The sequence below is a fragment of the Homarus americanus genome, unplaced genomic scaffold (genome assembly GCF_018991925.1).
Source record: "Homarus americanus isolate GMGI-L3 unplaced genomic scaffold, GMGI_Hamer_2.0 scaffold11022, whole genome shotgun sequence".
NCBI lineage: Eukaryota > Metazoa > Arthropoda > Malacostraca > Decapoda > Nephropidae > Homarus > Homarus americanus.
This window is the reverse complement of record NW_024737068.1, coordinates 13,560,492-13,704,670: the sequence shown is the minus strand read 5'-3', so window position 1 is coordinate 13,704,670 and position 144,179 is coordinate 13,560,492. Positions and strand designations below refer to the sequence as shown.

The following is a 144,179-nucleotide window of genomic DNA, read 5'->3' as shown; positions in this document are numbered from 1 at the left end:
AACCTAGCCAAACTCAACCACACGAAACAAGACCCAGCCTAACCAAACGTAACCAACTCCCTCTACTTGTGTGCGTGTTGTCACCTTAGCTGTTCACTGGGAGACAACACTTCTGCTAAGGACGTCACATCCTCACTTAATCGGGAACGTCGGCACCGTGGACAGACAGACAGACAGACAAACGTAAAGATACAGACAGGAGGATAGATAGATAGATAGATAGATAGATAGATAGATAGATAGATAGATAGACAAGTGGATGGACAGTTGATACAGGCAGATATAAACGATTAGACGAAGACAGACAAAATCACAGAAGTCTTATTGTCACAGTGGAAATATTGACATGCATAACTGGCCCAAATTCAATTGGAAATTCTGTGTAAAAATAATTTTTTTAAAGAATGCTTTATTTTTTTTCCCAGAACCGCCAAGGTCCACAAGGCCGCCGTTCTAATGACTTTATAGAAAAAACGCCATACATACATACATACGCCATACATACATACTCGAGGGTTATATGTCGTACTCGAGGTTAAATCATCGTACTTCAGGGTTAAATCATTCTTCTCATGGTTAAATCTTCATGCTCGAGGGTTAAATCTTCGTACTTCGGGTTAATCATTCTTCTCATGGGGTTAAATCATCGTACTTCGAGGTTAAATCATTCTTCTCATAGGGTTAAATCATCGTACTCGAGGTTAAATCTGGCATCGTACTCGAGTTGGCGTAAATGGGACGCCGAAGATGTGTCCTCGCTTATATGGTGAAGGAGGGAAATTGGGAAAGGGTGGGGGCGTGGGAAGGGAGTGAGAAGGGGTGGGGAAGGATTTGGGGTAGAAGTGGGAAGGGGTAGGGAGGGGGAGGAGAAATACTCGTCATCAGCACGGGGCCAGCTCGTTAAACCAAAAAAAAACAAAAACAAGAGCTTGTTATAGTAGAGACGAGTGGACAGCCATAACAAATCAAGATGAAAATGAAGGGAAGAAGACGTGACTGGCTATAGAATACATGAGGGGGAGAGGCAGGAGGAGGAGACAGATCAACAACAAGAGATTAAGTCGAGAGAATGTCCCTCACGTCGCCCTTGCTCGAGACACATCCGGGTTTGGGATAATCTTTCTTCTCCAGAATGGTAGTAAAAGTTGGAGGGTTTTAGTGGTCCTCGAGAGATATGAGCAACTTTCGGGAGGCAGCCGACGAGAAAGCGACGACAGCTGATGCCGAGGAAGAGCTAATTTTATGGTTTTGTCGGAGATCGTCACGGATGGCTTGTCAGTGTTGGTTGAGGCCAAGAGGAGGAGGTCGGGGAAGGCGAGACGCCAACATGAGCACACGAGAAACATGCAATTTCCGGAATTACGTGAAGATTAGCCTACCAGCTTATTTGACCTTATGATGAAACACCTTTAACTCCTAAGGCTATCTGGCAGGTTAGGTTAGGTAAGGTTAGGTTCGGGTGGTTAATCATAAGATAAAATAAGCTGGGGGTTAATCTGACGAAAACAGAGGCTATATTGAGTATTGATCATCAATAATGTTCTATAAATACGAAGAAAATGGCAAATACTTCAAAAGAGAGAAAATAAGTGGAGGCTGATTATAACGTTGGGGCTGTCATGTGCCCCCTAGTGCGCCAGTCTCTAGACCAGCGGTTCCCAACCTCAGGTCTCGACCCAAATCAGGTTCGTGGTGTCCTCAGTAGGGTCGCGAGGGCCCTCAGACAATTTTAAAAATATAATACTGTACTTATCATAAAGTCATAAACATTCAAGCTATATCATATATTATATGCCTGAGGGTCAGGACACCCTATTGTTGGGAAATTTAGGGTTGCAACCAAAAAAAGTTGGGAACCACTGTCTAGACTCAAGACCCTACCTTGTTATGTTAACCTGCAGCGTGTGTGTGTGTGTGTGTGTGTGTGTGTGTGTGTGTGTGTGTGTGTTTCCTCTTCATATCCAGACAACCTGGTGACCTGGCCCCTTCAGGTTAATTATCACAGCAGTAAGTGTTCAGGGTTGCGTGTGAGGCAGGGCCGGGGTGGGGCCACACACCCCTGGGAAGATTCTCTCTCACACACACACTCGGGTATACAGCTTACGTAATTTGTAATCAGCTGAACCTGTAATTACGCTTCAGTGTCACCGACTTTCTCGAAATAACTTTAAATCCGACGGTCAGGTTTAGGTGTATTTCTTAGCTAGTTTACATACTGTTTGTCAATTCATCATGTAAACATTATTTCGCTATGATTGGTTTATTAAGTTGTTAGATAAAAAATTAGTGCGACTTTTATTGTCATTATTATTATTATGGTCATCATTCACAGCTGCGCCAAGCCAAATGAAAGGTTTATATAATTAATTTTCTTTCCTTTTTGCTGAAAAATATTTAATGTAAGAAGTTGTGTTGTTTCCATATAACCTTTGACAGAAGACCTAGAAATTGCAGTATTATCAATTATTCCGAGAAATTTGGTTGTGTAAATGAAAAATAGATAAAATAAAATCCTCATAAATCATAGGTTCCCAGTCCCTACATTACCCACCAACCATGTCACTTCTGCCGTCTTATATAAAATCAACATAACTCTCTGACCTCCAGTGTTCAGCTAAGGCGTATTGAGTTGTACCGTCACCACTCACCAACCATACTTGATCAACTCTTCAGTGGTCTTCACATTATTTACCAGTATTATTTTCATCATATTACTCACTTGTCTCCCGCCAGCAGCATGTACTGTAGCTTGGCTCTCAGCAGGTTAAATCATGACCCGGAGGAAAACAGGACACACACACACACACACACACACACACACACACACACACACACACACACACACACACCGTACTATATAAAGGGGCATTTAACCCTGAGGCAAATATCAGCTGTTCATCGTCGACTACATTAAAAACTGTACACCAACCTTATCGGGAAAATCCGTAACAGGAAATCAAATCTAAAACCACTGATTCATAGGTCATCTCTCTCTCTCTCTCTCTCTCTCTCTCTCTCTCTCTCTCTCTCTCTCCAGGTGAGGGCGCGGCACCGTGACCCAATGAGCAGGTACAGTGTGGGCGGAGGCGACGGCCATGTTTGCCTCGCCACACTCACACTGAGGAACTGGCTAATTGGTTTGTTTGCGAGGCGTCACGGGTCAACGAGGACAACACCCCTTTAACATTACCAACAACAATTATATATATAACACCCCCTCCTCCTGAGGTATTCTCCTACCATATTTCACAAACCCAGAATGGTAAGAATAAGCACTACTTGTACTTTCTTAATTGTTTTTATCAAATCTTTTAGAAGAATACAGTATTCGGTGTAAATTTTGAGATTCGTTGGCAGCGTTTCCGAAAAAAATAAATAATGTTGAAAACGCTGAACTCCTGGAAACGGGTTGAAACGTTTCTCGATATCTAAAATTTCCCTTTTAAGGATTTGATGAAAAATAACACCTATGACCTCACAAGGTACCTCATTTTTACCCCCGAAATGATGGGTTTGATTCTTCTAAACTCCGAAAGAGAAACGTTATCTCAAGCTCCTGCCGTATGAGAAGTGCCAGGTAGGCAGAGGAACGCTCATCTGGTGAAGTTTACAGATAGCTGCCATTATCTGGTAGTGGAGGACGCCAGGCGTTATAAAGTGCTCGCCCTGGCGTTGCTGCTCCTGGTTTACGTCACTACGGTTGAGAGCCAAATAGGGGGTGTATGACCGTCGTGGATTTAAAATAAACACACCCGTCCTTCTCATCACATGTACGGTAATTGCTTCATCACGTACACTCGTTCCAAAAAGTATCTTAAATGATTGTGTGTAAGGCAATATGACATAACGAACGAATAGGAGTCGATGTTCATTTTGAAATTCATTGGACCTCTCCTGGAAGATACATCGTGGAGTGAGGGATTACTATAATAACTTTACGAAGACTTTAAAATACAGATTTACTGAAAGAAGACCAAAAAACATCACAGTTATGAAGACAACTCTCAGTGTTCCCTCCGCAGGTTGTCGGCTACAGCCCTCAGTGTTCCCTCCGCAGGTTGTCGGCTACAGCCCTCAGTGTTCCCTCCGCAGGTTGTCGGCTACAGCCCTCAGTGTTCCCTCCGCAAGTTGTCGGCTACAGCCCTCAGTGTTCCCTCCGCAGGTTGTCGGCTATAGCCCTCAGTGTTCCCTCCGCAGGTTGTCGGCTACAGCCCTCAGTGTTCCCTCCGCAAGTTGTCGGCTACAGCCCTCAGTGTTCCCTCCGCAAGTTGTCGGCTACAGCCCTCAGTGTTCCCTCCGCAGGTTGTCGGCTACAGCCCTCAGTGTTCCCTCCGCAAGTTGTCGGCTACAGCCCTCAGTGTTCCCTCCGCAGGTTGTCGGCTATAGCCCTCAGTGTTCCCTCCGCAGGTTGTCGACTACAGCCCAGGTTCACAAAGGTTCCCCAGTGAAATTCTTATTCTTAACTATACAGGTGAAAACACGTCTGACTCACAAACTATAAGAACAATATCGTTAAAAAAAATTGCATTCTCTCGTCCCACTCACGACTTAGATCACACTTACGACCCGTTGAGAATCCGATCCAAAGAGGGGTGGGTACAACCATGACAACGGCGCCTCTAACAAGGTAAACAGAGGGTGTTATGCATGGTAATTACATTTCTTGGTGCCGGAGAGAGAGAGAAAAAGAGAAGGGGAGAGACACGAATCGCACCCCGAGCTGACGTAAAGGCCGGAGAAGGGCTGCCTGGCTTCGGGGGGATAGCGTGTAGGGGGTAACATTCTTGCCTTATCTCTAGTTCATCACAGATTTGGGGGATTTTTACTCCCGTTTTCTTACAGTAAATCACGGTTGAATTCAATGTATGTCTTTGTTGCCCCAATAACCGCATTATGGCAGAGATATGTTATCTATTTACCAGTAATGATGGAATATTTGTTGTCAGAAGATGAGAGTGGTCGGGCACGAGTGTTCCTCCAGGATCTAAACGTGATACGTCCTCTGGGAACTAAATGGAGGAAGTAGGTGACCAGGAAGTAATATGAGTTTCTAGAAAACATTATGAATGGCTAGGGTGAAGCTAAGTGGCCAGGAAGCAGGTTGAGTGGCCGGGAGGATACCGGTGGGTGGCCAAGAATAAGGTTGAGTGGCTGGGATGTAAGCTGACTTCCCAGGAAAGAGGTTGAGTTGTGGGAGGGGGCGAAACACCAGTGAGTAGCTGGGACGGTGGACGGGTGAGTGACCGTAACAAAACACTCCCACGCTGACACCACCGACAGCAGAGAGCTGGTCTGTCTTCCTCCCCAGCCAGCAAGGACACAAATGCCCGTATCTTAAATATCAGCACCAACACCGCTAACACACTTATTGAAACTAAGCCTGACGAACGTTCGCCTAGCTTCTGCCCACAGTGACGAGGTTTATGACACGACATTACCACAAACGTTGACACCACCAGCAGTAACATCCAGGAGCGTGGGCCGTTACCTGCCTCCTCTGGACCTTCTTCGTACTGTAGGTAGGTTAATGATATTCAGGACAACAAGATGTAAACACGACGAGGGAGCTCTCTCTCTCTCTCTCTCTCTCTCTCTCTCTCTCTCTCTCTCTCTCTCTCTCTCGTGTGGACAGTGTACGTTTACGACCAGAGGGGTGTATGTGTGTGGGGGGGTGAGGGAGCTGCTATGAGATGGGTGCTTGAGGGAGGAGCGAGTCAGGGCGCGGTGGGTGTGATGAGAGAGGGATGGGAGAGGCAGCGTGCAGGGTGGGTGAGGGAGAGTGGGCGGTGGATGGGGAGGAAGACCCAACGGACCCACGAATTAAGGTCACGGAGTCCGTTACTCTTGTCGACAGTCCATCAGATTTAACTGGAGAAGGAAGGAATACTGTAATACTGTGTGTGTGTGTGTATTTGTGTGTGTGTGTGTGTGTATGTGTGTGTATTTGTGTGTATGTAAATAGTTGTTTAAGGATATTTGTGTCTGTGAGTTTTGATTTGTTGATGGTAACAGATACACTTTATCGGAACAAGAAGAATCCAGGAGCCTTATTTTAGCTCGGCCATAACCCGCACCAGCCGCCACGCCACGCTAGTAAACACCTCCGACCTCACCTGTGTTTACACCCTCCTCCACCATACCACCTCTCTCACACCTCCTGTTTAACCCTTTGATGGTGATAGTTCAACCCTTTAATGATGTTGGTTTAACTCTTTGGTGTAAATGGGTTAACCCTCTGAGGACATCGTATTCAAGAGTCAATATATGAGTTACACACAATAGCTCTTACGTTTAGAGTCCTTACCACAGTCTCAAATACGTGTACAATACAAGATTATCTCTTACTAGACTAACAGCAATTTTTTAACCTTGCATTTACTTTTTACTTATAAAGTGACATAGCTGACATCCTCCACCATACTACACGCTCTTCCTAGACTTAAATATCACAACACACGCTATGCAAACTTAACCTTCACTGAAATTTAAACACGGCCACTAAACCCCGAAGATTTTAGAAGGGAATTAAAGACGCCGATTTCACCTCACACGAGACGACATATGTGAGTAACACCTCACCACCACAACTGACAACCTTATCTCGGGCATTTTTCTGTCAGTCACTCGAGAAAAAAAAATGTAAAAATCAGTTTGGAAATATCAGCATGAAAAAGATTCAATCTAGGAATATCGGCAGGAGAAAAAAATCATCTAACCACGCCTCCATTTTACCTATCCATCCACGCCCCCTCCCACCCATCTAACGCCTCTTTCCCGCCCATCCACGCCACCCTCCCACCCCTCCACTTCAGGCGCTCAGAGGGAAACTACATCTGAAAGTTAAGATAATCTCATAACAGTGTTGCTGAGTTGTGACGTGTTTATGGCGGACTGGCGAGAAAGGTCAGGGTGGCGAGAAAGGTCAGGGTGGTCGAGAGAGGTCAGGGTGGCGAGGGACGGTCAGGTTGGTGAGTGAAGTTAGGGTGATGACTAAGGTAAAGTCAGAAAGTAGAACAAGGTCACAGGTACAGGCGGAGCTCTAGGGAAGGGTCAGACGGTCACAGAGTTCACGGGTTGTATCATGAGGTAAGGGCTGTTAGGAGAAAGGTAAAGCGTCGATTGGAAGGTTATAGTTCCTCAGTCAAAGATCGAGAAATGTAATTGATAAATATTGTTTTCTGTGTCAACGTGACGATGACCTGCGCTGGTTACTGGAGGTCATATAGTAACAGTGACCTCTCATAGCAACCGTACCCAGAGCCTTACAAAGAATACATTCCTAAAGAGTTTTATGAAAATTGTGTGTAAAACAGAAGACCCCGGTGCCCTGCTTACATTCTTTGTCTTCAGCCAAACTCACTACACATCCTGACGGGGCCGAACGCCTTCTCGTCGTCTACAGCCTCACAGTTTGACGGCGAGACAACAAAAGGTAAACAATTAGTATCAAGATAACAAATATAACAATCCTCACCATCACCATCTGTACATCCCCCTACCCGAGATACAGTTACACCATCACAACAATAGTGACAAACAACAACAGGATGCCGGCGAAACAAACAAACAAACAGTTTCAACCTCGGTGAGTTTCTACGGTATTTCAGGCACAAATTACCGTTGTTGTCATCTGCCGTTTATGGGGGTACTGAACTACTGCGGGATACATGGAGGTGGCAGCTATCGTTGTTTCAGTATTCGCTACAACATATTATGTAACCACTGCCGTTACTATTGTTCCAAGGAAGTGGTGCAGCAGTTCATCTGCAGAGGCGGCTGCTGCTGCCGGAACTTGAGGTGCTACAACTTGTGGGCCCACTTCCACATCCCTCAGCAGAGGTACACAGAGTCTTCCTGGTCCCTCCTTCACAACTTCCCTCATAACGACCAGCAGACCCGTGCCTCCATGACGGGCCGGAACCATCACTCACCTGCAGGAGTCTCCCAGCTGCTCCAAAATTCCACTTACACGACTCTTCATAAAACGGGTCCCAAGGAGGGAGGGAGGAGGAGGGAGGAGGAGGAGGAGGAGGAGGGAGAGGAGAAGGAGGAGGAGGAGTTGAAGAAAGAGCAGTGTTCCCGAAATGTCTGGATGTCCATTAGTCCTGTCTGGTCCATGATGCTGATGTTAAAATGTTATACAACGCTTCTACAACTAAGGCCAGGACAGGTCAGGTCATGTTAGGTCAGATTACACCAGGTTGTATTAAGTTAGGTAAACTTATTCTAGTCATTACGAATTAAAAACTAAGCGATTATCCTCCCGATACTTGACGAGTCTCCCACAGTACTGGACCACTTCACCAAGACAGTGTATATCTAATATTTCACGCAGTTTAAGCATAACTCGTCTATGTCTCCAGAGAAGTAATTCGTGATATTGAAGATAATTTAAAGACAAATATCTTAAGATCTACAAATTAATATACAATTAATAAAGGCAACAAAGCAACAACAATTACAACAACACACTTACAAAACAACAACAATTACCACAACACACTTACAAAACAACAACAATTACAACAACACACTTACAAAACCACAACAATTACCACAACACACTTACAAAACAACAACAATTACCACAACACACACTTACAAAACAACAACAATTACCACAACACACACTTACAAAACAACAACAATTACCAACACACTTACAAAACAACAACAAATTACAACAACACACTTACAAGCAACAACAATTACAACAACACACTTACAAAACAACAACAATTACAACAACACACTTACAAAAAACAACCCACTTACAAAACAACAACAATTACAACAACACACTTACAAAGCAACAACAATTACAACAACACACTTACAAAACAACAACAATTACATTACAAAACAACAATAACAATACAACACTTACAAAACAACAACAATTAACAACACAACAAAACAACAAATTAACAACACACAACAAAACAACAATAACAATTAATACAACACACTTACAAAACAACAACAATTACACAACACACTTACAAAACAACAACAATTACCCACACACACAACAACACTTTACCACAACAACACAAAACAACAACAATTACCACAACACACTTACAAAACAACAACAATTACCCACAACACACTTACCAAAACAACAACAATTACAACAACACACTTACAAAACAACAACAATTACAACAACACCTTACAAAACAACAACAATTACCACAACACACTTACAAAACAACAACAATTACAACAACACACTTACAAAGCAACAACAATTACAACAACACACTTACAAAACAACAACAATTACAACACAACAAAACAACAACACAATTACCACAACACAACTTACAAAACAACAACAATTACCACAACACACTTACCAAAAATTACAACACAACAACAATTTACAAAACAACAACAATTACACAACACACTTACAAAACAACAACAATTACAACAACACACTTACAAAACAACAACAATTACAACAACACACTTACAAAACAACAACAATTACCACAACACACTTACAAAACAACAACAATTACACAACAACCTTACAAAACAACAACAATTACCACAACACACTTACAAAACAACAACAATTACCACAACACACTTACAAAACAACAACAACAACAACAAAAACAACAACAATTACACACACTTACAACAAATTACAACAACAACAATTAGCAACAACAATTACAACACAAAAACAACAACAATTACCACAACACACTTACAAAACAACAAGAATTACCACAACACACTTACAAAACAACAACAATTACAACAACACACTTACAAAACACAACAATTACAACAACACACTTACAAAACAACAACAATTACAACAACACACTTACAAAACAACAATAACAATTAATACAACACACTTACAAAACAACAACAATTACCACAACACACTTACAAAACAACAACAATTACCACAACACACTTACAAAACAACAATAACAATTACCACAACACACTTACAAAACAACAACAATTACCACAACACTTACAAAACAACAACAATTACACACAACACTTACAAAACAACAACAATTACCACAACACACTTACAAAACACAACAGTAACAATACAAACACAACAAAGCAACTTGCAACAACAAAACTTACAAAACAACAACAATTACTTACACAACAACAACACTTACAAAACAACAATAACAATTAATACAACACCACATTTAAAAACAAACAAAAACAATTATTACTACACTAAACTGAAGGAACAAAATACAATTACAACACAACACAAAAAAAAAACATTAAAATAAAATAAAATATAAAAAAATAAATTAAAATAAAACTTAAGTCAAAAAACAGATATTTTTTTTTTTACCCCAAAGAAAAAAAAATCCTTGAGCCGAGGAAGTGAGTTACAGACCTGTGTGTGTGTTTTTTTTCTGTCAGCATCCTATACACTTAAAAAGAAAAAAAAAATCCTTCTCATCCTGGAAAATCCTTTGTCTAACGTCAGGATTTCCAGCTGTAAACTTGTGGTGGAGAGAAAAAAGTTAACGTCTTGGAAATCTTCGCGAGAGAGTGGGGAAATGATGAGAATGAGGAGAAATAGGCATTAAAATGAAGGTAGAGAGGAGAAATAATGGATACATAAGGGCAGAGAAATGAGACGTTGGCGAGAAGCGTGAATGTAATCTTAAATTAAAAAAAAAGAATTACTGAAATGAAAAAGTTTAAAGAGGTCATTTGGGTGTGTGTGTGTGTGGAGATAACGCGTAAAACCCAACACAACACGTACAGCATCTAATGGTGGACGAGTTAGCTGCAGCAACACACACACACACACACACACACACGTATTGTTAAGTTACATGCGCGGTAACCCAGACAGAAATAGCAACAACAACAACAACAACAACAACAACAACAACAACAATAATAATAATAATAATAATAATAATAATAATAATAATAACAACAGTGGAATAACAACAATAATAGTAACAATAACACAAAAACACACGTGGAAAATATCAACAAATAACTGATATTATCAATCACACCATAACACAATACAACATAAGTCACAATACAACACCACATAATTACAACACACACAACACAACAAAACCGAAGTACAACGTGTGTGGGAGGCTACTGTAAGTACTGTACCTAGCTGACAAAAAAAAACATTACTCACATAATTGTTTTCAAGTATGACGTCAATCGCCCTATGAAACAATGTATACTTTAATAACATATAATTTAATCCCCCTATGAGATACTCTTTATAACTATATTGAATTAATCCCCCTATGAGATACTGTAGCAACAATGCAAATTTAGAATAACGTAGTAATTATCACACTAACGAGCAACAATTATATCTAATACTACATGTGAGTAAATTCAGTAAAAGCTTTAATGGCAGGAGCAGTTGGGGGAGCCTGGTCACTCGCCCGATAATGACGTAATAACATAAACATTACCAGAGTTACCAACACACCCGACGACTCAAGGCAACAAGCTGTCATAATAACCTTTTTCTTCAGTGTTAAAATTAATCCATCGTGTTTAAAAAAATATCGACCTGAAGAACCAAATACACCCACAGACTGACAGACACGATGACTGCTACACCACCCCCTCTCTATCATGGAAATAAACTGTATCAACGAAATCCTAATATAATATAATTTGGTAATAATAATAGCAATTCGTTATTACATGAACTAGGAAACTGTAATTTTATCCCGATTGTATCCCGAGGGGCGAAGGGCGGCCGGAGACGACTGTACTGTACCGGTAGGGGTCGTGTTCACCTCATAAGTACAAAAAGAGAGAGGTGGGTAGCCGGTAATGGCCCCGGACATCGTTCACAATTTATGGTTGAGTCGAGTAAAGATTCTCAATACGCAGGTTTTGTCAGACTTCCACCCCCCTCTCTCCCCCCCACCATTCCCAACCAGCCCATTCCCACCACCCTCACCACTCCCACAACAGCCCCTCCCCCACCCCCCCCCTCACCAGACCCTCCTTTTTGTGTGAGTGTGGGAGGGAACGGTGACTGGCAGTGCTGCTGATGGTGGAAGATTTACTGTGTGTGTGTTTGTGTGGGGAGTTCCGCCGCCAACAGAGATGTTCTGTCAAAAGCTCTTGAGATGAATGAAAAGTCGTGGGTGGTGTTTGCAGCTCACTAAGTATTTTCACTCCCGGAAATGTGTACCAGTATAGCCACCACATGTGTAGTTGTCTATGACTTGAAGGGATACGGGGAATAAGCCTGCCAGAAGTCTTTATACTGGTCGGTGTGTAGTTGTATAAACACGCCAGCTTCACACAATACTCGGCATGTTATCAAGCAGAGGCAGACGTCTGTATTGCTGGCGTTGTAAGGATTTATGTGAACACAAATTTGGGAGGTAGTCAAGAAGCCATTTGATGTTAGGAGAGAGACGCATGGTGGACAATACAAGATCAACATGAAGCAGCGGTGGTACTGGCTGTGTTGTTTACCCCAGTGGCCAATGCGTACAGTATGTCTCACCTGATGGCAGTACAGAGTTAGTAGAGTTAATTAATCTCCATCGGGCAGTCAGTCACACTAAATGGATAGCCACTCTTGTCCTCAGCTACGGCACACACAACACTATACATAACACGGTGTAGTATATCACAATAACATAACATCGTCGCAAGTAACCATAAATAACACAAATAACAGTGTAACACAACATCGTCATTAATAACACAGTACAACAGAACATCCCTATAACATAACAGTGCCTATGTTTCGTATGCGGGCTGGGCGAACAATTTACTAATGGGTTTCAACACAGTTATGCACAAGGCTTTCCCCCAAGCGAGTCTAACTACCTAACTCATCCTGGGTGCCAAAGTACACCCCGAGCCACTTTCCCGGGTTAAATTAACAGTGTGGAGTTAAATTGACAGTGTGGGGTTAAACTGATAGTGGGGGGTTAAACTGACAGTGCTGGGTTAAACTGTATCCTTCGGTTTAAAATTTTCCTGTACAAATAAGATGTTGCCGGCGTGAAGGGCATACTGTATGTTGCTTGAGGAAAATTAACTGAGGATAGTTTGGCGTTGCCTGGAGAGTGTTACTGTAATGTTGTACATGCAAGGATGGCACGTGCTGGAACGGCACGTGCAGGGACGGTACATACAGTCGGGGTCAGAATTCCACTCCCTCCCAAACTGAAGCAGTATCGATCCCAAATGAGATAAAACAAAACACCCGCACCAGAAGAACCAGAGGTAGTAGAGTCAGTGCTGACCCAAGTTAATACCTTCAATGTATTACCTATATAAAACTTCTATATGTTAATCCATAATTTTCAGGCACGAACCATGGATCAGTTCATCACCCCCCCCCCCACCCCTCTCTCTCGCCTCGTGATGCTCAGTTATTTATCAACATGACCCACCGTATCATGGCTGCGTGCAGTCTGTTGTCGGTCATGAGGTGCAGCCATTGACCCTCTCCAACGTCCTGATGGAAGAGGTCACGGCTGCACAGTTCACAAGAGCTAGACACTGAGGCATTACTGATATCCTTCCACAATCTTGCATTTCCACGAATTAATTACACGGATGACCCACTTAAGCTGTTTAAAAGTGCTGAAATCTACAAACTCTGTAGTCAAAAAATTTCATCCCCTGAATATACATCATTTAATATTCCATATTCTTCAGCGTTTCACCAAAAGTTCCACGCTTTGTAAACTATAATTTTCTCCCTGTGGGCGGCGTGGTCGTGCATATTCAGCAACATCGTCCTAAAACCAACATTATCTGCACTTCCTACGTTTCGCCACGACCGATAGGGGGTAGTGAAGGAGGGGAGGGGAAGAGGAGAGAGGGGGTGGAAGTAGAGAGAGAGGGTGGAAGAAGAGAGAGGGGGTGGATGAGGAGAGAGGGGGTGGAAGAGGAGAGAAGTGAAGGAGGAAGAATAAAGAGGGAGATGGAGGGGAAAAGGAGAGAGGGGTAGGGGAAGGAATGACAACTCGACAACAACAACAAAATCACATCGAATTTGTCACACCTCCGCTATTACACTCAACCGATTCCACATTTAGTATTTTATCCCCAGGACGTGAAGAACCACCCACTACAATCATTATCTGGGCCACTGGGATTAAAACAACAACGTACACAAACAAATCCCGATACTGTGCACCCTTCATCAACTCATGACTCCACGCTGCCTGTCGATAGGTTCACGGAGGTCGGATATTTGCTCTCTAAACAACATCTTTCTGAATCTGATTTTGTGTTTGGTTTTCGAACGAGTCTCGGGAATTATGCCTTCAGCTGTTTGTGGGACCAATACCTCTCTCGTTAGTTAATGTTCAATACCTCTCTCGTTAGTTAATACTCAATACCTCCCTCGTTAGTTAATACCCAATACCTCTCTCGTTAGTTAATACCCAATACCTCTCTCGTTAGTTAATACTCAATACCTCCCTCGTTAGTTAATGTTCAATACCTCTCTCGTTAGTTAATACTCAATACCTCTCTCGTTAGTTAATACTCAATACCTCTCTCGTTAGTTAATACTCAATACCTCTCTCGTTAGTTAATGTTCAATACCTCTCTCGTTAGTTAATGTTCAATACCTCTCTCGTTAGTTAATACTCAATACCTCTCTCGTTAGTTAATGTTCAATACCTCTCTCGTTAGTTAATACTCAATACCTCTCTCGTTAGTTAATGTTCAATACCTATCTCGTTAGTTAATACTCAATACCTCTCTCGTTAGTTAATACCCAATACCTCTCTCGTTAGTTAATGTTCATCGTCCATTAATTCAAGTTATCGTTACTGTAATGGAAATTTTCAGGAAAGAATCTTTCTCTTCTTCTTTCTCTCCTGTTTCACTTTTCCTTCTCTCTTTCTCTTTTCACCTTACCTCAATTTCTCTTTCGTTATCCTTTCCCATTCTTCCTTCTTTCGCTTTCTTTTCACCTCTCTTTTTTTTCTACATTCGTTTTATCTTTCTAACTCCTCCATATCCGACTTTCCTTACGTTCCTCGTTATCTTTCTCTCCTAATTTCTTACCGTCCCTTCGTTTTCCTTCCCTCCACCATTATCTCTAATTTCGTTTCTCTTTCTCTTTCCTTCACATTTTCCGGTCTCTTTTCCTTTCTCTTTATCCCCTCCTTCCCTTTCTACGCCTCAATCAATCTTATTCAGATTTTGAGGACACACACACACACACACACACACACACACACACACACACACACACACACACACAGTATACACCCCGCGGTATACTGTATTGATTTATGGTAATATGACTCCACGTCGATCACTTTGACGAGAGGCGAACATATCAAATAGTTGACTGACTGACTGACTGACTGACTGACGAACTAACTGACTGACTGACTGATTGATTGACATATGGCTGATTAACTTTAACAAATATAAATTCTGCTAACCTAACCTAACCTAAAGTAACTTGCGTAACGTAACCTAAACTAGCCGAGGTAATTTAACCTTATTCTATTCCACAATGATTAACCTAACCCCTCTAGGTTAGGTTAGATTAAAAATGGATGATCTGGCGGCCATTGGCGGTATAGTTGGGTTGGTTTGAGTTGGGTTGGTTAGGGTTGGGTTGGGTTGGGTTGGGTTGGGCTAAAAATGGGTGAACTGGCTACCACTGTTCACTGGTGTCGGGGTATTTGTGTTGATGCCAAATGCTTCACTTGTTCAAAATGTCTCCAGCAGTCTACGAGGTTGACAGAGAATGATGAGAAAACAAAACCTAACCTAACCTAATCTAACCTAACCTAACCTAAAAACAGATGATAGATTAAATATACAGATAAAATATACATCTGAACCGTATATATATATAGTTTGGTGGTGTAAATTTTCCCCTGTACAGTAGCTAATAAAATTCGCTTGGTTTCGCACCGCCAGTCCATCCACCTGTGAACGGGGACCTAATTAAACAGTTGGGGAAGTGAAACTGGTCGAGTAATATTGCCGGCCACACTGCCTCCTTGTGTACCGAAAAGAGCCGTAGTGTAGTGTATCTTAAATGACCTCATAAGACCGCCAGGCCTACTGGACCCACTGTTAGGTTTAGCGTTGGAAGGACTCGTGGACTTATGTTCGAAATGTCACTCACCTAACATGCTCCTAACAACACCTCACACTAACACACTTACATACCCACACACTCACATACCCACACACTCACACACTCACATACCCACACACTCACATACCCACACACTCACATACCCACACACTCACATACCCACACACTCACTAAGACTCCTTCAGCCACTCACTCAGCATATGTAGGAGTGTGTCTACGAGAACAAATATCCATGTGTGGTGAGGGTGGGGAGTGTAGTGGTGAGGGTGGGGAGTGTAGTGGTGAGGGTGGGGAGTGTTGTGGTGAGGGTGGGGAGTGTAGTGGTGAGGGTGGGGAGTGTTGTGGTGAGGGTGGGGAGTGTTGTGGTGAGGGTGGGGAGTGTTGTGGTGAGGTGAGATGGGAGTGTTGTGGTGGTGGGGGTGTGAGTGGGGAGGTGTTGTGGTGAGGGTGTAGTGGTGGTGAAGTGTGATGGTGGGAGTGGGGGTGTGAGGTGGTGGGTGGGGTGGTGAGGTGGGTGGTGGTGGGTGGGTGGGTGGGTGGTGAGGTCAATGAGGCGGAGGTAAAGGTGGAGCTGGGCTGGGGAGCTTGGCCAATGAGAGTGAAATGAAGGTGGCTAACGAGGTGGAACAGAGAGGTGGTGGAGGTACTGAGAGGTGGTGGAGGTACTGAGAGGCGGTGGAGGTACTGAGAGGTGGTGGAGGTAACTGAGAGACGGTGGAGGTACTGAGAGGTGGCGGAGGTACTGAGAGGTGGCGGAGGTACTGGTGGAGGTACTGAGAGGTGGTGGAGGTACTGAGAGACAACAGAGATACTGAGAAACACACATCCTCAACCTTTCCCAGTACGTTTTGCCTTCCTAATAAGCTAATAATAATAATAATAACAATAAATAATAATAATAATAATAATAATAATAATAATAATAATAATAATAATAATAATAATAACAATAACAATAAATAGTAATAATAGTAATAATAATAATGTCCTCTCATCAACAATCACAAAAATAAACGTTTAATCTGGTAACGTTTTCTTCACCAGGTTAAATTATCAAGATTGGTGTTTAATAATCTTCTCCCTCCTCATTTACCTCACCTCTTGTCTCTAACTACACCTTCCTCCTCCTCTTCTTCGTCTTTCTCCTACACCTCCTCCTTCTAGTATTCTTTCTAAACCTCCTCCTCCTACACCCTCCTCCAGTCCGGTCATCAAGCCACCCCCTCAAACTACCAATAACCTCGCTAATGATCCAATTAAGTTCTTCCTCTCACACTTACTGCATCGTCCAATCAGCAAGCTCTCCTCTGAAATATTCACTACCGTTTCTAATTACTAAAATATACCGTCAACTGTTAGTTCACATCCACAGTCTCTCACCATCACTAACCTCCCCCCCTCCCCACCATCAAGTTCGCTCCCCAGGTGCACTCCCTAACGTCTACTCCCCAGGTTCACTCCCTAGAGCCTACTCCCCCTCGTCTACTCCCTAACTCCATGTCATTTCGCGCCCTCAGGGACCGCCTTACCTAACATCCTCATCAGCCATCCGTCCTCTCCAATCATCAATCTCTTATGCCTAAATTCCGGTCCCGCAAATCCAGTTCCCGGACGAAGGCTACGACTGAGTCATCAGGAATTTCCCGGGTGAAGATGATGCTACACCACGCCCCCGTAATCAGAGAATCTTCGACTCTATTGTCTTTACCCTTAGCTTATATTTTCCCCCTCGCCATTACACGAGTGGCTAATTCCCCCATCCCTTGACGTGAACGTCCAAAACGCTCGAGTCCTCTACCAAGGTCATCCGGGGTTGACTTGGGTCTAACTTCTTACGTAATACATTAACGACCTGAGACAGAAGTTGTGGGGAGGATCATCATATGTAAAGTAATGTATAACTGGGGAATCTGACACCTTCCACCTTCTGCTGTGCTGTTTCGACCTTGTGGTAAATATAAAACAATATATATATATATATATATATATATATATATATATATATATATATATATATATATATATATATATATATATATATATATATATATATATATATATATATATATATATATATATGTGTGTGTGTGTGTGTGTAATATTCAGAAATTTTCATGTGATATTTAGAGACGTTAGAACAAAAATGACCGACCTGCCGAACAGGAAAACATAAGTAGGCCAGCCTGAAACACTCACGCCTCGTGGCGAGTTAAAACAAAGCCTCCAAGCAATGCCCTTAGTCAGGGGGTGGAAGTATTTTGAACTAGGCCTATAGAAATTTAAATGTACTTTACCGAATTAATGTAGACACGGTTCATGAAGTTAAAGGACAATCATAAGATTTAAAGCTACTGTGGCTAGTTTCCCAGTTCAAAATATGTTACGTGTGTCCCAAGAAAACTAATAGAAATACGCGAATCGATGACGTCATGGGGCAGGCGAGCGCCCTGAGGTATGCAGGCGTTGGCCATTGACCGGGCCTCAGAAGTTCACGGTCATTGACCAAGATGGACGTCTAACTACAACGTGGAAAACGACAACGTGGTCTCGTCCCTTTCCGTGCGTTCATCCGTGTTGCAAATAAGTCCGTATTCGATCACAGACAGTGTTTAGATAGGACGGAGAATAATTTAACAGTAGTGAACAAAGTACTCCTTTTGCAGGGTCACGAGACCCCACTTGGTTGGTGGTGATGGTGGTTTGGAGGACATAGCTGGGAACTCACGGGGTGGATACCCACCCGGCTGGCGAGCAGACAGGTGTCCCTACCTGCCAAACTACCGTGACTGACCGCAGAGTTTGGTTGTGGTCGATCTGGTTCATCGAATCTCCCCACCTAGGTTCGTACAACACCACAAGAACCACCCACACATCTCCTCAGTCAGTGAAAAATCTTACTAACGGGAAAGTAGAACCCCCCCCCCTCAGCTGGGCAGGGTTCACCTGGTTGTACTGGGACCTGTCCATGAAGTACTGGGAGTAAGTCACTGAGTGCAGACTGAGTGAATGAAGGGTCACACGCTAGGACCGGGAGTTCTAGTGGTTACATAGACATATTCATCTCCCCAGTATTGGGTGTATGTGATTAGAATAGCCAAGTCCAGGTGTGTAATCAAAGCTCTTCATGGTTGATTGCACACGTGGGACGTAGAAGTTCCTCTTAAAAAATTGGTGAAAGGCTTTAGCACCTTAAAGTACGGGTGCATTCTGAACTTGCGTGTGAAGCATGTTACGGGTGTTGGTGGAGAAACACTCATGATTCCTGAACCTAGAAAGAGTAATGAAAAAACAGCGGATTACCCGTCTGCCTGACGGGTTTCTTGTAAATGCCTGCCACTTGGCAGATTAGTAGTTACAACCTTCGGGTTCTGTGTAGTTAGGACAGTTAGGATAATAGTATTTTGTGGGTCATTCCAGACAGGCTATGAGTGATCCATGTTCTTGTGTAGTATGACTAAATTAGGATTTCTATTCCTCAGGGATTGCTATATAATTTTGTCGGATGCACTTAAGGCATTTTCACCGGTGCAAGTATTTGTTTAATGTTTTACATGCCACTAAGTGATGTAGGGTATATGAAGGAATTGTTTCAGAGAAGTTCCTCGTTCTGGTGTCTGTATTACTGCTGCATTATTAGTCCTTTTCAGATGCAATTAATATTTTTTAATAATTTTGTTGATGCCATGTACAACTTTTGTTTGCCATTGTAGTGTTGTAAGCTACGCTAAGAAGTACTCCAGTGATTGTGTACAATTATTGATTCCATCTGTAATGTTGGAAGGAATAGAAGTGTTATCTTTTACCAGTGAATCTCATTAACCCCAATCACAGGTCAATTCCACGGTTACGGAAAATACTTTTATTAATTGTGTTTGTGCTGGTTCGGTATTCTCTGAGGGGAGCTTCCACTGCATTACCATCCACTGTAACTCAATAACCCCAATAGGTAGAATTCCAACCGATTACACACACACACATATATATATATATATATATATATATATATATATATATATATATATATATATATATATATATATATATATATATATATATATATATATATATATATATATATAAAAATATATATATATATATATATATATATATATATATATATATATAAAATATATATATATATATATATATATATATATATATATAAAATATATATATATATATATATATATATATATATATATATATATATATATATATATATATATATATATATATATATATATATATATATATATATATATATATATATATATATATATAACACCCAAGAGTTTCCATCGTCGGGTTGATAGAATATTATGATTCTCAATTTTAGTTCACATTGTCAGGCGAAAACTGTAATGACGGAATTAATTAGAAAAATCACAAAGACATAAAGGTATCCCAGGTTTCTATCATGGTGTAATATGTTTCAGCAAATATTTATACCAGCTCCTTCCTCCAGTGACGTGACGGGACGAGGCGGGGCGTGGGGAAGGCTCTCGTGTGCGTGCCAATGAACGTACAATGAGGTGCCTTACCGAAAACATTATTTACATGCCAGCCTCGAGGGTGGTGTGTACAGGCACGCGAAAGGGCACGTTAACTGGCCGCCTATCCCCATAAACACCGTCCAATTACCAGCGTGAATTCATGGTAGCATTTTACTTAATCCTGGGACCTCGAATGCCCCTCTAGCTGACCCACTGACCTTACAAGAGAGCTGATGGTTAGTCTTATATACCTCCAGGTCCACCTAATTGATCACGTTACCCCCTAAAAGGATTTCTCGAAGGCCAATGACGCCACATGTCAAGTTTTAATGTTCTATGACGTCATAGATGAAACCTTTATATCTTATGACGTCAATAGGCGAAACATTTATATTTTGTGAGGTCAGAGATGAAGCCTTTATATCTTATGACGTCAATAGGCGAAACATTTATATTTTGTGACGTCAGAGATGAAGCCTTTATATCTTATGACGTCAATAGGCGAAACATTTATATTTTGTGACGGGACGTTATATTGAAGCGTGTTTGTCGGTATCGTCTGACCCATGACCACCACCCCTCCCATCACTGACCCATCACCACCACCTCTCCCATCACCACCACCCTCCCATTACTGATCCATCACCACCCCTGCCATCACTGACCCACCTCCACCACCCCTGCCATCACTGACCCATCACCACCCCTGCCATCACTGACTCTCCCCCCTCGCCAACCACTGAGCTGTCTCCATCCCTTCCACCACTGACGCGCCTCCACCCCTTCCACCACTGAAAAATCTCCACCCCTCCCACCACTGACCTACCTTCACCACACACACAGAATATATATATATAACCTGACCCTAAACTGAGGACAGGAAAGAATATGTTTTGTCTCCAGGACCAAAATGGCTCGAGCAGCACCTCCCTCTCCCTACCTCTTATATTTTTCCCTCCTACACAGGCACCAGAGTGAACTGTACCAAGGACGATTCTCTATGGCTCTTCAGTGGCACAAATATTTCTGTAAAAATCTAAACACGAAAAAGAAAATATAGTTATGATACCTTAAATAACAGTAAATCATTAACTAATATATGTTCAGTAAATGTGACCTCCAACCACCTCAGAAGTCAGTCGTCTGGGTCATACTAAGTGGCTAAATATATCTGTGATCATCATATACAGACCTGACCTTGAGAGAGATATTCACGCATGAACTCTTCAACGCACGGTAAGACACAGACAGATAATATAGACACAAAGACTAATCTACAGTTCCATGCGGACGACCATCAAACTCCAGGATCAGATAAATACTTAACACATCCTCGACTCCGAAAGCGACAATAACCAAACCAGCCGCCGACGTAATAACAGAGAGCAGAGTGTTTCTTGTCAACAGCCGCCTCACTGCTCTGGCAACTTGCACCAAAAGAGAAAAACAAAAGAGATTCGACCAATTTTTTGTTTTTATGTTTTTTTTTGGCAAGTTGACTTTACACGGACGGAAGGAGGGACTCGGGGGAGCTAATCCCTCACTCCCCTCAGGTGTTGTCACTGGCTACCCACTATATAAAGACCTTAAAACTCCACATCCATTTACCCACGGACTGGTGAGGTCGCCCCAGAGCTTATCTACGAGGTGACGCGTGCACAGCCCACCGGGATTCACACACACACACACACACACACACACAGTCCTATCATCATACGAGCTAAATTCCTGACAAAATACAGGAACTGATAAAAGAGGAAACAGGTATTGAGTCCAGGTTATTAGCATGGAGATGAGCTACTACCTGTCCTGCACTACTGGGAGGGTCAACACGGCCACCAGAGGCTTTATAATGAAGGCCTCTTGGTTTAACTTCCAATACGACTCTTTTATGAATTACTGAGACGATGATGATTATAGTATCAATAATACCTGCAATAATGCCAACAACAATTAAAACAAGTACCAATAATGTTAACAACAACAATAATAATATTAATGAAGTAATACATTTAACAACAAAACCAATAATAATAATAATAATAAAGAAATAATGAAATAGTAACAACTTAATAATAAAAATGAAAAGAAGAAAAGAAAATAACAATATTGGTGTAAAACATTACAGAAAATTTACCTCACCCAACAGTAGCTACCACAACTTAACCACACCCAACACAACAGCCGCACCCAACATAACAGCCGCACCCAACATAACAGCCGCACCCAACATAACAGCCGCACATAACATAACATAACCGCACACACCAGAACATAACAGAACCCAACATAACTCAACCACACCCAACATAACTCCACCACAGCTAACATAACAACTCCACATCCAACATAGCACAAACGCATACAACATAACACCACAGCCAACATAACATAACCACAGCCAACATAACATAACCGCACACAACAGAACATAACCGCACACAACAGAACGCAACAGCACCTAACATAACAACCGCACTCAACCTAACTAAACCGCACCCAACATAACTCAACCAGTTAACATATCATAACCACAGCTAACATAATATAACCGTACCCAACATAACATAACCGCACCCAGCATAACTCAACCACAGCTAACACAACCGCACCCAACATAACACAACTGTACATAACATAATAGAACCGCACACAACATAACACAACCGCATACAACCTTACCTAACATAACAACCACAGCCAACATAACACAACCAACACCCAACATAACACAACCAATCATTTCCTATGTTATGTGGGCGCCAAAATATATAACCCAAAATAAACAAACCCCAGTGATTGCCGTAATAATAGCGCTGGGGAAATATAATCACAACATGCACACAGTTTTATAAAGGCAGACTTAATCAACTGTTACGTGCAGTTTGTAATGACGATGGGTATAGTTATTTAATGAAAGCTCTGTGTGTGTGTGTGTGTGCGTGTGTGTGTGTGTGTGTGTGTGTGTGTGTGTGTGTGTGTGTGTGTGTGTGTGTGTGTTTATTGTGGCCAGGGTCTGTCATGTGTGTATTTGTGTGTTTGTATATGACAGTGTCCAGGATCTGTGTGTGTGTGTGTGTGTGTGTGTGTGTGTGTCGTTACCTATATTTTAGACTGCCTGAGAGACTTGTACAGGTCATCGTTACCCCTGACCTTGTTACCAATGCTTCCTTGGTCACCATCCCAAACTAACATAACCTAAACGAAATTACCAACCCTAACCTAACCTAATTTAACCTTACCTAAACTAATTTAAATTAATCTAACCTAAATTATCCTACCCTAACTCAAAGTAAGCTACCGTAACCCAACGTAACCTACCGTAACCCAACGTAACCTACCGTAACCCAACGTAACCTACCGTAACCCAACGTAACCTCCCCCATTTCAAGAAAATGGGTCAGGTAACTTTTTCACCTGTAATATAAAAACACAGGTGAGCAGCATCGACCTGTGACCCACCTTTCCGAGATAAAATTATGTTGTGCTCAGTTAACAAGTAAAACTTCTCCCGAAAATTTGTATTGAAAAGTCGGCAGAAACCTCCTTTCATGAAAGTCCTTTTAAACACACACACACACACACACACACACACACACACACACACACACACACACACACAGTCTTCGTTAAATATATCATTCTTTTCCCATTAACATAAACAAACGCAATAAATTCTCCACGATATAACGAAAAACGAAAGAAAAAAAAATTATCTCATGGTAATTAAAATACCTAAAAAAAAATAATAATTAACTTCGTCACTCCTCTCAAAAAAGTTAATTAATTCGAGACTCAATCACCTGTCAGGTAAATATGGCCTCTGCATAATTTATAATTTAGTGTTTACATATTGGTGAAGTTCCTTATTTTTGAACACGGCGCCAGAAGTTGAACATATTGAACACCTGACAACCACGACACATGTTGGTGATGGTAGACTAGTAAGTGGTATTTCTTTTTACTCTCTCTCTCTCTCTCTCTCTCTCTCTCTCTCTCATATAATGCGCTAGTCTTACATGTGCTGTAATTCTCACTTTCCCCAAAAATGAGAACTACGTAAAGTTTATGTCTCAATAATTCACGAGGAAAAACAACGTAAATAATAATAAAAATAATAATAATAATAATAATAAAGAGAACGAAGTCGTAATTAGTAAAGGAATAGACCCAAAAAATATTCAACTGACAATAACAGGAGCGTATCCCACCCAACATAGCGACCCCCCCACACACACACACAAAGGTTCTGACGTCATTCCCCTCCCCTTCTGGTGCCATAGAGAGCATCACCTGGCGCCACCTACACCTGTTTCCCCATCCTCAGGTCGTTCACCCAGACCTAATTGACGCTAGTGGGTGCTCTCACCAGGATAGTGTCTCTGATGCGGTCTGTCTTGCCACGTTTAATAACACTGAGGGTGACTTGTGGTGGTGATTTTACTGGTTTGGTTCCAGATGTTGTGTTATTGATTGAAGGAGGGGGATCAGAAGCAGGAAGAAGTGCAAGGAGGAGGGAGAGGAGGAGAACGATCAGAAGCAGGAAGAAGTGCAAGGAGGAGGGAGAGGAGGAGAACGATCAGAAGCAGGAAGAAGTGGAAGGAGGAGGGAGAGGAGGAGAACGATCAGAAGCAGGAAGAAGTGCAAGGAGGAGGGAGAGGAGGAGAACGATCAGAAGCAGGAAGAAGTGCAAGGAGGAGGGAGAGGAGAACGATCAGAAGCAGGAAGAAGTGCAAGGAGTAAAAGGAAAATGAACAGCAGCAGCAACAGGAGGAGGTAAGAGGGAACGTAGAAGACGGAAGAGATAAACAAAAAAATACAGTTCCAACATCACAATAGACGCCAACGAAGAATTTTTTTCCTGGAGAACAATTAAGTAAATTGCAAATTGTTCTTGCACACGCTAACGTTGACAAGGGCACACACACGTTCAGTTGCCAAAGCGCATGTATGTATGTGTGTGTGTGTGTGTGTGTGTGTGTGGACACCAATGTTATTCATACGCCTGCTACTGTAGCTACTTTTTAAACACCAAGTCACCGCTTTATTACTCACGCCCTTTACCATAGATGACCAAGCTGTTCCTACTGCTCCTGCTTCTGCTGTATACGCTGTTGCTGCTGCTCTGACGCTGGACACGACCCCCACACCCTCGCTGTGCCCCGGATGACGTAACCATGATAAATAACAGTTATCTAACCCGTTTTAATATCTATGATACGTCCTACAAATTATATTATGAAGAGAGACGCTTCAGGTGGTGCAGGTTTAAAACTGAAATATATCTTTATACGTTGTCGTATAAGATTCAGGATTGACCGAATGTCTATAGATTTTAGAGTCCATAGACATTGTTTTACATCTCCTGTAAACACATAATAATAAATTGTTATAGACACTTGTATGTACAGGCTTTGCCAATTCTACGTACAAACACACGCTTGTGAACCTCGGAAATAACATATCATACTAATTACGGTATCTCTCACTTCACACTGTTGTCTACACTCAACTTTTGATACCTGTTTTAATCACCTTTCCCTCACGGTATATTAATGACGTAATAATTAAATACCTATAAATCACTGACTAAACAAATTACTGGGGCATAAGTACTGTATAATTTACACTCGTATGTATCAGTCATAAATGAAAACAGGGCAGAATTTGGATATAATTATGGCTTTAAGGTATACCTCCACAAATGAATATTGTGTTAAATATTTGAGCAAGAGTTTTTTATAAGATGTTTATGTCGTTGACAGCCCAGTAGAAGCAGCCCTTTAAACCGAAACTATTAGAGAACGCAGTGAAGTTTTGCTGACCCTCCCAGGGCGTGTAGCATGGACCGGTGTTGCCACCCCTCCTTCATCCTTGAATTTCCTGATCCAACGTTGTACAGGTCTCTAACTCCCCAACAATTTTCGCAATATCCATCACTGACTAGCCTGCCTTTAACAGACCAACCATAAAAGCAATCTGTTCCTTAGATAAGTGACTATTCCTTACCATAGTCGTATAAGATGCCAAGGGGAGTGGGCACCAGGAGGCAAAATTAGGGACAAGTGCACACACAAAAGCAATCACCGTCTCACGACAGCCAGACAAACACTGGCCACAAGGCAGTGGGCACGCCAACACTCCTGCACCCCTGCCAGACGTACGACGACTGCTGTGACTCTTACTCAAAGGTTATGGTCAGTTTCTGCCAGAGCAGTAGTCGCTCGACCCCCTCCTGCCTACTTCTTTGTCGAGTACTCTATCTCTCAGACGACCACTGGTACAATCAGTACTGGCTAGCATTTCAACATAAACCAAAACTGCCAGCTCTACATCCACCATTATGGGCATCCCCGAGCAGGTGTTGTAGGCGCCTTGAACATGGGTTGTTCAGCAGTCAGCACTCGTCCTGAGTGTGTGGTCGCCAGCAAACATTGTTGGGTTTGCTCATATTGTTTCATTGACACATGGCCTGGAATATTGGTAAAATTAGACATTGTTCGACACTATTTCTCTTATCTTGCACTTGTATTGGTGTGGATGAAGTTACTTACATGCAAGATAGCCCCTTAGCCTTGAAAGAGGATGTAGAAATAGTATTATCTAGGTTCGCCCCGCGGGCGTTCTTGTGCACCTAGTCCTCGACTGTTGTGGTGGGAGTCTTCCCACTACATTCGGCTCTGAAATGGGCCGCTCTCCTCTCCCCTTACTCTAACTACCCTAGTTTAATTGATTTAATTCTCTCTTGTTTGTGTTTCTTTCTGGTGATTAGCTATTTAATCATGTTCTTTAAAATTTCTTCATACTTAATGAAAGGCAACCCCTCACACGATTATTAGCTAGTTGCGTTACACACGAACATACACAATGGTTGACTTCAAAACTTGCTTATCATTCTTTTAATAACTTAATCTGTAGGAGTTAGGCAGCTTTTGCTATCAAAAATTACGATCGTATAAGTTTCACAATTACCTAAGTGTATCTAGGATGTCATACATACTGTAAAGGGGCCTCTGACGTCACAAGAGCAGGCAGTGGTTTACATAAACAACAATGTGCCCGACGCTCGATGACTCAGGGATTTTTACCGGTTTGTTTATGAAACTTACGTCTCTAACACCTCGAACTATGTGTTAAGACTGAGATACACTACACAGTTTTTTTATAAATAAACTAAACTAAAACACGCTGGTGCGCAAAGTTCAACGATATAAAACACGTCACCCCTTGACTAACGTCACACTCCTCCAGTAAGATGATCTAACCCTTTGAGTGCGACGAATTCAACCTTTTGAGAATAATAACTTGATGACTTAAGAGGTAATGTTATAGCAGTTAATAAGTTAAGAAGACTTTGAAATGATAATATTCAAATCTAATACATCATCTCTCCACAACATTGTGTTACACTGTGGTGGTAGGAAGGAGAGCCAGAAGCCTGAGGATTTTAACTACTAAAAAAAAAGGATAAAGTCCAGAGAAACAGAACAGAACATTTCTTTTTCCTGGTGATGGATGTTACCAGCTGATCATTCATGACCCAGCACCGAGTATGACATGGTATCACCTCACGCCAGCAGCCAATAAACCCGAGAAAAAAGAGACGGTGATAATGGTGTTGGGGGGAACGCGCTCTGGCGGTACATCCAGAAAATACACTTTATTGATTTATTCGACACCAAACACAGCTTATATCTCCATGTTGTTATATATTGTCTCTGAACTACAGCAAAATAAATATGAAATTTTAATATACCTGAAATTGAACTTTATATTGCAATAATGTTCGGCAGAGTTCATAAAATTTTACATTCACTTTTACTGAAGTACCACAGACGAGAGTGTAACTAATAAGTGAACCTGAATTACGAAGGGGAAAAAACACACAAATTAAAAAAAAATGTAACAAACACATTATTTTCGTGACAATAAAAGTCGAAACCCTATAAGGTTCTTGTGTTATAAAACCGCAAGTGGTTGATAATTATGGTACACGATGTATAAAATAAGGCTTTATAGCTTAATAACACAAGGGCGTAAATAAGAGTCTCACACAAGGACACTTAACAGAGCTTTACACAAGAGCCATGACCGATAATTCTTAATCGCTCTCTCTTTTTATCTATCTATTCATATATCTATCTATTTACTTATCTACTTATTTATATCCTTATCTATCTATCTATTCTATCTATCTATCTATCTATCTATCTGCAGTTTCCTCTATTATTATGTTCTTATGTTCTATCTATCTATCAATCTCAAGGGGAATTAAACGCACCTTAGATAATAATCCCGAATCGTCACTTTGATCCTGCTGCAGATGGATGACTGTCGGGAGGGCGACCTTACACATTAACTACTTTAATGAACTTCAGAAATAAAACTTATAATGTCTTCCAAATTTCAACACGGTAGATGATACAGAACTGAAAAAAAAAAAAAAACGTATTTAAGTTTATTTTTATTGATTATAATCATTTTGATCTTGATTTGACCCTTAGAAATGAACTTGGGAATATTTACACAGGTTAACCGTTGTATTTTGTTTCACGTTACGTTTTCTTTAAATATCCCTTATTTTCATTTTCAAACTCTTCTATCAATTACCGAGAGATATGACTAAGTTTAAGACACCATGTGTAAAATATTGTACTTTCCCCCAGTGATTTATATGTCGATCTTTGAAGACGTTACTGGAATACTTTAGGGGTTGTGTTGACAGGGGTTGGGTTGATAGGGGTTGGGTTGACCGGTTGATTTGACAGTAGATGGGTTGACAGGGTTTGGGAGGACAGAGGTTGGGTTGGGTTGATAGGAGTTGGGCTGACAGGGGTTGGCTTGACAGAGTTGGGTTGACAGGGATTGGGTTTACAGGGATTGGGTTGACAGAGGGTTGAATTGACAAAGGGTTGACTTGACAGAGGGTTGACTTGACAGGGGTTGAGTTGACAGTAGCTTGCTGCCCTAGGGTTGACTTAACGGACCACTATATATATATCTGTAGCTATTCCGGAACTGCTTGAAATAAATTAGGAACTCCCACGCTACGGAAACAGAGTAGCCCGGACATCTCTCACTCCTAAATCAAGTTTTTTCTCTTCTCCACACTGGCGCACCATTTATTTATTTTGTTTTTAATATATTCAAATCAAAAATGTGCCCAATCCTTTGCGCTCTGAGGTTAAGAAAGAGACTTGCAGTTCTTCCAGTCCTCAGCAGCCAGGACGGGACAACGGGTGGTCATCGAACTGGTCTGGTGAAGGTTGGGAGGTCAGAGTAGAGTTGCTCTAATTTTGTATTGGCAAACCTAAGTGTCTTGCTCGAGTTATCTTCAAGACACCCACCACCCACCCATCCCACCCCACCCAACACCCCCCCCCCACCCCCACCCCCACACACTAAATTATAAATACATATCAACCATATTCTCTTCACATTTTGTTCACTATCCATACAACTAACAAATATTTTAATCATGCTACAAACACACGGATGATAGAATTAACCTGTAAACATTCTCGCAAATGTTTAAATACAATATAGATTAAAGACAAACAAAGGATATGTTTACATTCAACGTAAAACAGCTAAAATGTTATCATATAGAAGTTACAGATAACACTATTGTTATGTTTCGTTTGACAGTAGTTTTGCTAAAAGTTTAAATGAAAATATACTGCAGACACATTAATGATATGTTTAATATATTCAAATATGAGTTAAATAAAAGTTAAAAAAAAAAAAAACTAGGACAAGCAGATAATATTGCGATATAATTTACCATCACACTGACACAACACAAACATTACCATGAAACAAACATAACCATGATACAAACATTACCATGAAACAAACATTACCATGAAACCAACAATACCAGATACAAACAGTACAATGACACAAACATTACCATGATACAAACATTACCATGAAACAAACATAACCATGATACAAACATTACCATGAAACAAACATAACCATGATACAAACATTACCATGAAACAAACATAACCATGAAACAAACAATACCATGAAACAAACACTACCATGACACACTACCATGACACAAACATTACTATGATACAAACAATACTATGATAAAAACAATACCATGATACAAACATTACCATGAAACAAACACTACCATGACACACTACCATGACACACTACCATGACACATACTCAGGAGGAGACACACAACACACACGTAAACACCATCATAAATAAACCTCCTTCTGGTGACCTTCTTCCCATTTTCTTTGTGAATTTTATTTATTATCTCCATTTTCTGTGGGAGTTTTAATTTACGTAACACACATAAATATACACACAGTCACACGCCCAGAGAGAGAGAGAGAGAGAGAGAGAGAGAGAGAGAGAGAGAGCAGACGAAATTGATCTTTTGTCCCACTGAATTAAGACCCAAACTATTCCAAGGCTAAATTAAAGGACATTTGCTAAGTGATTCTGTAACAACTTTCTATTCATTATCAAATCTCTTTTCATCATTCAATCATAAACAATTCTAGTCCACTATTGCACTTCCACACCCTAAAGTTCATCCAATAATACGTCCATCACATTACAGTTAGTAATCGAAAAGTCTCTGTCCACCAACAATAATTACCAGTATAGTTATTTACCTTATCCCGCTTATAGTAAATATAGGTATAACAATATAATTTTAACCACTGCAGGTGCACAGTGATTTTTCGATCACTGTATCACTACCGAGTTAAGTGAATATAATACTTGTAAAAAGGTGAAGCAAGAATGTGTTAGACGAGAGTGAAAGTGAACGCCAGACGCTTCTCATCTCCCTCACTTGCATGACCACACCATCTCATGACGCGGGGCAACAGCTGGTAATATCACACACCCACACCAGCCTTCTGCTTCGCCTCTCTCTGTGTGCCACCGGATGATTGTGTCTCTTTTTGGCTTCAGTTCAAGGATGGGCTGGGCTGGGCTGGGTTGGGCTGGGCTGGGCTGGGCTTAGGTTGTATAATAAAATCTCACATTGAACCTAAATACTATAGAAGATGAGAACAGAACCCTGTATTTAAACCTAAAGATCCTCTATGTTAGCACAACAAAGTAAATTAGAATAAAACCCTTTACCTAATCCCCCCCCCCCCTAAAACCACCAAAATATAGGGGGAGGAAGAGGGGATGAGAGAAGAGCCATCAATTATAAGAGGCAGCAGATGAAAGGAGATGGAAGATTTTAAGGCCTATGCTGCAGAGTGAAATGTGGGCCAAGGTTGGAGGAAGAAATCCAAACTCATGGGTTCCGAGCACATCCGGGAGCCAACGTCGACGGAGGTTGGGTGGTGGGTGGTGGAGATGACAGGAGGAGGCTGGGGGTATTGATCGTGGTCCAGCTCTGACCACTAACAATATTCACATGTCCTGGGCCCTCCTTACCCCCTGTGTTTCCTCTTATCATTGCTGACTCTCCCTGCCTTTAATTTGCGTCTTCCATTTTTGCGTCCTCTTCCTCCTTCTTCTCCTGTTATTAATATTTCATTTCTTTATGGTACAGGGTAGTCATATAAATTAATTCAGGAATGTCTAATGCCACCACAGTTGAAATATATAAATGATTTTGCTGTTTCGTCTTTGTAACGACACGAATGAATGTTCCTTCATATTGTAGTCGATCGTTTTAAAAGTTATTACAGAATAACAGGTTTGAAATACATTCTTGTGTAGCTAACTGATAAAAAAAAAATACCGCCTTGTACGTGACAAACAAACCTTAGCGTGACAAACAGCTGAAGTGTATGTGTAATTCAAGACAACCCAAAACTCAAGTTACTTTTTCTCTTACTCCCCGAAGAACCAAAGAACCCGGACCCTCTGCCGCCGTCTAATCCTCTCTACGAGCACCTCAGGTCCTCTACACACAAGGCCATCATAGCCAGCCACTACACGGGGACCTCCCAGAAACCTAGACGCGATTATTTTTATTTATTTTTTCCTGAAACGAGCGTAGATTATAAAAAAAAAGGGAGGGAAGGGGTGAGATCTATACTTCATAAAAACTGATTACTTATTGATAAAAAAAGTAGATTAGTTCCCATAGAAAAATAATAATAAAAAGTATTTTATTTTCAAATCAGCTGAAAAAAAAATTACATTATTTCTCTCCCATCACCAACTTTTTCGCTACAAGTCTCTCTCTCTGTCGTGGCTACCGCCTCACAACCGCCTCTCCACCGCCGTTGCCACCACCGCCACTGGCTTTTAACAAGAATGTCTACTCCCACCTATCCATCACTCCCATCCCACCCACCCATTACTTCCTCCCTCCCACTCATCCATCACTCCCTCCCACCCACCCATCATTCCCTCCCACCCATCCATTACTCCCTCCCGCCCATCCATCACTCCCTCCCACCCAACCATCACTCCCTCCCACCCATCCATCCTCCCTCCCACCCATCCATCACATCCACCATCCCACCCATCCATCCCACCCATCCACATCCACACCCCCACCCATCCATCACCCTCCCCACCCATCCACTCCTCCCCACCCCATCCATCACCTCCCACCAATCCATCACCCTCCCCTCCCCATCCCACCTCACTCCTCCCACCCATCCATCACCTCCTCCATCACACACACACACACACAACCGTCTTTATTATGCCCCTGAGCCGCCCTGTCGTTCCAATTTCCCTTTATTAAATATTCAGCCAAGCTTTTAGAGATGACAGATATTCTCAGAGATATCAGCGCAGATTATTTTGTCACATGCTAGTGATTACCTCAGTGCTCTATTGAGGGATGGTGGGGGGAAGGTTGGGGAGGGTGGGGAAGGTTGGAGAGGGGTGGGGAGGGTGGGATGGTGGGAAGGTTTGGGGGTGGTGGGAGGTGGGATGGTGTGGAAGGTGTGTGGGGGTGGGGGTGGGGAGGTGGGATGATGGGGGAGGTGGGGGGGAAGGCGGGTGGTGGGGAAGGGGTGGGAGGTGATGGTGGGGGTGGGGGTGAAGGGTGGTGGGGAAGGTGTGGGGTGGTGGGGGAAGGTGGTGGTGGGAAGCAGGTGGGTGGTGGGGAAGGGTGGGGAAGGTGGGGTGGTGAGGGAAGGTGTCGGGTAGTGGGGGGAAGGTGTGGGGTAGTGGGGGGGAAGGTGTGGGAAGGTGTGGGGTGGTGGGGAGTGTGTGGGAAGATTAGAGAGGGTGGCATTGTTGTTTTATCATCATCGTCTAGTATTCGTCTTCTAATATCGTCCACAGCTTTAGGGGAATGTTGGATATTCAGGTGATTTTGAGGTCATACTCGATGTTCGGCCTCCAGTCGTTAGGTGAAGGTGTGTGGCGAATATCTAAGGTACATCTATAAAATAAACTTCCCAAATTCACTCTGCTACGCTGTATACTGATTAAACCTGCTTACAACCTCGGGCGACGCGGAAATACTTGAGGACGGACGGACGAGAGAACGAAGGACCAACAGACAGGAAGATGACGGATGATCAGACAGGTGTATAATCAATAATCCCCTCGTGATCTGTCTATAAGTGCGGATGTTTCGTCGATAACCAATGACCCTAACCTTGGCAAATATTACTATGCCATAACACCTGACCATATAAATGACTACATGCCAAATCTGTAATCTGATGGAAACTATTTTTCATCTACCATGAAACTAGTCTACCATGCATTCACAACCATCACCTACCTTCCCGGTGCGCGGACAATGACAGAAACCTGGCTGGTGTGGACACATACCTGCGGGAGAAACCAACATTAACTCAGAGGATACATACTGGTGACACACACACACACACACACACACACACGCATGAACGCACGCAAGCCCGCACGCACACTAACTATACCTGCCCTCTGATCAACACCTGCTGCTTAGTTATTATTATGTTGTTCTTTTCCTATCGTGCTTTTGGTTCTGGTTGTTGTGGTTGGTGCTGTTTTATTGGTGTGGTTAGTAGTGGCAGTGGTGTGGTGGCGGTGGTTGTTGGTAGTTGTGGTTACTGGCATCATTAATTGTTTCAATGTTTTGATAATGTTGGTTGTCTTGCTGTCATTAATTTTCTTACCTTATTTTTTTTATAATGTTGGTGAGGAAAATGATGGTATTTTTTGTTATTATTAAAGGTGTTGTTGTTAGTATTCAAGGGGTTAAACCACAATTTTATAAACCCACTAAGTAACAAATCAATGCACACACTAAATGGGCCGAACATAACCGCATCAAAAAATCTCCTCGTGTGCTGTTACGAAGCCGAAATAGTTTACGGCGAGGGTTTACTCCGTGGCACCTTAATGTCGACTCATCCAATGGCTGAACACCGTAAAGTCACGAGACAATATTACCTAAGGCTGGCAGTTCAGGGTATTGGAGGGGAGGGGAGGGGAGGGGAGGGGAGGTGCAGCAAGATGTGTGGTGGGGGTTGCGCCGCTGCCGCCACCCGACACGAGAAGCCAATGCCTCCATATTTTCTCTTAACGCCTCACTAAACGACACTTCACCGAAATGGCTGCCAGTTAGGGACGATGGCCACAGTGTGGGATGGCACGCGTGAACAGCGACTCCCAAAACAAACACACATATAGTAACTACACATACATACAAACATACATACATACATACATACAGTACATACATACATGCATACATACTCCTACTTTGCTGTCACTCGGAATCGAGTATGACGATCATTCCAGCTATGATACAATGATATGAGTTATTAGGGATGTAACCTAGGTTGGTGAATTGAGGTGACTAAAGAGGCCGATGCTGGACCGGCAGATTCGATCACAGTTGTTGCACATGTGGGGGGCTACATCTACTGCGGGAGGGGCGACAGCAGCGTCTTTCCGGCGTTGGCGCTTGTCTGCCTCGTTAGGCAGTCAGGCTAACTCGAAAGTATTGACACCTTGTATATACATACATACTTACATACATACATACATACATTGCGGATCGTATTCCGGGGTAATGGTTAGCCAGTGCAGTTGGCGAGCTGTCCAGTCTACTCGGACTGTTCCGTGACACTGGGTCATGCAGCTCGTTAACTTAGGGTGTGGTTTTTGTGTTGGCGACAGATTCTACACCTTAACAAATTCACGCCGAGGAGGCCCTTGGGTCGGCCATCCTCGATTTCGAGGGGCTTCCATTATTATACATACATACATACATACATACATACATATATACAGTGACTATAGACATCCTGCCCAGTATGTGTTGATAGTTTTTACCCATGTTTTTCTCACAGCCAGGTAGATCAACACTAAACAAGTACACCTTGAAATTCAGAAGACAGGTGAGTGGAGCTGGAGTCCGTGCACTATGGACTCTCCTGTTTCCTGGACAGTTGTGTACACGGTGGACTCTCCTGCCGTCGTCTCCAGACTCTCCCTGGACAACTAAAGTCCACGTTGTCTCTTCTTTTGTCTCTGGACATCAGTGTGCATGGAAGACCAAATCCCTCAATTTCGGTGGAGGCGATATCGTGTGTTTTGTGTGGGTGGTGGAGCCATGTGTTGTGGTGGGCGGGTGCCAAGGGAAGCCACTCTTTGATATCCAGGAAGCCTCTCTTAAGACCAAGTATCTTTAAGTCAACCATACGCCTTCTCTCTCGGCGCCTTATGTAGCAGACTTTATGAGAAGCGTCCAACTTCGTTAAAGATGTTTTCTGTTATTATCCCCCGGTGTCTCCAGTTATGACTCTAACACACCACGTCCCTAACACTTCTCTATGATAAGATGCATCACTACAGTCTCTTAACAGTAAATATCCAACACAAAACCGAAACTTGTTACTAAAACCGATGTCACTGAATTCTTTCAAATAATATTCCATTACTCGTCCTCCTCTTCTTCCCCCTATAGAAGAATCGTCGGGCGTGCTATTGTACTCAGGCCTGCAGCGCCCCTCTAACAAGACAAGACAAACAAAGGAGCCACGGATCACAGCCCCTCTGAATACAAACTGATCCGCTCCATCGGCGTCAGCTCTGCTGCCCAGCGTGACCGAGGCATAATCCTCCCAGAAAAGATTTAGGAAACCTAAGATTAAGGAGGGGGAAATTAATTAGCGCGGGTAAAAGGGGCCTTAAGGCTCGCCCCGAGACGTGTGTCACTCGTGTATGTGTCATCAGCTAGACTCGGAAGTTGCTGTGATACGTTGTTTCCAAATACAAAATATATCATGTATCAGAGGAGAGGATGTGTGACAACAAGTCTTTTAACAGCATATACGTCATACACATACAGAGGATCATATACGATATAGTCTACAACAACAATACGGCACGGTTACATAATACGGCGCATCATTACAAGCTATTACAGTATGATAAACACCTGAGAACATAAAGGACACAGCTCACATCCAGCTTCCATGATCACCACCAACACTGTCTAATAAACCATACCTGCATAGCACGTTTTATTACTCGTGGTGATGCTCCGACACACACACTACACACCACAGGAAGTTCTCGAGTCAACAACACAGCGGGTGAGATGGTCAGGGATACAACACAGTGCGGGTTATTGTGTGTCAGTAATCGTCGGAGCAAGCAAGCAACGCCGAGGTATTCCGTATATCAATACCCCGCACGCAGTTGTTGACATAAGCTGATATAATCTCTCTCTCTCTCTCTCTCTCTCTCTCTCTCTCTCTCTCTCTCTCTCTCTCTCTCTATTTTTACAATAACTTAATGATCTGTGTACATCAATAAAGATCATCATAATCTATTGGTGTTTTGACTCGGGTAAATTTTTCATCCACGTCAATGAAACGTCTTAAGGTGTTATTTGTGATGGCAAGATTAAACTCACCACCCCCTCTACCTAACCTAACCCACCACCTCCCACTACCTAACCACCAACCCACCACCTCCCTCCACCTAACCACCAACCCACCACCTCCCTCTACCAACCCACCAACCCACCTTTCATCACTATCTTACCACCCATCAAACACTTAACTCTTATCAACTGTCACCAATCTCCTCCCAATAGATTTTACCTCTTATAGTCTCTCGCACCTCCTCCTCCCTCCCACACTGTCAGTCGTGACGTGTAAGAGGTGCTTGAGTCGACACCTGTTAACGCCCATGAGTTACAAGGGGGGAAGCGGCCGGCAGTCTTTTTAACAGGTCTCCCTCTCTTTACCTTATCTGTTAGTGGGAACTCTCTCTCTCCGCCTCTCTTTCACTCTCTCTCTCTCCAGGAACACACACATGAGATACTCACAATATCTCAGCCCAGGAAGTCCAACCTTCAAGACATCACCCTGCACCCAAAACGTCACCGCAGCTAAAACGTCACCGCAGCTAAAACGTCACCGCAACCAAGACGTCATCGCAGCCAAGACGTCACCGAAGTCAAGACGTCACCGCAACCAAGACGTCATCGCAGCCAAGACGTCACCGAAGTCAAGACGTCACTGCAACCAAGACCTCATCGCAGCCAAGACCTCACCGCAGTCAAGACGTCACCGCAACCTCAACGTAAGAGTTACAGCCTTCATGAAACCTACTGGACGAGGATGCAATTTTCCTCACGGTGTCGAATTGTTGAGTGGTCCTGAGAGGCCATCGGTGGTCCTTAGAGTTCCTTGGAGTGCCCCTGAGTGCCCCCCAACCCCCTCGGCCTCCCTTCACTCAATTTTTTTCTAAGTTTTGGGGGACCTTGAGGGGCCATACAACGAATGACTGAGGAACTTGTGTGGGTCCTGCCAATACACTACCACTACTACCATATAAATGACAATGGTGGCAGCTTTGGAGAGGTACACAGGACACGGTAGTTGAAAATAGTTGTTGGTGGGCTGCTGGACTGGCTCTTATACCACCACTGTCATCACCACCATCCTCATCACCACTATCATCATCTTCATCATCACTAGCATCAACATCATCACCAGGCTCATCACCACCACCACTAGATCACCCCCACCACCAGACACTGTAGTGAGGAATAATAGCCTGCAGAGGACAGGATAATCTTCAGCTCAGTTCAGGTCAATGGGTTCCTCCCTCGCCGCGCAGGTCCTTAGTGGATCTTGGTAGGACCCATGTACGTAAATTAAGCCAATTGGTGAACGTTAGTCTAGAATCTTGATTGTATTCGCTCAGACCAGTTTAGTTTAATTTGGTTTAGGTTAAGACAGGTTAGGCTAATCTATGTTAGGCTAGGTTCGGTTAGGATAATTTATGTTAAGTTAGGTTAGGTTAGAAGGGTTAGATTATCTTAGTTTATGCTAGATTAGTATAAGCTTGGTTAGGTTAGTTAAGGTTGGTTAGGTTATATTAGTCGAAGTCAACTTAGGTTAGGTTAGGTTTGGTTGGGCTAGGTTAGGTTGGGTTAGGTTAGTATAGGCTTGGTCAGGTTATTTAAGGCTTGGTTAGAATAGTTAAGGCTAGGTTAGGTTAGATTGGTTGAGGTTAGGTTAGGTTATATACAGTATATCCAAAAACGTTACTGTGGCGATAACGTTAAAATACCAATAACGGAATAATGTCTCTAGCTCCCAAGAGGTAACGTTATTCTCTGCCTATATCAAACGTTATCCTCTGCCTATATCAAACGTTATCCTCCGCTAATACCAAACGTTATCCTCCTCTATACCAAACGTTATCCTCCTCTATGCCAAACGTTATCCTCCTCTATATCCAACGTTATCCTCTGCCTATACCAAACGTTATCCTCCTCTATATCCAACGTTATCCTCCTCTATATCCAACATTATCCTCTGCCTACTCCACCAAACATTTATCCTCCTCTATATCCAACGTTATCCTCCTCTATATCCAACGTTATCCTCTCCTCCCTGTGTGCACATGACGTATTATTACCGCCACTGTGGAGCCGCTGCCTTTTCCTCCTCCAAATTAGTTAAAAAAGCGCCACTGAATATCTCATATATTTTTATACTGGACTAATTGGTAGTTTGAGCTACGCACGTCGGCCAGCCTGACAGGAAAGGGCAGGCAGGGCAGGGAGGGAGCGGGTAGGGCATGGAAGGCGAGGGGCAGGGAGGGGCGGAGAGGAGTGGGGCGGGATAGGATGGGAAGGGATGGGATGGGATGGGATGGGATGGGATGGGATGGGACGAGGCGAGGCGAGGCGAGGCAGGATAGGACGGGGTGGGACCTTCGATGATGGTCTCCCCTGGTGACAATAATATGTCTAATATACAGTATGTGTGATGGTCCGTCCACTGCCTCCGTCTGTACAGAAGGCTCGAGTCTTCCTTACGCTCCCGTTTGATATTTTCTCCAACTAACCTAACCTAACCTAACCTCTACCAGATTCCCTGTGCTTTTTTTTTCTTATTTTTGTTTTAATTTCCGCCCGAGTTGAGTGCCTCATCGGGCGTCCTGTCCCTCACCAGTCGATTTCATTTCCCTCCCTCCCTCCTTTCTCCTCCTCAGTTCCTCTCTTTTCCTAGTTCCTTTTCCTTCCCGTCTGCTCTTGCCTGCGTATCTATGAAGGATGGGAAGTAGAGAGGAGGGATGGGTAGGAGGAGGGAGAGAGGGAGAGAGGGAGGGGGGAAGGGGAGGGAGAGAGAGAGGGAGAGGGAGGAAAGAAGAGTCAGGTCTCTCTAGTTTATAGCGTCTGAAGATAGTCCCCAATGTCTTAATCCTTCATATTCATTTTAGACTTGTAAAACTTCGTACCACCTCTGAACCTTTACCTGCCCCCTAATCCCCTTAAAAACACGGGTCACGTCAGGGTACGAATGACCAACTATCCCAAAGTATAAGGTCAAGTCCATTAATCACCTTCATTATTGATCTCCTTCCTTCCTTCCTTCCTTCCTTCTATCCCTTCCTTCCTTCCTTCCTTCCCTACATAAATTCCTCCTTCGTTCTCATCTTTCCTCTTATTTATTTCCTCTTGAAATAATTTCTTCCCTCTGTTGTTTTTATTTACGTATATCCCAGGTGTTTTCTTCTGTTTTCCTCCATTATTTGTCATCTCTTCTCGCATCTGTTATCTTATTCTCCCTTTCTAATATATATTTTACCGTTTTCATGGTAAGCTTATCTCTTCTAGGTTGAGGTAAAGATAGCCCCCTCCTCCACTTGTAGTAGTCTCAACGTAATTCTGACGCCAGTTTTACCAAGTTTAAGTGAGTCACACAGACAACGCTCACACGCTTCATCTGCAGGGTTAGGTGAGGTGAGGTGAGGTGAGGTGGGTCGTGGCGTGCTGAGGTGGGTTAAGAAACTTTCTGGGACTCTAGTGGTCGACAACACGCCCTCTCCTCCTCGTCCTACTCCTTACGCTGGGATTCACTGTTTTTCTTTCAATTACTTCCTCACAACTGCTTCCTCTATCTTTTTTTTTTAACTTTCTTGGCGAATATTTAACTTAATTAAATCTCAACCATCTTCAGCGTATTACGTGTTTTTGTATCTCCTTTATTTCTCCTTAGGGTCTTGTAATACTCAGCAAATCTTTCCTCACATTATTTCTATTTATCCTTCATTCTCTGTTCACCCTCTTTTTCATTTTCTATCTCAGTTCTGGTATTATTCTTCCTATATTCGTGTTCCTCCTCCTCCTCCTCCTCATATATTCACAAAGGTGGAGCATTAACGTGGGTTCTGTCGTCTTTATGATGGAGGGAACACACACACACACACACACACACACACACACACACGTTCCTATACCCAAACTATTCAGTGGACTAAAACAATATAAACTGACCCACCAAATACTCAATTAAAGCTACTGTAACGAAAACCACTCCATACAGTCGTTAGGTGACCTTGAGATTAACCTAATTCGTTTAGTTTGAGTTATAAATAGGCTACGGGGAGTGTTCGAGGTACCCCTCCCAACACTGTCTCTCATGCTCCCTGGGTGATGTTCGAGGTATTTCCCCCAACACTGTCTGGCGTACTCCTGGGGTGGTGTTCGAGGTACTTCCCCAACACTGTCTGGCATACTCCTTGGGTGGTGTTCGAGGTACTTCCCCAACACTGTCTGGCATACTCCTTGGGTGGTGTTCGAGGTACTTCCCCAACACTGTCTGGCATACTCCTTGGGTGTTCTGAGGTACTCCCCCCCCAACACTGTCTGGCATACTCCCTGGGTGGTGTTCGAGGTACTTCCCAACACTGTCTGGCATACTCCTTGGGTGGTGTTCGAGGTACTTCCCCAACACTGTCTGGCATACTCCTTGGGTGGTGTTCGAGGTACTTCCCCAACACTGTCTGGCATACTCCTCGGGTGGTGTTCGAGGTACTTCCCCAACACTGTCTGTCTCGTCCCCTGCTGTGTGGCGGCTGGTGATAAATCATCTCAATGTTCCTCTTAAATTAAAGTTTCACCGACATTTACATAACTACCATAATTTATATATTTTTTTTTTCATTTTATCTCACATGAATAATTTAGGCTGACAGCTGACGTATGAAAAACTCAAGACTGGCAGAGAGAATTATAGACAGTTGATGAAATTAAAACAATTTATGGAAGGTGATGTTAAACTGACTAACAAATAACATTATCATCCCTATAATCCAACAGGAGCCTAAATACCACTTATATAAATATGTACAAGATGATCGAAAAGTCCCTGTGCACCTGGTTATTCATAGTTATACCTACATTTTTATATAGTTTCTCCTACTTACAGAAAATATTGTTAGTTACATTCACTTCCAACATTTACTGTAGGTTAAAGAAGGTAAATGACTATACTGTTAATTATTACAGGTGCACATGGACTTTTTGATCACCAACACACACACACACACACACACACGCACAGCTCCACCACAAAACACTTGAGTATGAATAACTAACAACTATGATTAAATACGTTAACGCTACCTGTCGAGTCTGGCTTGGTCGGGAAGGGTCAGGGTCGGATCGGGTTGTGTTAATGGGTTAGTTTTTAGTTGTTAGGTTAGATTAGGTTAGTTAGCGTTAGGGTTTTCGATCATTATGAACTAAATTTGGGTGCCTTAATCTTCACGTAATCCAACCAGTAACACACACACACACACACACACACACACACACACACACACACACGCACACACACACACACACACACACACACACACACACACACACACATAGAGATGCATCACAACGCTCTATATAATATGTTTATTCCTCAAGGCAGTCATGTTTACAACACACTATTTCTCAACGTTATTCCACGCTGCCTCCCTCCTCAATAACCCACATGAGAATGGCTCCCTACTAGCTATTTATTACAACACAACCGCATCATAACATTTATCATAACATTAAATCAGACATCGCTTCAAAATAATAACTAACAGCGATGTGGCAGGAACAGATTAGTGTAAATTTTTAAAGGGAAAAGATTATACAAAAAAATTAATCAGAAAGTTTTAACGCAAAATAAAACCAAACAAAACAACACCCACACCCACACCCACACCCACACCCACACCAACACCCACACCCACACCCACACCCACACTTCCCAGGCACCCGGACCTAATAAATAAAATAGACGAAAATGAAATTATAAAAAAAAAATCCTGCACCACCACCACCATAATCTCCTCCAAAACTACAACAACGTCTCATTAAACACTGAGAAACAACACAGGGGAAGGGGGAGATGGGAGGGGGGGAAGGGGGGAAGGGGGAGATGGGAGGGGGAAGGGGAGGAGGGGGAGCTGGTAAGGGGGAAGGAGTGGGGAGGAAACAACAGCTGGTACACAACACCCTCAAGTGGATTCAAAACGAGTCAAAAAATTTTCCCTCCTGCAACGGGTTCAAATTATTCACAAGACCAACTCAGCAGCGAGTAATAGCTTTCTCAGAATTACAGAATGACCAAACAAAAGGTTAATCTCACCGTCATTAAAAATACAAGTCAGCCAGGCCAATTTTAGATATTATTTTTTTTACGACCGAAAAAAAAAACAGAAAAATTACTAAACATCTTTCTTAAACTATACAGACAGCTTAGAGAGAAAATATAACCCAAACTTAAACATCAGGTATTCTAATTACTGTGTTTGAGAGGTGATATAGACACTGTGAAGGAGGTGAGGAGTTCCGTTAACCAGAAGCACCCCAGCACACCCCTACCACACAACCCCTCTCCCCAACCTCCCAAGACGTTCATGAATATTTCCTGGTTACATTGTGTTGCCGTATTATTATTAAGAGAGGCGAGGCGCGAGATGTAACTCCTCCCGGTGTAAATAAAAGAATTACAACTACACTCGCCCAGGTAATGTAAATAGTACCAGTCTCGCTCACTTCATATAAACAGTGTTACTTCTTGTCGTATAAAGAGTGTTACGTCTTGTCATATAACGAGTGTTACGTCTTGTCATATAAAGAGTGTTACGTCTTGTCATATAAAGTGTTACTTCATGTGATATAAACAGTGTTACTTATTGCCATATAAAGCGTTACTTCTTGTCATATAAACAATGTTACTTCTTGTCAGATAGTGCTACTTCTTGTCATATAAAGTGTTACGTCTTGTCATATAAAGTTTTGCTTAATGTGATATAAACAGTGTTACTTATTGTTGTATAAAGCGTTACTTCTTGTCATATAAACAGTGTTACTTCTTGTCAAATAGTATTACTCCTCGTCATATAAACAGTGTTACTCCTCGTCATATAAACAGTGTTACTCCTCGTCATATAAACAGTGTTACTCCTTGTCATATAAACAGTGTTACTCCTCGTCATATAAACAGTGTTACTCCTCGTCATATAAACAGTGTTACTCCTTGTCATATAAACAGTGTTACTCCTCGTCATATAAACAGTGTTACTCCTTGTCATATAAACAGTGTTATTCCTCGTCATATAAACAGTGTTACTCCTCGTCATATAAACAGTGTTACTCCTCGTCATATAAACAGTGTTACTCCTCGTATATAAACAGTGTTACTCCTTGTCATATAAACAGTGTTACTCCTCGTCATATAAACAGTGTTACTTCTTGTCAAATAGTGTTACTCCTCGTCATATAAACAGTGTTACTCCTCGTCATATAAACAGTGTTACTCCTCGTCATATAAACAGTGTTACGCCTCGTCATATAAATAGTGTTACTCCAGATCAAAAATATATATATTTCACGTCATATAAAACTCACCACTCAATACTGTACATGACTCCGATACTTCAAGTGAATGTTTGAGAGTACGCGAGGGAGGGAGGGAGGGAGGGAGGAGGGAGGGAGGGAGGAGGGAGGGAGGAGGGAGGGGGAGGGAGGAGGGAGGAGGGGGGAGGGAGGGAGGAGGGTGGGAGGACCCAAGTTGTGTGAGGTGATCCTCGTGGGAGTCAACGCCTGCTGCTTCACCACCCCGCTCCTTCACCCTGCTGGAACTTGCTCCTTCGCCCTGCTGGCTCGTATTCCTTCACCCTGCTGGCTCGTGTTCCTTCACCCTGCTAAAGCCTCTAGAAACTCATTTTAAACTGACTTGGTTAACATGACTTATGACTGTCTTTCTCCAGCGTTAAGAAGCTACAGGGTCACAAACAACAGCTGACATACGGCGCCACAGGTGTACAAGCCAGAAACTATATCATAAACTTATGCCAATAATTCTTAAAAGTTGTTATCTAGTATTAGGGACCTACTCAGTACACGGGCTTAAGGACCTCAGCAGCTAGAGCACAGAAATACACATACCTAAGCGGCGCCTCGATATTGGGAGGCAATGGTTTATGGCGTCGTCAATCGATTTCCACACACACACGCACACACACACACACACACACACACACACACACACATTAGAAGTGTGAGGGCCATAACTCATGTGGTGGGATGGTGTTGGCGGACCTCAACCTCATGTCACCAGCTGCCGCACATAACTCCTTCTCACGATCAGTACTGGCTGTTGTATTAATGAGTTGCTGATGGATATTGCAGTTGGAGGATATGTAAAGTTGTGCCAATAAACGAAACGTGTTTTTAACTCCCTGAGAACGATACCAACCCCTTAGTACATGACTTAAGTAATTCACATATCTTAACCCCATAAAATTACGATAACTTAACCCCCTACGTACTATGATTTAATCCCTTTACTTCTGAGCACGGTGACTTAACCCTTTGGATATAATGACAAACTCCCTAAGGGGGCGGCCACACTAGCGTACATTTTTGCCCCTAACATGTGATTGACAAGAAGAAACGAAGCTCAGGGTTCTGACTGTGTTAGTGGGACAGCAGCACGGCGACACCATGGTTACCGTCGTACTCCAGAGGTTCACCGCTGTACTTTAGTGTGCTAATAGATGTGTTTAAAAGGTGTATCTCAGGAAATAGGTCGCGAACACTCCCTAACCAGGTACAGTCCCCTTCACTTGTACGTTTACAGGGGCTCGTCATATAAACATTCCACAAATCATTACATAGAGATATTTGTTTTAATATTGATTTACTTTGATTCCATAATATGTTGACTATTGCGAGTTTCCTTCTGTCGAATGTAAACAAACACAAGGCTGCCACACTGCACATAACCTGACGAGCCCCTGTAAACGCACTAGTGAAGGGGAATGTACAACTAACCATTTAATACCTGTAGAAAATTTCTGTATACTTACCTCGGGTTGCTTGTTTCCCACTAACAGTCAACCTACCCCCTCCCACTCTTCACCCCTCCACTCCTCACCAATCTTTTCTCCCTTGTGTCTCTTGTCTCCTCGACCACACTCCAACACATCATTTCCCCTCCCCTCCCCTCTACCCCCACATTAAAGCACAGGGAGACACTACAAGAGCCAAAACCTCAAAGAAAATTAGAGCCATTACAGAGGCGTCTCAAGATACATTATCGTTAAGAGCTCCTCTCCCCACCAGCTGTGGCCTGAGCCACCTGCCTGCTTGTTCTCTCTCTCACCATCTTACCAGCTGACTCTCACAGCCTCCTCCCCCTCTCTCATCCCTCACTAGTGCCCTCCATTATCCCTTCTAGGTCATCCTCACCCCCGTTATCCAAAAGAAAGATAAAGTGTGTGTGTGTGTGTGTGTGTGTGTGTGTGTGTGTGTGTGTGTGTGTGTAGGGAGGGTAATAATGTGCCTATGGTTCTGAAAACTAATGTAATGATAACTCTTAATCCTTGATCTTTTATTTAAGTTTAGGGGTTCTAAGTTTTGTCTAATCACTGTTTACATTCTACGTAGCGGTGACCTTTAACCGATATATTTCTAAATTCAATTATGTTCACACCAGCAGACAATACTCTCAAGTGCACAAAACCCACAAACAAGCAAACAGGCAAGTAAAGCCAGCAGGCGAGTAAGAAGGCAGGCGAGCAAGCAAGCATCCCTCGTTCTTCAGGAGCTCCGAAGATACGACTGGGGTAACACAAGAGGCGTAACACCACAAGATATTCCCAACCTTATACGAATGACCTAATTATATTTACATAAACCGGAACTCATCACACCGAGAGCAGTCACAGTGACACCAATTCATTCTGTACCAACGTCTGAGCACTGCGTCTCTCAGCCTAACTTCTGACTCATACAGCATTATTAATTCAGTCCTAAATTTAGTGAGAGAATAGTTTTAGCATCGATATATAATATACTGTGTGTGTGTGTGTGTGTGTGTGTGTGTGTGTGTGTGTGTGTGTGTGCACGCTCGCCACTAACGGTCCACAAACACAAGTCACCTAGGACCTGTGACACCCACTTTGTGAGGCCGAAATATGTTGATTCTGAACCCCAAGAGCTGGGCCGTTATAAGTGCTTGGCAAGGCTTGATCTTTAACCTTACGATCCAGAATTCCATCAACAGGGCGACTCCTGGAAATGTGGAAGAGACAATACTGGATGCTGGGAGCTGGCTTGCGCGCACACACACACACAGCCAGACGCCAGAAACAAAGGCAAAATAAAGAAAACTGAAGAATTTCTCACCCAACAGCAGACAAAACAATATATAAAGCTTCTCACAATCTGACAAGATACACAAAATTTTTGGGCCTTATATTATATCCGACTTTTAACCTTATACCATATCCTAATAAATCTACCCCCCCTCCCCCCTCCGTAGCGTAAATGTGTTTAATGATCGGGTGAAATTATCTGGGGTGCCTAATGTTCACGTGATCTATACAGCTTCAAAGAATTGTCTTCCTTACTGTGTCGATTACTTTGAGCAACAGTAAAAAAAAAATGTTACTCACGATGTAACACAAAAACCACGTCTACCCACGCACATGGGGGAGCTTATTATGTGACGTCGTTGGCGTGTAGTGGCTCCTGAGTGAGACCATCTACCCTTATTTCCTCATCCCCTAGCACACTATCTTTCAGTTAGCCACTTCAACTTCTCATGTAATCATTATTTTTATGATATTCCAATTCTTATTATTAAAATTTTATTATTATTATTATGATTACAAACAATCCTCTTCTTCTTTTTCTCTTTATTATTTCTTATACGCTTATGATTTTGCTGTCAGTATTACTGTAAAAGCAATTAAGCAATCATAGGCATATTGGCTAGCTATTTACAGGGGGAAAGGAATACAATAATTAACTACAATAGTTAAAGAAAACAATAAAACAAATTAATGATTATTATTATCATTATTCTATCTCCCCAAGTTATTACAGTAAATCAGTTAATACAAGTATATACTGTAAGTGTAGAGGTCTTCAGTTTATCATTATGGTCACTAGATATATTACAGGTGACTTGGCTACACAACAGTTCCAAGCAACAAATAGGTACTTGTCTCTCCACATCCTGTTTCCTGACCGTAAGTTAGACTTTAAGGGATTTAAATTTAAACCTACCAACAGCTCTCAAGTATTGTTCTTCCTCCTGTTGCACCTTATATATTTGCTGCAAGCACAATAAAATCCACGTTTTTCTCCGTTTTTCATCCTTTGGAAATGGATGAAATCTCAAACTTTTATCTTGTAATCTGTACTTTGATACACATCCAAATAAGGAGCATTTATCAGGCATTGTCACAAACCTTTGCACCACGACGGCCAGATGACATCATGCGAGTTGAAGGACGAATTTTTGACTGGAAGTGGGTTGATTTGGTATAAGTAGACTTTAGTAACACACCCAACGCCATCTAGTGCTGTAGGTCACCAAACGCTAATCACCTTTAAGGAGCCACAAAGAGAGTCTTCAGTACAGTTTGCAAGATGACGATCGGAAACCACTATGTACCATGAACGGACAGTCGAACGAAGAACCCGATAACAAAATGCCTCCGCTGGCGTTTAATTGACGGATGTGATAATATGAGCAAGTGTGTCGTGTGCGTGGAGAGGAGGAAAACTAACCTTGAACACTGAACTAGGAGTGTGAACAAGGTGGTAAGCTCCAGGGTTCACTGTTCAAAACTTATTAACTTCAATTCTATCACCAGCGAGTCTAAAACAACAAAGCAAGTCACATTAAAAGAGACAGACAGACAGACAGACAGACAACAGTGAACGTTTTTACATTTAAATTCAATTACCGCATTTTTTTCTGTCATTCTCTGCACGTAAAAATATTCAGAAAGATGTAAAGAAAACTAATTACTGTATCTGTATCATACAAAAAAAGGGAAATCAATTATCTTTATCGCACTCAAAAAAATTATTAATTATGAGAATTTTATACACTTTACAATTATCTCATTCCAGCGTTACTTTAACTCTCGACTCTGACTCTAAAACAATACTCGTCACTGCTCCATCAAGTATTAATTTCCCTTTATTTAAACAGTATCTTATTTTCTAAGTTCGAGGGACACTTGAAGATAAGACACTCGAGCTTATGTTACCCTGCTGACTGAACACCCTAATGATACAAGGGGGTTAGGTTAGGTTAGGGTGTTTAATCATCAGGTGTCTAAGCTTCAGGTGAGCCGTAAATTCTTATCTCATCACCTGTGTACATTGGGTCACACCTGTCCTAACACAGCAGTTCCATCCATCAAGTTTCTCTAATTATCTTCTTTAACAGACGTCCGCCTCTGCCAATACCATAAAAAAAAAAACAGGTAATCACCGATAATGAGGTTCGCCTTTTTACCGTGCTGGTGCGGCCCTAAAATTCAACCGAGGTGTTGACGAGCGAGACAATGTTTAGTCATTTAGGGACAAATTTTTTTTTAGGTTAGGGTTTACATTAAGTTTTAGGTTAAGTTAGATTAGGTTTTAGATTAGATTAGATTAGGTTAAGTTAGGTTAGGTTAGGTTAGGTTAGGTTAGGTTAGGTTAGGTTAGGTTAGGTTAGGTTAGGTTAGGTTAGGTTAGGTTCCGTGTTTGCCTTGTCCCGAAATGATCTGTGACGGTAGAGGCAATTTATAACTGTAGTGACCTGGTTATTGATGTCCTTCCACCAGTGTAAGAAGACCATAACAACCTTATTCTCATCTGTTAGTGCAGCCTCCCTATACGGTTAAGTATTATCATAGTGAGTTTGTGTACTGGGGGGGGGGTGTTTATCATCCAGCTTACCTAGTACAAAACATCTACTTAGATTTTTATTTAAACGTACAAATCGAAAACCCAATACCATTAGCCTCTGTTATGATGATCCATGTTGGGCCACACGTCACACTACACCATTACCATCACTGTACAAACACCTGTAAAATAATCTGATACCTACTGACAGATGATCACACAAACTATACTAGTATTGTCCCTTGGAATATAACACCTTAAAACTGAATGGGTATTATATAACGTGACACACAAGACCTACAAGATGATTTCAGAATCTAAATGTTATCCTAAACTGTACTGTACATCCACCTCGGGGCTACGACGCACCCCGAACATCAAAGTTTTAGTGAAGGACCCAAGAATCTCTGAAAGTATTCTCCCAGAAAGTAAACAAATAAGAAGAATATCGATAAACGATACAAATCCCATCGGTCGCTCCAGTCTCCAGGAAAAGAGCGAGAGAAGCAGTCGTAACCTCAACACTCTGCACACGGAATGACGCACATACGGGGGTAACCATAAAAGGCAAAGTCATCGTAATACAGGTTGAAAATGACCCTTAACTACATCTATAAACCATAACACGAAAAAAAGGATATCGTAAAAAATTATTATAACACTATATTCTCTCCCTCTACTTCGTCAGCAAAAATAAATTAAACAATGTGTGGATATGATATACAGAATACCTCAGGTGAACACTGTACTGTAAAGCGGAGCTCAAACTATACAATATACATACACTTTTTTGATTGGTGCTCCGGGCAGACCTGAGATGGGGAGGGGGGTCGTTGGTTGGTTCTTGGGACACTGTGTTTGTGAAGAGATCGTATTGAAAATCTTAAGTGGTATTATTAACTTGTAGTATCGTATACTGATTAATCACCTGAAGACGATGATTTAATCTCTTGTATACGATGGAATAAACCCTCAAGTACAATTATTTAACATCATGAGTAAGATGATATTAACCCTTGAATACAATGACCTTACAGTACGTTTTCAGTACAATGACCTAACCTTTAAAATACCCCTTCAGTACGATGACTTGACCACTAAGTACAATGACCCGTGTGTGTGTGTGTGTGTGTGGTGGGGGGGGGGTGAAAACAATTTCCTGGCCAACACGTTATACAGTCCATCAAACATTGACATATTTTGTAAACGTCCAAAAAAGTTATAAAAATCAAAACCCAAATGACAAAACTCAATTGTATGGGAATTTACAAAACAAATAACAAGAGGTAAATATGTTCAATTTACAAACAGGTGAGTGAAATACATATTACATTAACACGTGTTTGTATTATTATATTCCTAAACAATACTCGTGGCGTTGTATTATTTTCATGATACTTCACAAGGAAATAATAACAATAGGTAATAGAATTTATATACTGTTCAGCTTTACATTATAACATATATACAATAATCAATGTTCATAATTGTCCCTTGATACAATTTCACCTGTAATCACCTGTTAATTACTCGATTCCCGTAAAATTTAGATGACATTCTTATATACTGTCTTAGCAAGAATAAAGATGATGAACCAATAGACTATGTTAATTTCTATTCTACAAAAAGTGATTTCTGTTCCCCAAACAGCCTCACCGACAACTAGTTTTTTTTATTTCAAGAGTTACTCTTCAACATGCTGACCAAGAGCCTGCGTTAAAACATTTTAAAATGTGAATAATGTTTCAACACGACTTATATATAGTATATGAAAAGTTGTTTTTAATATTATACGATATACAGTACTATATATTCAATAGGATTAACACTGTCGTTTGATCAACAAGCCTTTGTCATGTGCACTATCAATTTCATATACTGTATATTGCCTTCTACTGTATACATGGTCATGATACACCAAGTGTGTATACCAGTGATACACAACACATCATTTTACGCGTCTCACCTTAACAAAAACATACGTAAGACACTAGTGACACATCTATATAACACAAACTCATTCCATAAACTTCCAGCTTCATTTTATAATTTCCACCACATAAATCTCTCTCCCATAAAGGTGTGTTACGCATTTTTGGAACATGACCAGTGCAACACTTTTGTTAATGAACAGACAACTAACAGTATTGTATCTCTTCTACAGGTTGAGGGTTGGACTGCCCTCCACCCCCCCTCGTCCCTACAAACACACTCTGCCACTTCTCCCTCACCATGGTAAGTTGAATGACCTCTGAACTATATAAACAAGAGGCTCTAAAGCTTCATTGTTTTCTTATTTTACTCTGACCAACGACCTAAGACAATAAACCAAACTTGAGAAACATTTGCAACATTGTTCATTAATTACGGGAGATTTGTCACCCAAGATTGTCTTCCTATAATTAAGGTGAATAATCTATTATCAAAATCTTTCCTTCCTTGATTTTATTTTCAAACTGGTGTAACTGGTGCCAAGTGAACGTGTCTAATTAACTGTAGAGTCTAAGGGTGATTATAATGTTATAATTGGACGCGAGTTGTGTGTTTTGGTCTAAGTCGTACAGGTGTGATCGTGTTGTTTCAGTTATATAAACAGTACAGTACAAAGGTGATACTCATGGGTGGAGACTTTGTGAATCCAGCCTCAGTCTTGTGACCAATTGTTTATCATCTCGTTTGTTTTGTGGAAATGGTGGTGGTGATAGTGATGATGAGGTTGGTGGTGATGATGAGGGTAATGGTGGTGGTGGTGACAGCGGTAGAGGTCTTGGTAGTGGTTGAATGTGTCGATCAATGCTTCAGCCAGCCTCATCATCTATCACCATAACAATTACAATAAAATTACTATTAGAGGACACACACACACACACACACACACACACACACACACACACACACACACACACACACCGCCCCCTCATTAATCTCACCACATTTTTCCCGTCAGCAACTCTATTCAAAAAGTTTAAAATAAATGACCTCACCACAGAGACTCCCCGAGAAGAAGGTTAAAAAGCCTCGATACCTTGAGCTGTTATCAAACCTTAGTCAGGACCAACTAACACTGCTCACGAAAAAATACAAAAGCTCGACGTCCTCTTGGCCTCTGAACTCTATTACTGGTCCGGGTCATCACGCCGTTATAGAGGGAAATGTGTCCCTTAAACGCCAGCACAGAGGGAGGGAAGGAGACACGACACCATGAATCGTTGTGTTGGTGTTGTTTTTTCAGTGGGGGCTGACTGGCTGACAACACATGCTAATGAAAATTACCTCCTGCCCGAGAATGGTGGGAGGGTAATGACCTGCACGTGGCCGACTACACCACGATCCAAAAGGGAAAAAAAAAAGTTATAATGTTGATAAAATCTACATGTTTGAAATTACATCACATTACCTCTCAACAAAATAAAGGCAATCAGGTATACCAAAGATCATTACAAAATTTATTCGGTGTACAAGGAGTAAATAAATAAATCATTGCGAGTTTTTTAGTAGAGTGTAACGATAAAATCCTGTTATATGTTGTCTTCAAGCCGAGTTTTTATAACCATCGTCCACGCCTTTGAGTTAAATAAAGAAAAACAAAATATTATGGACAACATATCTTAAAAAAACAGGATCCCCTATTTTCGTATAATTGTTGTCCTGTGTGTGTGTGTGTGTGTGTGTGTGTGTGTGTGTGTGTGTGTGTGTGTGTGTGTGTGTGTGTGTGTGTGTGTGTGTGTGTGTGTGTGCCATTTAATGTTTTCATTCAATAGACAGTGTTCTTTTATCCTCCCTCCTTTACTACCTCGTTTGCCATTTAGGGATATTTTTGCCAAGTCTTTACTCTCATTTCACGTGGGCTGGTCGTGCTCTCCCCTCCTCATCTGCAATACAATAATTTCAATGTCCATGATGTCCCATACAATCTAATGCCACTTTGATGTTATTTTCAACTGTTATTTGTTATCTGATTTAAATTCCCCTTCATCCATACGAACATCTCCCCTTCTGTGAGCACGTCTTTCCCCTCTCATTCCTCTCCCCTCACAGTACAGATCGATATATGTATATATATATATATCTTTCCCATCGACACACCAGTTAATTGACTATCAGAATAAAAAATTATCATCATCATCATCATCCTTTCCATCTACAAACCCGTGTCTCTCAACCCTTAAATCTTATCACAAACGCCTCCCCTTCCCCCTACAAATCTCTCCTTTTCCATCAAGTTACATAAAAAACAAAAACAATCTACCTTTCCCTCTGTAACTCGATTCTCTCAACCCTCATATATTCCCTCACACGGCTTTCTTTTCCACTTACAAATCTCTCCTTTAACCTTTACACGTCTCTTCGTCCCTGTTACATCCCCCTCTTCCACTACTTACAAGTCTGTCCACTCCTGAACACGACTTGCCCATCAACTGATTACCAACTCTTACCCTTCTTAAACACACTCACTACCTCCACCCCTTCCTTCCCTTCCACCGTCTTCCCTCCCACCCCCCTCCCCCCCGTCTATCCTTCCAGCCTTCTCTATCCCCATACCTCCATTCAGACCCCCTCCCCCTCCCCCAGCCCTTGTCAACCCCGGGGACACCACCTTTATGAGGCTATGACACCGGCCTCTGATGCATCCTGGGTAGTCATGACACACAGACGCTCAACACAACACTTGAAGATGAGACACTTTAGCTTATTTCACTCAATGATTCCATACCCAAACGTTACCGGGTGCAGGTAAGGTCAAGGTACATTGGTTAAGTTAGGGTAAGTTAGGTTAATTGGATTAGAGTAATTTAAGTTGGATTAGGTTAAGTTAGGTTAATTGGATTAGAGTAATTTAAGTTGGATTAGGTTAAGTTAGGTTAATTGGATTAGAGTAATTTAAGTTGGATTAGGTTAAGTTAGGTTAGATAAGGGACTTAGGTTAGCGTTAAGGAGGGTTAATCTTTAGGTGAATTAATCTGGGGTATCTAAATCTTCAGGTAATCCGAATTTTCCCCTCATGTGATAACTTACCTGATACACTGGGAGGGATGGAGCCGAGGGTGAGAACAACATGGTGATGGACTGACTGTATTAAGGTCAAACTTATGGATGGTTGTTAATGAAAAAAATATCAAGAGTACAATGATGGATTTACTGAGGTTAAAGTTGATGAAAAGCTTAAAAAAATCTGACTTAAGGTACAGGGATACATTGTGCTAAGAGGTCAAGCTTAATATACAGGTGTAAAAAATACATGAAAAAATGCAGGTCAAGTTTTATAAATAACCTTTCAAAAATAAATAAACAAATAAATGAATAAATATATAAATAAATAAATAAATATACTATACTTGGAGCTTAACGAAAAAGTTATCAATATACGCCAAAAATAAATGACCAAGACGCAAACTTTACATAATAAGGTATGGGCGACTTTATCACCACCAACAGCTGACACCCGCACTCTTACCTTGTAGATCTTGTTTCTATCCTGTTGTTTACGGTCCCTCACACTTGTTTACTGTCCCTCACACTTGTTTACGGTCTCTCACACTTGTTTACTGTCCCTCACACTTGTTTACGGTCCCTCACACCTGTTTACTGTCCCTCACACTTGTTTACGGTCCCTCACACTTGTTTACGGTCCCTCACACCTGTTTACTGTCCCTCACACTTGTTTACTGTCCCTCACACCTGTTTACTGTCTCCCACACTTGTTTACTGTCTCCCACACTTGTTTACTGTCTCCCACACCTGTTTACTGTCCCTCACACCTGTTTACTGTCCCTCACACTTGTTTACTGTCCCTCACACTTGTTTACTGTCTCCCACACTTGTTTACTGTCCCTCACACCTGTTGACTGTCCCTCACACCTGTTTACTGTCCCTCACACTTGTTTACTGTCCCTCACACCTGTTGACTGTCCCTCACACCTGTTTACTGTCCCTCACACTTGTTTACTGTCTCCCACACCTGTTTACTGTCCCTCACATCTGTTGACTGTCCCTCACATCTGTTGACTGTCCCTCACACTTATTTACGGTCCCTCACACCTGTTTACGGTCTCTCACATCTGTTGACTGTCCCTCACACCAGTTGACGGTCCCTAAACGTCAAAGGTCAAATAAAGCAAGAGACGAATTACGTAACGCGATACTCAACTGAATTATACCCAGGGAGGGAAACTCTGACGGACGTAACGACGGACGCACTGACAGACGGAACCCACTTTATCCTACAGACAGAAGAAACACACTTCTATATCCTCTTCAAACGCAAGTGTGCAGGGGATAAAAAAAAAGGTATAGAACACAGGCATTAAAGAACAAACAGGTATAACAGTGAATATGCAAACACACACACACACACACACACCGCACAAACAAACACACAAACAGGCATATAAAAAAAAACGTATTAACAAAAACTACACGACAAGCAATGAACGTTTTTTTAGTTATTTGACGTTCATGTTTGAAAGATCAATTAGAGTTGCAAATTAATGTTTCTTCTTGTTCCGGGAAAACTGTTGTGTGTCGGTAAAATATGTGGAAATTGGTGGAGAGTCATTAGGAGGCACACACACACACACACACACACACACACACACACACACACACACACACACACACACACACACACACACACACACACACACACACACACAAATAGTTTCTGGAGGAAAAACTAAAATATACAAATTCTACACAACCCAACAAAAACTTTCAAAGACTTTCTCCATGATGATAAATTACCAAGATCAAAACTCGGCGGAACAACCAACAACAAAATAACAAAATGGGCACAAGTTATTACAAGTCCGTTAACTGTGTCGAGTTTCAGTGTTGTGTGGAAGATATATGTTCACTATCTTCCATCACCTCCTGTATGTTTAAACCCTTTTATTACAATGGTTTAATCCCTTACGTATGATATTTTAAACCCTTAATTACAAAGGTTTAAACCCTTTTATTACAATGGTTTAATCCCTTACGTATGATATTTTAAACCCTTAATTACAAAGGTTTAACCCCTTTTATTACAATGGTTTAATCCCTTAAGTATGATTTAACCCATTGAGTATGATGATTAAAACCCTTACGTATGATATTTTAAACCCTTAATTACGAAGGTTTAACCCCTTGGAAATTATGTTTTAACTCATTCAATATGATGATTTATCCCCTTGAGTATAGATGTTTTAACCCCTTGAGCATAATGATTTAACCTTTTGAGCGTTATAATTTAATCCCTTAACTACGATATTTTAAACCCCTTGAGAAGGATGTTTAACCCATTTTGAGTACGACAATTAAACCCCTTTTGAGTACGATGTTTTAACCCCTTGAGTACGATGACCAATTCCCCTGAGTCCGATGACACGGTACTCAAGGGGTTAGTCATCATAAAACGGGTGGTGTAAATAGCTAAGAGAAAACATACTGAGTAACATTATCAAGTGGATAAAATTTATTATTATTATTATTATTATTATTATTATTATTATTATTATTATTATTATTATTATTATTATTATTATTGCTGTAACCACTATCATCATTATCAATAATATCGTCATTATTATTGTCAGCGTTATCATTATCAATAATATCGTCATTATATACTATCGACACCTCAAGACTGACACATTATTGACTTTAAGAATACCTTGACACTACTCTCATCTTGACACTACCCCTCACCTCAACACTACTCTCATCTTGACATTACCCCCACCTCAACACTACCCTCACCTTGACACTACCCTCACCTTGACAATACCCTCACCTTGACAATAACCTCTCCTTGACACTACCCCCACCTCAACACTACCCCCACCTCAACACTACCCTCACCTTGACACTACTCTCACCTTGACAATACCCTCACCTCACCTTGACACTACCCACACCTCGACACTACCCTCTCCTTGACACTACCCCCACCTTGACCCCTCACCGTGCCACCACCAGAGTGAGGTGCTCATGACCACAGCACCAACTGCCTGGGTGGACATCGATTCCCCCACCACCACAATAACACTAATCACCGGGTCCTGCCGCCACCCCTCGGTACCACCGCCCTCCACTGCGCTATTAATGGTACCAATTACGCAGTGGCCAGTGTAAATATGTAAGGGCACAACAATTGCCGGCTGCTACACATAACGCTGCTGCCCCTCGCCCGCTCCTAAACCTGTCCCGGCCAAAGTCGCTGTGAGGGGAAACGGAGAAAAGGACGACAGGAACGAGGGGAGATATAAGTGAGGGGTACGTGGTGATATGGGTAGTAGGGAGGCGCCGAGGAATGCAGAGAATGGTAAAGGGAAGAGAAGAAGCTCAGACACGTAAGACAGGACCAATTTAGAAACGTATTACATAAAATAGAATAAATAGTAAATACAGATAAACTTGAAGCAACTATTGAGACACGTGACTGAGTGAAGTGGTTGATGACACAGTGAATCATCCGTGACTCTGCATCAATACCTGGGTCTGTGTGGGTATATTTTAGTAATGTTTATAAATCAATAACTTAAGTGTCATTACTCACCAGGTGTTCTACTATTAAATAAATCACGTGAAAATTTGACACCACTAGCTTATTTCACCCGATATGATGAAACACAGTAATGCTAACCTAACCTAAAGCTAACCTAACCTAACCTAACCTACCGCTAACCCAATACTCACTAACGATAACCTAACCTAACCCCCAAATAGCGTTACGGTGTTTAATCAAGTGAAATAAGCTTGGGTGTTTAAACTTCACGTGATCTGACACTTAAATCAAATAGAATGTGTTCCATTAAAGACTTAAGAATAAAAACTTAAACGTGTATTGAACACAACACGCACAAAACAGGGTGAATCAACGTTGTTATCCGTTTAATGATTACCTGGCTCTTGTTATCCAGTACACACCTCCACCTGTACTCCCTACTCACCTGCCACAACGTTATCATCCATCATGGCGACTATTATACATCACGAAAGACAAACTTCAATTTACACGCGACCGTTCTTTATTACCCTCATTAAAACTCGGGATAAATTTATTTCTCTGACCTGACCTAACCTAACCAAACTAAACCAAACCAAATTAAACCAAAGTTAACCTAACCAAATATAACAAAACCAAACTAAACTAAGAGACACCATATGATCACAGTGCTGGTAACGTTTTCCTTGACACACATTATCACACCTCACTAACGATAGGTGTAAGAAACTAAGTGTAGTGTTGATGGCAGCTTCCAGAACAGAAAAACAAAATATATGTAAAATTAACTCAAACTAGTTGGGAAGTTTCAAATATAGTTAGAGAGAGAGAGAGAGAGAGAGAGAGAGAGAGAGAGAGAGAGAGAGAGAGAGAGAGAGAGAGAGAGAGATTAGTAATAAATGTTGGGAATAAACAGGGTCACTCTCATGTTCTTATATATGTATTAAGGTGCCATGAGACGTCCTGGACCAGAAGAACCAAAACAAACAATGAACCAAAATACTTCTACTGGCAGGTGACGGTGGTAGTGTTGGCCAAGGCAATGATTTATGGGATTGGGGTTGGTAGTAGTAGTAGTGACACATTGTACTGTTGAGCGAGTGTTAGTAGTGGTCACTTACTCGCGTCCCCCGGCTCACTCCTCTCCTTCAATCCTATCCGCTCAAAGCAGAAAAGGCACAAAAATGAGGTCACCGCTGCTTGACTCTGACTGCAGTATTCTACGCGGCTCAAGACTACACGGTCACAGCAATAATGTTGAATTAAAAATAATGTCAGTCCAATTATATCAACTCGTTATGGATGTAAACAGGTATACTGACTGTAAACATCATACACAGTGTAGCACAGTGCATGCACACACAAAGGCTACTAATAATGGTGGACTGAATAAAAGAAGGGGTGTGTGTGTGTGTGTGTGTGTGTGTGTGTGTGTGTGTGTGTGTGTGTGTGTGTGTGTGTGTTGAATGAATCCGAGGGAGGTAAACGCACGCAGTTGTACTGAGATAGGTTCAAACGGGAGAGGACAGAGGCTGGAGATGGGAGTAAAAAGGAAGTAGTTGTTCATGTAGTCTCGTGGTATTAAAAGATTAATTGTCCTATATCAATAAAATTTAAAATACAACGAAGTAACTTACTACATCTTACTTTGAAATCCACGTAAGATATTATTCACCAATATATCTGACCCTGACAAAATGAGTTAACGTTATCGACACACACACACACACACACACACACACACACACACACATTTACAGACTGCTAGTAGTAACGCTAACAGTGACAATATTGAGTGATTATACCGAGATAATGTGGTAAGGAAGGAGCCAAGAGTATCATAAACAAGACTAATAACACCGGTAATGACCATAACCTTCCTGAAGTACCACCACCAACACACTACATAATGACAACACTATCACCAGTAACTACACACACTGGTCGTGGTTATATAGAGGCTCTGTCTACAATATAAACCAAGAAGAAACTTGGGATGTGACAAGCTTAAATACTGTTAATACTGACTCTAACAACAACAACGTCACAACTGAATACCCTCGGAGTTGGTAACACTGGAGAGGATGACGACATTGCACATGAAGTGGTAACAATAGTTATTGCAAGATTTATTGGTTGCAAAGTTGGCCTTTAACTACGCCGGCTGTGGCAATGTACAGGCGCTGGCTGGGCCCAAACTGAGAGCGCAACAGTAATGGCGTCGCATATCATTGACGCCAACATCACTGAGGCACAGGTGTTTGTTATTATTAGTTGTTAAGGTGTTTGTATGCCTGTGTTTTTTTTTCCGGAATAAAACTATATAACTATCAAACGTGAGAGAGAGAGAGAGAGAGAGAGAGAGAGAGAGAGAGAGAGAGAGAGAGAGAGAACGCTCCTCCTCCAGCCAGGCCTTTCTAGGTCATTGCAACGTTCCTCCTCGGCTTTTCTTCTCACTCCCCCAGTCTTTCCTCCTCACCTCTCCCCTTCTTTTCCTCTCACTTCTGCTCTTTTGTATCTCTTCATCCTCTCTCCTTTCCCACTTCATATTTCAATTCTGTCTCTTTCTCTCCCCATTTCCTCCTCTTTCCCTTCCTCTCTTTCACCTTTGCTCTTGTTTCTGTCTTTCCTCCTTCTCGTCCCCGGCCTCACATGCCGAGCAGGGTGGCAGAGTGGTTTTTTGTTTTTTGTTTTTTTTTAGGTTAAGGTGGGGAAAGGATGGAAGGCATGCTGGGGCTCAAGGCACAGCCAGACATGAGGGATGGAGAAGTCACAACATATAGTCGTGAGGGGAAAGGTTGGAAAAGAAGTTTAACGAGTTAAACAGAGGGGGACGACACCCTTTGTTTTACATATTACAGAGTTTGTTGGCTAACTAAGCTAACCTAGGATTTAGAATGAGGTTGCACAATGGTTATTTTAGTAGACAATGACTAGATTGATTTTACAATTACAAGTTTATTAACATCTTATACTGTATTACGTTATGGACTCACTTGATTGTGACTTGTTAAATGTGAATTTATATCATCTAAGTTTTAATCTAAGGTGGATCACTGTGGCGGACATAGATGGGTCGCGGGTTGGGTTGTTGTAGTGCGGGCAGACTCCGGGGCCACCAGGCGTGGGGTCTCCCTCCGTTGATGTCTTCCCCGCGTAGGTGGTCTGGGCTGTGAGAGTCGTCCAGGAGCTTGTCCCAAACCTTCTTCCCTAGGCGATGGAACCTGAAGTTGAGGGCCTCTGTTTTATTTCTTAGGTGGATGGTTTCCACTGTCTCCTGGTAGGGTGGCGCTTGGCCACTGGCTGACCTCAAACACTTGTTTTGGAAGCTCTGTAGTTGTTGTAGTCTAGTCTTCCCGAGTGTGACGAGTGGTATAGATGGGTACTCCAACACAGGCCTCACCAGCGCCTTGTACAGGTGAACTTGTATCTTCTCAGGCATCAATTTAAAACATTTTAATTTGGCTGCGGCGACTTTGGCTTTATTTAGTCTGTCCTTCACGTGGGGAATGATGCCCGTCCGAGAAATAATGAGGCCGAGCAACCTGCCTTGTTTAGAGTACTCAATCTCTTCGTCGTCGATCATCAATGGCGCCGGCTTGAATTTGGCTATGGGTATGACCTCAAATTTCGTTTTGTTTGTTTTTATTTTCCATTTATGTTCATACTCCGAGATACCCTCTATTGCCCGAGAAGTGAGTCGCGTCATCCTTGCTGTGGACCTTCCTGGGCAGGTGACGATCTGTGTTACATCGTCGGCATACATGGCGTACTCGCTGCCGACGATTGGGGGTGGCAGGTCAGCCGTGTAGTGTGTGTAAAGGGTTGGTGAGAGACAAGAGCCCTGAGGCACGCCGCTCGATAGTGAGAATTCTTCTCCAAAATGTTCTTGCATCTTGATTTTGGCTCTGCGGTCCATAATGAAGTTGCACAGCAGGCGCGTCAGATTTTCGGGTAGCCTCAGTTGTATGATCTTATACTGCAGCCCTGCGCGCCAAACTTTGTCAAACGCCTTGCTGACGTCCCTCAGTATTATATTGCACTGCAGGCGGCCAGTCATGGCATTGGCGATCTGCTCGTAGGCCTGAGCTATGGCGGTGGATGTGCCTCGGTACTGGCGGGGATTATGCACGTCTTCGTCCTCCAGATACATCCGCAATCGCTTGTTTACTATTTTTTCGAAGATTTTAGCAGGTACCTCTAGCAGCGATATTGGTCGAAAGTTTTCAACTTTGTTTGGAGGCTTCCCTGCTTTTGGTATGAGGCGAATAACGGCGATTTTGAACATCTTAGGGAAGTATCCAGAGGCGAGGCAGGCGTCGCATATATGAGCAAGCCTCTCTATCATGTTGTCGGGGAGTTGAGCCAGGATCTTCTTGTATAAAGTAACGATAAAAACCCGCCATACCAATGAAAGAGCGTACATCACCTGCGGACTGTGATATAGGATATTTACGGATGGCCTTAACTTTGCTCGCATCAACACTAACTCCGTCTTGGTCAATCATATGCCCCCAAATATTGTATTCTAGGTTGTAGAGACTTTCATTTTGACATTTTTAACTTTAACACAAGCCAAAGGAGAGAGAGAGAGAGAGAGAGAGAGAACAGCTGCACTACCGTACACTTACAACAACCAACAAACATCATCACTACAGCCATTATCACTAACAACCATGAGCACCACAACAATTATCATCACCATAACAAGCCATCACCACCACAACCATCCTTCATCACCACTGTAACAACCACCACCATCAAAACCATCTTTCATCATCACTGCAACAACCATCAACACAACAACCATCATCACCACCAAAACTATCATCACCACATAACCATCATTCACCACCACAATCACCATCACCACCACAACCACCATCACCACCACAACCATCACAACCATCATTCACCACCACAACGACCATCACCACCACAACCATCACAACCATCATTCACCACCACAACCACCATCACCACAACAATCTTCATCACCACCACAACCATCACCACCACATCAACCATCATCATCCCAAAACCATCATCACCACAACCATCACCACCAAAACCATCGTAACCACAACCATCATCACCACAACAAACACCATCCCAACCATCCACTGCCACAACCATCCATCGTTATCACTACAACAACCATCATCACTACAACAAAACCCATCTTCACCACAACAACCACCAAGACCGCAACCATCCATCATCATCACCACAACAACCATCACCACCACAAGAACAACCATCACCACCACAACCATCACCACCACTACCATCACTAACAACCATCATCACCACAACCATCATCAACAACACAACAACCATCACCACCACAACAAACCATCATCACAAAAGCCATCAGCACCACAACCATCACCACCACATCCATCACCACCACCACAATCCATCATCACCACAAAGTTCATCATCACAAATAAACGACCATCACCACCACATCCATCATCACCACAACGACAACCATAACCACCACAGCCATCACCACCAATGTTCATCGTCACCACCACAACCATCATCACCATTACAACCATCACCACCACAACCTTCATCACCACAAACCATCATCACCACCACAACCATCATCACCACAGCAACCATCATCACCACCACAACCATCATTCACCACCACAACCACCATCACCACAACAATCTTCACCACCACCACAAAACCATCACCACCACAACCATCACCACCACATCAACCATCATCATCCCAAAACCATCATCACCACAACCATCACCACCAAAACCATCGTAACCACAACCATCATCACCAAAACAACCACCATCACCACAACAACCATCATCACTACAACAACAACCATCATCACCACAACATCCATCATCACCACAACCATCATCACCACGACAACCATCATCATCATCACCACAACAACCATCATCACCACAACAACCATCATCACCACAACAATAACCATCACGACCACAACCATCACCACCACAACAACAACCATCATCACCATTACAACCATCACCACCACAACCATCATCACCACAACCATCATCACTGCAACAACCATCATCACCACTACAACAAACATCACTACCACAACCATCATCACCACAGCCATCACCACAACAACAACCATCACCACCACAACCATCATCACCACAACCATCACCACCACAACTAGCGTCATCACTACAACCATCATCACCATTACAGCCACCACCACCACAACCATCATCACCACAACCATCATCACCACAACAACCATCATCATTACAACAACAACCATCATCACCAAAACAACCACCATCATCACAACAACCATCATCACAACAACAACCATCATCACCACAACTATCATCACCACAACAACCATCATCACCACAACCATTACCACCACAACCATTCATCACCATCACCACCACACCCATCACCACAATAGGCGGGGTGGCAGCATGATGAGGACGGCGGTGAGTGGCAGGGGTAGCAGCGTGGTGAGGATGGCGGTAGTGGGAGGGGTGGTGAGGACGGCGGTGAGTGCGGGGTGGCGGCGTGGTGAGGATGGCGGTTAGTGGCAGGGGTGGCAGCGTGGTGAGGATGGCGGTGAGTGGCAGGGGTAGCGGCGTGGTGAGACGGTGAGTGGCAGGGGTGGCAGCGTGGTGAGATGGCGGTGAGTGGCAGGGTGGCAGCGTGGGGGGACGGCGATGTATGAATAATGAAAATTCTTACGGCAAGTTGGATGGGCCGTCACTAGTTTCACGCCCGCGGATAACTGTCGACGATGAGATGGATAACGGGAAGATATTGCGGGTATTGAGCCGTAGTCATGAGGAGGATAAATTTTCCCTCCTTCTTGGGTGCGAAAAAAGGGGGACTTTTAGCCTGCTGGAGTGTTACATAATTCTTAATATTATCAAATACAAAGGCTCTACCTGGAAGGGGGGGGGTAGAATGGACGAAGTTAGGTTTGGTTTGGTTTTTGGTTGGGTTGGCTACGTTAGGTTAGCGTTAAGATGGTTAATCTTAAGGTAAAATAAAAGACATTACAAACTTCCACAACTTCCGTGATCAGGTCGTCTAAATATTCCTACAGACAATAGATATTTTCTGATTAGGTAGGATGGTCCTGTGAGATGACTGGTGCCACAGCCTCATGCTAATTGGTCATAATAACAAGTTAATTAACAGGTTTGATCCCAGTCGACAGAAGCACCCACTTACCTCCCGCTAAGCTCCATCAGTGATACACGCCAGCTTCTCGGCCACCGTTTATATACACTAACCGCCAAGACGCCGTTAATACCAACCTAAGAACACATAGGGCCTGAGGGGTCAAGAGGAGACAGTATAGGTGGAAACCACGATGGTGAACCTGTAGACGAACACACACACACACACACACACACACACACACACACACACACACACACACACACACACGTGTACCACCTCTGAAATCTACACGAAAATGACCCTTTAACGGTCCCTCACACCTGTCTAAAGTACCTCACACCTGTCTAAGTCCTCACACCCTCTACGGTCCCTCACCTGTCTTCGGTCCTTCACACATGTCTACGGTCCCTGTCTACGGTCCTTCACACATGTCTGGTCCCTCACACCTGTCTACGGTCCTTCACATGTCTCTAGGTCCCTCACACCTGTCTACGGTCCTTCACACATGTCTACGGTCCCTCACACCTGCTGATGGCCCTTTAACTAATCTCTATAGACAATACTAGTCGTCCATTATCACCTAACCTAACCTAACCAACCATAACAACTATCACATTCAGAGTAATCAAATGAACCACAATATATAAACACTGACCAGAATAACTCCTCTAATCACACGTAAGTTATCTATTTCTGTCCGTAGCATTACAAGTCCATTAATTAACAGTACTAATTACCTGCACCTTATTAACTTTACGAGTCTATTAATTATGCCGCAGCGCACAATAAAAGGAGACACGAGAGTATTATTACCACGAACTTAATATCAAGGAGGGGAAATAATTAGTACTTGGAATATAAATAGAACAGAATCCTAGTAACTACCTTTCTCATCAGCGTCAACTAAATGTAATTAAGGTTAGGTTAGGTTAGGTTATGTCAGAATTGGTTTGTTTAGGTTAGGAGTTAGGTTAGGTTAGGTTAGGTTCTGTTATGTCAGAATTGGTTTGGTTAGGTTAGGTTAGGTTATGTCAGAATTGGTTTGTTTAGGTTAGGTTAGGTTATGCTAGGTTAAGTTATGTTAACAACACAAACAATAACAATAACTATAGAAACAATATTGATTATAAAATATGAAAACTAATTATAATAACAATAACAAAAACAAGGAAGGTGGAGGTGAAGAGGTGGATGAAGATTAGGAGAAAGAGGAAGTGGGGAGGAGAGAGAGAAGGAGGATGAAGGCAGAGGAAGATCAGCAGGAGTAGGAAGTGAAGGAAGAGGAAAGAGAGTAGAAGGGTGAAGGAAGATCAGGAGGGAGGAGGGAGGAGGAGGAGGAGAGAGGGGGTGAAAGCAGAGGAAAATCAGCAGAAGGAGGAGGTGAAGGGAAGAGGAGAGAGCGAAGGAGGGTGAAGGCAGAGTCAGATCAGCAGGAGAATGAAGTGAAGGAAGAAGAGGAGAGAGAGGAGGAGGGTGAAAGCACAGTAAGAAGAACAAGGAATATCTGAGGGGAGGAAGAGTAGTGTCCGTGAGAGTTAGTAATAAACGTAATTTTCTCGCCTCTCTCTCTCTCTCTCTCCCCATTCTTCTTGATTTTGTCCAAACCATCAACTATTATCATGACTTATTTATGACACACACACACACACACACACACACACACACACACACACACACACACACACACACACACACACACACACACACACACACACACACAAAGGCGGTATACTTCGAAGGCACCTCTACCACCACGACATCATCCAACACAGAACACTCACAGAACACCCACAGTACACTCACAGAACACCCACAGAACACCCACAGTACACTCACAGAACACTCGAACACCCACATCATCACAGAACACCCACAGAACACCCACAGTACACACCGAACACTCACAGAACACCCACAGCCCAGAACACCCACAGAACACTCACAGAACACCACAAACACCCACACACCACAGACACCCACACCACAGCCTCGAACACCCACAGCCCGAACACCCGAACACCACAGAACACCCAAGAACACCCACAGAACACCCACAGCAACACTCACACACAACACTCACAGAACACCCACAGTAACTCACACACCAGAACACCCACAGCAACAGACACCACAGAACACCCACAGCAACACTCCAGAACACCCACAGCATACAGAACACCACAGTACCTCCAGAACACCCACAGAACACCACAGAACACCCACAGCAACACTCACAGAACACCCACAACAACACTCCAGAACACCCACAGAACCACAGCAACACTCACAGAACACCCACAGCAACACTCACAGAACACCCACAGTACCTCACAGAACACCCACAGACACCCCAGAACACCCACAGCCACTCACAGAACACCCACAGAACACCCACAAACACCCACAGAACACCAATCACGTGCACTGTGCCGACCTTGTAGCAACGTCGGGTATTGACCTAAGCTAACGGGGCGCTAGAGAAGGAGGAAGATCGGAGGAGGGAGGAAGATGCTGGAGGGGGAGAAGACTGCCGTTGAGGAGGGAGGGAAGATGCGGGAGGGAGGAAAAATAACTAGGGCTCGGAAAGGAAGGGGGAGAAGAGGATAGGGGTGAAAAGGGACAGGAAGGGCTAGGAGGGCAGGGGCAGGGCAGGGCTGAAGAGGCAGAAGGGCTTGATGTTATTATCGTTAAGTTTGATGTCCTCGTCGTTAAAGTTGAAGCTTTCGTCGTTAATCTTGATTCTATGGTCGTTAAGCTTGATCCTATAGCCGTTAAGCTTGATGTCATCGTCGTTAAGCAGGCATCGTCGTTAAATTTGATCCTATAGCTAAACTTAATCCTATAGTCGTCAATCTTGTTCCTATGGTCGTTAAGCTTGTTACTATGGTAGTTAAACTTGATTATTTCGCCGTTATCTTGATCCTATCATCGTTAAACTTGATCCTTTAGTCGTTAAGCTTAATGTCCTCTTCTTTCAACTCTATAGACACCATCGTCGTCAAACTAGGCACCATCGTCGATAAACTAGACACCATCATCGTCAAACTAGACACCATCGTTAAACAAACATCGATAAACTAACCATCGTCGTTAAACTAAAACATCGTCGTTAAACTACACCATCGTCTAACAGACACCATCGTCGTTAAACTAACCATCGTCGTTAACAGACACCATCGTGTAAACTAGACACCATCGTCGTTAAACTAGACACCATCGTCGTCAAACTAGACACCATCGTCGTTAAACTAGACACCATCGTCGTTAAACTAGACACCATCGTCGTTAAACTAGACACCATCGTCGTTAAACTAGACACCATCGTCGTTAAACTAGACACCATCGTCGTTAAACTAGACACCATCGTCGTTAAACTAGACACCATCGTCGTTAAACCAATGGATTCTGTGTGGATGATAAGGACGTGCGGACAAGGTGTAGGTGGGAGGCTGTGGAGGAGGTGTGGATGGCGTGTGGAAGCGGAAGAGGAATAGGAGATGCAACACAAGGAGGAGGAGGAGCATCATCAATCATCATCATCATCATCATCATCATCATCATCATCATCATCATCATCATCATCAGGACGTGAAAGAAGAACATGAGAGTCAAGATGAGAAACAGGAGACACGGAGAGAGAAGAAACAGGAAGAGGAGAACAAAGAGGAGATGCAGGAAGAGAGGAATTAACAAGGTCAGGAAGAAGGAGAGATGAAAAAAAAGGACAGTACCCTATACAAGAGCATAGGAGGTAGTAATGATGTGTAATCGGATCTCTTTATTATCGGCACGGAACCAAATAACCAGTGCTACCCTCCCCCCACGGCTACTACCCTCCTTCCCTGTCCCTCCTCCACATCCCCTGCCCACCCCTCCCACATGACGCCCACTACCCTCCCTCCTCCTCACCCCTGACCCCAACTGCTTCTCTCTCCTCTCCTTCCCTGGTGTTCATTACTTTTCTCCCCTCCCTCTTATCCTTACCCTTACTGACTTCCCTCCCAACACCCCTGCACCCTTTTACCTGAGGGAGTTCAGTACTGTACCTAAAAAACACACACATAAAAAAAAGCAAATACAAAACGCCTAAAAAACAACAAACAAAAACAGGTAACCATATCAAGCTTACCTGAGCATCATGAGAGAGAGAGAGAGAGAAGAGAGAGAGAGAGAGAGAGAGAGAGAGAGATCCCGTATACAACTAACCCTAGGTTGTGATAGTGTGATTTAGGGTTGTTAGTGTGGTTAATCATCAGGTGAAATAAGCTGGGGTGCTTTATCTTCAGGTGATCCGATTACATTTTGGAACCTTAGGATATTGTTATTATAATTATAGATCATAAAGCTGTGAGTAGCCATTAATATGTTGACAGACTTGTATTTTTAGGCAACGAATTTATGGTTTTGTAGTTGTCATTTTAAATTACTGGGAGGTGTATAAAAGTTGTGAATTGAATACACACAGGAACATACACCAATATGTATACATATAAAAAAGTACACACACACAGTCACAATCCTCCCAACACAATTACAACTCCCCTTCACCAAATCACAACCCCCCACACTAATCACAATCCCAACAGACAATCACAACCCCAAGACACTACCCCCACCACACACGGAGGAACAATAAAAGTGAAGGTGTTCCTGCGCGGCGGTTAATGTTGCTTGACGTTACTAATACGTCACATCCCTAGCAACCGCCGTTGTCATGACGACCGTGGGGCTACCCTGGGCAACAACTGATTCACAACTGCTTTGACCACGACAGCAGCTTGCCATGGTTACTTGTCCCCCTGCCCCGCCCACCATCATCGCTGTCATGACAATCTACCTATGACAGCTGAGATAGTAACAGCATAATACTATACTACTATGATAGCTGAAGTTACTGACTACCCAACTGGGGACACAGAGCCGTTGGCATGACAACTGGAGTTCTCTTGTTATCAGCCGATTCTCTGTTGTTGTCATAGCAACGGGAGATATTACGGCTATCAGCCGACCCACCAACACCTTTGTCAGGGCCAATTGCAAGAACGGTTATGGGGTGAGCGGCGCCATTTACGATGACCTTCTTGCCCTGGTCTTTTTTCAGCTATATCGCCTTTAACACATGGAATTCTGCACTTTTCGAAGCTTTGGAGGAGTCTCGAAACAAGTTTCCTGGTGGGAATTATTAGCTAGTGCTGTACTCAAAATATCGAAACTTCGAGATCTCTCCAGAGCTTCAAAAGGGTGGTATTACTGAAACAAGATCAGGGCAAGAAGGTCATCGTAAATGGCGTCGTACACCCCACGACTGTTCTTGCAATTGGCCCTTGAATGGCAACAACCCGAACCAACTATGTTCCACCATAGTTGCCATGGCAAAGAAAATTATTCTAACCACCAACTTACCCATCATAGTTGCCATAACAACAACAGGTAGACGGGGTATCACATTTTCCCGAATAATTTACACCCTAAACCTACACTGTGTCGTCACGCCTGTGTAGGTCCAGCAGCCATACCTGGCCTTCTTAACACGACCAAACCAAACCTGACCAACCCTAACTTAATCTAACATAACATTAATTGAGGAAAAAGCTAATTTATAGAGGTTAAAGCACGTAGGAATACTTTAAAATTAGACACCTCAGCATTGTTAACCTGAAGATTCACCAACGAAATGCAATCCTAACCTAACTTAATCTAACCTAACCCCCCATTATAGCGTTAGGGTGGTTAATCTTCAGGAGAAATAAGCTGGGGTGTTTAGTCTTAGGGTAATCAGATACATGCCTAATGTAATAGATCAGGGTGGCGCCATTCCTCTTGTTACGGGGAATTATCTAATTATCTCAGACCTAATCACACGCAGCAGCCTCTCTCTCTCCTCTGCGTCTTGAGGTACTGTGGATGTCACTGTGTCAAGGTGAAGGTACTACCGGAAATAAGACAACCAAAATCACGATACAGGCGAATCGTGTGAGGTGACTGATAGTGATAGATGTCCCAGGATCTGCGACACCTAGTGAGTAATACAGCAACTGGCTCTCATCTTCACCCTCCCTCACCACCACCGTCACTTGTCTCTTCCTTGCTCTCCCCACTTCCCATTCTTATTACATCCCTCTCACCTGCCCTCTCTCCCCTCCTTCAGCTTTATCTCATTTGTTCTCAACCTTCCCCTCCTCCTCTTCCCCTACCCCCATTTGTCTTCTCCTTTCCCTTTCCCATCCCTCCGCTTCCTTACCCCGACACTTTACCAAACCCCTCTCACCTCTCCACCAAAACCTCACTTTCCTCACCACCCTCCCCTCACATTCAGTGTTAAGCCCAACCTCCCTCCGCACCACTACCACCTCCCCTCACTTAACCTTCTCTTTGGATTTCCCCCTTTTCTCTCCGCTTCGTCCTCTAAGACGATTCCCCTCTGCTTAATAGTCTCCATTACTCTTCTTCTTCTTCTTCTTTGATTTCCTTTCCCATTCTTTCTCTCTTCTATTCCTTGTCTGCTTCCCTCAAGTTTATTAATGTCCTCGTCTCCTCTTGGCCTCCTTCTCATCCACCTCCGTCTTCCTCCCCCTCCTCCTCCGCTACTTCCCTCTTCCTTGCCCCTCCCCTGGGCCCTGATGATTCTTTCCTCTTTCTTTTCTCTTCTTCCTCTCCTCTCTCATGGAAGATCCTTGGCAGGTCGGGCCAGGTCACGAGGACCCCGGATCATTCGTCTTAATACGACAAACAAACCTGTATATCACCTGAGAGAGAGAGAAAGAAAAGAAAAGAAAAAAAAAAGAAAAAGAAAGAAAGAAGAAAGAAAAGAAAGAAAGAAAGAAAGAAAGAAAGAAAGAAAGAAAGAAAGAAAAGAAAGAAAGAAAGAAGAAAGAAAGAAGAAAGAAAGAAAGGAAAAGGAAAAGAAAGAAAGAAAGAAAGAAAGAAAGAAAAGAAAAGAAAGAAAGAAAGAAAGAAAAGAAAGAAAGAAAGAAAGAAAGAAAGAAAGAAAGAAAGAAAGAAAGAAAGAAAGAAAAGAAAGAAAGAAAGAAAAGAAAAGAAAGAAAGAAAGAAAGAAAAAAAAAGAAAGAAAGAAAGAAAGAAAGAAAGAAAAAAAAGAAGAAAGAAAGGAAGAAAGAAAGAAAGAAAGAAAGAAAGAAAGAAAGAAAGGAAGGAAGGAAGGAAGGAAGGAAGGAAGGAAGGAAGGAAGGAAGGAAGGAAGGAAGGAAGGAAGGAAGGAAGGAAGGAAGGAAGGAAGGAAGGAAGGAAGGAAGGAAGGAAGGAAGGAAGGAAGGAAGGGAAGGAAGGAAGGAAGGAAGGAAGGAAGGAAGGAAGGAAGGAAGGAAGGAAGGAAGGAAGGAAGGAAGGAAGGAAGGAAGGAAGGAAGGGAAGGAAGGAAGGAAGGAAGGAAGGAAGGAAGGAAGGAAGGAAGGAAGGAAGGAAGGAAGGAAGGAAGGAAGGAAGGAAGGAAGGGAAGGAAGGAAGGAAGGAAGGAAGGAAGGAAGGAAGGAAGGAAGGAAGGAAGGAAGGAAGGAAGGGAAGGAAGGAAGGAAGGAAGAAAGAAAGAAAAGAAAGGAAAGAAAGAAAGAAAGAAAGAAAGAAAGAAAAAGAAAGAAAGAAAGAAAGAAAGAAAGAAAGAAAGAAAGAAAAGAAGAAGAAAGAAAGAAAGAAAGAAAGAAAGAAAGAAAGAAAGAAAGAAAGAAAGAAAGAAAGAAAGAAAGAAAGAAAGAAAGAAAGAAAGAAAGAAAGAAAGAAAGAAAGAAAGAAAACCGCATTCCTCAAAGTAAAACAAATTCCTGTATTCAAGGTGTGTAACTGTAGCCTGACAACCCATGCTATAAACTAAACAAGACCAGGGAACACAACACACTCACCTGAGCTCATTAACAACCACCATGACAAGTGCTAACGAGTCTGACGCAACCTTGACAACCCTTAACCTTAAGTACGAACTAGTTACGAAAAGTCTTTACACCTCTCGTATCATCCCTCTGAGTAGAATTCCAACCCCGCTGAGTACTATGAGTTAACTGAGTACTGTACCCATATTTTTTTCTTTTTACGGGGAATAGCCCACCAGGGCGAAAAAATAAGAGTAAAAAGATATTAAAAATAGAAAAGAAAAAGACTATATTAAACTACACCACGAAGATGCCGGAAACCAGCTTTTTGAAGTGAGACAGATTGTATGGGTATGGAAACACAGAAGAAGGCAGAGCATTCCAGAGTTTGGTTGTGTGAGGAAAGAAGGATGTACTATAACGGGTTATTCTAACGTGACCGACATCCACACAGAAACGGTGGGCACCGCGGGCAAGACGAGTGTTACGAGCCCACGGCCTTGCCGGCGGTACACAGGATGCTAAATCCACCGAACATTGCCCATTAAGCTAACATTGCGGCAAAGAGAAAGGGAAGAGAGATTATCAACTAGAGTAAAGTTAATAAGACAAAATGCCTTTGATTATACCCTATCTAACTGTTGGACAGAAGAAGAGCCACCCCAGATATGAAAGCAGTATTCCAAGTTAGGACGAATGAATCCCTTATAAACTTGAAGCAACTGCTCACAGGAGTGAAGTGGCTACGGCATCTGTACAGCATTCCCAACTTTCGGGAGGCAGCTTTAGCAATGTTGTGGGTGTGTGGCTTCCATGACATATTAAAGGAAATGGTGAGGCCTAGCATATCTATTTTAGAATATGGCAGAATGATTGCGTCCTGAAATGTGATTGGTGGGAGATCATCTAGTTTGGAAAGTGTAATTGGTAAATACGGTGTACTGAGTACAATAAATTATTCCCCTAAGTTATTTAAATCCCATGAGGTGTAGAGAAACAATATTATTTAATTAATTAACTTGTTGAACAAATAATAAAACAATAGACTTGCAAATACAAAAGAAAAAAATGCTTTGATAAACTTGAATTTGAACTATAACCTTTAAAAAGGCTTATAAACAAAACAGTAAATTAAATATACATCAATTAAATAATAGTAATCAAGGAAATACAATGAAATATTTGGTTACATTCTTAAAGTTACACAACAATAGTCTCATGTGAGTCAACTGTTACCTCCTTGATAGTGAGTTAAGTAACCTGAGTGAACATATCTGTCAGCGTCAGAAGTAAAGCCTTGCCTCGCCTCGCCTTGCCTCGCCTCCATTCTCCCCTCTCACCTCGCCTCGCCTCCCTTCTCCACGCCTCTCTTACCCTCCCCCCCCCCTCGTCTCGCCTTGCCTCCCCTCGCCCGCTTCTTACAACACAGCAACGGATCACCAGAAGATTAGGCACCCCAACACATTTCACCTAATTACTAAATATTCTTACACTACCTTGGAGGTTAGGTTAGGTTAGGTTAGGTTAGGTTAGGTTAGGTTAGGTTAGGTTAGGTTATATTAAATTAGGTTACGTTAGCGTTAGGGTGTTTTAATTATCAGATGAAATGTGCTGGGGTTTCTAATCTTCAGGTGATCCCAACGAACGTCTACTAAATTAAACTTTCACACTACATGTAAAACGAAAAAACTTAGTACTTATTCCAACACACACACACACACACACACAAAATCGTAAAATCCAAGAAAAACACCATAAAACGGGGTGATTTTGGGGGTGTTTTTCCCTCACTGCCAATAGTGGGTTAGCAGCCTTAAAGCGAGCAGGAGCACAGTGCCTCAAGGGACCCACCAAGACGTTAGAAGTTGTAAATAGTGCCAGGAGTATCCCAACCAGTCTCTTGCTCCTCCCCCGAGACAACTAAACCACAAATAAAAGAAAGAGGAAGAACCAGTATCCGAGAAGTTTTTCAAAGTGACCCAAAGAAGGAAAGAATAAAAACACGGGGAAAATATTACTACTTAAACCAGGAGGAAAAAGGAGGAGGAAAAACCAAAATCCAAGAAGTTTTAAAAGTGCCCCAAAAAGTAAAGGGGTATAAAAAATGAAAAAAATACTACTAAACCAAAAGTAAAACAAGGAATAAAAACAAGTATCCATATTATACCTTGAATTAAAGAAAAGATTGTAACCAAGAACTTTTTACAATTGCCCCCAAAAGAACACTTAAAACTGATACTAAACTGGCCGTGAACCTCATTAAATCTCGGCCTTTTGGGCACTAAACTGTATTGAGACACTGTTGCCACTGCCCCACGAGGCGATAGAGTGATAGCGACGCGGCCTCCCCATATTTCCGGTCTTGTTTTGTTTTTTTGTCATCACGATGTCCACTACTCTACTGTCAAGCCATATTTCCCATCATTTTCCGACGCTACTCACGTCTCTTACTTTGGATAGGAATTTTCTTACGAGGTTCACAGTTTTCCCAACATTGTCGAAAATTTCCCACGATGTGTATATTTTCTCAGTTTGTATATTTCCCCACAGTGTGTATATTTCCCCACAGTGTGTATATTTCTTCACGGTGTGTATATTTCCCCACAGTGTGTATATTTTCCCAGGGTGTGTATATTTCCCCACAGTGTGTATATTTCCCACCAACTAAAGTACTCATTTATATTTGCTTCTCACGACAGCGTTGGTGATCCTGGAATACAAAACTGTTATTGGAAACTATCTGACCTCATGAACCTTAATTCACACACCTGGTGATGCTGGAGTATTTTCACCTTCGGGTAATACGAAAGATATAAAAGACAAGAATCTATTCAATAATACATCAATACTAACATATACTGTATATATCTCCAAGTTTATGTCGCAAGATTTTTTTTTTCAATCGGTGTTTTTGGACGATAGAACAAAAAATATTTGCCTACAACAACGCCGAAGTCAGGGAGCATCCATGCGAACACCGCGACCTACTCAGTCACACAATATCTAATAAATCCTGGGGCACCAAAGGTCAATTTCTAAAATTCGTGGATAACATCAATAATTCAGTGAGGTCAGGAGAGAAGTTATCCGGCCTGTGTGTGAGTGGGTGGTGTACCCGGGCGTTGACAACAGCAGGTGAGAGGTGACCACCATCTCCTCATCCACTATTTGTCGCCCCGGCCGTGTTGCTTCACCCCAGAGTGAGTCAACCTTCACCCTTCCATCACCTGACCTACTTTCTCCCCAGCCTAATTATCATTACAAATGGGGGAATCCGCGGTCGCTCCTTGTTTTTCTCCTTAATAGATTAATGACATGCACCCTCAGGGACCACTTATGGCCTGCTGGGGGTACTTTGACCTCTCATTAGTGCACACAAGGAGATGCCCACACACCGTCCTCCACCCCACATTCTGTATGGCCAGGGTTGGTGATGTGCAGCATGATGACCACTCTGCTGGGGAACCTAACCTAACCTAACCTGCTAAGCTTAACCTAACTCAACTAAGCTTAACCTGAATAAATCAAAACTAGCTAATCTAACCTCACTAACCTAAACCTAAGCAAACCTAAACCTAATCTGAATAAACTAAAACTAGTTAACCTAACCTCACCAATCTAAACCTAACTTAACTAAAGTAAAACTTAACCAAACTAAAACTGAACTTATATCAACTTAGGTTTGATTTATATACTGTCTATTTACGCTTCATGTAGGATGAATGGAAACAAGAGAAAACATACACACACACGCACGTAGACAGCCTAACAGACAGACACATACATACATACATACATACATACATAAAGCACACACACCAACTAATGGAATATATTACGAGCAATAAAAAGGTGGGTGGTGGTGGGGGCGGGAGAAACTAGATGACGTCACCTCGGCCTCTTACAGCCTCAAACTTATTTTCTACCCCGTAAAGTCACTCAACAATGTACGGAGTCTTGGTGATCCGTCCCCTGCAATATATGAGTCTTTAGCTGGAGTTGGGGAGAGGAGGTGAGAGGTAGAGGGGTGGGGGAGGGAGAGAAGGTAGAGGGGGAGAAGAAGTTGGGAGGGTAGAGGCGGCAGAAGGGGAGGGAAGATCGAGGTGGTAGATGAGGAAGGGAGGAAGGGAATAGGAGGGAGAGGGGTAGAAGGGGTGAAAGGGACAGGAAGTAGAGGGAGGGCAGAGGAGGAAGAGGGCTGGGATAAATAAAAAGAAAAGTGTTGGAATTCTAGGATACGGAAAAAAAAGCAAGAAGTGAAAGAAGAACTATGAAAAGGGGAATTGAGGAATATGGAGATGAATTGAGAGAGAGAGAGAGAGAGAGAGAGAGAGAGAGAGAGAGAGAGAGAGAGAGAGAGAGAGAGAGAGAGAGAGAGAGAGAGAGAGAGAGAGAGGATGATTTTTTGTCGTGTCAGTGACTTAGTAAAGATCCTATCACAATAAAACCTTAAAAGGAAAACTCTTGTGACTTCAAAACCCCGAGTTAACCACAGCACAGTATTACCAAAACATTTTAATTGATAACACAAACCAGTCACAGTATTACCAAGCACATAGAACGACAAAAACAATATTGTGATCCACATTCCAAACAACAAATATTTTAAGGAACAAACACATTTCAGCCGTGTTTCCTCTCAGTAGTTTTATGGGTTTACCTCAGTTATCGTGGCTGTGTACCCCGTTCTCTATACACAACCTCCAGTCTCCCCGCGGGTACCCCAATATTATTTTACAGACGACCTTTGAGATTTCAACTGACTTCCTCCGCCGTGAATGAAAAGGTTCCTGGCAAAGAGAGAGAGAGAGGCCCTTTCCTTGAGTACTATTGCTGGTGGTGATGTCAATGGCTATGGTCCACTTTACTGACGGAAGTAGAGAATGTCAGCTATCCCTTGGTCGAATTGCTTCACTGTTTACTCTTGTTGTATACCTGCGCCGTCTGCTAGGTACAGCATATTGGATATCGTATACAGTATATCACTCCACGGTCTATGTGTATACCTGCATTGTCCATACACACGCTGAATTGTATACCAGCATTATCTATATACTGTATAGAGTACATCTCAAACCAATGTAATCAGGTATGGTGATTTTACTGTATTATATTTATTTTTATTATTATTATTATTATTATTATTATTATTATTATTATTATTATTATTATTATTATTACCAAAACACTGGTTGTCAAAAGCTGCGCTGTATGTGAACTGTGAGTAAAAGGGAGTGATAATAACTTGTGGGGAACCTATAAATATATAAATAGATATAAAAAAGATGGATAAAGAGATAAACATATATATATATAAATAAAAGAAAAATAACTAAACATAGATAGAGAGATAAAGACACATAGATACATGGATGGACAGACAGATAGAGCTGTAGAAAAAGACAAAGAGAGAAAGACAGACAAGTCATTCGTTAAAAAAATCAACATACACGTGAACAATAACACACAGTGAGTCGATTAACACCAAGGAGAGCCAGAGGAGGACGATGGACACGTATTAATACACAATATACACCGACCCACCAGTGCAAGTCTAACTGGTGTTTATTCTCGATGTTTTAAGTCTAATGTGTGTGTGTGTGTGTGTGTGTGTGTGTGTGTGTGTGTGTGTGTGTTGCAGTTGGCGAGTTGTCCGGTCTTCTCGGACTATTCCTTGACTCGTTAACTCAGGGTGTGGTTGTTGTGTTGGCGACAGCTTCTACACCTTAAACAAATTCACGCCTAGGTAGCCCAAGGGCCGGCCATCCTCGTTACACGAGGGGCAACCATTATGTGTACAGGGGTATGTGTGTGTGTGTGTGTATTGTGGATATTTTGTGTATGAACGATGATGTGAAATTAAAATGTAATGTAATGCATATGTATAGTATAACAATTAATATGAATTAATAATGAATATTTTAATGTAAAAAAACAAATGTGAATTAATAATATATAATATAAAATACATAAAAACTGATGTGAATTAATAATGTATAATTCATAATGCATAAAGCTGATATAATTGAATAATGGAAAACCCACAAGGCATAAATGAGGATATAAATAAACACACTATTTCTGAGAGGGTGGTACATGTACAGTCAACACCCTGAAATACCTGTACATGTACCTGTATCCACACCTGTACTGTACTGCAGTTTCTGAATACAATAAAACACTAGAAGAAAAATACATACGAGGGGAGGCTTAAAGCTGCCCTCCTCACCCTCATATACTCACAACAGAATCATATAAACATTTCTCACCGAACACAAAACACCAGAGAGTAAAGTCAACTCTTTCAAAATTCCAAAAGCGGACATATTCCCCGGGACAGACGACCACTGCCGCTCTGCCACAAACACATCATTAAATGAGCGCCCGGAGCGAGAGTAATACGCCTCACTTGTGGTATTATAAACGATTCTGTTGCATCAGGAAATATTTTCCCCAGATGCCAACATGCACAAGACAGTTTTGAAAATCTTGGGAGGTGAATATCCAGTCAGTAGAGGGGGGAGGTAGGATGGAGGAGAGGGGAGCCATTATCTATAGGGTCATCCCTTTGTGTTTATTGTTGTTGATCTGTATAAGTTAATATACTCGTCGACGTTACACTTAAAGCTTGATACAAATCTAACTTGTCGATAAATTTATTTGGATTTTACAGTATATAATTTCTGCATATAGTTTGTGCAACTGTTGTTATTCCTAATAATCACTGTTTTCTGTTTCTTTGAATTATCTTTCATGTTATCGACCCAACACGTCAGGTCAGGGTATCAGGAATCGTTGAACTAAAAGATGACTACAAACACATTCACCTACACGGTATTTTTTCCTCATGTAACCAGAGGACTCTGATGGGGAAAACTGTAACAGAACCCGGAAAAATTCAAATTCCCAAAGAGAACCACAGGAACCCCTGGCCAATAGTGACCCAACTACCAGAATGTGGCAAACACACAAAAGGGGGGGGGGGCGGGGGAGGGGGCGGGGGGAGGGGAGGAAGGAAGGTAGATAAAATTCTCAAACCTGTGTAAAAATAAAGAGACTCGCACAAACCATTCTTTCGTTTCTCTCTGACATTTACGACCCACCGATGGAAAGTGAGTACACCATCAGCTAACGTGGGACGCACCATCCGCACTGAATCTGGTTCATGTTTCACAGTCGACCCTAAATCGGTTCCTCGTAACCACACCAACGTAACACGACGCATAATTCCGAAAAACGCATTCTAGAAATTACTCCTGACGCTGGCTAGCTGCTGGAATATCCGTCTGTGTGCCAATGGCCGGGAAAATCGCTGGCTGGGAGGGGGACCGATTTGTAGGTTTGGTCCTGTCAGTATAAATCTAACTGGGTGGCTGCACGCTCGTGACCGACGCCGACACTTACTGCCATATTTCTGACTCTGTTTCTCAGGCCACACTTTAGGAGGCGTAGTTCACCCCGGGTGACGGTGGCGAAGAAGGTCATTAAGGAGACTGGGAGCAGGTGGTGTTATGCAGCTGAAGACTAAGTTAGGTGACGTTACTGAAACAATATTAGCCACAATAAGACAAAGTGAACAACAATGTTGACGTGACTGATCGTTCGAGTGCTACAGCTCTCTTGACGACAGTTTATTTACGTTATGGGATTATTGTGAGATAAGGTGGTGGTGGGAGGTGAAGAGGAATGACTGGATGGAATAAGGTAAAACTCATCATAAAGAGGAATATCAGGAGGGAGGGAAGGCGAGACTAACTGCTCTCAACATACAATAAGATAACTGAAGTAGCTACAGCTGCGACTGACAAATGACACCAATAAACCCCCCCGAAAACTGCAGCTGATGTGACACATGTAAGGGTAACACAGACAAAGGCACACATAGATAACTTGAGTTCACGTAAGGAATACAAAAACAAGTATAAGCTTAATCATAAAGTATTAATTCCGTCGACACAACACTGCGACGGGAGAAAAGCCTCAGAGTTCACATTAAAAAACTCTAGAGTTTCAGTGTATTTACTTTTCATCTGATTTACCACGGATTATCATGCACAAAAGTCCCTTCCACCAACCAGCCACAGTGTGAGTCTGAATCACGTGAGGTTGAATCAGTGAAGCAGCTGAAGGAAGTGCCTTGATGGGCCTACGGATGCTGGGACTTATGTGCACGATAGTTCCTAAAACAGATAACCAAAATACAGCCAGTGATACCCCCCCCCCAGCTTTGTAATGTGCTGTGGAGGGGGGCCATGAGGCAGAGAGAGAGAGAGAGAGAGAGAGAGAGAGAGAGAGAGAGAGAATTTCGAAGATAAGAACAATTTCCAGGGGTGGAGGAGTCCAAGGGGCGGAAGCTCTATTAACCCTGACGACGATGTTTCTGTCACTGCCCTCCCCTCCTTCTACTCTTCCTCCTGCTGGCGTTAGGCCCTTACAGCCAACCACCCAACCAGCCGCTGGCGTGACGAACCACTGAAGGACGAATGGAGAGATGGGGGAGGAAGGAGGGGGGACGGGGAGGGGGGAGGGGACGGGGAAGGGGGATTGAGAGGTGGGGATGAGGAGGGGATTATTAACGGTGAGAAGACTTAGGGTCAGCGGGAAGACTAGGAAAGGGTAGAGGGAGGACTGTGGGGAAGAGGAAAGCATGGGAGGGGGGGAGATGCTGAGGAGAGGAAGGGCCGGAAGGAAGAGGTAGAACGGAGTGAGAGGGGAATTGGTGAGAGAGAAATAACTGAAGAAAGACCGGAGATAGGAGAAGAGGGCGAAGGAAGGAAGGAGAACAGGGGAGACAGTACTGATAGGGTAAAGGGGGAGGGAGAAACAGGAAGCCAGAACTACAATAAGGGAGGAATGGGAGAGAGAGAGAGAGAGAGAGAGAGAGAGAGAGAGAGAGAGAGAGAGAGAGAGAGAGAGAGAGAGAGAGAGAGAGAGAGAGCGAGGAGAGAGAGAGAGAGCGAGAGAGAGAGAGAGAGAGAGAGAGAGAGAGAGAGAGAGAGAGAGAGAGAGAGAGAGAGAGAGAGAGAGAGTATAAGGAAGGAAATACAAGAGAAAGAATGATTTAAGGGAGTGTGATATATGGCAATTGGTGTAATAAAAATAATACAATAAGTAGAAATTGTCAGGTTTAACATAAAAATAACATAAGTAAAGCCATGGGTTGAAAGCCTCCAGAAGAATATTCTTTTAAAGTCAACATCTTTCTGCTTTAATGGACATGTTTTTGAGTACTCTGTGCTGAGAAACGGAGGAGGAGGAGGAGAAAACGAGGAAGAAGAGGACAAAGGATGAGGAAGAGGAGGAAGAGAAAGGGGGAAAAAAGGAGGACAAAGGAGGAGGAGGGGGTGGATGAGCTAAGGATGATTTATACAAGTATTTAACAAATTAAATCTATTTTTCAAGTATACAACACTTTTATAAGAATACAGTTTTAAACCCAAGCAGCCACTCTGACCTACAACACCTGCAGTAGCCGAGTACCTTCACGCTCACTACACCCCAGGCTCGGTGCCTCCTCCATGGAGCCATTTACTCTCTGTGTACGAGACGCAGGTCGAGGAGAATGCATTCTCTATTTCCTGAATCTTACGGCGAATTTCAACAGGAAAATTAGGATTAAATTCTTGTTTTCTTTCTGTTCCCAGTGAAACAGACCCCCAACACACCCTATACAGGCTGGGGAGTGGAGATAGCAAGCAATAACCCGACCAAAAGAAAGGGAATCACGTCAACTTTTACCAAAAACTTGCACGAAAACTTTCCGTAAGTGGGACACCAACGTCAGCACCATCGCCAAGGTGGAAACAAGATTATTCTTCGAATAGTCCAGGTAAATTTGACCAAGATCCCTCCTGATTTTCCCCCAGCAGCGGCAGCCAATACTGGAGGAAAATTGTTGCTGAAAATCACATTCGATGACCGACTCAGTATCTTTACGGGATATTTATAGAAGCCTCGGTAAATAGGGTGGTGGTGAGTGTGAGCCGCCAGGGCCACCGCCCAGCTGGACGAGGCGTGCGACGACCCAGGTGTTGGCCAGATCATACTCACCCTTCCTCCTCCTCATCGTCATCTTTTTTCCAGTATTCTGATTTTCTTATTTTTCAGTATTCTAATTTTCTTCTTAGCTATTCTTTATTCGTGTCTTGAATATAACCCACTAGATGAACACATTACAACACACACACACACACACACACACCGCCATCAAGACGTGACACCGAATACCTGCCTCAAGACCACCACAAACAAACACCTACCACAACACACACAGTTTTATCCACAACTGATCACAAGTACACCAACAGCCTTCAGGTGTCGTGGACTGGGATATTTCACTTGATAATGGAAATCATTTAGAACTACAACAGACTTCGCTTATCTGATAGTAATTACGTAAGGTGTGTGATGTTGCAAGCGAGGTTAAGACTCTTTGTTTACTATTATTATTAATGAGGGAAGGATCTCTCTCTCTCTCTCTCTCTCTCTCTCTCTCTCTCTCTCTCTCTCTCTCTCTCTCTCTCAGCTTAACCAACACACAAATGAACCTTTAAAAGTAACCCATAATCTCGAATTTTTCTTCAATAATTATCTGTTTATTTTCTTCTCTCCTTTATCCATTTATTATTTATTCTCCGTCTATTCACTTTTATTAATCTTATTTTCCCTTGCGTCTCCTTCCCCTCGCCTCTGGTAAGTCATCTCCTGTATCCCCTCTTATAGTTTCTGGCTCGTGTTTCCCCTCTTCTTGCCTCTAGCGCCAGTACATCCCTCACCCGCACTCACTCGCTTCCCTCTCCCTCATCCATATTCGCCCTCATACCCCACTCCCTCATCCATACTCACTCTCACTCCCCTCTCCTCATCCACACTTACCCTCACTCCCCTGTCCCACAACTAAAGATTGAAATCCTTCCCTCTCCTCCTTCATCTGCTGCCTCCTCCTCCACCTTCAGTCTCCCCCTGTCTTTCTCCTCCTCCACCTTCAGCAGTCTCCCCCAGTCCTCCTCTTCCACCACCTTCAGTCTTCCCTTCCTCCTCCTCAACCTTCTGTCCACCGTCGTTGTCCTCCTCCACCTTCAGTCTTCCTCCTCCGTCGCCCTCGCTGGCTGGCACCCCAGTAAACAAAACATTAACCCAGTTTCTCTCCCTTAAATTCCCTCAACTGTGTATTGATGGCAGTGTTTATTCCCCGCCCTCAGCCACACGGAACCTCAATGCTCCAATAATCCCAACAGCGGAGTGAATTATGCTGATAATCCTAGATACTATAAACAATAATCCTACCAATAATGTGTAATTAATCCTAACAATGGAATGAAAATATATTGTATCCAAGTTCGGTTATGGTGCTGTGACTCCCATCCTACCTGCCGAACTGTGGATATATTCGGTTTTTGTTGTTATTGTTATTTATTGAATCAGGAACCAAAGTTGTGCCTGTGTAATTTTGACCTGGATGTCAATCAACATTCACACACGTACATAAACACACATGTCAAGAAACAAACACATACATATCTACAAAGACAAAATAGCAAACACACAACACTAACAACTGACACACACACACACACACACACACACACACACACACACACACACACACACACACACCTAGTTATTATATATCATATTTGTATCACTTATGTTACTTGAATATTATTTGTAAATCAAGAGACCCATTCCCAATTATGTAACTGTATATTTTCAGCCTGCCTGCCATGCTCTTTCAATAAACCAATCATTATTATTATTATTATTATTATATTATTATTATTTATTATTTAAACACACACACACACACACACACACACACACACACACACACACACACACACACACCCCGTGACATAATGGGGACAAGTAAACTAAGCAACACGTGACATAATCAGAAGGCCTCGAGCCTAAGGGGTGACATGCTGAAGAACGAGTGAGAGAAGAGGTGGGGAGGAAAGGAGGTAGGTGGATATGAGGTGGGGAAAAGGGGAACAAGCAGGGGAGGAGGGGAGCAAAGGGGGAGAAGAGGGGGAGTCAAAGGGGTGACACACTAAAAAACGAAAGGAGAGGGGAGACGAGGAAGAGAATAAGGAGGCCTCGGGAAAGTTGGGTAGGAGAGGTGAGGAGGAGAAATGGGAAGCAGGGAAGAGAGGTGAGGAGGATGAGGAGGAGAGGTGAGGAGAATAGATGTAAAGGCGGGGAGGAAGAGAGATGGGGAGGGGGAATGACACGCTGAACAAAGAGAGGGATGGGGAGATAAGAAAGAGAGAGAATAGTAAGAAGAAGAGGAATAGTAAAGCGAACAACGGGTGTGAGGCAGAATGGTAGAGATAAGGAAGCAGAATATAGTAAAAAAATATAGAAATACAAAGGGTGAGAATAGGGAGGTAAGATAGTGATGATAATAGGTGAGGTAAGATAGTGATGAGAATAAGGAGGTAAGATAGTGATGATAATAGGTGAGGTGAGGTAAGATAGTGATGAGAATAGGGAGGTAAGATAGTGATGATAATAGGTGAGGTAAGATAGTGATGAGAATAAGGAGGTAAGATAGGGGGGTGTGAGGATAAAAAGGGAGATGGGAAGGATTAACGGATGATGCAGAGACGGAAGTGAGTGAAGCGTAAAATGTAAGAGGCGGCGACCCTGTTAAGGTAAGAGCCGAGGTAATGAAGGAGACAGGAGGAGAGAGGGAGATGAAGGAGACAGGAGGAGAGAGGGAGATGAAGGAGACATGAGGAGAGAGGGAGATGAAGGAGACAGGAGGAGAGAGAGAGAGAGAGAGAGAGAGAGAGAGAGAGAGAGAGAGAGAGAGAGAGAGAGAGAGAGAGAGAGAGAGAGAGAGAGAGAGAGAGAGAGAGAGAGAGAGAGAGAGAGAGAGAGAGAGAGAGAGAGAGAGAGAGAGAGAGAGAGAGAGAGAGAGAGAGAGAGGCAAGAGCAAGACCTGATGTATATGAGACAATAACAGCAGGGAACGGGCAAGAGCACAAAGATCAAGATAATTGGGCAATGAGAAGAATGCAAACGAGATCAGAGAAGGGTGAGTACAGGGGGACGTCATGAGTAGCCCTTGGTGGACATGACGAAGAGGAGGAGGAGGGGAAGAAGAAAATAAAGAAGAGAGGAAGGAGGAGAAGGAGGAGGAAGGCTCGTCATAAAGAAAAGTTACACTGACCGATGTTCTGCAAGTGAAAGCGAGGAGGTGAGCCGCGCCCTAAAGAGCCTCCGTCAGTAGTGGCTCCCCTGTTGGTCACGAGAGGAACGGCGAGTCAGTAGTAATCTCAAGACCACGGCCTCTACGGCACTGCTAAACAAGGAACGAGCTCTTGATAATGAGGCCAAGTAGAGAGAGTATATCTATTATGTTGTATGTCTACTGAAGATACAGGTACAGTGTATAGCTTCTCGGCCGTGTGTGTTACGGATTCCTCCGGTTTATGTAATAAATTGTAATGAGATAAACATCGACAGGTTGCGTATGAAAAAAAAGTTATTTGAAAGTCAATTTTACACGTTCCCCTGCCTCTATATAGCCGAACGAAGAATAGAATTGGCACGACTCCCATCTTTTGCTTAAGTGAATAGTCTGGATGTGTGTGAGAGGTCTCGTATACCAGCTGTAAACAAAAGCAGCAAATTTCAATGCCGGAAATGAGACCAGGTATTATCTCCTAAGCAGACAAGCTGTGTCTTCTCCCTCCCAGAAACAGCCACCAACAACACTGTCAGGGCGCTAAGACATCTTCTTTGAGACACGCCACTCCGCCCAGCACCCGTATATATCACACTAGGAGAGAAGGTCGAGAAAGTGTCTATTTCTTTTGATGAAGACGAGGAAGACGTCCCCAAAGGAAATAACAAGGTAGACAGTCTGTAGGTGTGGGAGGCTTTATGGTACCCTGAACTAGTGTAGAGGGAGGAGTGTAGCTTTTAGTAGGACGGGTGTTTGGCTAGTAGTGACGATAATGGCGGCTATTACTTTGATGGAGCTGTAGTAGGTCTCCTGTGCCCGGTTCTTGGTGCTCGGGAAAGGTCTACCGGTAATGTCATCCACATAACGTCTGTACACTGGCCGAGCACAACGACGGGGGAAGAGGCTGATGTAAACTTCTCACTTCCTTCTTTGACGTCAGTTGGTTCGTTTGAAGTAGAATGAGGGGCGACATGATAGAGGTGTATAAATGGAAGTCAGGGCTAAACAAATGGGACATTACAAAGGTACTCAAACTATCCAACCAGGAGCGAACTCGTAACAATGGTTTTAAATTAGACAAATTTAGATTTAGGCGCGAAATAAGTAAATATTGGTTTGGAAATAGACTAGTGGACGAGTGGAACAAGTTACCAAATATCATCATTAACTCGAATACGCTGGATAGCTTCAAACATAAGTTGGATGGATACATGAGCAATAGGGGTTGGGTGTAAATGGGACTGCCCAGTATGGGCCAATAGGCCAGCTGCAGTTTCCTCCATTCTTATGTTCTTATGTTAAGTCCATGATGGTCTTTGTTTTTCTTTACACATAAAAAAAGACTCAACATACAGGTAAGCTACGTGAAACAGTCCAATACTAAGGTACAGTAATTATACATCATTCATCATAAGGGTCATGAATATAGACCTGGAAACTGTCAAACTAGAGGCTTGTTAATAATTACACTACAAGAAAGTTACAATAGGACAAGTACTTCAAAGGAGGCAGCAGGTAATTCAACAACGGTACACTGTCATTGTGTTTTAGGTACTGGTGAGAACTGAGATAATGGCATAGTATTTACTTCATATATCCGTAACTGCCTTGGGTAAAACATTATATTCCGTCTTATGAAGCTGATGAAACTTTCAGTATAAAATGCAAATCTTGACTGAGTTGCTTCGGGTTAGGTCTCTCGAACACCACTCTAAAAGATAAGATTCTTAGCCCTCAACTGGTCACCGACAGCCGGGACGGAGACTGGCTGTTTAGAATCACTCCGTCCGTCCGTCCGTCCTTCACCCGTTCATCAGCTGTCATTTCTTTTACACGGATGCGCGGATTTCATTCAAACTTTGCAAATAAGCGAGACATCCTATCCGCCGAGTGAAAGTAATCTTATTTTACAGTCCGGTTCATTTTGAAGGAATTGTAGTAATTTTTTTCGCTTGGTCCCCGTCTGATTTAGGTTTATCGTAGAGCCAAATTTTTGACCAGATTACCCTTTACAGTATAAACCGATACTAATTCTTATTGGGGGGTGAACTGTGATCAGCTCAAAACTAATTCTCCGTTGGACGTCCCAAGACCAATAAAACCAAACCATTTCGAAGGTCTGGATAACACCTAAAAACCAACTCATTTTACTGGTCCTGATACCATTTCTACTTTTCTGTGTCCTAAGATCTACTGAACTCACCGGTGGTATCATGAAACCACTCAGTTACCAATAATCGCATTTAGGGTTTCCTGAGGTCAGCCACCTTAACTCTTTTTTTTTCGTTCTAGCGGTTGTCTTAATCCTCACATCTTCCTCTTTTGGTTGAGTCTACCTCCTTCAATCTCCCCTAATCCCCCTTGCTCTTGATCTCTTGACACTGATCCCTCTTGACCCTGATTCCTTACCCATGATCCCTCTTGACCTTGGATGACCTTGCTTCTCTTCTCTTCGGTAACCCGGAACCTCCCACCAATACAAGACTTGAATCTTTAATGTTTCTTTATCAGACACATCAACTCTCTCTCTCTCTCGACTTATTTGTTGTCTTATGAGCCTTGAGTCAGGCACAGCCGGTTCTCCAGGGTTCCTCCCCCCAACACACACACACACACACACACACAAGTCTGCATATCTATAAATTAAAGGATTGGAGAATGGCCTAGTAAGGAGACGGGGAATGGTGATTGGTGTAAGGAAAGGGGGAGTGTTGACGGGAAAAGTGCGAGACAGTTATGAGACAGGGGAGGAAGTGACAATCGGGGTGTGGTAGGAGAAGGTAGTTATCTACCTACCTTGGGCAAAATGAGACAGTCTAGCCGACAGACACAGGGAGACACCCTAGCAGACAGACACGGAGAAACACCCTAGCCGACAAGACACGGAGAGACACCTAGCCGACAGACACAGGGAGACAGCCTAGCTGACAGACACAGGGAGACACCCTAGCAGACAGACACGGAGAAACACCCTAGCCGACAGACACGGAGAGACACCTAGCTGACAGACACAGGGAGACAGCCTAGCTGACAGACACAGGGAGACAGAGCGACAGACACAGGAGAGACAGACATAGAGACACCGACAGACACAGGGAGACACCTAGAGACAGACACGGAGAGACACCCTAGCTGACAGACACGGAGAGACACTGAGGACAGACACAGAGACAAGCGACAGACACGGAGAGACACCTAGCTGACAGACAGAGAGACACCTAGGACAGACAGAGAGACACTAGGACAGACACGGAGAGACACCCTAGCAGACAGACACGGAGAGACACCCTAGCCGACAGACATGGAGAGACACCTAGCTGACAGACACGGAGAGACACCCTAGACAGACACGGAGAGACACCCTAGCCGACAGACACGGGAGAGACACTCCCTAGCCGACAGACATGGAGAGAGACACCCCGACAGACACGGAGAGACACCCTAGCTGACAGACACGGAGAGACACCAGCCTACAGACACGGAGAGACACCCTAGCCGACAGACACGGAGAGACACCAGCTGACAGACACGGAGAGACACCTCAGCTGACAGACACGGAGAGACACTCTAGCTGACAGACACAGGGACAAACAGGTGTTAATGTCTGCTGCTGATACCTGAGGGGGACTAATGAGAGAAGTTGATAAACAGCCTCAAGATACTAGCCCCAGGTGTCTAGGAGGAGGGAGGAGGAGGAGGAGGAGGAGGAGGAGAGGAGGAGGAGGAGGAGGAGGAGGAGGAGGAGGAGGAGGAGGAGGAGGAGGAGGAGGAGGAGGAGGAGGAGGAGGAGGGAGGAGGGAGGAGGAGGAGAGAGGAGGAGGAGGAGGAGGGAGGAGGAGGAGGAGGAGGAGGAGGAGGAGGAGGAGGAGGAGGAGGAGGAGGAGGAGGAGGAGGAGGAGGAGGAGGAGGAGGAGGAGGAGGAGGAGGAGGAGAAAGGAAAACAACAGCAGGAAAAAAGGAAAGCAATAGGAAGGAGAGGAGGAGCAGAGGAAGAAGGAAGAAAGAAAGCAGTAGCAGGAAGAAGGAAAGCAAGAGGATGAGTGGAGGAAAAGGAGGAGGCGTAAGGAAGAAAGGACATGAGGAGGGGTATAGGGAAGAAAAAACAACATGAGGAGGAGGGGGAGAACAAGGAAAAAGGAGGATAAGGAGGAAGAGGGAGAAAGGAGGAGAAAAAGGAGGAGGAGGAGGAGGAGGAGGAGGAGGAAGAAAGGAGGAGGAGGAGAAGGAAGAGGAAGAAAGGAGGAGGAGGAGGAAGAGGAAGAGAGGAGGAAGAAAGGAGGAGGAGGAAGAGGAAGAGAGGAGGAGGAGAAGGGGAAGAGGAAGAAAGGAGGAGGAGCAGGAGGAACTGTAGCAATTTTTATACCATCATCACAAGACCTTTAACTCGTGAACCTGAATACAACAACAACAACAACAACTTGAGAGACAGAGAGAAGATTAGAGCTTCACCTAAATCTTATCTAATCCAGGTGTCGGAGGCAAGACAATATTTCTATCACATTTTTCATTACTATATCTGGATCACCTGAAGAATACCCACCCCAACTTATTTCACCTGAAGATTAACCACCCTAACACTATTCGTGAAGTTAGGTTAGGTTAGGTTAGGTTAGGTTAAGGTGGTTGTTAATCTTTAGGTGAAATAAGCTGGGGTGGATATTCTTCAGGTGATTACTATATAATTTCTCTCTCCTTACCATACTCTCTACATGGTCCGTCTTCATGGCCAGGAGTCAATCATCACTGACCTGTAAACAAACAAACAAAAATACTCTGTTTAAAAATTATATTAAATATTAAAATATTCATAAAAAATCAAACAATACTGGAATGTACATACAGAAACTCACACTGAAACTCTCCTAACCTAACCTAACCTAACCTAACCTAACCTAACTTAACTTAACTTAACTTAACCTAACCTAACCTAACCTAACCTAACCTAACCTAACCTAACCTATATAAAACACTTCTGGATAAAGAACAAAATAAATTATATAATGAAATAAATAATAACAAAACGCCCTTAAGAAACATCAACAGGGAATAAAGTTTGTTTTTGAGAAAAGTTGTAAATTGAAGTTGTCATAAGAAAGTGTTGTTAGTGTTATGAATGAGTTGTAAACTTATTTGGTTTAAGAACAGAGTCAGCGTGAGAGTGTAGGAACCCTGTTTAAACATGTCATGGGTCTTATGTGTTGGGTGGTGAAGGAATAAACTCCTTCACCACGACCTGTACACACACACACACACACACACACACACACACACACACACACTTCGGCTCAAGTAAGTGATATCTTTAACCAATCACCATCCTTATCCATGACACGAATCTGAAATAAAAAAGAATCCCTTAATGTGTTCTACTTATATAACCAGGAACACTCGTCTGTTTGTCTGTCTGTCTCTCGTATTAGGACTCCTGGCACGTCCAAACAACCCGCCCTCACCTAACCCCCTCCCCCCCACACACACACTCTCAGCACCAGTAACTCAAGACAAACGCATTTTTAACCACTGCTGCGATACTAAAACATAAGTCTCTTGTGGAAAGGAGAAGTGAATGTTCTGGGAGTATAACAGCATAAAACAGCAGAAGCAGCAACAGCAGGCAAGAGCAGCATCTGGTCGGCACTTGCAGGAAACGTTTGCGAATTTAAGAATGCCAGATATCCTCCCCAGCACATACGGTCACAGGGCGGCGAGCAGCAAGAAGGTTGGGTGTAACAGGAAGCGAACGACAGTGGGTAGAGCAGGATGCAGGCAGGAATTGGGTGTAGCAGAAGACAGTGAGGTAGAACAGGAAGCAGACAGCAGTAGGGAAAGCAGGAAGCAAAAAAAAAGTGGAGAGCAGGAAGCAGACAAAAGTTGAGCAGGAAATAAACAGTAAGAAAAACAGGAACAAGACAGCAGTAAGGAGAGCAGGAAGCAGTAGGGGAATATACAGTGTAATGCTGAAAGGGTTGTGAACAGGAAGAGGGGGACAGCAGGAGGAAACATAAGGCAAGAGTAAATATATAGGAAGAAGATTGAGATAAAAAAGGAAGGCAAACGAAGGAACAGAAAACGGGAGGCAGCAAGAGCAGGGGGGAGTTTGGAGAGAGAGAGAGAGACAGAGGAGGAGGAGGAGGAGAACCTTGCAGTGTAAGGAATCCAAACCAAGAAGGAAGAGAATGATGATGATAAGGGGAGAGTCAAGTTGAAGATGAAGGAGATAGGAACGTCAGGTTAAGAAGGAGGGAGGTAGGAAAATAAAGGGGGGAATCAGGTTAAAGTGGAATGATACAGGAAGACAAGCACAGACGAGAGAAGGTCTGCGACAAAAAGGAGGAGACACCAGGAAGGAAGTTAAGGAAGACAACCAGAAACTATTGTGGCCACGATGAAACAAGGAGGAGGAGGGGGAGGCAGCTGCGATCACAAGAGAGAGAAGCAGTAGCAGGGATCCAGCCAGCTACTTGAGGCACGCAGGCAGGGAAAGGGCAGCAGGCAGAGGGTAGGGCAGCAGGTAGGGGAAGGGCAGCAGACAAGAGGAAGGGCAGCTGGCAGGGGGAAGGGCAGCAAGCAGGGGGAGGGCAGCTGGGCGAGCGTCTCTTAACCATACTGACGGGTAATCGATCACTGAGCGAGGGACACACTTTAAAGACGACAATATGAGCTATTTTGATGCGGCACACAAGTTTACCCACCCCTAGCTTACGTACGTTCGTCGGCCTCTGCTCTTCTTCCTCCTCAAAACGATCCCCAGTCCTCGCCTCCTCCTCCCGTGTTAGCTCTGGTACACAGTAAGGGTGTAAAGTAAGAGTATCATCGCCTTTACTGGGATACTGTTACGCGACCTCCAGGAATTCGTCATATGTTTGATACCTGATCCCGCCTCTGTGTGTGTGTGTGTGTGTGTGTGTGTGTGTGTGTGTGTGTGAGATCGCGTGTGTGTGTGTGGAGGGGGGGGCAGGAACTACTAGTTGGGTTGGTATAGTGATTTCAGTAAGGGTGCCAAAGAATGCAGTTAGTGGCAGGTGCCGTAAGAATGCGGGTCGTGGTGGGTAACGGCGGGTGTGGATAGTAGTAAGCGCTGGTAGGAATGGCTGGCGGTGCGGGTGGAGGACTCAGGACCGCGCTACACCACCAGCGTCTCACATTCGGAAATGACAACGCCTGGCCTGACGGCTCACTGATAAGGATTTTTATTTTTTTTCCTCTGATTTCTCGTCGCTGAAGTCTGACTCGCCGGGAAGAGGGAAGGTAAAGGAAGAGGGGAAGGGAGGGGAGGGAGGTGAGGTAAAGGGGAGGAGGGGAGGTGGAGGTAAGGGGAGGGGGGGAAGAAGAAATGCGAATGACGGAAGGTAGAAAGAGACGTGGAAGAGGAGGACAGGGGAGGTGATGTGAGGGGAAGAATGAATAGGACGGAGGGTAGAAAGTGAAGGAAGAGAATGTAAAAGTGAGAATTGTAGAAACAGAAAGAGAGAAGTAGGAGAAGACGAAGAGGAAGAAAAGGGACGATATTGAGAGATGGGGAGATAAAATAAGGAGGGGCACGACAAGTAATGAATCAGTAGACGAGGGATGAAGAAATAATAAACAGGAAACAAACAAAACTGAGAAGGACAAGGACAATAACAACAAGAATAAGAATAAAAAAACAACAAAAACAACAAAAATAATTACAAACCTCACAACAAAAACAACAACAAAAAAGAATAAAAACAAAAACAAGAAGACAAATTGTGACACAACCAAATAAAAACAAATAAAGAGAAACACAAAGAAATGACAAAAATGCAAAAATAAGTGAGAGTAAGAATAACCAAGAGGAGCAGTAGGGAGAAACAGCAAGGAGACAGAGAGAGAGAGAGAGAGAGAGAGAGAGAGAGAGAGAGAGAGAGAGAGAGAGAGAGAGAATCTGGTATAAGGCAGGGGAACGGAAGGGCATTTTACCCTTTTATACCCTGAAGTAAACACAAGGATCTCAATTCACCCAACGGCAGGTTAAGTTAGATAAGGTAAGGTAAGGTAAGGTAAGGTAAGGTAAGGTAAGGTAAGGTAAGGTAAGGTAAGGTAAGGTAAGGTAACAACACGAGGAGGATAGATTAAGGAATACGGATAGAACACGACAGACAAATACATCTTATTGCGGGTGATGGAGGGGAGAGCTTGGTGGCGAGAAATAAGGAATAATGTAGTGAGATAAGGGGGGGGGGGGGGGGGGAAGGGAAGGCAAGACAAGGCAGCGGAACCGACCAGGACAGCTAGGAAATGACACGTCCTCACCTCTCTCTCTCTCTCTCTCTTTCTAATGGGATGTGAATACGTGGATGATATAAATAAGGAGAGCGTGAACAGAAGAAGAAAAAAAATGCAAGTACAGCAAGAAGTGTAAAAGAACAGAAAACGAGAGAAAGAAAAGTAGGGGTGACTCCTGAAATATACCTGGGAGAGGAAACTTCTTGAAAAGGATATAACCAGTAAAATATGCTGATGAGAAAGCCAATACAATTCTGACGACAAGGGGAAGCATAAAAGTTTGAAGAGGTGTGATGAGGCAGAAAAGTTTTCGGCTGAGTAAAGAGAAGAGGAAAGGGATTCTCGGGCAATAACGTGCGTGCGGATAGGAGGTGGCGGGTCGTGGCTGAGAGTGGAAGAGACGGAGAGGGAATAAGGAAGGGGTAAATGCTGAATATCACCCGATGAATAAGGCAGAGAGAGAGAGGGGGGAGAGAAAACAATTTTTAGTCCAAAAAATAGAAGGAATAAGTAAAAAAAGAGATAATTGAGGAGATAGCTAAGAGAACGAATAAAATACACGAAGAAAGAGGAGCATATGAAGAGAGAAGACGAGTCACAGTAAACTTGGAGAAATTATCAAGAAAAGAAAGTATTAGACGTGAGAGAACAAGCAGAGAGAGACTGTTGACACAAGGAGAAAAATTACCACCTTTGTGAAACTTACATAACATCAAAGCTTTCGTCCTAGAATTGAATATACATACATAGAGACACATGCATAACTATGTACGTGTGTGTCTGTGTGTGTGTGTGTGTGTGTGTGTGTCCTGAACATTGTATATCATGAACCATACTACTAGCAGTCTTTGACATCAACGAATATCACGCAACCAATAAAATCATTTCCTGGTCGAGATAGGGAATACAGTCCGACCTTTAGCTGAGGAAAGGAATAAGGGATGGAGAGAGGGGGAGGGACAAGGAGAGAGGGGAATGTGGAAGGAAGAGGAGAGAGGGGAATGTGGAGGGAGAAGAGAGGAGGAAGGGAAGGGAGGAGGAGGAGAAAGGAAAATAGAGAGGTAGGCGAGAGGGGAATGGAGAGAGATGGGGGGAAAGGAAGATGGAAATTGAGGAAAGAGGAGGACGAGGAAAGAGGAGAAAGGAAGATAGAGATTGAGGAGAGAGGGGAATGAGGAGGGAGGAACAGAAAGGGGGTGGGGAGGGAGGAGGAGAGAGGTGGAGAGAGAAGGGTAACGGGGGAGGGGTCGTGGGAATCATCATTTCACTCACAACTCTCCAAAAAAAATACGCCTTTGATAACCAGTGCAGCGTGGGGGTCAGTTCAGGTCAGGCAGACAGACGGCCGTCACCCAGGGCTTTGTTTAGAGTTAGACCAACCCCCCACCCCCAACAGCAATCTACAGTCACAAACAACAACAGTCTACCTCAACAGTCACAAACAACAACAGTCAACAGTCACAAACAACAACAGTCTCTACAGTCAAAAACAAAAACAACAACAGTCTGAAACAACAACAGTCAACATTCTACAAACAACAACAGTCTACAGTCACAAACAAAAATTCTACAGTCACAAACAACAACAGTCTACAAACACGAACAACAACAGTAGACAGTCATAAACAACAACAGTCAACAGTCACAAACAACAACAGCAGACAGTCACAAACAACAACAGTAGACAGTCATAAACAACAACAGTAGACAGTCATAAACAACAACAGTCAACAGTCACAAACAACAACAGTCTACAGTCACAAACAAAAAAATTCTACAGTCACAAACAACAACAGTCTACAAACACGAACAACAACAGTAGACAGTCATAAACAACAACAGTCAACAGTCACAAACAACAACAGTCTACAGTCACAAACAAAAAAATTCTACAGTCACAAACAACAACAGTCTACAAACACAAACAACAACAGTAGACAGTCATAAACAACAACGGTAGACAGTCATAAACAACAACAGTCAACAGTCACAAACAACAACAGCAGACAGTCACAAATAACAACAGTCTACAAACACAAACAACAACAGTAGACAGTCATAAGCAACAACAGTCAACAGTCACAAACAACAACAGTCATAAACAACAACAGTCAACAGTCACAAACAACAGTTAATACCATCAACAATACCACGTGGCTGACAACGATACAGCCACATATATGGATGATGACGTCATAGATAATAACGTCACAACTATAAACAAATTCAGTACTACATAATGACGTCACAAGTATAAACAAACGCACCTGCCAAATAATGACGTCACAACTATAAACAAACGCACACATTGGATGGTACCGTCAGAAAAAATATATATATACCATAATCATCAACGCCATGGCAAGAGGGCACCGAGATGACGTCAAGGGCATGGTAATTACGCCACGACAACAGTACCAATCCTCACCCTCTAGTATAGGTTAAGTGAGGTGAGGTCAAACTCGACCCAAAACAATGGTAAATATTCTAAATAAAACGAACTCTGGCCTCTAATCCTTCAATGACCAGCAAACCACATTAAACACAGAATTTATTTTGATTTTGCTCTCTCTCTCTCTCTCTCTCTCTCTCTCTCTCTCTCTCTCAACCCTCGCTATAAACACACCCTATACAGCTTAAGGATCTCTATTACCATATATATCCCGGAGGTGTAACGAGAGGTCCAACACACCCCATTACTTTATATAGCCCTATATATCTTACATACCATAATATAATCAAGTTTTAAATTATATCCCGTTTATCATTTCTTCTTTCCCTCTTTTTGTTATTATTCTTTATCATTAGTGACGCCTTGTCCATGTTCTTTCTCTGCAACATATTTTTTTTCTTTTTCTTTTTTTGTAATGTATAATTTTTTTTCCTTTCTAATTTTTTCTCTCCTTCCCAACACAATTTTCTTGTTCCTTGTTTATTACAATTCACCGCCGTCTCAGACTCTTGGTGGTCGTCGACTACGTAACAAAATTCAGCTCGTTTCCATCCACTACCTATATATTTTCTGAAGGTTTTACAACTCGTATGTAACTCAGCCTGATGCACAGTTTTCCAATCTTCTCTTAGCTATCAACCGGTCCGTGAAAGCACTACAGGCTACAGGAAGTCCTAAAAGGTTCTTGCTCTACCACACTTTATCTCTCATTTTGTGGGACTCCTTTAACGTGTTATGAATGATCGTCTAGTACGCTGACGCACCCATATCATATCCTAAGGACTCCCTCTCCGTGTCCCAAAAGGATTTCCTGTAACGCAACTTATGTGTCACGTTTTAAGGGCGTCTTTCACGTGTCCCAAAGGTCGTCTTGTGCCACTTCCTAAGGACTCCACCTTTCCTTACCCGTCAGATCCTAAGGGCCACCTCTCCATTTCCCAAAAGGTCTTCATGTCCTAAAAGACCTTCCTGTCCCCTCTCCATGTCCCAAAAGGCCTTCCTGTCCCTCCCCATGCCCCAAACGACCTTCTGTAGCACTTTATGTCCAAAAAGGTCCACCGTGTACCGCACTTTACCCCAATCACACCTTAAGACTCTGGCTTAAAACTCAACTTCTCAGCGTAATCAAAATTTCATGCGCTTCCTTCACTCTCCAGCTCACATAACGCAGCCTTGCACACTCGTTTTCTCCTGGCGCTGCTGCAGTATAATCCCGCCCCTCCTGATGTGATTTCCTCGGCCTGGCTGCCTCTTTGATTTTATTCCCCATAATCTTACATCAGTTTGGTCGTTATCGCTACACGCTTCGGTACCTTTTTTGGGAAGGAACGGGGATGGGGTCGGGGTGGGGCTTCCACTACACCTGTTCACCTCTCGTTTATTCCAGAACCATTTTATTTTTTTTTACTCTCGTTAGCGTTACTTTGTCTTAGTTTTCTTAATATGATTTCTTGATTCTTTGATCGTCTCTCCCTCTCTCTTTTTTCTTCTTCCAGTTACCAATTAAAACGACATCATTCTTCTACGTACGAATTTGTGTCTCAACTCAGGTGTTATATTGCACAGGTAATCCACAAACCTCGTCCCTCAAACTTTTCATACAACTGTGTTACATCTCACCATAATCATCCATCTCTCCCTGAGCCTGTCCCTAGGGTCTCTGTCTCAATACCTCTTCAACACTATCCCGTCTATCCCAAGTACCACCCCACGTCTCCTGTCTTTTATCTCTCACCTCTACCATACCACGTCTCTCACCTCTACCATACCACGTCTCTCATCTCTACCATACCACGTCTCTCACCTCTACCATACCACGTCTCTCACCTCTACCATACCACCTCTCTCACCTCTACCATACCACGTCTCTCACCTCTACCATACCACGTATCTCACCTCTACCATACCACCTCTCTCACCTCTACCATACCACCTCTCTCACCTCTACCACCCCTCTCCATTACCGTGTACCATCTCACCACCCAGTCCAGTGATGATGAGACACGCGGGAACAACATCATCTCACTTCAAGGTTTTCTGACACAGTTTTTTGGGCCGCGGGGGACGACGACGACGGAGGAGCTATAATCTCGTCTGTGACATCACCTCCATATAAAACTCAGTACAAAGTGACTTCCCCTGGTATGAGACGGCGTCGAGTGAGTTTTATGATCCCATACAAATGTTTACATACGGAGAGATGAAAATAAAAGAGGAAGAGAGATAAAGTAAAAGAGGAAAAGAGATAAAAGAGTAAGAGGAGACGAGGGAAGGGGTGGGTAAGGGGGGGGGTAGAAAAATATTGCCATCTCTTTTGAGTTAATTTAACGTCTTTTGTTACACTATTCTATTCTACACACACACACACACACACACACACACACACACACACACACACTATCATGGCCTTACTGTTCACAAAAGCACCAGAAATAGTGTCGCCCACCTGAACCTTCATAATAACCCTTTAATACCTGACTCCTGGCTGACTTAAGGCCAGGATCATAGTCTTGGTGGTCATGACGTCAGCGTTCTTAATATTACTGTACCAGGGTTCTCACACACATCCACCCCTGGACTTCCATCACTTCCTAGGACACAAATATTTTCTTTTTCAGGTGAATTTCTGATCTCCTAAAGATTACCTCCTTAGCTTATGCCACCTAAGGGTTAACACTCCCTTAACGGTGTTGGGTCTGGTCTGGTCTGGTCTGGTCTGGTTTAGTGTAGTTTAGTTTAGATTACATTAGGTTAGGTTAGCTTTAGCTTAGGTGAGGTGAAGGTTGAGTAAGGTGAAGGTTGGGTTAGGTTAGGTTAGGTTAGGTTAGGTTAGGTTAGGTTTCTACATGCCTACAACGACAGGCTCCCAAAAACATGGCTGCTAAACTCACCACCCGCGAGCTATGACGTCACCAATCGGATTCAAATAATATGACTTGAACCGAAATAGTTATCCGGAATGACGACTGATGCCACCAGCCTAGAGATAATCAAAAACTTCAATTACCTTGGTGTCTATATAAGCGGTTGTTTTATTAAGCAAAATCCCGTCGGCATTTGATTATCTGGATGTGAGATAATGAACATCGGATATAAGATAGTGAACGTCGGATATAAGCATAGGGTAGCTAACATCGGATACAGTATTGTAAACATCGTATATGGGATAATGAACATCGGATATAAGATAGTGAACGTCGGATAGAGGATAATGTACGTACTTGGGATATAGGATAGTGAACTTCGGATGACACACTTCAGTATATAGTTAACCAAACATAAGACTACTTCACACTCCAAAAGGCCAATGACCGGGTTGGAGGTGAGGGGGGGGGGGGTACAGTACTGAGGTTTATTTAAGGCGTTCTTCTATAGTGAACCAAAACGAAAATTACCTCAATAGTCGCGGAGTGAACTTTAAAATTGCCTGATTTAACTCCTGTGTATGTGTGTGTGAGAGAGAGAGAGAGAGAGAGAGAGAGAGAGAGAGAGAGAGAGAGAGAGAGAGAGAGAGAGAGAGAGAGAGAGAGAGAATTTTCTTGTATGCTTGTCTATGCATGTTTCTGTGTATACTTGTGTGGATATCTGAAGATGCAACACACACACACACACACACACACATTGCAAAAATTATCAACAACTTGTAATCAACCAGTGTATTCACTCCCAGTCAATCTTACTTTTTTGAACTGTCACTATGTTGAAATACCCTAAAGTATAACCTTCTCCCCACCTAGTTATTATATATCATATTTGTATCACTTATGTTACTTGTATATTATTTGTAAATCAAGTGACCCATTCCCCAATTATGTAACTGTATATTTTCAGCCTTCCGGCTGCCATATGCTCTTTCAATAAACCGTTAATTATTATTATTATTATTATTATTATTATTACACAAAAAGTTACCAGACTACGTGGGGGGGGGGATCTAATAATGGCGTCATATATATTTATATTCCTGCCAAGACGAGCTAATTTGGAGGTATTAGTCAAGTTTTATGGTCTAGTTAACTGTGATCGGGGTAATTATGTCGTTATTAATAAGGATATTGCTCATTAAGGCTAAATTACAAATGAGGGAGACTTCAAAAGACCTAACTTTACTGTCAGAGAGAGAGAGAGAGAGAGAGAGAGAGAGAGAGAGAATAAGCAATAGTCAAATTAATATAATAAATACTTAAGAGCAGTGGTGGACAAATTACTAACAAATGGTAATCAAGTAAATCGGAATGAAGAAGTAACATTACTGATGTCTGAAAAGTAATTAAAAGTATAATGTACTTATCTTGGTTGAATGTTTTATTGCTATTCAATGTTTAATTTTATTATTATAACACAAATATTAAAAACTGGTAATTGATAACTCTTTCTGAATCCTATTACAGTTTAAACAAATAATAAGTGGAACATCACGCGTAAAGGGCATTTTAAAGGGACAAATGGAACATATCCTGAGTTCACTTACAGAATTGAGATAACTAATAAAAAAAATTCCCCATCACTTTCTCTTAAACAGTGCTTCTCAGAACCACACAACTGCCATCTTCTGGTCCAAGGTATGTTTTAGTTTACCAAGGTAATGGAATACTGCAAGAATACTGGGTGTCAAACACAAGGGTAGACATTACTGTTCACGATCAAAGCAATTCACTCAGTAAGTTATAATTATTATATTACACAAACTATCATCATCACTCAAAATTCGCTGAAGTTTAATTTCACCAACAATTCAACATTGGCTCGCATGCAGCGCTTGAATGTAAAGGCGTTTTTAGTTCAAGAAAAAGAGAGCCACCTGCTCCCATCATACAGTATTCTCAAGAGTTTAGTATCTGCTCTTGAAGTTAAGCTTCTCCTGTGAGAGTAACAGTAATATACAATTTCTAGTAAATCATTTTACCTCTCCATTATTATCAATAATATGGAAACAAACAACTTTGGACCATAAATTAAAAAAAAACATAGAAAAACGAATAAAAGTCCTTTCATACTGCAAATTTTTTTACCAAAAATAATTTAGTAAAATGTCGTTACTAATGACCTCTTAAATTGTTTAGTTACCAGTTACAAGTAAATTACTGTAAAAACCTACTGTTACTGTAGTCGATTATAGATACAGTACTCAGTTACTTGCCCACCACTGTCCAAGGGTTTAACTGTAATATTATAATCTAAATATTTAGAACCCAGCAGTATTCTTTTACCACGAGCTGCAAACCCTATTTGACTTCCCGTCAACTCAAGCCACCAAAACCTTCCCCCCCAAAATTAAACCCTTTCATCATCTTATCAATAGTTCATTCTCAGATAAGACGACACAATTTTACAGGTTCCCTAAAAAGGAATCATTATCTCAAATGCCCTCCATAATAACCGGTTCAAATTCCAATTGTTTTCAAGAGGACATTATAATTTTTTGTGTTCAACTATGGTAATTACCCGGGAGACTGATTACCTGGGTCATTAACGTCCATTTCCTAATCAAAAGTTTGAATTGATATGATAATTCTCGGCTTCGGAATAGATCACCGCATAATTTGCATAAGTGATGATCGCATCTCTCCAGGTCGAGTTGAAATGTTAACGTCACTCTTGTTCTCCCTTGTAATACAGAGGATTTAATCAGACAAGGGCACGAGCAGCCACAGTACAGTACAGTACTGTACAGTAAAGTGTGTGTGTGTGTGAATATATAATATATATAATATTTAAAGCTTAACTCAACTGGGAAAAATAAATAAACAACCCTAATTACTTTTACACCATCAACACCTGTCTCTCTAAATTAGATGCAACAATCAGGGATTACTCACACAAAAACATGATTGCGTCAGTGGTAGTGACTGCGGCAAACAATCTGAGGGTGCGGCAGTGATCAGAGACTGCAGCAGAACACACCTACGCGGACTGCCACTTTACTGCCACTCCGCCACAGTGAAGTGTTATGCTACGTGTATTTTACGAGTCATGCCAGTCTTAAGTTCGGCCACCAGCCAGAGCAAGGGGGGAGGAGGAGAGGTAGTGACGGGCACCATGAGGGTCACCACACCAAACACACTTCCTCTGTCTTGAACATTTACCAATAGATCAAAACCATTACTATAAGATTTGAAAAGCAAATTTGTTTAATATACTGTTTGTCAGTTTATAATCAGATACAACTTCACAGATCTGAGTCTTTATTAGAAGATTTGACTGGCAATCTGTTCGGTGTACTAAAGGAGGTTTAATAGGCGCGAGCGTCTGTGTAGTGACAGCTGACGTCTTTGTCTGATGGTGATCCGGTCCTCAGAAACTGCGTGGCCGGCGTCACATAAAAACCTGACCCACAGAAAACTGACCCCGGCTCACTTCTCTAGTCTAGATATTTGACCTTTTTATGGAGAAATGACCCTGTCCCATTTACATAAATATGTTGTATACACTGTAAACCTGTCAAGGTGTATACATTTCCTACCTTAATTTGTAGAACGTTTACATTTCATTGGCAAACTGTTAAATGTACTGTACACATTTCGCAAATGGCTAAATATTTGGTGAGGTTATGTATATTCTGTATCTTTCTTATAAGTATAATAAAAAATTGCGGATGAGGGAGGGAGGGAAGGTCAGATTTCCATAATAGAAAACTGACCCGTGGGTCACTTTATCATGGAGGTCAATATTCTATCTTACACCGGCCGCTCCTCCTGGCTGCTACACCATCTCCCTCATAGTGGAATGTCTGATCCTCACATCTTTCTCGTGACCTTTTGATTCTGAGATAATGAACGCTAGTTTTCCAAGGAACTCCAAGTCTTCTCCTTTACGCAACAAAACTACCAGTAAGTCTATTTACGTAACCTCAGCACATATTAAAAGATAAAAAAAAGTTTATATTTTATATTTCCTCACGTGTAGAGTTCATCACGTAAATTAGTCGTACACCGAGGGAGGGTCGAGTGGCACGCTGCCATACAATTTCAGTAGAAACGTTTTCACCGACTGACATCGATCAATGACTCACGAGGTTAGTTGACAGTGAGTGAGTCCTGACGCAGTTCTACCCTGCCAGGTTTAGTTATGTAAACTGGCTGATATATATTACATAAGTGTTCCTGAGGATGTCTAATAAATATCACACCAACTGACTGTTCAACTTAATAAGATCATGATTTTTTTTAAGTTATCTATCATCAACACAACGAAATAGCTGGAGAGAGAATTTCTAACGATTTCAATACAGTTCCTTACAGGGTTTATGATAATGAAGACCAAATATGAAGTATACAATGTTTTTACTGCGGTATTACTCATTCTTATCATTAATGTGTCACCAAAACCAGGAAGCCTGGATTTAGTGAGCTTAAAATGATGTTGTAAGGTAAGAGTACAATTACTTCTGTCGACACAATAAAAAAATATAACACAGGCTGCAGTTTTGACAGCATCAGTCATTGCAGAATTAGTGACTTGTTCACCGCTATGGCGACCTAGAGCCTGTACAAATTTAACAAAGATGATACAAAACCAACATTTTTTTTAACATTATTGCTTCTCTATTTCCGCAGCGATGCTTCTACTTGAGTTATATTGTGGAATCAACAAGTACATCATTTTAAAACCATAAAACTGTTCATGTAAACCCAGAGAGTATTGCGAGCAAGTTTTCTCAGACCTGATGCCAGAGAGGGAGTGTGAATAAGTAATCTAAAAACACTTCGCCACATCAGCAGTATCCCCAAACACAATAGTGTACCCTGATGCTGACCAAGACGGGGAACTTATACTCCACAGTGACACAGTTGTAAGAATGCAGATCCGAGGGTAAAGACTGGCCTGGAAACAGAAACGAACTCAGGCTTTCATCTACAGGAGGTCGTTTCAACCGTCAGGGGTATACAACTTGGTGTTTCAGAAGGGTCCTGCAACTCGGGTACAGAGCGGAGCGACGAGTGAGGGTCCACAAAAGTTCTCTAACTGTGTGATTAAACTCGATTTATATGATAATGTAAAAACAACAGCACTCTACAGTAAGTTGTATGGAAGTTGCACGTGTCATCACTGTCTCGTAGGGCGAGTCTCCAGGACATGAACTGCGACAGTGGCATTAAATAATCTACCGCCGTGAGGGAACCACATCCTGTTTGTGAAACATAAACGAATATATGGTAGATTACTTTATCCTGAATTGGGTTATTGACGTAAAATTATGGAAAATGGATAATCAGGTATGAAAACTATACACCCATTCAAGTGCTCAATGGAACCAGAGCTAAAATTAAAAGGAAAGGTGACAGTAACTGATTGTTTAATTTATAACAGAACATCGTTGAGCATCGTTTCGGTGTGCTACGAGGAGATTAATTAATATATATATGTATATGTTGAGGCACCTCCCACACACCTGACCAAGAGTCATCTGCTGAAGGCCACCGTGTTTTGTGTCAACCAGGCGTGCTGATTGCTGTTGTAGTGAGGACGTAAACTAATCTCACCAGTGGTTCACAAATGACGCATTCTGGAGTTCTGGTCTGCAATTCTACCTTCAAAACCGTCCGCCTGGCTGGCAAAGCTGCAAAAGCCAACATGAAAGCCTCCAGCAATAATCATCTGGGTAATTCAGGTTGGCCAGAGCTACCAACTGAGTTCCCTAATTCGGGTGGAGATCGGAGGAGGAGGAGCGCCAATCGCATTTTACAAATTGCCACCCGCCTGCATCGTCTGCACCTCTCCATGAACACAAATGGTAACAACAGAAGCAGATAAAACCCTCGAGCTGAGAATCTTGTAAAGGTTCCAATCTTTGAATTGTTGTTTTGTCAGTGGAATGAACACAGAAGAAATTCTTAGGGAACATTTTAAAATCTTTATACTATCTGAAGTATCCCTGTGGAGTCATTAGCGTGTACCTCCTGCAAAAACTAGTCAATAATTGGTTTTCGACCATGTTAGTTCTTAAATCCGTAAGAGTTCACGGTGACAAATCTCTCTCTCTCTCTCTCTCTCTCTCTCTCTCACCACCTTGCTCTATAAATACACACACACATCCACATGGCTGTTATGTTACTGTACACTTACTGTACTTCAGCTCTGTAAGTGAACAGTGTCATCGGCTCACCTGTGGACGAGAGATGAGTGTTAGTGATGACCGGGAGAAGATGGATCAGGGTAAAACACACACACACACACACACACACACACACACACACACATCATGAGCCGTGAAAAATGGATTACAATAATTTAATCTTGCAAGTATATTTAACACCTCAGTGGCTAAACAAACCATGTTACAATACCCTACATGGTGTGCTAAGCCGAGACTGCTGCACGACTTGGCTTACACGAGGACGACGGACGGACGCAGAAGGTGTAGGAGCCGAAGTTAAGACATGTAAACAATAAACAGGAAGACTATGCAGTATATTGTAAACAAACGAGACTTAGGTTATGCCAGCAGTACTATGTTTACCTTCCTCGTTCCCTAGTTCATTTCACTTTAAGATTAAGCACCCTAACTTAATTAACCTAATCCAACTTAACTTAACCTTACCCCCAAGAGTTGACAGATTTCAACCAATGGTTTAAACCAAACCAAAAGCATTGGTCTTTTATTTATACCCTTTTGTCTTGGTTTTAATAAGATTTCTGTTGGGTTTTATTACTTAGAGATGGTCTTAATGATTTATAGTAGATATGGAGAAGGTGTATTACAGGGTGAACAGAGAAGCAGTGTGGGAGGTACTACAAGTGTGGGAGGGAGGCTATTAAACGCAGTAAAAGCATTCTGTGAGACCAGCAGGGAAACAGTATGAGTAAATAGGAAAGAAGGTGAAGTCTTTTAAATAATTGTGGGTGTTAGACAGGGAGGCGCTGTGTCCCCGTGGTTGCTCAATATATACAGTACATGGATGGGAACTATATAAATAATTTTTTGTTGTATAAAAAATATAATTAAGAAGGGTAAATTAAATTTATAAATGAACAAATAAATCCTTTCTATAAACTATAATGTATTGAAAAAATAAAGTAATCATGTATTTTTAGCATTGATAATTATAAATTGTACTGTGACCTACTACTTGGAACAATTAAATAGAATTATAATGAAGCTTTACTTTAAAATATTAACCTTGAGAAGAAAAACACATATTAATATTTAGCAGACTGTTGATAATAACAAATCATAATTCAAACTAACTTTGCTCTTTACTGTACTGGAGGACAAAATTCTCTAGGCATCTGACTCTTCTAATATAGAATCTTTATTTAAAATTTTAAGATGAAATACCAATTTCCCAGCCTTCTCTATTCCTAATCTATATCTAAGTTTCCAATGAACCAGTCCAAATGAGGACAATATTCGTTCAACATTAGCACTTGAAGTAGTTGCGGTATGAAAAGAATATAAATGACTGCTAAATCATATTGAATATAATGTTTATGAATAATACCATATTAAAAAGTTATAAGAAAAGCTAAAACTACTTAAATCTTATTAAAATCAACATAATAGCTTTAAAATAATCACACACACCATGGTTATGAGGTTAAGAACAATGTGTTTTGCCAACCCTGCTCACCCACCAGGTAGAGTTAGGGTGGCTAATCTTAAGGTGAAATAAGCTGTCTAATCTTTAGGTGATGCAGCGGGCAAGATAAGAACCAAATATGAAATACTGTGTTGTAAACGACCGAATTTTGTTTACATCTAGCTTCTCTGATAACGTCAAATGAATTCCTGCCATGTTATTGTCGCCAGAAACTATGAAAAAAATTACTATGTGAGTGACGATGACACGAGAAAGCCGTGATCACCTGCGACACTGAAGGATTTACAAACACTTTGACAACACAACATACACAAATCGTTTCTCATTCTTGATTTTTTTCATATATGTATTTATTTATGAATTATTATTATATTATTTAAATTTGTATTTGTTTTTATTATTATTTTCTATTTTTAATATTATTATTATTATTATTATTATTTCACCCCCCCCTCCTCCCAGGTCCCGATGTGGGTCAGTGACCTGTGTCTGGGTGGGCTAATCCCCGTAAAGAAAAAAAAATGCTCTCTGCACCTCAATGTTGTCACACAAAAATGAAAATTATCAAGGGTTGCAAATAGTTAAGATATTGCGCGTCATAAATTCCTAATGTGACATTAATCCATAAGTTAAAATTTTACACATCAAATCAAATCAAATTATATATATATAAATAAATATATATATATATATATATATATATATATCTATCTATATATCTATCTATATATATATCTATATATATATATATTGTTACGCCGTCTCTTAATTTACTTAAATATCCAGGTTCTAGGCGTAACCAAACAAAAAAGTGAAGTAAATTAAAAGAGTAAAAATAAATAAAGTAAACCTTTAAGAATTTAATTAATTAAATATTAACACAATAAAGAGCCTCGTAGGCTGTCACAACAAATTGATTCACCATCGAAACTTTTAAGACACAAGTGATACAAAACATCGAAACATCGAAAGAATAAAAATAAAGCATTGGATTACGTTAACACTGCATAAACATATAAAAACTATCACTGAAATTAACTAACGTGAAACAACACTGAATTACTTGAATACAACTAAGCAAATACTGATGGACACAAACAGAGACATAAATAGGTACTCACATAGATATACCACATTGGTGGCGACAGGAACAACACAAATAAATTAAGTATAAGTAACAAGTGACACTCAAAGGATGTGTACTGTATGACAAGAGAACTGAACTAACTCCGTCTGCTGGTGGGTTCTATATATAAGGTCGGCTCCCACCACGCGACCCGCCGGTGGGTCGTTTAACGATGCAAATGGTCGTTAGAGAACAAAGAATGCTGGTTACAATACAAAATAAAGAAATAAGATGGGCTTGAACAAATAATGACAGTTAAAACCTTACCAGCACAGGGTAAGGTGACTAGAATATATAATAGTAAATTTAACACATCATTACAGGAATAATATGGAACATGGGAGCATGTTATATATAAAAAAATAGAAAAAATACGACACGGTCGTAACAATATATATATATATATATATATATATATATATATATATATATATATATATATATATATATATATATATATATATATAACAAATCATTACTTCCTTATGTTACACTTATCCAAAAGTAAAAATCCCTATGCATCATAATTAAATTAACTTAATTTTACCGTTTAAAAGAACAACTACCATAATCCTCATTACTGTTGACTGAGACAATATCCAATATTGTCTCAACATATACCCCGGGACGGCCACTGTGCTCCACCATCACTCACTAAATAAAGGACTACCTTCTCTATTTTCCCTGTGTATTAATGCTGTCATAATATTTCATCTTAACTGAAGACAACGAAGGGTGCATTCGTATTCATGTCATTCATTTATGTATCGAGGCGGCTGGTATTGGCACTTACCTATAGTTTAATAATGTTACACGATTGTGTTCATCCTTAAGTAATTATTGATACATTAAAGATGAACACAGACTTAAACGTCAATACTACGCCTCGTACAGATCAGGAGACACCTGTACGAGTCTACACCTGACGCCTTGTCACAGATCAGGAGACACCTGTACGAGTCTACACTTGACGCTTCATCACAGATCAGGAAACACCTGTACGAGTCTACACCTGACGCCTCATCACAGATCAGGAGACACCTGTACGAGTTTACACCTGGAGTGGGAATGTTATCGCTTACCAGTGTTCGATTTCCTGTGCGAGTGTTGACTATAATGTGTGACTGCCTTCTCTTCTGTTCTATTCTTCTCCTTATTTTATTCTATATCATCATCATTCTGCCATTCCTTACCGTTACATATCTTATTTTGTCTTCATTTAATCCTTCTGCCTGGGTTCTTAATCTTTCTTTTATATTCTTCTCCACCCAACCCCCCCTGGTGCTGTTGTCCAACCAATTACTCCTCCTCCTTCTTCCTTGCGTTTTCATGCCCCCCTTCATCGTTCTATCTTCCCGGTTCTATTCTTCATTGCTTTACTTCTATTCTTTCGTCACTGTTCACCATCAATAAGTTATGAATGGACAGAACTAAAAAGGTACTACAACAACAACAAATAAATAAAACTAAGGAAACAACAAATAAGTTATAAGGCTAAAAACACGTGTGTGTGTGTGTGTGTGTGTGTGTGTGTGTGTGTGTGTGTGTGTGTGTTCCCTTATCAACCTTCACAGTCGACTATTAATAAAAGCTAAAACTGGTGACGGCAGACGTATGTTTTAAAGTTATCCCCGGAGACAGAACTTCCCCTTTACCCATGGTACCTAAGAAATATAAGAAGTGGTTAAAATAACTTATTCGGAGGCTGGTGTCGTCCTGTAGGTAACCAGGACTATATACTTCATTTAGTCGGAACTACGACATATTTATATAATTTTTTCCCTATATATTTTTAATCTGCAGAATCCTAACAAAGGTGTAATTTACATTAACAGAAAAAAATATATTAAAATCAAAATAAAGTTTGACCATTATTAACCGTGTAATGCAAGTGTGTCTTAAATATGAATCTAAATTAGAGTTTCTTACTTTCAGATCCGGCAGCGAGCGAGTCAGGACCAGTCACGGGCAGAGTCTAGTCCTCGCCGACAACACTGAGATCCCGAGTCCTACTTCTAGTATTAACTAACTAGCGCCCCCTCAACACCTCCTCCAGTATTAATTGACCACACAAGTCTTCACAAACGCTCGCAAAGTATTAACAAAATAAAATGAAATGTATTAAAGTATTAACTGTTGCTGTCTAGTATTGTGGTGTGGTGTGAGAGGTTGTGCAGGCGGAGGGTAACATGGAAGTGAGGCGAGGAAGAAGTAACTGGTGGTAGTAACAGGCCACATCCCCCTTCTTCATCCAGACAGTAACAGCGACAACCAGTGGCAGCAAGTCAGCGGCTGCCGACCATGACTGGATCTGTGGGCGGGTGGCGTGAAGCAGTACTCAGCACCAACCTGGCGACCTGTGACCACACCATGACTTATACACACATCAGAAGTCGACTCACATCACCTCCGACAACACTCTAACACCAACGAAGCTGTAAATCTAGACATCATTGGATAAACGTCGTGGTGCTGCAGGAGGTTTCGAGACCAGACACAGCCAGTCGACCCCTCGAGGTCACAGATTATGGGTCACAGTCCTTCAGGATATCTGCCTACTCTCTGTCGTTCGTGTCACCTTCAAATATTCTCAACTCCACATTTCTACGAAATTACTGACATATAAAGTTTGTGATCCGCCCAACTAGAAAAATGTAATTTCCACAAGTGTTCGATCCCCAGGCAGTGATAGTGCGTCAGTCACTAACTATGCAACCTGAGAGCAATAGTCGAAACTTCCCAAACAGGTAGGAACGCCCGGGAGACCATGGCAGAGGGGATCAGTAGGAGACCGTGAGTGGCGGCCGCCGCCAACGTTGACAGGTGGCGCTCCGTGACGAAGGGTCGCCAAATATACCCGCGGCCCGTCATCGGTGGCAGCTGAGGGGGAGGCAGGGCGCCACCTCCTTCCAACTCGAGATTGCCGTCAGTTAGGCTGGCAAAGCCTTTGGTGTCGCACCCCGCCACGTGCCCAGGCCAGCGTCAGCAAGTCGGTGCGGGCGTCAAGGGTGTAGGGGGCGGGCACGGGGGTCCGCCAGAGCGCGACTGTGGCTCCTGCCCGGTCCGCCACCGCTGCTGCCTCCGCCTGGGGCGGCCAGCGTCTGGCCTCGCATGGCCGCGGTAATGTTCCTACGCAAGGCAATGCGTTACTACCGACTGTGGATCTACACGTGCAATGCCGTCCTGCTCGTGTCAGTGTTCGTCTTCATGGGCGTTGCCTTGGGCGTGGCATCGCACCCTTACCTGTCACTGGTACCTTCACCGCCCGCCTACCACCCTACCTTGCTCTATGGCTACGTGGCGCTCTTACTGCAAGCGGGCGTATTACAAGCTCTAGGATGCGTAGGAGCACTAAGGCTCTCGCAAAAACTGCTCAACATCTACTGGTTTCTCTTGCTCTTCCTTTTGCTGGGGGACGTGGTGGTGGGTCTTGTGTGGCTTTACCGCTTTTCCCACCTGACAGTCGGGATGCGACCCTACGCCCGAGCCACTCTTCGCGACCACTACGGCAGAGACTCAGACGTGACGGAGGCCTGGGATGCCCTCCAGAGAGCCGCCAAGTGCTGTGGCGTGACTGGCCCTCGAGACTACAACACCACGTGGTGGGAAAACCGTCAGAATCACAACTCCATCAAGCTGCCGGCGTCCTGCTGCGTAAAGAACGACAGCGAAGGAACAATGTCAGGTACTCGCCAGGTTCCCGTCACCCAGGCGGATCAAGTGCCACGGCATGTGGCCACGAACCATCGAGGGAAGCCTGGTATTGACAATTCCAAGAGCCACGTGCGTCTGGAGAACCAGGGCCGTGGCGTGCGTGACCGTAACTTGACGTGCGACAGCGGCGAGGACAAGGACTACCACGGCACGGGCTGTGCCGCACATCTAGAAAAGTGGCTGCTGACTTCAGCAGAGACGCTCATGATACTCGGATTCTGTGTCATAGCATTTGTCAAGTTGTGTTTTGTGGGTATATTACGCTTTGAAATACAAGAAATGATTCAGAAGATAAAAGTATTACAAGGAGATAATCCGTGTGTGCCGAACCCCGAAATTGCGGCGGCTTTAGGCTTAGTGTCGCCAGAGAAACCAGGCGAGTGTGGCGGCCTGCTGAGCTCTGGTGGTGGCGACAGTAATGGCGCGGGTGGCGAGGAAGGCAGGGGAGGCGACACCCACGGTGACACCGAGTCCGGCGCTGCCACGCCCCTCACACAGCCTCGCCTTAACCACCTTTCAAGCCACACTGACGGCGCAGAGTCCGACACCAACTCCCACTGCGCGCTTATCACAGACACGCCTGTGCGGCGCCCGCAGCCTGATAAGCGCAAGCCTAACGGTAATAACAATGATGTTACGGAACTGCGCGAGCTGCGCCACGTGCGCCAGACACAAATATGATTATGACCTCAATGCAGCCTGACTGTGAACGTATCGTCCGAGGTCATTACCGCAGCTTAGGTCAACCCAATATGAGTTATCTTAGGCCAGCACCTGACTGAGGTGGTGTTAGTACTTGTAGAGCATGTTACACCTGCGTCGCGTGGGGGGCACCCGGAGGCCTGAAGCTACTGTACGTGTCGGGTGCTGGTGCCCATGTCAAGGGCAACGGCACCTCCTTCCTTAGCCTTAATTACCACCTTCCCGGAATGTGTAGCCACCAGAGCTTCGACTTCTCTGGCGGACGTTCTGTCATGACACGAGCATCAGGTCACGGGTGTCCCACTAAAAAGGGAGATCCCACGCGCGTCCTACAGGAGTGGATAGTAATGCTAAAGTCAAGGAATTGAGTGTTAGACAGGAGTAAAGTTGACCGAAGTATGTGTGTATGAGAGGCGAGGCAGCCCCCCGCCCGCCACAATATGAATCCAAAAAGTCAGCACAGAAAGGTGCCTCAGGACGGCGTCCTCGTCACTGTCACCACTCAGGGCAGACGTGACGCTACACTCCTCACCACCTGCTTCATTCTTCATTTTCTATAAGGTAAGAATAATATAAACATTATTCAAATTTTCCTAAAAAAAATAACTACTTCAAGGTTTTATATGTAAAATGTGTTATTGTAGGCTTCAAAGGGATACACAAAGAATATCCATCAAGCTCGTTACTGAAGACTACCTTGATGCAGCACAGGATGATCACTCTATCAGCGGCTGTCCCATTCTATCTCATACTATACAAAGCTTCCCTCAACCTTCAGCAGGTCTCCTCCCCCCTCATGAGTGTAGTGCCTGTAATCCCAACATTCCCCAGCTGAGTCAGGGGGCGCACAGAGTGAGGAGACAAGACTGGCCCCTTGTTTGTGTTGGCAGCCCGAAGGCGACGCACAGATACCATAGTTACCCGGTCAGCTGGTAGTGACATCTCCAGTAAGTGCACCTTACTCACAGATTACCGTCACCGCCACCTTCACCAGCACCTAAAAACCAATTATCATTTATACGTCTTTTTATCATCAACATCACTAACATCAACACCACCATCACAACCACCTACACCACTCTTACCAACACCACTATCACAACTACCAACACAACTATCACCAACACCACAATTATCATCATGAGCTAGAGAAGGTCACGTTTCTCTGGGGGCCCTCAACCGTCTCAGTTGCAAATCTACGAGTATTTACCTAAGCTTCCAAAATATTATGGTGCAGAGGTGAGAGGTACACAAGGCCAACAGCTCTCCTCGCTCCTCCTCTCCCCCCACGCCTCTACACCCGGCCACCCTCCACCTCCTGTGAACGTGAGCCATCCTCGCCTTGGCCTCCTTCTACCTATTTTTATTTTGCAGTCCTTTGTAATCCTTCTCGGGAGTCCTCAGCCACTCTCTGAATCATTCTTCATCCCTCTCCTCTCATCCACTCTAATATTCATCCTCCACTTTCAAAACCTTCACACTCTTCCGTCCACCTACTCACTCCCAAAAATTCTCTCATCCACTCTCCCTCCCTCCTCACCTTTCCCTGTTTCTTTCCTTCCATCCTCACCTAATTAATCTGCCATATCCACCACCCATTCTTCACCCCCAACCCAGTATCCTCCCACACGCCGTTACATTGCTGCCCCGAACTGGATAGTCTGGACTAAGCTAATCTGGTCTGGTCTGGTCTTGAACCATAATGAGAGAATATTTTAAATTCTGAAAAAGGTTAACCATTTTTAAAGCAAGCCATAACTTTTCAGCGTGGCAATGCTTCCTTTGTGGTGCATATATTTAAATGTAAGCTGCTCTCTCTCTCTCTCTCTCTCTAAACCGGTTACGTGTAAGGGACTGATTAACATAATGCTAGAGAACGGGCAATAGGCAATACCATGTTTCAGTTTAATTCTGCATATATACACACACACACACACACACACGAGAGAGAGAGAGAGAGAGAGAGAGAGAGAGAGAGAGAGAGAGAGAGATAGTGTGCGTGTGTGTGTTTTCTACCCAGATAAAAACTCGGCACCCACCCCTTTAACTCCGCCTCAACATGTGCACAACACCACCCAGGATAGTTCAAGGCAGTAACCTCCGCTACGGCCAAAACTCACCACAGCTGCCCCCATCAAGATTAATATTATTCATTAAAACATAAATTTACAACAGGTTTTAAGTGGATATCTGTAGGCCAACCCGGGTGTATAGTATGTTTTGTTTTTTTAACTATTGGAGTATTAAACTTTTGAAATATATAAAAGAAATATATACTGTACATCTATATTGCCAGATTTTGTCGTCAATTAATGGTAAAAACTCTGAAATATAGACCCTTGTGACCCGTCTTTTAACTCCGAAATATACACTACAAGTCTTTCCTGTTTGTTTCCCTTATACTGATAGTTTACACAATCACAACAAACACACGGTCTCACCTGTCCTAACACACGGTCACACCTATCTCACCTGCCCTAATACACGGTCACACCTGTCCTAACACGGTCACGGTCTCACCTGCCCTAATACACGGTCACACCTGCCCTAACACACGGTACAACACACGGTCTCACCTGTCCTAACACACGGTCTGTCCTAACACACGGTCTCACACTCACACCTGTCCTAACACACGGTCAACACACGGTCTCACCTGTCCTAACACACGGTCTGTCCTAACACACAGTCACTGTCCTAACACACGGTCTCACCTGCCCAACACACGGTCTCACCTGTCCTAACACACGGTCACACCTCACCTGTCTCTGTCCTAACACACGGTCTCACCTGGGTCACACCTGTCCTAACACACGGTCTCACCTGTCCTAACACACGGTCTCACCTGCCCTAACACACGGTCTCACCTGTCCTAACACACGGTCTCACCTGCCCTAACACACGGTCACACCTGTCTCACCTGTCCTAACACACGGTCTCACTGCCCTAACACACGGTCTCATCTGTCCTAACACACGGTCACCTTTTTTCACCTCAACCCACGTTTTTGAATCCTGGCATATAACATGAAAACAAAACACACACGCACCCCCACACACAGAGCGCTCTAGTCCAGCTCGGCTATAAATTGTAGATTAAATTTACTTGAGAAAATAAAACATTCCAATGAAAAGGGATGGTAGGGAGGGGCCCTGATTAGGTTAGGTTATGTACGCTATGTTGGGTCAGGTTACGTTAGTGAGGGTGCCTACTGCCTAGTCTTCAAGTGGTACAAAGTAGTTACCAAATAAGAATGTATTTATCTCTTCTTATCCAAAGTGTTCACTCACCACAGCAACTACTAAATTCTATTATGTAAATACAATAAATGTATGAAAATAAACAAATAAAAATAAATAAACATGTAAATAAACAGACAAAATCAATAAATATAAATACAATAAACAAATATTTTAAAACAGGTAAATATAAATAAGTAAAAAAAAGACATTATCAATAAACATACCTAAAGAGAACAAAAAAAGGTGTCCCCAAAGGTCAAATTTAATGTACAAACTAAAAAAAAAAAAGATCTTTACAATGTTGTGTTAGACAATATGACACAACAGACGAAGGATTTTGACAACCGTACCGAGACAACGGGAATCGGGTCCAACTGCAGAGATGCTGTGTTGGAGTGTGTGTACGTACCAGACTTTATTTCATCCAGGTGAAGCCATGAGTTCTTAATTTTAAGTTAAATCGGCAATGTATAATAATGACCTGTGATAACCTCGGCAAAAAACATGAAACTTCCTCACACTGTGACCTCAAGACCCTGACCTGTGATGACCTCGGCCCAAACACAAGAAGCTTCCTCACACTATGACCTCAAGACTCTGACCTGTGATGACCTCGGCTCAAGCATAAGAAGCTGCCTCAGACTATGACCTCATGATCCTGACCTGTGATGACCTCGGCCCAAACACAAGAAGAATCATCGCATTATGACCTAGAACCCCTGACCTCTGATGACCTCAAGACCCTGACAAGAAGTTTCTCCACGACATTAGTCTTCAGGTGACGGCCGGAGTCTGACGAGAGAACTAGAAAGCAATAACTCACACCCACCAGTAACAACTCTGACGCCCCCCAAAACTTTCGACAGGTGACCAAGCAGGTTTTCCAGGATTAAACTGAACATTTGAAGGAGATACTCCAAATAGCTTTGGAAGCCAGGATGGTAATTCTCCACGACCGATTCTAACCCAATCTAATCCAATCCAACCCAATCTAACTTAATCCAACCTAACTTAATCCAACCAAAACTAATCTAACCTAAACCAACATAATCTAACCGAATGTAACCCCCAAAAAGGACCTTGACCTCTGATCACGAGCATGACCCTTGACCTCCCAGTGTCATGTGGATGTTTGGAAGCAAAACCTTGAATTTGTTTATAATTTTTGTGGTGGTGGTGGAAGGGGTTACTGAAGTGAAAACTATAAAATAAACAAATAATATCAGTTAACGAAATAACCATAAAACACGTAAAATGAGAAATGAGAAAGAAAGAGATTGATGGACGGACATTGACGGATAGACAGACAGACAGACAGACAGACAGACAGACAGACAGACAGACAGACAGATAGATAGATTGATAGATAGATAGATAGATAGATAGAAACATTACATTATTACCTCCGCCGCTGTAACATCTTGAAGCGCGGAACCAGACGCTCATCACGTCAAGCTGGTGTTCACACATTGCCTCTCACATGTGTGTGTGTGTGTGTGTGTTATCTGAAACCTACTTATATTTCCCAGACGGAACATATAACCCAGAGCAGATCCTCCATCACGCCCCCTGACACCCTGCACTGGCGTCACCTGGAACTTGTCTTCTCAACAAATAAAACCAATTTTGCGTCCAGCTTGTCATGGTCCCGAGGAGTGAATTTCACATCGGGGATCACCTGTCTGTCACCGAGGTGTTTGTACGATCGTTCCTAGAGTGGGTACGATGACGGTGGTGAAGGAGGCGCAGAAGTGGGTTATAGGGGTGCAGGGTTGGGTTACAGAAGACGCAGGTGTGGGTTACAGGAGGCGTAGAAGTGGGTTACAGTGACGGTTGTGAAAGAGAAGCACGAGTGGGTTACAGGAGACGCAGGAGTGAGTTAAAGGGGGTGCAGGAGTGGGTTACAGGGGGCGCGGGAGTGGGTTACAGGGGGCGCAGGAGTGGGTTAAAGGGGGCACAGGAGTGGGTTACATGAGGGGCAGGAGTGAGTTACAGGAGGAGCAGGAGTAGATTACAGGAGGCGCAGGAGTGGGTTACAGGTGGGGCAAGAGTGAGTTACAGGAGGGGCAGGAGTAGATTACATGAGGCGCAGGAGTGGGTTACAGGTGGGGCAAGAGTGAGTTACAGGAGGCGCAGGAGGGGTTACAGGGGCGCAGGAGGGGCAGGGGGCGCAGGAGGGGTACAGGGGCGCAGGAGTTTACAGGGGAGCAGGAGTGGGTTACATGAGGGCAGGAGGGGTTACAGGAGGGGAGTAGATTACAGGAGGCGCAGGAGTGTGTTGCAGGTGGGGCAAGAGGAGTTACAGGAGGGGCAGGAGTAGATATGAGGCGCAGGAGGGGGTTACAGGTGGGCAGAGTGAGTTACAGAGGCGCAGGGGACAGGGGCGGGAGTTTACAGGGGGCACGGGAGTGGGTTACAGGGGCGCAGGAGTGGGTTACAGGGGGCGCAGGAGGGGTTGGGTGGGGCAAGAGTGAGTTACAGGAGGGGCAGGAGTAGATTACATGAGGCGCAGGAGTGGGTTACAGGTGGGGCAAGAGTGAGTTACAGGAGGGGCAGGAGTAGATTACATGAGGCGCAGGAGTGGGTTACAGGTGGGGCAAGAGTGAGTTACAGGAGGTACAGGAGTGGGTTACAGGAGGGGCAGTAGTAGTTACATTGACGGAAAAAATACCTCCTGGCAGCCTCCTCGACTTACTGGCGCTCCATTACGGTACAAAACCATTAACAATTCTTTATTTCTTTTTCTTTTTCTTAATACTTATTGGCCAACAGAATCATTGTCGGTAGTAGAGTCGGTACAAACAGGATAGTTCAGAGGCTAATTATTTTTAGACGTGAGACTCTTACAATCTTACAAGGATGGAAGGAGAGCATAAGACCTTTCAAGCATCACAGCCTATATTTGACAGAAACCTATCCTGATCACCTTAAGAGTAGGCGCCTCAACTTATTTCACCTGAACATCAACTAACCTAATGCTACATTGCCCCCCCCCCTCCCCCCTCCTCCCCAAATGTAGCATTATGATAGTAGGGGTGTTGGGTGAGGTTAGCGTTAGGATGGTTAATCTTCAGGTTGAAACAAATTGGAGTTCCTAATCTTCAGTGTATAATAACAATAATTATAATAATTAATGGTTTATTGAAAAGGATCAGCAGCCCGAATGCTGAAAATACACATTGGTCAGAAATAACTTATTACATACAAAAACATGGGATGGGTGGTGGGTCGTTTAACAAAATCTTTCATTACTAAAAGGAGAAGAAACATGAACTGAACATACAAATTATAGTTTACAGTTGGTGGCCGGGCGCCTGATAGGTGTTGACCCTCCGGTGTGTGTGTGTGTAAAAATAATAAAATACTCGCATACGTTAATGTGAACTGTATGAGAAGAAACAAAAATAAGTTATAAAATAAAAATTACTGAGAGCACTTTATATCAAAGCCGCTTCAAGTGTATCGTGAATTATAAATAAAAACGAACAGCAATAATAAGAGAATAAATAATAATAATAATAACAATAATAATATCATTAATTATAAGAAGTATTATAACAAAAGAATAATAACTAAATATAAAACAGAGAAAGTGTTCATAAGTGAGAGTATTTTATCTGCCTATTCGTGAGGCCCTCGAGTCGAGATACACTCAGAACACAAGACCATTAATCAATACACTTGGAGGTATACACAGAGTCCTCTCCTTACAATGTCGCTGAATCCATGGACACACTTCCCATTCAGTGAGGGTATGTCCGCGTATCACCTCCCAGCGGGGCCAGGAGGAGTGACAGGTGAGTAGCGGGTCGTGTGCTTCCATCAGGGACCTGCCGCAAGTGCTGACAGCTTGGAAATTACTTGACAAAAAATTGAATCCATCTGACAAGCGTCCATCAAGCTTTAAGGTATGACTCTGTGCCAGGTGTTCGTGCCCCCCCCCCCCACCCCACCGAGATTAATGTTTCTACAAATTGGAGGATCATGGAAGACATGTTGGCACAGAGACGCTAAAATAGTGTTGGAATTTAAAAAAAATTCTATAGATTGAGTGGATGCGTTCAATTATTCCCAATAAATGAAGTTAATTGACGTGTTAATCTTCTGAGTTCCAACATCAAGAGTGGTCAGATGTTCCCACCAACACCACAGTGTGACCCTCGCAGCACCACGAGTAATGAACAGCTCATCGATAACCTAAAGTCCACGACCGCCTGTGGGAACATCACCTGACACTATAGTTCAGTGGTACACGGGTACGTCACCTGTCTCTACATTAAATGGAAAATTTGTTGGGTGCCGCGTTAACTTTTTTTTTGTAAACGTAGTTGTGTTTGACCACTACTGGTGACAAGAACACTAACAGTGGTATATAACAGTACCCTGGGACACACAGGCACTATCATTAAAACGCCACTTTCACTGTGTCAGATGAAGATGATTTGGCTGAAGTTTTTTACTCGACACATGAAAAAATATATGATGCCGAGCTGAATATTACTATCTAATACCGCTGCCCTGGTGACTATCTCCTGCCCTCCCTCCCTCACCCTTCACCCACCCTCCCTCACCCTTCACCCACCCTACCTCACCCTTCACTTACCCTCCCTCACTCTCCGGCCCCTCACTGCCACATTGGATCGCTCGGTCGTCTCACAAAATGAATATTGATCTTCTCAATTCTTGTCAGCATTGCTGTGATAATTATTGAGTCATGACCAGTGGCATGAGACCACTTGCCATGGCCTGTGTCATGGGACTACTTGCCATGATCAGTGTCATATATCACTTTGCTGTGCGCACGGTGCCGTAATGGAAGTTACCCTCTTGCGTCATCTAATAAAGTCACTTCTGCATGTCCGAGTCCATAACATTTACCGCATGTCTGCCAGCAGGTGCTCCTGACACCACCACCAGAGCAGTTACAAGCATTAATCATCAATTTACTAAAAGGAAAGATAGAAAAGGTGTGTGTGTGTGTGTGTGTGTGTGTGTGTGTGTGCATAGGGGGGGGGTTGGAGTGGTATTATTTGTAAGAGGCGGTGAAGTTGCACAGTACAGGGGCGGGGAAGTGGTGTCAGTGGTCCAGGGAGATCTAAATAGCCATGACAGTCAAAGGGAAGTGGCCACAAATGTTAACACTCGTATTAGACAGAGGAAGATGAAAGATTAATAATTGAGGAAAGTGGTAGAAACTGTTATGTGGAAATGGTACATATGCTTTTTGATAAATTAGCGTGCTACAGAAAGTGACTTAGATTCTCTAGAGAAAGTGATGTTAGTAGCTCTGGGGAAGTGACATATCTAACATAGTTGGTAAGATAAGTCGCATTAATATGATGTTTGTAAGATAGCCTTCTCAACTCACCCTTCACCAGGTGGGCGTGTGCCTCCCTGTGCACTAACACCTCCGCTACAGGGCCACTTAAGAAATACTCGCCTTAACACCTAATTTCACCATAACTCAAAAACATCAATTCTATACAAAGGAGAGATAATGACTCAACTTCACCACCTCGTCAATATAAGAAGATGTTGGCTCCCACGTGCTTAGACAAATTTATTGTATGTAATTCACGCCGTCCGGAAGATTACAAACATTTACCCGTGATGTATTCCATAAATTTGAATTGATGCATTTCATCTACGCTAAAGTTAGCACCAATTCGCTGCATTTCCAGTGAATTAAAACTTAACGAGCAATTTGGCCCCTGGACTGTGAGGTATCTGTGTTACTTAACCAGCGTGATTAATATATGTGACCTAATTTAAGAAAATGGTCAGGATAGTTGGTCATTTACAGTCGAATTAGCACCCAAAACAAGTTAAAAACCTTGATGGTCAATAGTCATAGATGAATTAAGCTGGCGTGCCTGATCTCCAGATGAACCAGAGCGAAGTTAGGTTAGGTTAGCGTTAATGTGTTTAACCATCAGGTGAAATAAGGAGGGGGTGTCTAATTTTCAGGTGAGCCCACGCTTTTACCCCGGGGGACGAGGTGTGAGGCACAACACAGAGGGAAGTAATGGCCAACAGGCACCAGGAATCCAGCCAGCTGGGTCGTACTCCGCCCACAACGACCCAGACTGTTTGCTATGTTAAGTCTCGGGACGGCCAATGTGATGTTGCCCCTCTCCTCCTCCCCTGTCTGTGTGTGTGGTGTGTCCGCACGAGAATCTCGGAAACTACTTTACTGATCTGTAGTGATGATGGATGGTGTTATATGTAGTGATGATGGATGGTGTTATATGTAGTGATGATGGATGGTGTTATATGTAGTGATGATGGATGGTGTTATATGTAGTGATGATGGATGGTGTTATATGTAGTGATGGTGGATGATGTTATATGTAGTGATGGTGGATGATGTTATATGTAGTGATGATGGATGTTGTTATATGTAGTGATGATTAGACAATAAACCCACCACGGAGGAGACAACAGAGGTCTCTGACCTCCAAAATCGAGGACTCGACAAAGTCCACCTACTACTCCTCCGAGTACTCGACAGAGTCTACCTCCTACTCCTCCAAGTACTCGTCAAAGTCCACCTCCTACTCCTCCGAGGACTCGACAGAGTCCACCTCCCCTTCGGAGTCCAGATCGCTATGATCTCGGTGCAGGCATTGCCGGAAAGAGAAAGAAAATGCATATCGACAGACAGTGTGTGTAAGTTTCGAAAATATTAACATTAAAAACACTCATCTTGGTCCCACTAACATAAAAGAAAAAAGGAGGCATAGAAAACGTAAGTTACACAACAGGAAGAATAAGAGGAGGGGCAGGTGATGAAACACTGTTATAGTATTATTAATGTTTTTGCTCTTGCATTTCATTACACTTTCTAAATTAACAATACCAGATATACAGGAGTTTCTCTCTTATATGTAAAGCACAGTGTCTGTATTTTTGTTTGCTATGCACGGCTACAGTTTTCAAGATAGAGAGCTTATCTTATTAATAATAATAATAATGTTACTATTATTATTATTATTATTAGTAAAAGTAATAGCAGATCTCATTATTTTTCTTATCATTCATTATTATCATCATCATCATCATTATTGGTTTATATGATTATAATAATTGTTATATTATTTTTCCGTATTATTATTATAACATTAAGAAGGCCAGGATAGAGAAGTTGACATTAGAAAATAAGTGAAAGAAAAGCGACGTCTGAAATATATTGTTAAGATTATGGGACTTAGCGTTTAGACGAGCATTTATCAGCGTCTTTAAATTGAGACGCTCTCCTTCCCTCTCCCCGCAGAATAATCCAGGCGGCTCACAGTGGCCAGCCTCAACACTATACAGTATACCCTGACGGCTCTTTATGACCACACAACCCTAACCTTACTTCATGCAATTATCCTGTCTTCTCTATTATTATTATTATTATTATTATTATTATTATTATTATTATTATTATTATTATTATTATTATTATTATTATTATTATTGTTGTTAGGAGAGCATTATATTATGTGTTTGTTTTCGAGGTTGTGTAAACTAAATGGTTTTGTGTTTGTATGTCTGTGTGTGCGTGAAAAAGCATGTATGTACTGTACTGTATATGGTTTATGGATACTTTCCCTCTTGGCTACTCATAAACTGCTCCACCAGGGAAGGTGAAGGTGACTAGGGAAAGGAGGAAGGAGAGACTATAGATGAAGGAAGAGTGAAACGGAAGGAATAGAAGGCATGGATAAGAGGAAGGAAAGAGTAAATGATACATGTGTAAATGAATGAAGAGGAATAGGGGAGAGCAGTTATCGGCAAAAGAATATAAGGAAGGAGAAAAGTGATAAAGACAGAGGTAAGGGAGAGAGGAAGAAGACACGTGGCAACGAATGAAAGATATTAAAGGGTGTTGCAATGTGGGTAAAGAGAGGGGCGGAGGGAGGGAGAAAAGTCGGGAGGGAATAAAGGGAGTAGGGAGGCATGGAAGGAGTTAAGTAGGGCAGGAGGGAGGGAAGGAGGTAGAAAGGAACTTAAGAAGGAAGAGAAGGATGTAGGCAGGGAAGGAAGGGAAGTAGGGAGGGAGGGAGGCCGGCGATGACTCTGCCCCCCCAGAAGAGACATGGTGTGCTCTCTCTCTCTCGCTCTCTCTCTCTGTTCTATTAAATTCCATCACTGATCCGTTGTGTAATATCTTACTGACAACCCAGCTGTCTGACTACCAACCTACCGCTCCTCTACCTCCTCCGTTGTTCCTACCTGCCACCCTATCTCGACCCTCGCCTCTCCACGTCCCTTGCTTTTCCCTTGTCAGAGACTGTGAGAGGGAGGGAGACCGAGAGAACCTTTTATCAGAACCTTGTCACCCATTTTAGTATCAAAGGCTGGTGTAGAGGACAAGCTGGGGACTGGTATTACTGCGTCAATGTTATCAACCAGTTAGTGCAGTAATTGACTTTGGCTGTTACCTGAAGCGAAATTTACTACCAATACAGAGAGGCTTCCAATATCTAGGGTTTTGAATAATATATATATATATTAGGCGAGATAAGGTTTGGTTAGGTTAAGTAAGCTTTAGATCAGGTTAGCTTAGTTTTGCTGAGGTTAGATTAACGTTAGGGTGTTTAATCATCAGGTGAAATAAAATGGGGGTGTCTAATGATCACCTAATCCAATAAAACTACCATACTTAACAGACAACAACAATATCCACAGGTAAACAACAGACTACAAACTACTTACAAACCCCTTACACTTGGGATCAGTCAGTGGATTACGGCGCTCAGTACAACTCAATTACTGTATTTATTCACCAGTCAAAAAGTCAAACAATCCCGAGTTGATCTTCGGAGATAAAACTTTCGTGATATTTTCTAAACAACCAAACTGCCGATGACAGATAAAGTTGCCAACAAGTGTTAAAATATCCTTGGTCGCGTTGCCTTAACTGTTTACCATTATTTATATACCTGCACTGTCTAGGTACTACACTGGATATTGTATACCTGCACGGTCTATGGCTCTATGTATACCTGCACTCTTTATATAAATGCTGAACCAACTATAACTTTGTATGATGATTTTATTGAATATCTATTTATCAATCTATCTATTTATCTATCTATCTATATATCTATCTAGATATCTATCTAATAACCAGAAAATTTTCAAAGTTACGTAATAAATAGATTCAGAAGCTCAGAAAGGTTAAATATAATTAAACGAGGAAGATCATGATAAGGCTGGACTGAGAAAATCTTAAGAGAAAAAAAAAATATTATTTGTGTCCCTCGCAAGTAAAAATAATAATCCATGAAATTATCGTCCAAACACGGATATGGCAGAATTTAATAATAATAATAATAATAATAATAATAATAATAATAATAATAATAATAATAATAATAATAATAATAATAATAATAATAACCATGTCCTGGAACTGCCACTACACCTCACGTTGATACACACTGGAGGGTACACATCAACATGACCTAAACGACAAGATGAAGTGGCTAATAAAATCGTAAATTTACTGTTCATGGGAGTACAGTACTAAATTATAGGGCGTGGGGCGAGAGGCAGGGTACTGAACTGAGTACTCTCATACTCGCTTGTGTGTATAGGTGGGTGAATGGTGGGTGTTGGAGGTAGTTTGAAGATGTTAAATTTGGCGACGTGTGTATGGACAGATAAAATACAAGATATCATTCAAGTATACTTTATTTTGAGGAATTGTTTATGGCTGCCAGAATGTCTCTTCAACTTGTGAATTCATTCCTTAATACAGGTTTATATGTAGGTTTAAAGAGAGCCGTGAGATTCCCTTTACTCCTCCCCCGTGACACATCATACATTATCTTGATGGGTGTGTGTGTGTGTGGGTGTGTGTGTGCATAAGCAAGTTAACGGAGCTACTACACAACCACTTACAGCTCCCAAGGCAATGGTCTCCAAACACCCCTAAACACCTCCGCCTTGTATTACGTAAAAGAACCGGACGGGTGTAGGAACCTGACTAAGGTTACTCTCCTCTCTTAAACATAAATACAGTGTAGGCAGCTTACAGTGTTATATTACAGTTTTAATTACCATAACTCTTAACACAACAACAAAAGGTAAGACCGAGCGGCTTTGTGTGGCCAGAAAACTAGAAATCTAAGACTCTGTAATGTAATATATGATAATGTTTTGTATTAGTGCTGTGTTGTTTCGGATCACCTGAAGATTGGACTCCCAGACTATTTCACGCTACCTTGGGGAGGGGAGTAGGTGAGGTGAGATTAGGTTAGCGTTAGGGTTGTAAATCTTAAGGTAAGAAAAGCCGGGGCTAATCTTCAGGTGATCCATAGTTTCTGCTTTAAATAGTAGAAGACATAATCGTATACCTCTAGAGTCTAACCTATCCAAGGTATAAAAACCTTGAGCCAATCTTCCTTAGCCTTCCACAGCACACGAGCATGCACGTACACCCCGCACACACACGAAAACCACAACAATTTCACATATAAATATCTACGTATATGACTAACAAAAACTCGCCTGTAGGGATCCGCCAGCCAACATCTATATGCTGATGACGATACGCGCCACACGGGCGTGTCAACCCACGCCCTACTGAACCAGCTACCTCAAAAAGCAAACCACTCACACCTGTACATGCCACCACACGCCCTTATACATATACATGTACGGATTCAATTAAACACACACACACACACACACACACACACACACACACACACACTAAGAACACACTCATCACCACTGAATAGTAGGATGTTTTTCAAGAGGATTTCCTTCTTTCCCCGACACCTATGATTCGGAACAGTTTACGTCAGTGAGTAGGATGACACAGGAGAACTTGACCGACTCAATAAGATACTATACCTCCCTCCACTTAACTCACCTAACCTACCTCTTAACACTAAGCCCCAAAGAACACTCAAACAAAAACAAAAACAAAAAAAAACACATCCAGATCAAAATACAAGACGCGGAAAAAATTCTCCTCCAGTTTTATTTTTACGACCTGAGAAAATGAAAAACACCGAGAGTTGAAGAAAAAATACTACCCCGTAACACAGACTTTCTCTTGGGAATAAAATTGGTTTATACACGCAACATAAAAATCAGTCTTAAAGGATTGCAAAAAAAAAATGTATGTACTCACCGGGTGTGTGTGTGTGTGTACAGTACCAGGAGGAGGAGGGAAGGAGATGGCCTGTCTGTGCCAAAATGTACGACGGAAATGCGACTCTATTACGTAACTATTTTAATTCAATTAATTTCCCGATGTTACAAGCCTTTCTCTGCTATATTGCATGGTGGTGTGAATAAACAGCAAACGCAGGATTCTCTCTTCACTCTTTCTTTTAGTCATTCTTGGCTGTACTGTGTTCTGCTACGAAGTACCTTCTACTACAACAATGAACTACATAATATCTGGTTTGTATTTCGCTTTACACCACCCAGCATCACCCAGCCTCAGCACGGCCATCACTCAAAAACCCACTTGGCACAAGGCTGTCCACTCATTCACGCACACCGCTGCTTCCCGGTTATTATTCCTGACGTCGCCATCATGTCCTACGGCCCTGAGTGATGCTGACACCCCTAGCTAACCTCCGTGTTAGTGCGGACCAAATTACATACCTCCCTTACCTGCCCCCCCAACCCCCCGTCAACCTCCCCATGTGTCACCAGTTGTCAACACTGCTCCACGCGTCGGGGCAGGCCAGGCTGTCGGTGTCAAGGTGTGAAGCCTGTCAGGTGGGCACTCTGTCAAGTAGGTGTCCGGGCAAGTCGACGTGAAGGAAGGGGAGGGGAGGGTGCCTCACGCCCACCTCTCACCTGGACGTGTTTGCAGCACAAAGCTGGCTTGGAGCCTGATTCATAAGTGTTCGTGCAGTGAATAACATCCAGATTTAACATAATTATTCTGAGACTCTACCTTTACTATCTACATTCACTGAGCACCAGTTAAGAGACAATTAAGTACAGAATCTTTTCTAAAATAACCTGTACCTTAACTTAGCCTGATGTTAGGTGAATGTTATCTAGTGAAGGTAGAAAAATCTCAGTACAATATTTATACTAATCTTGACGTCGCTCTTATAATAATCTAACTTAAGTCAACCAGTCAGGCACACTCTTACATCTTCAACTACGAGGAATACTCATCGAGCGAACCTTTGTGACCTCAGGATGAGTGTGTCGTGGGGTGTCAGGTGTCCGCCTCCCCGCCCCGACCTTCTCTGGTGTGTCCCTTTATAATCACTGAAACTTTGGACATTTATGTACATGTGTACACGCCATACCGGGGAGAATGTATAACTGTATTACGTTGGAGCTTGCTTGTGAGTGTACGTGCGTTCGTGTACATACATCCATAATTGCTTGCATACTCATTTTGTGTGTGTGTGAGCGCACTTTGCGGTACATGTACGATTATACAATCTGGTATACATTTAGATACACTAATACGGTTACAAAGGAATGTGAATCTGGTGCCAACAACGCGACTATTAATACCTTCAGAACACAAGTACTCAACCCCGCCCCCTTTACCATCAATACTAAATGTATCTCCTTGCTTTTTTTCCTGAGTGTGATGGACTAGTGGAGGTGCGTGACAACCTGTCCTCTGGAGTACAATGTAAGAGACAAGTGATGTATGATGAAACTACAGATGAAGATGCATTACATATACTGTACTTGAGAAAGAGATGAGTTTTATATCCTAGAATTTAACAGTTGTAAGTTATATGAAGATGGAAAGACTAAGTAGCACAGTTTTCCACGCTCGAGAAATGCAAGAATTATAAAGAGTAAATGATGACGAAATTCAACTAAATGGTACTTAAGAACATAAGAATGGAGGAAACTGCAGCGGGTCTATTGACCCATACTGGGCAGTCCCACTGACACCCAACCCCTTGAAGAGAGTAGTGGTGGCATAAAGAAGAACGGCGTGTGTTGAGTTTGGACTGAAAGGGATAGAGGGAACGTCACCAATAAAGACTATAATGAGGGTATGAGCAAGAACTGGACCTTGATGTACTCCAGTATTGATAGGAGAGTAGCGTGAGTGCCCGCCATCCACAACAGCTGTACACAGAGGAGGAGGAGGAGGAGAAGGCGATCCAGAAAATTAAAGTATCAGGGACATCAAAACATGAAAGAAATTTGGCAAGTAGAGCCCGACGGATGCTATACCTCAACTAAATCATAAGTCATATCAAGGGCAACAACCTAGCCACCTTCCCCTCTGTGTCCCAATTGCCCCATACCTGCCATCTCTCCGCCCCTTCCCCTCATCCATACTTCCTGCTTCCCCATCCCTTCCTCTCTACGCCTTATACCACCAGCTCCCCATCCCTGCCCCAAAACACACAAAGTTTGGGGAGCAGCTTAGTGTGAGTACCCCAGTGACAGGTGTGTAGTCAAGGTGAGATAGATCACTACACCCACACCTCAAAAACAAACACACCCTACAACCCTTCATCACACGCCATAAGATATCAACGCACCTTAAAACACTCATTTGCACTTTCTCATACACTTACCTCCCTATTCTAACAAGACTCTTCACATAATCAAACACGTCAACATAATCTAACTCTCCTCAGCATACATTCACCCTCACCATGTAAACATTTTCAAAACATTATATCACAATTTACAACAGGTCACCCTCGCCAGGTGTTCAATAAATCACTGGGTATGTGTAGTCTGTTTCCCCTATGCTAAAGATATGTTTTATGCATTGTTATCTCTGACGTAGGTAGAAAACACTCATGCCAGTAGTTAACATATTCAATCTCTCTCTCTCTCTCTCTCTCTCTCTCTCTCTCTCTCTCTCTCTCTCTCTCTCTCTCACACGATAAATCCCTTTTAATTACGAGATTAACATAATACAGTTCTCAGTCTAGTAGGATTATATATCAATTACGATAAACATACACAAACGATATTTCTGTACCCTAAAATGAAGAAAGTTCCCCAAATATTTGTATAACATTATAACTAACACTCACCCATCACGTCACCTGTACATAGCAACACAACCGCCGTAAATATGACCATAATTTAGAACTTTCCTTTTGACCAGCAGGGTATCTTGAAGTAACGTCGGTACACTATGTGAAGAAGCAGGTGTAAATATTAAACTTTCTATCAGTAAATTCATGACAATTGTGCCTGTACAAGAGGGTTATGTAATGCAATGTAATGAAAAGTAATGTAATTGTTCTCAGAGTACACTATTCATTTGAACATAACAAAAGGAATATTAGAAGTGATGACCTGTCCATTATCCAGTCTCAGGTTCAAAGGTTGTTCAAAATAGCCTCTGTCCTGATTGATTTACTCACTAAAAAACCCATTGATGTTACTAACCATGTAGTCAAGTTCGCCTCTATTCTTTTATAACTGACACGAAAATGAGTTAGTTAGGTTTGGGTCTGACAATGTGTGTTACCAGAGGAAGAGATGGTGAGGTGTGGAGGGGAAGGATGGTGAGGTGGGGGAGGGGAAGGATGGTGAGGTGGGGGAGGGGAAGGATGGTGAGGTGTGGAGGAGGCGGATGGTGAGGCATGGAGATGGAAGATGGTGAAATGTGGAAGGGGTGGTGAGGTGTGGAGCAGGAGGAAGGTGAAATGTGGAGGAGATGAGGTGAGGAGGGTCACGGAGTGTTGACCTGTATAAAAGGAAAAAATTAAAGAAAGGGAGGAGAGGGAGAGAAGAAAAAAATATTAGACGAGGAGGCAGAGAAAAAAAATGATAAGAGGGAGGAAGAGAGGAAAGGAAAAAATGATAGGAGAGAGAAATGGAGGGAGGAGAAAATACTTGAAAGAGGAGAGGTGGAAAAATTGATGAGAGAGAGAGGGAGAGTAAGAAGAGAGAGAAGGGAAGGAAGAAAGCAACAGTAAGAAAGAGAATGTGTTTTAAAATAAAGACACGTGAAAGGCAAGTGGGTGATAATATAGGACAGAGTCGTGTGTGGGCAGAAGAGACGTACGCATGGTAGTTCAGTTCTGGGAATCCGATAAACAGGAGGAAGGAAGGAGGAAAAACATTTGGAGGTTAAAAGGAAGGAAACGTTGCGAGGAAATAAAAAACGTTTAGAGATTACAAGGGAAGGATTTGGAGGAGGAGGAGAAGTATACACCGTGTGAGGGAGAGGCGGGTCAGGGGCACAGTAGAGGGTCCTCCCACTGTGTATATCTGCCAAGCCACACTAAATATTCCACCGACCCCCCCCCCCCCCTGCTCCTGAGTGTCCACCTATCACGTGACACTGCCAAAATAAGCAAAGGTCACATATGACACGGGCGCTTGTTGTGCTGCGGGCCACCTCCTCTTGCTGGTACAGTACCTCCACCCTGACGCTACTTTCTCTTGTGGATCGCCTTAAGATTAGTCCCATGGCCTTGATTATTTCACTTTAAAATTAAATAACTTAACGCTGACATCATCTACTCTAATCTAACTTAACCTAGACTAACATAATCCTAACCTAAACCCCCAGGTTGCGTTAGGGTGTTTAATCATTTGGTGAAATAACCTGGCAGGGATATATATATATATATATATATATATATATATATATATATATATATATATATATATATATATATATATATATATATATATATATATATATATATATATATATATAACTCGTGCCTTTCTAAACTTTTATATCACCACGCCGCCGCTTCTTTATCACAGTCCTTTATGTCTAAAGGTTCGTAATGTTAAGTAAATACTCATCAAAAGCACCACAATACCGTCATTTCAACATACAATAATTCCTCAAAAACAATGTATATTACGTTCTTTTGCTCGCTCGACAGACAGAAACCAGCGGCAGGTGAGACATCAAAGCATCGTGTACTGTGTGTTCCCCTTCATAATATGGTAATGTGCTGTTAAACAATAATGGTGAAGTGTCATGTGTGGCGTCATGTAATGGTCATCTCTTAATCATTAGTCATGCAGTTCGTGCTAAAATACTACTCTTTTTACTTCTGTGTGTCAAGTGTGTACAGTACATAAGATACTTGTTAATCACTTGTTAATTGTCATAAACTTTACTATGTCAGTCTCACGGTCCTGCCTGCCTGTCTGTGTCCCTAAAATAACTTAACACTGGGAAAGCGGATTTGTACCAACTTGAATGGTTTGATGAACCTGTGACACGTTCCACATGATTGACTTAGTTCGATGCAAATAGCGCCAGAACTGACCAAGTGTTGTCATGGCAACAGGTCGCTGGCAGGGTTTGTCTCTACACCGGTGATTAATCTTTGTCAGTAAAGGTTGACCACAACAGTGATTCAGTTGGTCAATGACTTATCTCTCGTGTTATTGTTACTATCATCATTACCCGGTACAGTATCATTAATAGTACCATTTATATTAAGGTAATTTATACACTCATTACTGCTATTATCATTACTACTACTATAAGTATTAACACTATTACTATTACCTAGCAAAACCTTGACAATGGCACATCAGAGTCCCTGGCCTCTCCGCTACACTACCTCCTAAATTACAACCATCTTGGAGGTGTATATCAGCGTCGTGCCAGTGACCTTCAAAACCCCAGGTGCCAACAGTACCAGGGAGGAGGAGGCCCCTGTCACTTCGTCCCCACCTTACCTCCCCTCAACACGAGATAGTGTCGGCAATAATATTATCACAGCCCTTTATGCGATTGATTTCTATATTATAGGGTTGAAGAGCAAATGACCACTTTAACAGTCTTTGATTCTTATTTCTCATTTTATGAACAAACGGAAGTGGATTATGATCTGTATAAACTATCACGGGGTAAAGTGATCCAAAAGGGCGAATGCTTCTTTTTCTATTGTGGCATATCCACGTTGATGCTTTTTCACGTTGTGAATCCGCAACCAACCATTGAACTCTCACTCGTAAGAAGAGTGACCTATTAGATGTAACAGAAAACGACTTTCCCCTCTTCCTCAGCTAAGATTGATAGATTAAAAAACAGAGAAATTACATATTGCCAAACTTACACAAATTAGGTTTCCACTTAACATATCACAAACCTAAATATTTATTTTTCCAATGCATCTTACACACACACACACACACACACACACATATTCAATAAAAGACATTTCAGCGCATATTATTAAGAACATGACACACACACACACACACACAAAGATGTTAAATACGAACGACTACACCCACACACCTCAGAAACTTACCCTACGACCTCTCATCTCTGGTACACGACCCCTCCCCCTCTCCCTTCTTTGATTACATCTTATCAGGTCTCACATCCTCGATATATTTATTGCCCAGAGGTCACACACCCAGTTCCTCTCCCTTTGGTACACAAGTTGGACACGTAACCTTTCAACACTTCGGACGTGCAATTAATCCCAGAGTCAACTAAAACAACTGCATAATTAATCCCAGTGTAAATTATCCTTCCTCTGTATGTGTAATTAATCCCAGTACTAGACATTCTGTGTTGAATTAATCCCACTTGAACATCTTGATTCCTATGTACAATTAATTCCAACGGCTTCCAGAATATACCCAACCAGAATATACCGGCTATAATATACCCACTAGAACATACCCCAGCACAATATACCCACCAGAATATACACCCACATCACCTCTCTAACATACTCAAGAACAGACCTCACCTCACCAACACATCTCACCTCACCTACACCTCACCAACTCCAACACCAACACCACACCAACACCTAGGAGGGAGGAACACACTGCGGATATTAACCAGGTAGTAGGCAGCTACCAAACAGGGAGGTACTACCGCCTGGGAAGATATTGGAAGCATAATGTGTTGTCTAATGGTAGACCCTGCTGCCATATGGCATCACGAAAACTGTGACCAAGTCCCAGGTTGCTGATCAGACTTTCTGCCTCATTTACACACAATTGCAGGTCACAATTGTTTATTTTACTTTGACAAGACAACATACATATATTGTTTCTCGCTCTCGATTTTTTTTCCATTTTTGTATTTCTTTATTTTTATTATTAGTAGTAGTATTATTAGTATTATTATTATTATTATTATTATTATTATTATTATTATTATTATTATTATTATTATTACATTTTCGCCCTCAAGGCCCCGATGTGGGTCAGTGACCTGTGCCCAGGTGGACTAATCCCCGTAAAAAAAATCGTTATCTGCCACAATAAACCTCTCGATAAGGAAGAACTTTACGGACCTGATCTGTCATATTACGTGCCATATATCACTCCATGTCAGGTATATTAATGACCCGCTGTGTAACAAATCATACGTGACTCTGCCAACACGTATCACCAGGTGTGCTTCTCTCTACCTTGGCGTTGATGCTTTCTCCCTCCTCCCACTCCCCCTCCCCTCTTGTTCCCTCACTTCCCCCACTTAAGTCTATCCTGGTCTGATATATCTTGAGGGACTTAATTAATCCACATTTACGTCATTAACAAACAGCTGTAAGATGTTTGTTGTAATTTTGGGGATGTGTGGTTGCCTGCAGCGGGGGATTTTCTTGTGGTTACATGTAGAATTTTTGGTTCACCTGAGAGTTAAAAAACCTAAACCTACCTGGGAGGTTAAGTTACACTGGGTTAGGTTAGGTTAGAAAAAAGATACCTATGTAGGTCGCACGCGATAGAAGCAGCCTGGAGTGTCTAACCTTCAGGTGACCCTAATTTTCACTAAGTGGTAAGGTGGAATGACCAAAGAGGCTTTTCAACGACTGAATCAAGAGTCGTGCAGCTTATATTAGTGTAGTCATTAAATATACACGACTAACATCAAAAGGTCAACACTCACAGGCGGATGTAATATTCTCCTTCACTCAGTTCCCTGACTGTGACCTGTTGGTGACCTCTGGGCCTGTGAGAATGGTCAAAACAGAACAGTGTCCAAATCTCAATATACTGTACACTGTATATCTCTCCAGCGGTTGTAGCAAAGGATTTATATACCTGGTTGAGATATTTGACCTCTGACCCTAAAGACCTTGTTTAAAATGACAAAATAAAATAGAAATAAATGATTAAGATTCGGGCGTCCAGGAATAAAAAACAAACCTGACAAATCTCAATTTAACTGATCTAAAATTTAACGAGTGACGATCAAACAAATAAACAAACAAACAAAAAGTTGCAGGAAAAACAGTCTCTCACCTTGAGGGCAGACACACACACACAGTAGTTACGGAGACTCACGGGAGAAATGAAGACAAATGTGCTTATATATTAATAAAAGTCTGATATAATGTTCTACATGTTGTATTATATTTGTCTTAATTTACTGTGAGCATTAAATAATTTTGTTCTACATAATAGCAACTCGGTTATATTTTAGACGATGTTATGACGATAAATATATTAGTCGCAAATTTCCACTGAGGAGCCTTGGTGTGGTAAACATTGCAGAAGCGTTCTGTGGAGACCTCCGCCCCAACACTTAGCTCTCCCTGGCGACACTGCTGCTCCGCGCCGTCCCGTCACCCTCGCTGACGGTAATGTTGGCACAGAAACTTACACCCGACACTTCACACCTCTATCACCTCAACACCAACATCTGTAATAGTCTGTGAACTTAAGATAAAAAAACTTGTGCGAGGAAGACTAAAAACATTCCTCACAATGAGGAAAAACAAAAAGGATGAATGCTACGTACTTAATACTTATTAAAAACCGCATTAACCTAGAAGTTGTTCTCAAAGACATCAAGTGACCTTGTCTTCGATCCAATTGTGACCAAAAGTATATTATTACCCCAGGCTGCACCCAATAAGTACAAAATGTTTTATTGAAGTAATCCATTATTTTTTTTCAGATACGGTAGTTAATGCGGTAAATACACACACAATGACCCGACACATAACTAAAGCCAACCCGGCGTCGCTATATATATATATATATATATATATATATATATATATATATATATATATATATATATATATATATATATATATATATATATATATATATATATATATATATATATATATATATATATATATGTATGTATAAGTCTTTAACGCTATTTTAACAAACACTGCCTCCCTCCGAATGTCAACAGATATAATGTACGCCGGGTTTTCTAGTAACACAAAAACAAAGAATACATCCATTCACTCCTTTGGCTCTTGACTCCCTGACCGTACTCTCACATATCTGCTAACCACATTAACACACCACCCGCCCTCTCACCCATCTCCACCCACCCTCCCACTCATCCCCCACCAACCTTCCTTCTGTCTCACCACTTATGCCAACACCAGGTGACATCGTAATTCACTGTTAATTAGTTCCCTCAACACCTGAGTCATATGAAACTGTTATGACCGGTTGCTTTATGTTCATTAATGTTCATCCTCGCCCTCGTGAACAACTAATAAATAAAAACACAGAACTTGGCACACTAAACCGGGTTCGACGTCACCAGCCCTACACACCTTCCCCAACCCCCTACCTCTCACCTCGCCTCAGTCTTCACGTCTTATGCTCTTCTTATGTCTTCCCGTCCTTCTTTTCACGTCTGTCTCCTTCACTTTACATCAACTCCCTTCTCCTCCTCGTTCCCTTCCTCGCACGTATTACCTATCCATCTCTTCCTATCCCCATTCGCCCCTTCCGTCCCATCTTACCCCACGTCAGCCCTTACCATCTCTCTCACCCTCGTTTGCCTCTGCCATCCCTTTCTTCCTCCCCTTCATTGGTAATCCCGCTAAACCTTCCACTTTCCCCCTCTACTCCTCCTAACCCCAATCCCCCACCTACAAACCCCACTCCCTACCTCCTCTTCATCATTGCTACCCCCTCTCACTCCCCCGTCCCTAGCCGCCCTTAAATCCTGTCTTGGCTGACCCTAACCTGCCCTTCAAGACAACTACACCTCCTGGGATGTTGGAGAAAAGATTTATACCCGCCTCACACCTGCTACACCTCTCTCTTCCTCTTCCCCTTCATCTCCCCCCCCTCCTTTTGATCACTTCAGTGTGCTTCGGTCTCGCAAAAAGTGCAGAGTAAACAAGGTGAGAAGGCTGCCAACCTGGCCGAAAGCGACCACTCCACCCACTCCACCCACCCACCCACGCCAAGGGTGGAGGGGTGAAGGGGCCCAAGTACTTGACGGTGGTGGTAACGTCACGCGCAGTGGATGTTGACAGTCGAGAGTGATGGGTGAGACACGCAGCTGACTGTAGACTGAGACAGAGGTGAGAAGAGAGACAGATGCAAGAAGACATACTGAAGGACAAGAAGACAGATAAATAATAAACAAGGAAGTAAGGCAAGGGGAGGAGGAATAATAAGCAAGTACAAGACTACAAATGACAAACAGGACTAATTTAGAAAGCTAAGGACGAGAGAGGCACAGCTGAGGCGAGAGAAATTTGGACAGGTGTTAAGGTGATCCGCAAGGCCACTCTCCCCGGCCAATGGAAACCAAGTCGACACACTAACACACTCAACATAACATGAGATATTAAATTAAAATGTAGGTCATGAGTGTTAAAACAGGTAACATCTACACAATTAAAGCCTCTTATGTCACTTAAAAACGCTCCATATAGTAAAAACCATACCGTAAAATAATACAATGGGCCGTCACCACGCCTTCGGAATACACTTTAAGTTTCAATAGCTTATCACAACGCACTCGTACAACAACAACGACCACACACACACACACACACACACTATACAATGACTCAACCACAATCAAACACAATCCAACCCAAAACAACAACACACCCATGGCACGATAAACAAGTAAGGGTGCTACTATAGTCTACAGTCTACCGAGCTGGAGTTGGTCTACCGGGATATTTACACTGTAGACCGTAGACTAAAGTAGCACTCAAGTAAGAATGTCTCTTACCTCCCAACTCAACTTACGCCATACATTTTATAATATACCTCAGTGATCACCTGATAATTAGGAACCACAGCTTAGTTCACCTGAAGATAAACATCCCTAACGCTAACTCAACTTAACCTAACCAAACTTAACCTAACCTAGCCTCAAACCTAACTTAATCTCCCCAGGTAACATAAGGGTGTTAAATCTTGAGCTTGCAATCCGTAATAAGATACTCTACCCCTGACTTGGTGTTGGGTACTCCAGTTTGGGTGAAGGGGTGAGGCTTCGCACTCAACACACGACTTGGTGAAAAAAGTGTGTTTACGAGGTATCAGCGTGTGAGTAAACTGGCGTGAGTCTGGTCAGGAATAGGTGGAGGGCAAGTCTGACTGGTGGCGGACATCTCATGGAGGGGATAGTGTCTTAATATACTGCAGACGTGTGTGTGTGTGTGTGTGTGTGTGTGTATGTGTGTGTGTGTGTGTGTGTGTGCGTAAACTCCGCGCATATGAGTCAACGCAGACTGATTATATATTTTCGTGAGTTCTGTAAAGTAATCACAACCACAGAAACTAACACAATATATGCAAAAGAATTCAATATCATACACACACACACACACACACACACACACACACACACACACACACACACACACACACACATACATATATTATAAATATATATATATATATATATATATATATATATATATATATATATATATATATATATATATATATATATATATATATATATATATATATATATTTATATATATATATCCCTCCCCCCCAACATACTGCAGTGTATCAACGGGGACAGCTCGTGACAATTCAGTGCTTGTTGCTCCGTTTAATTTCTATTCTATCTGCCAAATAAATTGCATTGTCCTATTTTTTCCCTTCATCTCCCCTTTATCATATAACTGTTTATTCTGACTCGCCAACTGCCTTTTATTGTCGACTCTTTCACACGACACTCACACTTACGACAGAAGCACACAAAGTCTCGTTTACTTTTTTCCGTGTGTTCATTAACAAATGTTGCACCGCAGAGGTTCATGGTGGGGAGAGTTGACAACAAGTGAGGAGAACGGGTGAGAGATACTGACGAAGGAATATAGGAAAGAGAATTATTTCGGTAGGCCTACGCTATCGTCCTGATGGTAAAGCTAAGGTTAGGTTAGGTTACCTTGGTTTAGTTTAGCTTAGGTTAATTTAGTTTAGGTTAGGTTAATTTAGTTTAGTTTAGGTTAATTTAGTTTAGATTAGGTTAATTTAGTTTAGTTTAGGTCATGTTAGCTTAAGTTTGTTTAATTTAGCTTAAGTTGTTAGCTTATTTTCAGTTAGGTTAGCTTAGCCTAGCTTAGGATTGATCAGGTTAGCTTAGGTTTGGGTATAGGTTATTTTATACGACGTTAACTTAGGTTAGGTTTGATTAAGTTAATTTGGGAATTAAATAAGGTAGGTTTCGTTAGGCCAGCTTAAGGCTACTTAAGGTTAGTTAGCTAAGTCATATTAATTTAGTTTACGCATGGCAAGGTACGGTTAAGTAAGACCAGGTACCCCCCTCCCCCCAGTCACTGAAGTTCGGATATTGTAAACGCTCCCATCCGGCCAAATAACAATGTCGTTGACCCCTTGTAATGAGGTCAAACTGATGAACGAATTTAAATAATCCTTTTGTAGAATACATTCCCATTTCACTTGTATGTTTGCCTGTGTCATTTACTCACTGGAACGGAAAAAAAATAAATCGAGTTTTTTCTATTGTTTTCCAAATATTTTTTCCCACAAAAGAACCGAACAAACTATTTTAGCTGTGGCATCACGACCACACATTGACAGCTAAACTGTAAACACACGCTTAGGGAAGGAATTCAATATGTATACAGCTTTCATCGGTCATTACAAGACAAGGCTTAAAAATAGAAAATAATGAAATGGCTTTTTATTGGTTTAGCCCTTTGAGGACGATGGTTTAACCCTTTTAAGGATAATAGTTTAAGATTTTGAAGACGACGGTTTAGCCCTTTGAGGACGAGAGTTGAAACCCTTTGATGAGGATGGTTTACCCCACTCAAGAAGACAGTTTAACCCTTTGGGGATGATGGCTTAACTCTTAAAGAAGGCTGATGTAACCCTCTCGTTCTCAAAGGGGTTAATATCACATAGGAACGCTGCTCATCTTGGTGCCAGAAACCCTTCATGTGTACACTCAAGCACTTCCTCCCTCCCTCTCCCTCTCCCACAGCTCATCCAGCGTAGACAGCTTTTAATAAGTTCTGTGGGTGGGAAGAAATTACGTCCACCAGCGACCACCATCTTACCAGCGTGTTCCAACTTCCATGTGTTTTTGTTTTCAATTCGGCCTCGACATATCCAAAGAACAATGATGATTTTTTTTAAGCTCCAACTGTGATCGTGATAAAGGTTTCAATATCAATTAAGAATATTTAACATAAAATAATGGGTACGTAAATGTTGTTTGAGAAGCACGAGTTTATATAATGTTGAATCGTGTCATAATGTAAGTGTGTGTTTATTTACAGGCAGATGGAGATGGGTTAAATATGGACGTGGCTCTGGGATAGTGTGGTGGGTGGGTGTGGTGGATTTAATGAACTCTTATACCTTGGTTGGTGAGTGTGAGGGTGGTGGTGGTGGTGGTGGTGGTGGTAGCAGTGTTGATAATGATGAGGTTGGTAGAGGTGATGATGATGTTGGTAGTAGTAATAATAATGATGGTAGTAATGTTGGTAATGACAATAGTAGTTGTTACAGTCGTGTGGGCTGCCAGTGAGGCCCACTCACGCCTCGTGACACAGCATAGCCCCGAGGATGAAGGCGGCGGTACAATGACTGGGACGCAATGCCTGACAACACGCCACTTCAGCCTGTTCCTCACCTCTAATGCCCGCGGCCTACCTTTAGAGCGCATTAGAACCGGGATGGGAGGTGGGGGGCGAGGATTAAGTGATAAAAAGAAATCGGAAATGACTTTCATCCCCTTGACACAGTCCGGGGCACCGCGGGCGTCGCCACCCTGGGCAGCAAGGCAGGAGTTAGTTGAGGCCTCGGTGTACAGTACAAAGTGGGATCTACGTTGGGGGCATAAGCGATCATACGTATATACACCATTACCACAAGAATAAAGAGTTGGCTGTTGTACATCTGAGTTTCCGTCGTCCAACGGGAGAGATACGCTGTACGGTGGTTATAAGTGTCCAGCAGCCCACCAACACGGCTGAGATACAACTACAAATTCTGACTACTATTTACTTTAAGTATTTAGTTTAATGTCGTCGTGTTCTTCTTGCACTCGACGGGAAGATATTTATCATTCTTTGCACCAGCACCGCCGCCTGGTCACCCATAGTGAGACCTCTTCCGTTAGGTTTGTTCGCCTAATATCAACGTATCCGTGTAGGTCTAGTTACTAGACATGCGTATATGTAACCAAACATATGTACTAGACGAGTACATATTATGTTTGATTACACATACATATTAATATACAATATCTGAATACTTGTTAGAGCGTAATACATGTGTAGGAGTGTACAGGTACTGTACTTCTGCATGTACTGTATTGTAGTATGGAACTAGCCACCAGCCCAACGTGTGGTCCACTCGTCCTAGGTCACTATATTCTCGCAAAGTGGATTTGTTCAAAGTCCCATCATTATTCCTGAGCTTCCACCTGTCATTTCCAGGTGTGAATTCCGTTACTAAATGCGACGGTCGGGGAGAGTTAGATAGAGTGGGCCATAACACATACTCTTAATAGCATAGCATAGTCTAGACAGCAGCGTCTCCTCCTGCTTGCCCTACGTAACATAGCCCATAGCAACCCGATGTTGAAACACAAGTGAAATTGTTCCCGGATGTGTATAGCAGATAAAAACTTTGTTTTTTTATCGTCCTCTCACAATAAGATAACGCTACCCGAGCGGCGCAATGGACAACTCTATTTGGCAGCGTTTGCCTGTGCACGCCACGCACCACTGAACCCAAACAAGGTCTGGCGTTATCATACCCGACCTCTGCGTGTGTGTGTGTGTGTGTGTGTGTGTGTAAAAATGTCAAAGGTTAGTTTAGGTTAAATTAGGTTAGGTCAGTTCAGGTCATGTTTGGTCAAATTAGGTCAGGTTATATTAGGCTAGGTTAATTCAGGTCAGGTCAGGTCAGATCGGGTTAAATTGGGTCAGGTTAAGTTAGAATCATGGGTATTAATATTTTAGAGCGTAAAAAATAAATCTTTGTAATATACATGAAGAGGCTTACATGCAAAAGCCCCGAGGTCACAAATATCATCATTTATATCTACGCCGGTCACAGATGAGTTGTAAGCCTCGTCCATACGTATGAACATTTTGTCGCTAACATGTGATCAACAAGAAGAAACACCGATCCAGTGCACGCGGCCGCACCTTACCATAGTCGGATCCCTGTGCATCATTTTGTCTTGTCGATCACATGTTGGCGACAAAATGTACATACGTGTTGCTGTTGTAACTGTATTTACTCATCAGCCTTATGTACGTTACCCTCCTAAAAACGAACTTAACCCAACCTAAATTATCCAAACTTAACTTACTAACCTAACCCAACCAAACTTGCTAATTTAACCCAATCTTACTTAACCAAACCCAACGTACTAACCTAAGCCAAACCAACCTAACTTACTAACCTAACCTAACCTAACCAAATCTAACGTAACCAAACCTAACCTAACCTAACCTTTCATTCTCCTAACAGATGACCACCTTACCCTTTCCTACCATGGGTCATATCTCCCCAAGCAAATCTATAGCGAACCTACCTACCTACACCTACCTACCTACCTACACCTACCTACACCTACCTACCTACCTACCTACACCTACCTACCTACCTATACCTACCTACCTATGTGTGCTCTTACCCTACCTTATATCTTATCTATTGCCCAACCCCTTTGCAGCTTACCTATTGACCCCCCCCCTCTTAACACTTTGCACTCCATGTCTTACCTACTTTCTCTTCAGCTATTCTCGTGTTTACCTACCTAGGAATCCTCTAATCAGCAGCCTACTACTTAACCCTCTATCACCCCCACCCCAGAGAGAGAGAGAGAGAGAGAGAACAATAAGACTAAATCCTCTTTAATTCCCTGTTCTACCACAAACATCAACGACCAAACCAAAGGAAAGGATATTATAAAATGTCCTGCCAAATTTAAGTCATCCGTGACCATAGCCGGGTATGCCAGTCCCTGTTTACTTCATCTAAATCACGGCTTTTTTTTTATAGTATCTGTAATGATTTTATGAAGAGGGAAATGTTGGTCGACTTAAGTGTTGAAGGTTGGAGAGCTGCAAGGAACACCCGGCGAGGACACGTCTATGTTTAAGGCTAAACTGAACTAAAAAATCTTAGCCGGACAAGAGGCCGGTATCTTGGCTCTTCACAAGCATTAAAACACTGAATTGTATTTTTCTGGTCTGTTAACTAAGACGGCCCTTGCCTGAAGAGGAACCTTGTAAATCAAATTCTCGATCTCACAAAAAGAGATCTAATAGGGAGTGATTATTATGACGGACGTGAAGTAGCACAGG

At 42.6% G+C, this 144,179-nt stretch overlaps 1 protein-coding gene across 1 annotated transcript; it reads left to right on the top strand.

Annotated features, from left to right (window-relative positions):
* The first annotated feature begins 52,179 nt into the window (after positions 1 to 52,179).
* Positions 52,180 to 114,031, top strand: LOC121872979 (leukocyte antigen CD37-like). The gene is made up of 2 exons (XM_042376162.1): positions 52,180 to 52,252; positions 110,996 to 114,031. Exon 2 carries the CDS (start codon positions 112,172 to 112,174, stop codon positions 113,453 to 113,455), a length of 1,284 nt encoding a protein of 427 aa, XP_042232096.1. The 5' UTR covers positions 52,180 to 52,252; positions 110,996 to 112,171; the 3' UTR covers positions 113,456 to 114,031.
* The last annotated feature ends 30,148 nt before the right edge of the window (positions 114,032 to 144,179 follow it).

What these genes read in the sequence shown, in the direction of transcription:
- LOC121872979 (XM_042376162.1), top strand. Translation starts at nt 112,172, where the DNA reads ATGGCCGCGGTAATGTTCCTACGCAAGGCAATGCGTTACTACCGACTG.